The 142,019-nt window shown below is 41.8% G+C and overlaps 2 protein-coding genes across 16 annotated transcripts; one reads left to right on the forward strand and one right to left on the reverse strand.

Annotated features, from left to right (window-relative positions):
- The first annotated feature begins 14,666 nt into the window (after positions 1–14,666).
- Positions 14,667–80,604, forward strand: LOC109895595 (SH2B adapter protein 3). 2 transcript variants are annotated; one of them, XM_020489427.2, is made up of 8 exons: positions 14,667–14,781; positions 35,830–36,807; positions 71,051–71,152; positions 71,376–71,467; positions 76,706–76,797; positions 77,293–77,507; positions 77,652–77,817; positions 78,084–80,604. In XM_020489427.2, the coding sequence occupies exons 2-8, from the start codon at positions 35,857–35,859 to the stop codon at positions 78,422–78,424; spliced, it is 1,959 nt and encodes a 652-aa protein (XP_020345016.1). In that variant the 5' UTR covers positions 14,667–14,781; positions 35,830–35,856; the 3' UTR covers positions 78,425–80,604. The 2 variants fall into 2 exon arrangements, with proteins under 2 accessions (XP_020345016.1, XP_020345017.1); XM_020489428.2 differs by having other exon boundaries at positions 14,714–14,927.
- Positions 80,605–81,384: 780 nt separating this feature from the next.
- LOC109895594 (ataxin-2) lies at positions 81,385–110,202 on the reverse strand. Of its 14 annotated transcripts, none has more exons than XM_031830455.1 (25): positions 109,707–110,178; positions 105,939–105,972; positions 105,417–105,476; positions 102,162–102,233; positions 100,870–101,020; positions 99,646–99,660; positions 98,800–98,933; positions 98,566–98,657; positions 98,184–98,390; positions 96,339–96,505; positions 92,873–93,088; positions 91,472–91,651; positions 91,102–91,275; positions 90,790–90,897; positions 90,599–90,669; positions 87,832–88,139; positions 87,554–87,620; positions 87,262–87,408; positions 86,507–86,524; positions 85,986–86,052; positions 83,800–83,993; positions 83,519–83,645; positions 82,852–83,243; positions 82,585–82,744; positions 81,385–81,938 (listed from the first exon to the last, which is right to left on the reverse strand). In XM_031830455.1, the coding sequence occupies exons 1-25, from the start codon at positions 109,784–109,786 to the stop codon at positions 81,919–81,921; spliced, it is 3,261 nt and encodes a 1,086-aa protein (XP_031686315.1). In that variant the 5' UTR covers positions 109,787–110,178; the 3' UTR covers positions 81,385–81,918. The 14 variants fall into 14 exon arrangements, with proteins under 14 accessions (XP_031686315.1, XP_031686314.1, XP_031686316.1 ...); XM_031830454.1 differs by having other exon boundaries at positions 85,980–86,052; XM_031830462.1 differs by having other exon boundaries at positions 81,394–81,938; positions 82,909–83,243; positions 109,707–110,177.
- Between the last annotated feature and the right edge of the window lie 31,817 nt (positions 110,203–142,019).

Consider the following 142,019-nt stretch of genomic DNA (forward strand, 5'->3'; position numbering starts at 1 on the left):
CTATTACTGCAAGCTACTACAATGTCATTATCTCACTGTCAGTGTTCACTTTCTAGAAGTGTAAAAGGAGAGATGCTCTGGGAAACCCAATTCCAAGTGAACAAACATAAGAGGCAAAAGGAAGAAAAACAGAATAGATATTTTAATAATAGTATTGCATGAACCATGAGCTTGTGTGATCCATCCACTGTCCGAAGTAGACCTTCAATGTAACTTTCAATGTATAGCCCGTGAATCTGCACGGACCCGGGTCTCACTAATGAATTCGTACCACACCAATCTTAGTTGAATATTTATTTACTAAAAAGCTAAAATGATGATGAAAGATAGACAAAACACATTATAGGCTATTGATTAGAACAGGCCAACACACTGTGGCGCGTGTTACCCACAATGGGAATTTCAAAAGAGAGAGAAAAAGGAAAGTACACAAGAGAAATATACATTTGGGTGAATTGGTCAGCTATGCTATTCTAACCCTAGCCTTGCCTCAAACTGCCGCTCTTATGGGTCAGAATATAATGATGTAATTACGTGGGAATGATCTCCGAGGATTCTCTGAGTGGACCGTTCCGCTGTTCGATGACGCACTTCTCCTGCGCACCTCCCTGCTCGTCCTCCTGATGTCAGTGTCCTTTTTGGCTTAGGAGTCTGTTCCCTCACCCTTTTCTCTGGAAGGGGTCTTCTGAGGACATACAGCTCTGTAGCTCAGAGCTCACAACATAGGAATGAAACCCTTTAGACGGTACCCCAGACAGGGCCAACCAGGCAGGATATAACCCCACCCACTTTGCCAAAGCACAGCCTCCACACCACCCGAGGGATATTAACAGACAACCAACTTATAACTCTGAGACCAGATTGAGTATAGTCCGTGAATACCCCCTCCACCTCACCTCATGAGCCCGAGGGGCACAAAACCAAACCAAGATTACGTCTGTGACTCAACCCACTCAAGTGACGCACCCCTCCTAGGGACGGCATGGGAGAGCACTAGTAAGCCAGTGACTCAGACTCTGTAATAGGGTCAGAGGCAGAGTCCCAGTGGGAGCCTTCCAGGCAGAGACAGCAAGGGCAGTTCGTCGCTGCAGTGCCCTGCCGTTCACCTTCGCACCCCTGGGCCAGACTACACTCAATCATAGGACCTACTGAAGAGACGAGTCTTCAGTAAGGACTTAAAGGTCGAGACCGAGTCTGCGTCTCTCACATGGATAGGCAGATCATTCCATAAAAATGGAGCTCTATAGGAGAATGCCCTGCCTCCAGCTGTTTGCTTAGAAAGTCTAGGGACAATAAGGAGGCCTGCGTCTTGTGACCGTAGCTTACGTGTAGGTATGGACGGCAGGACCAATTCGGAGAGATGGGTAGGAGCGAGCCTATGTAATGCTTTGTAGGTTTGCAGTAAAACTTTGAAATCAGCCCTAGCCTTAACACGAAGCCAATGCAGTGAGGCTAGCACTGGAGTAATATGATAAAATTTTGGGGTTCTAGTCAGGATTCTAGCTACAAAGTAGCCTATGCTTACCTGGCAGAATATCATGATTCTTTGCATCAATCCAGTGGCCATTTGTTTTGCAAACTCCATCTCATGTGCGCTACAGAAACACCGCTAACCGAACAGGGCAACGTGCCTGCACACTTGAATTAAATGGTAACTACTAAAAAAATCTTCTTCTTTTTTTTTTTTTTGTAGACCTCAAAAGTGGTCTTGTGATGTGATTTAAAACCTGTTTGGGATAGGGGGCGGTATTTTCATGAAATTGTGCCCAAAGCAAACTGCCTGCTACTCAGGCCCAGAAGCTAGGATATGCATATAATTGGTAGATTTGGATAGAAACACTAACGTTTCTAAAACTGTTAAAATTATGTCTGTGTATAAACATAACTTATTTGGCAGGCGAAACCCAGAGGACAAAACCATCCAGGAAATGTTTTTTTGAGGTGACTGTTTTCAATTGCTTTTCTATGGGAATCTAGGTTTCTGAGGCATCTGGTTGCAGTTCCTAGGGGCTTCCACTAGATGTCAACAGTCTTTAGAAAGTGGTTGATGTTTTTCTTTTGAGTAATGAAGAAGTATGGCTGTTCAGAATGAGTGTCGAGTCTAGTGTACTCCTGTTTGGGGGGCGCGCGACCTAGCGCTTGCTCCACTTTCATTTTATCCGCTATTGAACACGGTTTATTCCTTCTTAAATTTGATCGATGAATTACGTTTTAAAATACCTAAAGTTGTTTGAAATGTTTGGACCAAGATTACAGGTAATTTATTAGATAATGTGTAGTCAGGTTGGGCGAGTTGGAAGCAGTGTTTTTCTGAATCAAACGTGCCAAATAAATGGACATTTTGGGGATATAACGACGGAATTAATCGAACAAAAGGACCATTTGTGATGTTTATTTGAGATATTAGAGTACCAACAGAAGAAGATCTTCAAAGTTAAGGCATTAATTATTAACTGACAGATTTTATGTTTTTTTATTTTATTATGCTATAATTATAATTCCGCGGGGGTGTGGACATCGACTTTAGTCTTATTTCAAACCAACTTGCATAAACCTGAAACGGACCCTTACCTTAAACCTAACCTTAACCAAACCCTTAACTCTGACCCTAACCCTTACCACATTTAAACAAATACATTCTGTCCTTATAGCCTTTTCCAATTGACACACACCTCGAGCACTTATCCAGTTATTGGTCTTCAGATTAAGGAAGGAGAGGAGAGGCCATTGACTTCCATTGAAACAGAAAAAAATTGGGAGTGGGATGTTGACCCCCAGAGGTCCGATGTCTCGTTTCCTCTTCCGTCTCAGGCTTCAACAACACTGCAAGGTATGATAAAAAACCCTGATGGACATGGGACAACTGTCATACCAAATTTAAAATAAATACGATTTTTAATTACCAACGTAGCATAAAGTAGGCTTCCCTGTTTTACCGTGAGCAAACTGCACTTTCTGAAGTTGGATAATTTTTACTGTCTGGACCAAAAACATTTAGCTATGCAGATAGTATGGGCAGCAAATTAAAGTTGTTGTGAACTTTGTCTTTTTTCTACTTTCCCTGATTGGATTGACTAGCTAACACTGGGGTGTATTCATTACGCTGATTATGTGCCTAGCATACTCCCTTAACTATCTGCTACTAACAGTAGCTCTAACCATAACCATAACCCTTATTCTAACCCTAAACGTAACCATTGCCCTAGCCTTGTCCCTTACCCTATCCTTTATTCTAATTCAGCATAATCCCAAATGCGGTCCTGGGGACCCCAAGGTGTGCATGTTTTGTTTTTTGCCGTAGCACTACACAGCTGATTCAAATAATCACAGCTTGATGATTAGATGATTATTTGAATCAGCTGTGTAGTGCTAGGGCAAAAACCAAAACGTGCACACTTTGGGGTCCCCAGGACTGAGTTTGGAAACGCTAGTCTAATCTAAACTAAACCAGCTAAACCAGGAAAGGTTAAGATAACATTATACCTGAAACATTCATGTGTGAGTAGAGAGTGTAGCTACAGTATACCTCCACTGCGTATTGGGTGTTCTAGGCAACACCAAAAAAGCTGTGGTGTGAAATTATAATTTGTTTCTGAAATGACAGTAACATTTTGCAGTATACTATTTTCTGTTTCAACTCCAGCAGAAGGCGAGAAGAGGGATGTTGAATTCTGAGCTCCAAGGCTGTTGTTGTGAGGTTAAACTGGACTGTGAAGGATTCACTTACTGGATATGAGATAGACCTATGAGGATACCCCTCGTCTACATCCAGTCTTTGATGCACCAATTGACTGGAAATGCTGTTAAATGTAAAAGCACATTTTTGCACCCTAACCCTGTAGTAGCCTAATACTTAAAAAATGCATCACTGAAAAGACTTGTCTGAACATGTGAAAGTTAATGTATGTGGCAGAGCACTTGCCTTCACCTGCCCAATCATATTACGTCAATGCCATTAGTCTAAGTGGCTCTAGCTAGCAGAGCCCGTTACAGTCACCTCTTGCATGACCCCAGGCATCTCGTAAACAAATCCAAATAATTCAAGACGTTTCACTACACTACTTGTAACCTATAAATGGGTAGATAGGGCGTTTGTTTACAGTAGTCTGATCCTAGACGCCTCTAAACCGTATTGTGAAAGAGGTTTACCTAAATAATTAATACATAATCTTATTGGTGAGTTTGACTAGTAACCAGATGCTGTATTGTACTTTTTAAATTTTTATTATGGACTCCCCTGTGGAGGGAGAGTAATGAAGCTGAACGAATGTAGCGTGGCTCACTATGCCACCTGCGTCGCCGCCAGACATGATGGGCTTTCTGTTCAAGAAGGGGGAGTGGAACACAGCCTACCACAGGCGCTGGTTCATCCGGAAGGGCAACATGCTGTTCTACAGTGCCTTGCGAAAGTATTCGGCCCCCTTGAACTTTGCGACCTTTTGCCACATTTCAGGCTTCAAACATAAAGATATAAAACTGTCGTTTTTTGTGAAGAATCAACAACAAGTGGGACACAATCATGAAGTGGAACGACATTTATTGGATATTTCAAACATTTTTAACAAATCAAAAACTGAAAAATTGGGCGGGCAAAATTATTCAGCCCCCTTACTTTCAGTGCAGCAAACTCTCTCCAGAAGTTCAGTGAGGATCTCTGAATGATCCAATGTTGACCTAAATGACTAATGATGATAAATACAATCCACCTGTGTGTAATCAAGTCTCTGTATAAATGCACCTGCACTGTGATAGTCTCAGAGGTCCGTTAAAAGCGCAGAGAGCATCATGAAGAACAAGGAACATACCAGGCAGGTCCGAGATACTGTTGTGAAGAAGTTTAAAGCCGGATTTGGATACAAAAAGATTTCCCAAGCTTTAAACATCCCAAGGAGCACTGTGCAAGCGATAATATTGAAATGGAAGGAGTATCAGACCACTGCAAATCTACCAAGACCTGGCCGTCCCTCTAAACTTTCAGCTCATACAAGGAGAAGACTGATCAGAAATGCAGCCAAGAGGCCCATGATCTCTCTGGATGAACTGCAGAGATCTACAGCTGAGGTGGGAGACTCTGTCCATAGGACAACAATCAGTCGTATATTGCACAAATCTGGCCTTTATGGAAGAGTGGCAAGAAGAAAGCCATTTCTTAAAGATATCCATAAAAAGTGTCATTTAAAGTTTGCCACAAGCCACCTGGGAGACACACCAAACATGTGGAAGAAGGTGCTCTGGTCAGATGAAACCAAAATTGAACTTTTTGGCAACAATGCAAAACGTTATGTTTGGCGTAAAAGCAACACAGCCCATCACCCTGAACACACCATCCCCACTGTCAAACATGGTGGTGGCAGCATCATGGTTTGGGCCTGCTTTTCTTCAGCAGGGACAGGGAAGATGGTTAAAATTCATGGGAAGATGGATGGAGCCAAATACAGGACCATTCTGGAAGAAAACCTGATGGAGTCTGCAAAAGACCTGAGACTGGGACGGAGATTTGTCTTCCAACAAGACAATGATCCAAAACATAAAGCAAAATCTACAATGGAATGGTTCAAAAATAAACATATCCAGGTGTTAGAATGGCCAAGTCAAAGTCCAGACCTGAATCCAATCGAGAATCTGTGGAAAGAACTGAAAACTGCTGTTCACAAATGCTCTCCATCCAACCTCACTGAGCTCGAGCTGTTTTGCAAGGAGGAATGGGAGAAAATGTCAGTCTCTCGATGTGCAAAACTGATAGAGACATACCCCAAGCGACTTACAGCTGTAATCGCAGCAAAAGGTGGCGCTACAAAGTATTAACTTAAGGGGGCTGAATAATTTTGCACGCCCAATTTTTCAGTTTTTGATTTGTTAAAAAAGTTTGAAATATCCAATAAATGTCGTTCCACTTCATGATTGTGTCCCACTTGTTGTTGATTCTTCACAAAAAAATACAGTTTTATATCTTTATGTTTGAAGCCTGAAATGTGGCAAAAGGTCGCAAAGTTCAAGGGGGCCGTATACTTTCGCAAGGCACTGTACCTTGAGGAGTGTGAGAGCCAGGAACCCATCGGTGTCATCGTGTTGGAGTGCTGCACCGTGATGCTCTGCAAGTCAGCTGAAGAGCTCGCCTTCACCATCAAGTTTGACTGCGCCAAGGTGTGTGTCTACAAGATGGCGGCAGCAAACCAGGCAGCCATGGAATCTTGGATGAAGGCTGTGTCACGAGCCAGCTTCAGCAAGGAGATCCAGGATGGGCCTGGAGGGCTTCAGGGCATGCCCAAGTCCTCCAGGAAGTTTGTGGCGGTGGCACACTCCAAATCAGGAACATCATCCAGTGCTCCTCTGGTGCCCTCTTCCCAGGTTACAGGCTCAGCTGTCGCACAGGGGGAGACTCATACCCACAGCCTTCAGGAGGAGGCACAACTCCTTTCAGGAACCTCTAAAGAGAGTAAGCCCTCTGCTCAGGTCAATGGGTGCGCAATGGGCCCCCCCTCTGGTGTGCCGTGGGAGGGGAACAGAAATGGGAACGATGTGGGGCGATGTGGTCAGGCCTCCGTCTGTGCCTCCGCGCAGTGCGGGTGCGTCTCTCTCCTGAGTTTTGCTTCTCCACATTTCACGACTGGTACAGAAAATAGGTTGCTGAACTGAGGGTGGAGTGGCTTCAGAGCTAGTTAGGCGTCCCTCCCTCCCACCTCACAGCCCAACATTAGAAAGGGTACTTGTCACCTCGCACAAATTGTTTCACCCCAAAATACCTTGATTTTAATGTCAGAGAGTGTGTCCTTGTAATTCCAAACACTGTCTTGGGGCAGTCTGGGAAGCTGGCTGGCTTGCTAAAAGCAGCACTTTCCTGGTAGTTTTAGCTGTCATGGGCCATCGGTAATATGATGTGTTGTCATAGGACTTTACTGTCACTTAATTTTATACAAGAGTATGGTATTTCAAAGAAAAGCTTTGTATTTTCACATTTCTAGTTATTTTGTATTTTTTAAATCTTAAACTACAATAGAATCAACTATTTTATCACGTTTTATATCATTGTTGTTTTCTACCATTTTTCTATACACAAAGGATGACTCCTGAATGTTACTGAATTGAGTATATCTGACAGATGATAGAAATCTGTATATCGGTATGTACAGTACCAGTCAAAAGTTTGGACACACACACATCAAGGGTTTTTCTTTATTTCACTATTTTCTACAAAATATAATTCATATTTGAGATTCACCCTTTGCCTTGATGACATCTTTGCACACTGTTGGCATTCATGAGGTAGTCACCTGGAATGCATGTCAATGAACAGGTGTGCCTTGTTAAAAGTTAATTTGTGGAATTTCTTTCCTTATTGCGTTTGAGCCAATCAGTTGTGTTGTGACATGGTAGGGGTGGTATTGAGAAGATAGCCCAATTTGGTAAAAGAAAAAGTCCGTATTATGGCAAGAACAGCTCAAATAAGCAAAGAGAAACGACAGTCCATCATTACTTGAAGACATGAAGGTCAGTCAATACAGAACATTTCAATCACTTTGAAAGTTTCTTCATGTGCAGTCGCAAAAACTATCAAGCGCTAGGACCGCAACAGGAAAGGAAGACCCAGAGTTACCTCTGCTGCAAAGGATAAATTCATTAGAGTTTACTGCACCTCAGATTGCAGCCCAAATAAATGCTTCACAGAGTTCAAGTAACTGACACATCTCAATATCAACAGTTCAGAGGACTGCATGATTTGCTTCACATTTTTTTGGTTACCATGTAGTTTTCATCGTTTTGATGTCTTCACTATTATCCTACAATGTACAAAATAGTTTTAAAAAATTAAGAAATACCCAGGAATTAATAGCTGTGTCCAAACTTTTGACTGGTACTGTACTATGTTGAAAATATGCATTTTATGATGTTTTACCAGAAGTCTTGAAACGGGGACCATTGAAGAATGAACACAGTTTCATTAATTCTTTAAACCACAATGATTATGCTCATGTTATGGATTATATATTTTGGAAATTGTTCTCTCTCTGCTTGCTTGTCTGTGCCTTATGATTTTCCTCCCAAACATTGACGATTCAACACACAATATTGGTCCGTCTAATAATGATAGAGTACCCTCTGCCTTCATCTCTGTTTTTGCCAAAGCCACATCCCAGTGCAATTTTGTTAATTTGTGACATTTAGCCAGATGTAACGCAAAGTATTATCATTAGTACCTTTAAAAAATATATATACAGTGGGGCAAAAAAGTATTTAGTAAAGCCACCAATTGTGCAAGTTCTCCCACTTCAAAAGATGAGAGAGGCCTGTAATTGTCATCACTTCAACTATGACAGACAAAATGAGAAAAAAAATCCAGAAAATCACATTGTAGGATGTTTAATGAATTTATTTGCAAATGATGGTGGAAAATAAGTATTTGGTCAATAACAAAAGTTTCTCAATTCTTTGTTATATACCCTTTGTTGGCAATGACAGAGGTCAAACGTTTTCTGTAAGTCTTCACAAGGTTTTCACACACTGCTGCTGGTATTTTTGTCCATTCCCCCATGCAGACCTCCTCTAGAGCAGTGATGTTTTGGGGCTGTTGCTGGGCAACACGGACTTTTAACTCCCTCCAAAGATTTTCTATGGGGTTGAGATCTCGAGACTAGGCTTCTCCAGGACCTTGAAATGCTTCTTACGAAGCCACTCCTTGTTGCCTGGGCGGTGTGTTTGGGATCATTGTCATGCTGAAAGACTCAGCCACGTTTCATCTTCAATGCCCTTGCTGATGGAAGGAGGTTTTCACTCAAAATCTCACGATACATGGCCCCATTCATTCTTTCATTTACACAGATCAGTCGTCCTGGTCCCTTTGCAGAAAAACAGCCCCAAAGCAGGATGTTTCCACCCCCATGCTTCACAGTAGGTATGGTGTTATTTGGATGCAACTCAGCATTCTTTGTCCTCCAAACACGACGAGTTGAGTTTCTACCAAAAAGTTATATTTTGGTTTCATCTGACCATATGACATTCTCCCAATCTTCTTCTGGATCATCCAAATGCTCTCTAGTAAACTTCAGATGGGCCTGGACATGTACTGGCTTAAGCAGGGGGACACGTCTGGCACTGCAGGATTTGAGTCCCTGGCGGCGTAGTGTGTTACTGATGGTAGGCTTTGTTACTTTGGTCCCTGCACTCTCTGCAGGTCATTCACTAGGTTCTGGGATTTTTGCTCACCGTTCTTGTGATCATTTTGACCCCACGGGGTGTGATCTTGCGTGAATCCCCAGATCAAGGGAGATTATCAGTGGTCTTGTATGTCTTCCATTTCCTAATAATTGCTCCCACAGTTGATTTCTTCAAACCAAGCTGCTTACCTATTGCAGATTCAGTCTTCCCAGCCTGGTGCAGGTCTACAATTTTGTTTCTGGTGTCCTTTGACAGCTCTTTGGTCTTGGCCATAGTGAAGTTTGGAGTGTGACTGTTTGAGATTGTGACAGGTGTCTTTTATACTGATAACAAGTTCAAACAGGTGCCATTAATACAGGTAACGAGTGGAGGACAGAGGAGCCTCTTAAAGAAGAAGTTAGGTCTGTGAGAGCCAGAAATCTTGCTTGTTTGTAGGTGACCAAATACTTATTTTCCACCATAATTTGCAAATAAATTCATTAAAAATCCTACAATGGGATTTTCTGGATTTTTTTTCTAATTTTGTCTGTCATAGTTGAAGTGTACCTATGATGAAAATTACAGGCCTCTCTCATCTTTTTAAGTGGGAGAACTTGCACAATTGGTGGCTGACTAAATATATATATATATTTTTTTGTCATGTAGTACAAGGAACAACAAAAAGATCTGTGACCTGGCTAAACAATACTCTTGTATTGATTTATTCTAGAGAAGGATGGACTGTGATGCTGAAGGTGGTGATACAGATGTGATTATGACTAACCCTCATTGTTGCTGGGTGAAAGATGATCAGTTGTAATTTACTCATTTTTATATTATTATTACATAAATTTCTCTGGCAATAGGAGATCATTTTTGTACTTACTGATTATATACCTAGTTACATTTCCCTTTTGAATGACATGATATTTGGAGTATGTCAAATTATCGGATGAGACATTGCAAATATCTGTTAAGGTCCCTCAATCGAGTAGTACATTTCAAGCACAAATTCAAGCACAAAGACCAGGGAGGTTTTTCAATGACTCGCAAAGAATTGTAAAATAAATTTTAAAAAAAGCAGATGCTGAATGTCCATTTGAGTATGGGCGAGTTATTAATTACACCCAGTCACTACAAAGATACAGGCATCCTTCCTAACTCAGTTACTGAAACTGCTCAGGGACTTCACAATGAAGCCAATCATGATTTTAAAACAGTTAAATAGTTTAATGGTTGTGATATGAGAACTGAGGATGGATCAACAGTATTGTAGTTACTCCACAAAACCAACCAACAGAGTGAAAAGAAGGAAGCCTGTATAGAATACATATATTCCAAAATCCTGTTTGTAACCAGGCACTTAGGTAATACTGCATAAAATGGAGCAAGGATATGCAGATAGACACTGGGAGACAAATTCACGTTTCAGCAGGACATTAACCTAAAACACAAGGCCAAATCTACATTGGAGTTGCTTACCAAGACGACATTGAATGTTCCCGAATGGCCTAGTTACAGTTCTGACTCAAATCAACTTGAAAATCTATGGAAAGACTTCAAAATGGCTGTCTTGACTCATACTGTTAATACTTACGTAAATGAGAAATTTCTGTATTTCATTTTCAATAAATTAGCTAACATGATATGAGCAGGAGATACAGAGGAACCTATAAGTCACTTAAACAAATTTAAAAAATACCTTATTTTATCCAATTGTTTGTCCTCGATTTCAGTGTTTAAATGAATACATTTATGTTGGACAGATTCTCTGTTGGCTGGAATACCTTTTTGAGGGTAAACTGATGCCAGTTTATCTGTGTTGGCATTGGCATGTCTGTAGAATGTTTGTGAATATAGATGGGTGTCCCGCTAGCGGGACAACTTCCTGTGGATCTGGAGGGCGCGCAATTCAAATGAACAATCATAAAAACTATGGATATTAAACATTTAGGAACAGTCAAGTGTCTTATATCGGTTAAAAGCTTAAATTCTTGTTAATCTAACTGCACTGTCCGATTTACAATAGGCTTTACAGCGAAAGCATGCCATGTGATTGTTTGAGGATGGCGCCCCACGTCAAAGTATTTTGTTCCCACCAGCACAGGTTTCATGAATTCACAAATAGCGATTAAATATTCACTTACTTTTTGAAAAAAATCCTCTGATTTGTCCAAAGGGTCCCAGCTATAACATGTAGTGTCGTTTTGTTATGTAAAATCATTCTTGATATCCCAAAAAGTCTGTTTAGTTGGCGTCGTTGATTTGAGTAATCCACTCGTTCAACATGCCAAGATAGGAATGCAATCTTACCCTAAACTTTGTTTCAACAAGTCAAAATACGTTTCTATTTAATCCTCAGATACCCTAAAATGTAATTAAACTATAATATTTATTACGGAAAGAAGTATGTTCAATAGGAAAATGATATTAGCAGGTCCTCTTCCTCGCGTGTACGAATTTCCAAGTCTGTATCCCTGTGGTAAAACATATTATTCTTTCTCATTTTGGAAGAAACAAGCCTGAAACCTTGAACATTGAGTGCTGAAACACAGTGGAAGCCATAGGAATTGCATCCTGAGAGCTAGATTTCAGAATGTCCCTTTACTTTCCATTGTAAGAGCATGGGCTCTCAAAATAAAAATGTCAGTTTGGTTCTTCTCCTACCATATAAATTGGGTTATAGTCTCCTACATTATTTTAACATTTCTACAAACTTCAAAGTGTCTTCTTTCCAATGGTACCAATTATATGCATATCCTGGCTTCAGGGCTTGTGCAACAGCCAGTTTACTTTGGGCACATCAGTCAGGTGGAAATTGAGAATAAAGGACCCTAGCAAGTTAAATTAATGTGAGTTAGGAAACATAAATGCACGGCTTGAATCAAGATCAGGTGACGAGTCCAGAGGGGACAATAGGAAATCAAAACATTTTACTCCACCAGATGTCGCTTCAAAGAAATGCCTAGGTGAATTCTCAAATTGGGGTATGAAAGCTGTATGGAATGGGTGAATATTGTAAATTGTATGGCCAAATCTACAACAAGACAATTCGTGTTTTTATTTATTAGTGTTATAAGGATGTAATGTGTTGTTTTTTAACACTAAACTTTAAGTCTAACATGATAGTCTAAATAATAAACTTAACATACAGCATTGAATAATTTCTTTAACTTTATTCTTGCACATTTCACTTGTTCTGTTTCCCCAACATATCAATACGAAATTAACTTGTTTTATGAGCTACTTTAAATAATTACATTTATATTAAATGCATAAGCTAGCCCAATCTTCTACTGGGGGTGAAACCCAGTGCTTGACTTGGTCTGAAATAAGTGCTGGCAGGGACACAACTTTGGTTTTAGAAGTGAGAGGGGATCCCACGTCCCCAGTGAAAGTTGTGCCCCTGGGTGCTGGTACTAATTTTGGGTGCCAGCACTGTTTATACTAAGGTGCAGGAGAGCCACAATACTTTTGAGATAATATTCTGTAAGTTGGACCGGAGCTCAAGCAGTAGAACATTTTAGGTGCCGGTACTCAGCTCCAGTGTCCTCCTGCCCAAGTCAAGCACTGGTGAAACCTGAAAACATGCACTCGACCACAGCAATTTTGACAGCGGAAATGAGGCCAACTTTTTTCCATGTAGAGTTTCATCTATGTGAAGCCAGAAAAGCCAACCAACAGCTGCCTACAAACATGCCCTTATCTCTGTGATATGCAAAATAAAAGTCCTGCGAATAAACGGCATACGAACGTCATAGTATTGGAGTATTTTATGTTACATTCTCATTAAACATGATTATATATAGGCTTGGGTCATTTCACCAACAAGATGCCTTTTGGGTAGTGTAATTTGGTCAAAACATTTTATTTGACCTAATTTTAATATTGTCAATCAATCAAATGTATTTATTAAGCCCTTTTTACATCAGCCGATGTCACAGCATTGTCATAAAGAGCACATGTTCAAATTCATAAAAAAGCATTCCTTCCCATCTCAAGAGGTTTCAAATTAAGAACAATTACTATAGTAATTGTCAATTAAAGTAACAGGATTGAAGTTTTCATCTTAAATAAGCCATAATTCCCCTTCTGACAGGTGGAATGGACGCTTCTTCAACATAATGGGCTATTTGAATGCAAGATTCACAAAAAAATTTGGAAATGTTAAAACATGTCTAGCCTATCTATCTATGGGTATCAGGTTTGACATGTTTATGCCCGACCTGCTCAGTTTTCCACCACAAAACACGAAAATGGCCAAAAGGAGTAGAACCAGCTCACCTGCTTTCACACTATGATTTGACTACTCATTTATTAATGTTCAATGTTTCTTTTGAAAAAAAAACGAATTATGATTTTTTTCCCACCATATTAAAATGAGGGTTGACTTTAAAATGAGCGACAAACCTAAATTAATCACTAATCATGTGAAACAAATAATCTTCAGTAATGTCAAAGCAACAAAGTAACTAACTAGGGCTTTACAATTATAGTGAAAGCTTGGGGCCATTTTTGGGTTAAGTGGTTTAAAATCTACCTAGAAGTCGGAAAAACTGGAGGGTCATGTCAAAATGCTGACAGTTGTGGCTCCTTTGCGTGATGTATTGTTGTTTCTACCTTCTTGCCCTTTGTGCTGTTGTCTCTGCCCAATAATGTTTGTACCATGTTTTGTGCTGCTACCATGTTGTGTTTCTTCCATGTTGTTGTCATGTTGTGATGGTACCATGCTGTGTTTTCATGTGTTGCTGCCATGCTATGTTCTTGTCTTAGGTCTCTCTTTATGTAGTGTTGACTTTCTTTTCGTGACGTGTGTTTTGTCCTATATTTTATTAAAACGTATATTTTTAATCCCAGCCCCTGTCCCCGCAGGAGGCCTTTTGCCTTTTGGTAGGCCGTCATTGTAAATAAGAATTTGTTCTTAACTGATTTGCCTAGTCAAATAACAGTTAAATAAAATAAAATAATATATATATATATTTTGGATTTGATTTGAAGAGGGGGGGGGGGCTCTGAAATGGCCCCAGATTATCCAGCCCTGGATTTTTCCATGGGTTTGACACAGATATCATTTTTGTTCTCTATTGAGTTTTCAGTGGAGGCTGGTGGTAGTAGCTATAGGAAGGTGGGATCATTGTATTGGATGGAATGGAATAAATTTAACGTTATCAAACACATCAAACATATGGATTTGTTTGACAATATTTTTGAATCCTTTCCATTTATTCCATTTCAGCCACCAGCCTCATCTGAGTTAGATACTGATTATGCAATAGTAAATAAAATAACTATTTCACCAGCAATTATTTCACCAACAATTTATAATAATGGCTGAAATGTCATTAATGAATCGTTAAGAATTCACAATTAATTTCACTGCCGTTTGTACTTTTTCTTTCTTTTTTCTTTTTTTTCTGTCTGATATCAGATGATGTAGGAAGGGCTATATAAATACATTTGATTTGATTTTGATTTGATTTAGTTCCGTACTTTTATTTTGAAGGTGTTGCTGGAACGTCACCCGGAACTGATCACCACGATATTACTAATATTGCTTTTGTCACATCAGTCAATTTCCTTCCTGAAAGTTTGTAGCCTGTTGCACGCATTCAAAATGAGAGAGAAAGCAACGGGCTTTTGGGCATGCAGGTACATTTTAAATACATATTTATTATTATTTATCGAGGTTGGTTTTAGTTATTATAAATGTTTCTCAACGCATATGGGTTATGCTACGTCACATTTTTGGTACGTCGTCGTGCTACGTGTGCTCATCCAACAAAATAACAGAGAACGTAAGTATGTTGTCAAGAGCCGTGTCAAATTTGGTCTTGTTTCTGTAGTGCTCAAAACATCAATCGTTAGAATAAGTGTCATAAAGAATATGGTGGCTTGCTTGTAGTTAGTTGTTCAGAAAGTATTTTCGGGAAAGGTTGATAACGAACTCCAAATGTGTTTTACTGTTGATAGCTATCTAGTGTACTTTTCTGGATGAAATTTAAAGAGCTGTCCTCTCCATCACTGAGGCGAGGACTGGTTGCCACTACTTTGGGTAGTTTCTTGCAAAGCATTTTGATAGCTAACTAGCATACTTGTTCTCAGAAAGACTACCACGTTAGACCACGAACTGGATTTATTTAGTTAGTAAAACAGCCAACCTTGCTGAATGGTGATGTAATACTGTTTTTACTGAAACACAACACCAGAAACATTACACCAGGGCACGTTCAGTGCAGTTCTGTAACGTTATAGTTATGTAGAACTCACATCCCTCTGACATGTTGAATAAGGAATCATGTCTATTTGTAACATTTGCCTAATGAGCATGTCCTTTGGGTAAATGGAAATGGTGCTGTCTGAACTCCAGGGTCGCATTCAGAAGGGTGCAATGTAGTGAACTATGCAGATAGACATGGCATTTAAAAAAACTCAGCTGGCACAATTCTTACTTGTCAGGCATACATTTGCTTGCTAGACATGCATTTTCTTCTACATTATGTTTATCTGAACGCTCTACAAAATGTTGCCCTGTTGAACAAAATTTTGCAACGGTGAAACCTACTGAAGATAACCAAGCAGCACAAAATAGCCTACACCCATCCTCCGGTTGCTCAGAGGGTGGTTGTATACTGTGCTACTGCACAAGCCTGTAAATTTCTTAAAATAGGTCACTTGCTGCTTGGGGTCACATACAAAGATCAGTGACACACAAAGATCACACTTGGTATCTGATCCAAACTTAATATCCCTTGGGTTGGCTTGGACTGGCTAATCAGCGTCCTCCCAAAAACTATGGGTGGGCTAAGGCTGGATTTTCTCTCCACTAGAAGTAGACTACTCCGTAGAGGCTCCACAGCCTCTGTGAATTCACCACACACTGTGCAGAGGGCTCCACATGGAGATTTTGATGAAATGCGGAATTTCTAGGCCTAATTATGCAAGCAACAGTGATATTTCACTAAGGAGAACGCTTGGAGTGCAACCCCCCCCCAATTTTTTTTTGTTTTTGTCACATACACCAGATAAGTACAGTGGAATATGTTGTTTTACAGGGTCAGCCATAGAAGGACGGTGCCCCTTGAGCAAATGGGGGTTAAATGCTTGCTCATCGACAGGTTTTTCACCTTTGTCGGCTCAGGAATTCGAAACCGCGACGTTTCGGGATACTAGCCCAACACCACTAGGCTATCAATGGTTTCATGCCACATCATCGACTGACACATTTCTATAACATTATGTAGTTAGTTGGTACTTAAAATACCTATTTAGGTGTTGTAAGATCTGTCTGGCGTCAGCAACGTTTAAGCATAGGAACCCCAGTCTTAGCTAGAAAACTCAAGTTTGCAAATGCTACACTTTGGATTACATTTGGTCTTCTGATTGGTTGTAGGTGAACTGACATGACGTGAACGTGACCATTTTTGTAAAAAATCTGAGCGATAATCAGTTTGGATACCGGGCTATGCCAGACCCACCAAACATGAGTACATGAGTACAGTGCATTTGGAAAGTATTTAGACCCCTTGACTTTTTCCACATTTTGTTACGTTACAGCCTTATTCTAAAATGCATTAAATTGTTTTTTACCTCCATCTACCCACAATATCCCATTAACAACAAAGCAAAAACAGTTTTTTAGAAATTTTAGCAACAAAAAAAGATAACATTTACATAAATATTCAGACACTACTCAATACTTTGTTGACGCACCTTTTAAGCTGCTGCTACTCTCTGTTTATTATCTATGCATAGTCACTTTAACTCTACCTATATGTACATATTACATCGACTAATCGGTGCCCCTGCACATTGACTCTGTATCGGTACCCTCTGTATATAACCTTGCTATTGTTCTTTTACTGCTGCTTTTACATTTTTTGGTCCTTTTGTTTAATTATTTATTACCTACTATTTTTTACTTCACACTTATTTTTCTTAGAACTGCATTGTTGGTTAATTAAGGGCGTGTAAGTAAGCATTTCACTATAAGGTCTACAGTACACCTGTTGTAAACTGGTCATCTCTGTATACCTGTCGCAAGACCCACTGGTTGATGCTTATTTATAAAACCTTCTTAGTCTCACTCCCCCTATCTGAGATATCTACTGCAGCCCTCATCCTCCACATACAACACTGTTCTGCCAGTCACACTCTATTAAAGGTTCCCAAAGCACACACATCCCTGGGTCGCTCCTCTTTTCAGTTCGCTGCAGCTAGCGGCTGGATGGAGCTGCAAAAAACAACTGGACAGTTTTATCTCAATCTCTTTATTCAGACCCAATCACGGACTCTCTCTTACTGACAGTTGTGGCTGCTTTGCGTGATGTATTGTTGTCTCTACCTTGTTGCCCGTTGTGCTGTTGTCTGTGCCCAGTAATGTTTGTACCATGTTTTATGGTGCTACCATGTTCCGTTTCTACCATGTTGTCATGTTGTTGCTACCATGCTGTGTTTTCATGTGTTGCTGACATGCTGTGTTGTCTTAGGTCTCTCTTTATGTAGTGTTGTCTCTCTTGTCGTGATGTGTGTTTTGTCCTAATATAAATTGTCCCGATCCCCGCAGAAGGCCTTCTGACTTGCCTAGTTAAATAACATAACATTTGGCTCATGTGACAAATAAAAAATGTGATTTGATTTGAAGAGGTGGGCCTCTAAAATTAAAGATCAGTGGTCACACCCCTCCACACTTGGTATCTAATCTGAATATCCCTTGGGTTGGCTTGGACTGGCTAATCAGTGTTCTCTCAAACTATGGATGGGCTAAGGCTGGATTTGCACTCCACTAAAAGTAGACTACTCTGCATAGGCTCCACAACCTCTTTGTGAATTCACCACACACTGCACAGAGGGCTCCACATGGAGATTTCAATGCATGGCAGAATTTGTAGGCCTAAGAAAAGTGGAAAGTGTTGTTTTACAGGGTCAGCCATAAAGTACGGTTCCCCTTGAGCAAATGGGGGTTAAATGCCTTGCTCATCGACAGGTTTTTCACCTTTGTCGGCTCAGGAATTCGAAACGGGGAACTTTCGGGTTACTGGCCCAACACCACTAGGCTACCAATGGTTGCATGCCACATCATCGACTGACACATTTCTATAACATATTCTGCAGTTAGCTGATACTTAAAATACCTATTTAGGTGTTGTAAGATCTGTCTGGCATCAGCAACATTTAAGCATAGGAACCCCAATCTTAGAAAACTCAAGGTGTCAAATGCTACCCTTTGGATTACATTTGGTCATCTGATTGGTTGAAGGTGAACTGGCATGACGTGAATGCTGCATTAGGCTAAGTGACAATTTTCTTTCTGAATTCTATGTTAGCGCAACTCCTAATTTGATCTTGCTAGTTATCTAAGTAAGTGGCTGAATTAATAAGTTGGACAGGGCATCATATTAGTATGGTGGACAGGGCATCGTATTGGGTTAGCTTTCTGCAGTGTTTGAGAAGTCAATGTCCTTTGGATGAGCAGCTGCCACTGCTATCTTGATTTCCTTGTGTTTTTTTCTTCCGTGTCTGCTTCTCCCCTCCCCCTCTTCTCCAAGCAGAGCAGTATTTGTATCTATTAGGCCTATAGGCTACTCATCTGAAAGCTCACACATTTCACTGTAGCCTAACCAATAACCTAAAGGTCAACATATTTCTTATATGGCAATGTTGCTTAACTTGTAGCCTAGGCCGGGCTGCTTCATGTTTAATTATAGAATATCTGTAGGCCTACTTGAAGCACAATTTCTGCCTACCTTTTAGGCTTGTTGAGCAATTACAAAAAGCAATATCATCATATCCTATTTTTAGGTCAAGTTGATATTTTCTATAATAGCTTTATTCATTCTTGCTCACAGTTTACGCAAACTGAAGAAATGCAGAACTGACAAACGTTTCATGCAAAATAACAAGAAAACAATTAACACATGGCAAACATAATACAAACACTTAAATACATAATAGGCTACAGCGCATTTCTTCTCTTGATGGGAAATCTGTATTTAAAAAAAAGAGATTACAATAGATTTGAGCTACAGTGAACTCTTTTTAGCTTATTTTCTGTAATAATTTTCAGCACGGGACAGCTCCTGTAATGACAGTTAAGTTCCACTTTGTAACAAGTACACTGTGTGGTATTTTGGGAAATGGGTGTGACATCGTCAGACATTGACTATTAACGATGCATCGTAAAAATAATGTGTAAGGGCCTCCCGGGTGGCGCAGTGGTCTAGGGGCCTCCCTGGTGGTCATTGCAGTGCTAGCTGTGCCACCAGAGACCCAGGCTCTGTCGCAGCCGGCCGCGACCGGGAGGTCCGTGGGGCGACACACAATAGGGATATCATTGTCTCGTCGGGCCGGGCACAGTGCACGCTAACCAGGTCGCCAGGTGCACAGTGTTTCCTCCGACACATTGGTGCGACGGCTGGCTTCCGGGTTGGATGCGCGGTGTGTTAAAGAAGCAGTGCGGCTTGGTTGGGTTGTGTTTCGTAGGACGCATGGCTTTCGACCTTCGTCCCTCCCGAGCCTGTACGGGCGATGAGACAAGATAGTAGACTACTAACTACTAACAATTGGATACCACAAAATTGGGGAGAAAAGGGGGTAAAATAATAATAATGTCTAGAATAACACCCAAACATGCAAAGGAGGATTGTACCTATTCAGGACATGTAACCATGAAGAGAATGACATTCATAATTATGACATTTCTGATCAGGGATTTTGATGGATTTTGTTTGGAGTCTGTCATGGAATTACAACTAAAAGAAAACAGTTGTGCTAATCAGTCAGTTAAACAAATGTGAAGGTATTGGTGTTGTAGTATCTGGGATCTACATCTGTTTATATTCGTTACTGTGCTGTTACTAAGCAGTAATGCATTACAGCAGTGTTACGTTACTACACCTAATAGGAAATGCACTTGCGCACTGGAATGCCGGGAACTGTAGAGCACGAGTGGTTTTGACTAAACGAAAATTAACTGTACTCCCGTCTCCTGCCTGGTCATTTCTCCACAACACAAATATTATAGTGGCGGCGAGGTGATTAAACTACATAAACGGACATTGCTTGAAGGGAAGAATGTTGCGTGAGTAATGAAACTCAAAATAATTATGTAATTCGTCAGTTATTTTTTATTTTCTTTCGCCAGTAGAGAAGGCTAAGCACTGCTAGCACTGCTAGTACAGTATTCAGGAGCTGCCAAGTAAGCAAGACTATTGGAGTCCAGAATAGCGACACTGCCCTCTGGTGGTTAAATAAAAGAAACTGTCATTGAACCCATTGGAATTAGTCGATCTCAGTGGAGAAATATTGTCCAAAAAAAAAGGAAGAAGGAACGTAACACAGTGTGTACATTATTACAAATGAGTGCAGTGAATGAAGTAATTGCAGAAACTTCTGAAGTGAAGAATTAGATGAAAATTCAGAAAATTAAGGAATATAAGGAAACTGAACAATTAACTGTGAAAATGGCAACCATTGGTCGAGTACCAGAGTTTGAGGCTACAAAAGAGGATTTTGATTCCTATTTGGAGCGTTTTGAGCGTTGGCTGGCTGCAAATGAAATCAAAGATGTATTTCTCAGTGTTTTGGGTCCAACTGAGTATGGATTGCTGAAAGGTCTCATTGAACCAATGAAAGCAGTGGAGTTGAACTATGTAGAACTGACTGAAACTCTTTCAAGGTATTTCAAGCCTAAGCCAATTCTCATTGCAGAATGTTTCAGATTCTAACAACGTCACCAGAGTCAAGGGGAAACCGTAGCTGACTACATCCTTGCTTTGAAAAGGCTGGCAAGTACATGTGAGTTTGCACGATTTCTTGATGTTGCTCTCCGAGACAAGTTTGTATGTGGTCTCACAGGTGACGCATATCACAGAAGGCTCCTGTCAGAGAAGGACCTGACCTTTAAGAAAGCCTGTGATATAGCACTTGGACTCGAGCTTGCCCACGGGGATACTATTGAGCTACCGGGACATGCAGAACGTCAGAAAGGTGTTCACAAGGTCAGTGATGCACGTGGTGAAAAAAGCTCACAAAAGTCACACTTTTTTCAGTCCTGTCCTCAAGGTTACACAAGAACAAAGCAGCCCACATCTCAAAGGACTAAGCCAAGTTGCTACAGATGTGGGGGAGATAATCATCAGCACAGTGAATGTCGATTCCAAAAGGAAAAGTGCCACAATTGTGGAAAGGTTGGACATTTACAGAGAGTGTGTAAAGCCTCGAAACGCACAGCAAGAGCGCACAAAGTGTCAGACGCAGCACAAGACGAGGAAGGTACAACTGAAACAGTATTGGAACTGATCACAGTGTACATACACAGCTCAACAACTAAAATATGGAATCTATCTCAACATGGAGTTAGCGGGAAAACCAGTAAAAATGCAGCTGGACACCGGAGCGTCTGTATCTCTGGTTCCAGAGAGACTCTACAAAGAAAAACTGAAAGAGTGCCCTCTTCAGCCCGCGTCCATCTGCCTTTCTTCATACACTGGTGACACTATTCCTGTGTTAGGGCAGATCCAGGTACCAGTCCGGTATGAGGGGAAGGAGTGGACGCTACCGCTTGTCATTGTTAAAGGAGAAAAATCAGCCTTGCTAGGCAGAAACTGGCTACAAAAGATCAAGTTGAACTGGGGAGAAATCTTCAGTCTGAGAAATGAAAAAACCAGTGGTTCAGGCTACACTCACTAACATGCTGGAGAAGCACAAATAACTTTTCAAAGATGGCTACGGTGAAATACAAGACTTCACAGCAAAAGTCAGAGTGCAAGAAGGAACCAAGCCTATCTTTCACAAATCACCCGCCTACAGAAGAATAACATAATCACGAAAGTAGCGAGGAGCGACTGGGCCGCTCCGATTGTTGTAGTCCCAAAGAAAGACAAGACCGTCAGAATGTGCGGTGACTACAAGGTCACAGTAAATCGCTGCATACTACCAGAGGAATATCCACTACCAAACGCTGAAGATCTGTTTGCCACTCTAGCTGGTGGGAAGGTTTTCAGTAAGCTGGACCTGGCATTCGCTTATCAGCAACTGAAGCTGGATCCGGAGTCAGAACACTATCTGACCATCAATACACACAAGGGGCTATTCAGATTCAATCGCTTGGCCTATGGAATCTCGAAACAGCTCCAGCGATATTCCAACAAACAATGGATCAGATCTTGGACGGTATAGACCATGTTGTGTGCTTCATGGACGACATCCTCGTGTCAGCACCAACCATTGGAGAGCACCTTGTAGTGCTGGACAAAGTGATGTCAAGACTGGAGAAATACGGAGTGAGAATGAAACGCAGCAAGTGTGAGTTCCTCCAGGACTCAGTGGAGTATCTCGGATACAAGATTGATGCACAAGGCCTGCAACCAACCAACAGCAAGGTGGAAGCAATCGTAAACGCACCAGCACGCACAAATATCTCAGAGCTGAGGTCATTTTTGGGGCTCCTGAACTATTACGGAAAGTTTGTGGCAAACTTGTCCACATTGTTGCATCCGCTTCACCAACTGCTGCAGGCCGATACAAAGTGGAATTGGTCCCCACAATGCGAAGAAGCATTCAAGACTTGCAAACAGCGTCTGCTAAAGAGCAAGTGGCTTGCCCACTATAACACAGAGATGAAGCTGAGACTCGCGTGTGATGCATCTCCATACGGAGTAGGAGCCGTCATCTCACATGTTCTTTGCATCACGGACTCTGTCACCAAGTGAGATAAATGATGCTCAAATTGAGAAGGAAGCCCTGAGCATAATATTCGGAGTGAAGAAGTTTCACAAATATCTCTACGGAAGGAAGTTCCAACTGCTGACAGATCACAAGCCTCTGTTGGCCATCCTTGGACCAACATCAGCTATACCAACCCTTGCTGCACTTCGAATGCAACGTTGGGCTCTGATATTGTTAGCCTACGACTACGAGATTGAGTACAGACGATCCAGTGATCACGCAAATGCCGATGCACTATCAAGACTACCATGCAATAGTGACTCCGACAGTGAAGATGATAGAGCAGTCTTCCAGATCTCTCTCATTGATGACCTGCCCATATCTGCTTCTGACATAGCAGAGGAAACAAGGAAAGACCCAGTGCTTTCCAAAGTCTTGGACTTAACATTAGGCGGTTGGCCAACCTTCGTAAATGACGATAACCTTCGTCCATTCATCGACAAGAAAGACCAGTTGTCCACTGATCAAGGGTGTGTTCTGTGGGGATCAAGGGTGGTGGTACCTCACAAATTCCAGAGGAGACTGCTATCTGACCTGCATGAGGGACATCCAGGGATCACTCGAATGAACTGCGAGCGAGTGCTTTATCTGTGGTGGCCTGGACTGTATCAGGACATTCAACAGCATGTAGGCCACTGCTCACCTTGTGAAGCTGTTCGCAACAAGCCTGCTGCTGCACCTCTTCATCCATGGTCCTGGGCTGCTACACCTTGGGAACGCATCCATGTGGATCACGCCGAAATTGACAAGCAACATTTCCTTGTTGTCGTCGATGTCCATTCCAAGTGGATGGAAGTGTTCCCTACTCAACTGACCACAGCTGAGAAGACCATCAATCTTCTCAGACACCTGTTTGCATCCTTTGGACTAGTCAAGGAGCGCGTATCGGACAATGGCCCCCCGTTCACGTCAAACGATTTTGAAATGTTTCTCAAGAACAACGGAGTAAGACACATCCTGTCACCACCTTACCATCCGGCATCAAACGGAGCAGCGGAGAGAGCCGTGCAAACCTTTAAGAAGGCCTGGACTAGACTCGAGGTTCAGTCTGTGCCCATCCACAAGGCTTCCCCGGTTCCTGTTTACTTACCGTAACACCCCACACACAGTAACGGAATGTACACCAGCTGAACGGTTTCTGAAACGCCAACCACGTACCCGCCTGACATTGTTGAAACCAGACTTGTCAAGCACTGTGGCAAAGCACCATCTACAGCAGAAGAAAGCTCATGACAGACACTCAAAGACTGTCAGAGAATTCAAAGAGGAAGAGAGGGTGATGGTACGTGATTTCAGACACCCCAAGCGCCTGTGGAACTCAGGTGTGATCTTGCAATGCAATACCAAGTCCAAATTGGTCATCGCCAGGTCAACGTTCATGTGGATCATCTGCTTCGGTCCAACGCCCCAGCAGAGACATGCCGAGAGAACAAGAACAATAACGACCCCCAGGACTATTCTCCTGACTGTGGACGTACGGGAGAGACAGAGCCTGACCTTCCACCCGAACCTGGCCCACCACAGGAAGCCCAGGAGGAGCGGAGATATCCTAGTCGACAGCGAAGGGCACCTCAAAAGCTTGACTTGTGAGTTGAGCTGGTTAAGGAGGTAACGGACAGTAAAACAAACACTTTAATATGTCCTAGATAAAAGGAAAGAAAAAGGACATTACCTGGGTTAGTTATTAGGACACAAACTCCATCTTCGGGGCAGAATAATTCCCTGGATTTGTGCTGGGTCTGCTTTCAACCCAGTAGTTGAAAAATGTTTAAGAATGCATTGTTCAGATATTGCATTAGTAGTTACCTAACATATTTACCTTGTTCTCTGGGAGTTAAACACTATGGGGGAGGAGTGTAGTATCTGGGATCTACATCTGTTTATATTAGTTACTGTGCTGTTACTAAGCAGTAATGCATTACGGCAGTGTTACGTTACTACACCTAATAGGAAATGCACATGCGCACTGGAATGCCGGGAACTGTAGGGGTTTTGACTAAACGAAAACTAACTGTACTCCCGTCTCCTGCCTGGTCATTTCTCCACAACACAAATATTACAGGTGTCATGTCTCCTAAAACTGTGCACACCGTTATTGATATATATATTTTTTGTTTGTTCATTTTTTGTTGTTGTCTATATTTTAATTACACCTGGCAACTGCGTGCACTGCGCCCTGCCTGCTTGACACAAGAGTTGCTAGTGCGCGATTGGACTAGGACATACCTGCCGGCCAAACCCTCCCCTAACCCGGATGACACTGGGCGCCGCCCCATGGGTCTCCCAGGCACAGCCGGCTGCAACAGAGCCTGGACTCGAACCCAGACTCTATAGTGGCACAGCTAGCACTGTGATGCAGTGCCTTAGACCACTGCGTCACTTGGCAAGGTGTACACCGTTAAACTTCCTTTGAGGTACAGTGCATTCAAAAAAAGAAAGTATTCAGACTCATTTTTCCACATTTTGTTACGTTACAGCCTTGTTCTAAAATGTAATACATTATTTTATTCCTCAATTTACACATAATACCCCATAATGACAAAGCAAACACACATCTTTGCCAATTTATTACAAATAAAAAACAAAAATACTTTATTTACATACACTAACATTCAAAAGTTTGGGGTCACTTAGAAAGGAAAATCTGAAAAATAAGCTTTTTTGTGCTTATTTCTGGGACATTTTTTTTTATAGCTCATGAAACATGGGACCAACATTTTACATGTTGCGTTTTAAATTTTCGTTAAGTATACATAAGTTTTCACACCCGAGTCAATACATGTTCGAATAACCTTTTGGCAGCAATCACAGCTACACTATATATACAAAAGTAGGCGGACACCCCTTCAAATTTGTGGATTTGGCTATTTCAGCTACACCTGTTGCTGGCAGGTGTATAAATTTGAGCATACAACCATGCAATCTCCATAGACAAACATTGGCAGTAGAATGGTCTTACTGAAGAGCTGTGACTTTAAACGTGGCACCGCCATAGGATACCACCTTTCCAACAAGTCAGTTCGTCAAATTTTGTCCCTGCGAGAGCTTCCCCGGTCAACTTCTAGTGCTGTTATTGTGAAGTGGAAATGACTAGGTGCAACAACGGCTCAGCCGCGAAGTGGTAGGCCACACAAGCTCAGCACTCTGCGGTCCTTTTCTGTAAAGCGTGTAGCGCTTTATCGTCTGTCCTTCGTTGCAACACTCAATACCGAGTTCCAAACTGCCTTTGGAAGCAATGTAAGCACAATAACTGTTTGCTTCATGAAATAGCCCGGCAGCTGCACACAAGCCTTATATCACCATGTGCAATGCCAAGCATCAGCTGGAGTGATGTAAAGCTCGCTGCCATTGGACTCTGGAGCAGTGGAAATGCGTTCTCTGGAGTGATGAAGCACCCTACACCAATTGGCAGTCCAATGGACTCATTTGGGTTTGGCGGATGCCAGGGGAACGCTACCTGCCCGAATGCATAGTGCCAACTTTAAAGTTTGGTGGAGGAGGAATAATGGCCTGGGGCTGTTTTTCATGGTTTGGGCTTGGACCCTTAGTTTCAGAGAGGGGAAATCTTAACGCTACAGCAAACAAAGACATTCTAGACAATTCTGTGCTTGAAAGGTCCTTTCCTGTTTCCTCATGACAATGCCCATGTGCACAAATAGAAATGGTTTGTTGAGATCTGTATGGAAGAACTTGACTGAGCACTGACCCCAACCCCATCAAACACCTTTGGGATGAATTGGACCGCCGACTGTGAGCCAGGCCTAATCGCCCAACAACCGTGCCCAACCTCAATAATGCTCTTGTGGCTGAATGGAAGCAAGTCCCCCACAGCAATGTTTCAAAATCTACTGAAAAGCCTTCCCAGCAGAGTGGAGGTTATAGCAGCAAAGGGGGAACCAATTCCATATGAATTTCTCATGATTTTGGAATTGATGTTCGACAAGCAGGTGTCCACATACTTTTGTTCTTGTAGTGTATGTTTCTTTTTGCGTAAGTCTAAGATTGCACACCTGGATTGTGTACTGTTTGCCAATTATTCTTTAACTTCTTCTAGCCTTGTCAAATTGGATGTTGATCATTACTAGACAACCCTTTTCAAGTATTGCCATAGATTTCAAGCAGACTTTAAGTCAACTCCAGTACAGATTTGGCATTGTGTTTTCGGGTTATTGTCCTGCTGAAAGGTAAACTAATCTTCCGTGTCTAGTGAAGCAAATTTTCCCTCTAGGATTTTGCCTGTGCTTAGCGCCATTCCGTTTATTTTTTATCCTGGGAAAACTCTAGTGTCCAAAACAATTACAAGCATACCTATAACATGATGCAGCAACCACTATGCTTGAAAATATGAGGAGTGGTACTCCGTAATGTGTTGTATTGAATATGCCCCAAACTAGCATTTTGTATCAGGACAAAAAGTTCATTGCTTTACTACATTTTTTTTCTTCAGTACTTTAGTACTTACTTTATGCATGTTTTGGAATATTTGTATTCTGTATGTTTCATTCTTTTCACTCTGTCAATTAGGTTAGTATTGTTGAGTAACTACAATGTTGTTAATCCATCCTCAGTTTTCTCCTATCACAGCCATTAAACTCTGTATCTGTATCGTGAAATCCCTGAATGGTTTGGGTGTATTGATGTGATACACCATCTAAAGTGTAATTAATAACTTCAACATGCTCAAAGGGAGATTAAAAGTCTGCTTTTTCTATTTTTACCCATCTACCAATGGGTGTCCTTCTTTACGAGGTATTGGAAAACCTCCCTGGTCTTTGCTGTTGAACCTGTGTTTGAAATTCACTGCTCGACTGAGGGATCTTCTAGATAATTGTGTTTGTGGGGTGCAGAGATGAGGCAGTCATTAAAAATAATGCAACATGTGACATAAGCACATTTTTACTCCTGAATTTATTTAGACTTGCCATAACAAAGGGGTTGAATACTTATTGACTCAGGACATTTCAGCTTTTCATTTTTAATTTGTACAAAATTTTAAAAACGTTCCTCTTTGACATTATGGGGTATTGTGTGTAGGCCAGTGACAAAACATCAGTTTAATCCACTATGAATTCTGTCTGTAACACAGCAAAATGTGGAAAAAGTTTAGGGGTGTGAATACTTTCTGAAGGCACTGAAGATATAGTATAGGCTACAAAATAAACATTCCAGCAAACAGGCTGACCACACTGCTCGTGTTGCAAAATAAATGTAGGAATCTATGTTATTCAATTATTGCACCCACACTGCTCGCGCACGTCTGCGTTGCCAAGGGCTAAAATAGAAGTTATTCCTATTTCTGACGCAGATCGCTCTAAGTCCTGCCTCTCCCATCTCCTCATTGGTTTTTATAGAAGCAGGTACCCATGTACCATCTCCTCATTGGTTATACCCACGTGGATGATTGAAAGATGAACTGTGTTGCCGGTCGGTGTAGTAATACTATGAAAGTTTAGATGCCAATTACCATATAAGTTCAAAGATGAAAAAGCCTTGGAGGAGAGATGACTAGAAATTATTTGGTTGACTGTTTTATGTGTGGATTAATTGTTGGAGTAGAGGACCTTGTGCATTTCAGGTAAGATAACAACTCAATGTTTATATCCCAGGACAAATTATCTAGCAACAGCAAGCTAGCTAAATAGGACAAATTAGCTAGCAAGTGCAAGCTAACTAGCTAAATTGCCATAAATGTTTAATGCTTTTCGACCTGTCCCCAAATTAATGACATGGGTTCAGAGTTTGTTTTGATATTTTAACCTGCATGTCGTGATCGCATTTGGCGTAGGGGGACAAAATAAATGTATTCACGATGGTGCACGCGCGCTGCCGGTTTGGTTTCCGTGGGACTCGCCCAATGATGAAGATGAAGCATAGGCTACTCAACGGTGATGGCCGATGTGCTTGTGCCAATATCTCAAGATAAGTTACTTTGAAAAACAGTGCTTAAAATGTTTGTTTTTGATTAATCTTCTCTTTTCAGCAGTAGGCATTTGCTTTCCAAATGGTAGCCTATGTTTTTCTTGCGACTGTATTTAGAAATTTGGGAAAGGCAAACTGACAGCTGCAATCAACCATAAAAATATAATCCCTAGATGGCAGTTCCCATTCAAATCAGGCCTGGCAGCCATTGCTAGTGTACCCATGAGTTTAACAGTCCGTGTCAGGGTTAGAGGTTCCAAAATCCTTCTATGGATTATACAGTTGAATTTGGAAGTTTACATACACCTTAGCCAAATATATTTAAACTCAGTTTTTCACAATTCCTAACATTTTAATCCAAATAAAAATTCCTTGTTTTAGGTCAGTTAGGGTCACCACTTTTTATTTTAAGAATGTGAAATGTCAGAATAATAGTAGAGGGCATGATTTATTTCAGCTTTTATTTCATCACATTCCCAGTGGGTTAGAAGTTGACATACACTCAATTAGTATTTGGTAGCATTGCCTTCAAATTGTTTAACTTGGGTCAAATGTTTCGGGTAGCCTTCAACAAGCTTCCCACAATAAGTTGTGTGAATTTTGGCACATTCCTCTTGACAGAGCTGGTGTAACTGAGTCAGGTTTGTTGACCTTGCTCGCACACACTTTTTCAGTTCTGCCCACACATTTTCTATGGGATTGAGGTCAGGGCTTTGTGATGGCCACTCCAATACCTTGACTTTGTTGTCCTGATGGCCAAACAGTTCTAGTTTTGTTTCATCAGACCAGAGGACATTTCTCCAAAAAGTACGATCTTTGTCCCCATGTGCAGTTGCAAACTGTAGTCTGACTTTTTTATGGTGGTTTTGGAGCAGTGGCTTCTTCCTTGCTGAGCGGCCTTTCAGGTTATGTGGATATAGGACTTGTTTTTACTGTGGATACAGATACTTTTGTACCTGTTTCCTCCAGCATCTTCACAAGGTCCTTAACTGTTGTTCTGGGATTGATTTGCACTTTTCCCACCGAAGTACGTTCATCTCTAGGAGACAGACTGCATCTCCTTCCTGAGTGGTATGACGGCTGCGTGGTCCCATGGTATTTATACTTGCGTACTATTGTTTCTACAGATGAACGTGGTACCTTCAGGTGTTTGGAAATTTCTCCCAAGGATGAACCAGATTTTTTTTTCTGAGGTCTTGGCTGATTTCTTTTGATTTTCCTATGATGTCATGTGGAAAAATTACTTGTGTCCTAACCGACTTGCCAAAACTATAGTTTAACCATAAATTTGTGGAGTGGTTGAAAAATGAGTTTTAATGACTCCAACCTAAGTGTATGTAAACTTCCGACTTCAACTGTATTCTATGGCCACAATGCATCAAGCTGTTCTATATTAGGTGCGAGTGCTTCCCAAATTGCGGCCTTCCCGACTTTAAGTGCTTGTTATAAAACTTAATCCACAGCCAGTTTTTGAGAAGCTATTGATCCTCTGTTGCTAAATTATGCTCTCTGGTGTAGTAATTTGAATTGTGTTATTTATTTCTGTTTAGACATGAGTAATATAATTTTGTGGGAAATATTTTTTGGGTCTAATTTTGCACAAATTATTTTAATTTATCATTGGCCCCAGGACCCCTACTTCACGCTGCTATGGGTAAATCCATTTTAGTTCTATCACTTTTGATTTGAACAAAACCATCCGTACCTATTTGCAGATGACTGCCTAGTGTGTGTGTGTATTGGCAACAGTAGTCCACAACATGGGCTCTCAGTCTTGAAAAAGGACTTTTTGGACCTGAATGCCAGAACATTCGCGGTCCTCAATGTTGACCCATTTTACATACCCCACTGTACTATGAGACATCCATATATTCATCAATGGAAAAGATAAACGGTTGAGAGTTGATATCATTTAAAAGCTTAGAAACAGGCTTGTCAAACTATTGTATAATTTTCCACATAAAAATGTTTTTAATAAAAGTATGTAATTTGTTTAACCTTTTAATGTCAATTAGTGCCTATTTTACATCATCTAAAGTTTTTGTGTTGTACCCGCCATCAGCTGAGACAACATGCTCATGTTTAATAAATGTAAAAAATGTCAACATTCAAGATGGTTGGAGGGCCACACTTCGGATAATGTTTTATTGAATGGAATATCTGTTTTTAAATTATACTGTCAATCCTCCATAGGAAACCTATGGAAATATAGATAATAGAATATACATGACAATTTAACTTGACATTCAATGGTAGGTGGACTGGCAGTCATCTTTGTGGTAGTAATTAGAAGTAAAAATGTACATTTAAATATCAATGGTTATATCAAGATAATCCATCCACCTGACAGGTGTGGCATATCAAGAAGCTGATTAAACAGCAGGATCATTACACAGGTAAACATTGAGCTGGGGACAATAAAAGACCACTCTAAAATGTGCAGTTTTGTCATGAAACACAATGCCACAGATGTCAAGTTTTAAGTGAGTGTGCAGTTGGTTGTTGACTGTTGGAATGTCCACCAGAGCTGTTGTCAGATAATTGAATGTTAATTCCTCATTTTGGAGAATTTGTCAGTACGTCTCACTGTTCTCACAACCGCAGACCAAGTGTTACCACGCCAGCCCAGGACCTCTACATCCGGCTTCTTCACCTGCGGGATCATCTGAGACCAGCCACCCTGACAGCTGATGAAACTGTGGGTTTGCACAACCAAATCATTTCTGCACAAATTGTCAGAAACCGTCTCAGGGAAGCTAATATGGCTGCTTGTCGTCCTCACCAGGGTCTTGACCTGACTGCAGTTTGGCGTCGTATCCGATTTCAGTGGGCAATTGCTCACCTTTGATGGCCACTGGCACGCTGGAGAAATGTGCTCTTCAGGGATTAATCCCGGTTTCATCTGTACTGGGCAGATGGCAGACAGCTTGTATGCCGTCGTGTGGGCCAGCGAGTTGCTGATGTCAATGTTGTGAACAGAGTGCCCCATAGTTGTGCTGTGGTTATGGGCAGGCATAAGCTATAGGCAACGAACAAATTGCATTTTATCGATGGCAATTTGAATGCAGAGAGATACTGTGATGAGATCATGAGGCCCATTGTTGTGCCATTCATCCGCCACCATCACCTCATGTTTCACAAAGATAATGCATGGCCCCTCTCGCATGGATCTGTACACAATTCCTGGAAGCTGAAAATGTCCCAGTTCTTCCATGGTCTGCATACTCACCAGACATGTCACCCATTTAAGCATGTTTTGGATGCTCTACAGTGTGTTCCAGTTCCAGACAATATTCAGCAACTTTGCACATCGATTGAAGAGGAGTGGGATAACATTCCACAGGCCACAATCAACAGCCAGATCAACTATATGCGAAGGAGATGTGTCGCGCTACATGAGACAAATGGTGGTCACACCAGATACTGACTGGTTTTCTTATCCACGCCCCTACTTTTTAAAAAGCTATCTGTGACCAACAGGTGCATATCTGTATTCCTTGTAATGTGAAATCCATAGATTAGGGCTTAATTAATTTCAATTGACTGATTTCCTTATGAACTGTAACTCGGTAAAATCTTTGAAATTGTTGCATGTTGCGTTTTTATTTTGTTTGCGTTTATATTTCAGTGTAAATCCAGGAAATTGTTTGAGTTCCTTCTGTGCGTCTAAAGTATAGCTACATTGTGTTGGGCTGAGCTTGCATTGTTGTGCGTAAAGCATGTTGAAGGACTGGGGATTAAAACAAAGAGTAGACTTGGCTCCTCTGCCAAAGAGGAATCAACTATACTGGTAACGTACCCAGAAGCTACTAGAGAGGTAAAGAAATGCTCCAGTTGCCAATACAATATACTCCACTAGTAGCCTATACTATAGTTTACAACCACTTTAGACTATTGCTTTGTATGGACAAAGAGTTGACACAGAGAACTGAACACAGCCTACGTATCCCATCCCTTTCCCACATAGCCTACACCAATATGATGTCGTTGCTGTATGTGGACTTCAAGCTGGCTGGTGTGCACTTCAGCTTCCTATCTGGCTCAGGGTATTGAACTGTATAGGAGCTGGCTCCCACAGTTTCCAGGCTAGTCTAGGGGTAGGGTTTCTGTTGGAGCTGGTTGCCAGGCCTGGGCAGGGCAGGGCTTCCTGTTCCTGAGATTGCTGCCCAAGCAGAACTGGCCGCTAGAGTTATCTTTTGTCTCAGTGAGTCTGCCACCTGGGTTCGTTCCCTCCCTCCCTCAGAGACCCAGGCCATTTTGTGGCTTTTACATACTTCTCTGTGTGCCCAGTTTGTCAGTGTTTTCTTCTTCCCTGAAAACTCCTTGTATTCAAACACCAAACTAGTGCAATATGGAGAATCAACAACAGAATTTTGGATTGGATTCAAGTTATCGTGTGATAACGGGGGATTGACTACTTTAACAGTTACTTATGTAGCCAAAGAATAGAGGGGGGTTTCTCTTGCTAAAAACAGCCTTAGTAAAACAGTCAACTTTATCTCTGTGTCATGTTTGCAGCATCCATGTTCAAGGTGAGTGTTTGTCATCTGCCTGGGATAAACTCTTTACTGGGCCCACTGCAGCAGGCTTGAGGATGTAAACAAGTCAGTGAGGGCTCTTTTGTCTTCTCCATGCCCTAAAGTAACCGCTGTTCCCACCGGGGCTAACAAGAAACACTGTGTAGTGTGTGTGTGAGCACAGATATGACCTCAGATATCTAAATAGGTCCACGCTGCAAGAGGGCATCCACTAGGGCTGATAATATCACATGATGACACTGCTGTGTATGTGTAGGGTTGTCTCTGCTCTGCCTCTAGTAAAACATGATGGCACAGTGAGTATGGACTGTTGGTGACCCAGGCAGGAGGGTTTGGGTAGTGTCACTGGGTACACGGCTGAGCCCAAAGAGAATGTGGGGGACTGAGACCGCCTAGGCCAGGGCAAGGCAGGCACACTGGAGGAGAGGAAGTGTTTGTTGCAGTGCTGGAGGCTGCTGAGTCATGACTGAGCTGGCTACGCTGATAGAAACAGTGATCTAGGGGCCAGCGACAGGGGTGGGAGTGCCAGCGGGAGCATGCGTACAGGGGTTTTGGGTGGGGAGGAAGTGTAGTGGGGCATTGATGGTTGGTGACGCAATATATCTGGATGCTACCTATGCCTCTGACACACATTGAAGTGACGCCTCAGACTCCTGTACATTATATATAGTAAGCCAAAACAGAAAAAAGTGGGGCACTCAGTCAAATTTAGGTTAGAGATTTCAGTCCAAGAGACCGCACTGTTTCCCCCCCCCCTCCATGCATGGCTGGGCCACTCCCCCTGATTCTGTGGTTTCTGTGATCTGTTGAGAAAGGTTCGCCCCCACTTCCTCTAGTAGACCTTACTCTGCTGCGAAGGTATGTAACAAGGAAATTATTGTTTAATACACCATGAAAGTGCGTAACTCCAGCATTGGGTTGTGTTGCTTTTTGATGTTGGGAGCCATGTTGAAAAACAAACCCTAGTCAGAGATTGTATTTTGAAAAAAATTCCATTCTCAGAAGGGTCATTGAATGTCTCTATTTTGGTGAGATGGATGCATCAGTCCATTGACCCATTACTTAAAGGAAGCGTCCAATGATTTGTTTAATTTCCTTATTCCGGTTAAAATGTGTATAAGAAAGCTGAGGTTTGATCACTGCACCCATTGGTAAGGCAACTGGTACGTTATCTCATTTGATTGAAAAAATGCCACAACATGTGACCTTTCGGTTATTGAAGGCAGTTTGAGACTTAGACGTTAGACTTTTTTCCACAAAAGCAATGAATTCTGGCTAAAACCTTAAGGTTTATACAATATCACAATTAAGCTCAGAATGTTGACGTTTCATAGGCCTTGGTCTTCTGTCTCGAGGGAGGGAGAGGCCACAGATGACTGCCTAGTGTGTGTGTATTGGCAACAGTAGTCCACAACATGGGCTCTCAGTCTTGAAAAAGGAGAAGCCTCAGCTGTTTGCAGCATCCATTGAGAAATGCTAAAGCCATCTTCCTCTATCTGCACTTCATTCACTGTCACATTACTGTATTGGCTCCATTCTTGTGGCCTTCTTCCTCTGTAAAGCATATGAAACTGATTTGGACTTAATCTAATCAGGTTTTATTGTCCCGCCTTTTTAGTAACTCAGGTTTATTTTTTTTTATTGAACCTTTTTATTTAACTAGGCAAGCCAGTTAAGAACAAATTCTTATTTAAAATGACGGGCTACACCGGCCAAACCCGGACGACGCTGGGCCAATTGTGCACCGCCCTATGGAACTCCCAATCACAGCCGGTTGTGATACAGCCTGGAATCGAACCAGGGTGTCTGTAGTGACCCCTCTAACACTGAGATGCAGTGCTTTAGACCGCTGCGCCACTCGGGAGTTGAGGTGTAATGAAGTTGTTCTCAAGGTAGGCTTGCAGGATACTTTTTCCTTATTATGCTTGCTGAAAGCAAGAACACTAGACATCTCACCCTCTTTATTATTTGCATTTCAATGGTCATAGAAGTAAATAGACTTCCTTTGCTACAACAAATACTTCAAGACTAGCAAGCACACACTTTTAGATTTTTTTTAAGGATATATGCTTTAATAGTTTGACTGAGGCTACTATAATCATCCAGTAACTTTTTCCTCTGGTTGCTCTTCAGATTTATCAGAATCTTCTTTATGAAAGTGTGTGTGTGTGTGTGTTTCCCCAATGAATCAATGACATTTTTGGGTGCAGCAGATATTTAATCTGTAAATAAATTGAATTAGTTTTATGGTATATAAAATCAGAAATCTGCTCTCCTTTTCCAAATGTCCGACTACGTGTTGTGTATCATACTCTTCCCTTAGACTTCCAAAGGTCTTGGATTTTGGGTGCACAGAGGTCCTTAATGATAGTTGAAGGTTTTAAGTTTGATTTGAATAGGCCTTGGATCTATATCAATAGATTTTTTTCAAATGTAAGTGAATGTATTAAAATGGCCCCTATTAATAATACATCTCTTCCCTCCCCTGTCCCCCCAACACCTTTTTAATTTGTAGTGATTCTCAGCTGTGCTGGTTACTGCAATGAATGGTGACACTATCCATCAGGCGACAACCACAGCTTCCATTGCAGCACCGTGTGGCTGGAGGGAATTCTGCGAGTTGCATGCCATAGCCACGGCCCGGGAACTAGCCAACCACTACTGTAACTTTGCCAGGGAGCGGCCAGAGCATGATGTCATCCCACCAGACAGCTTCTCCAAGCAGTTCAGCGAGCTGTTCCAGCAGCACTTCCACAGCGAGGTGGCCGAAAAGATCCCTACATTGGCCCCTTCACCCATGATGGGCCAGCTCCGCATCACCTCCTCCGGGGTGCAAGACTACCGGGAGGCGGGCCAGCCTGGCGCCCCGGCCCTGTTCACCGTGCTGGACTCAAAGCCGAAGCACGGGGTGGTGGAGCAGCCCCTCCAGTGCTCATCAGCCAACCCAGGGGTGCGAGCTCGAGCTCCCGTCCGGAGCCACAGCCAGGAGGAGGTGTCTGTGTCGGAGCGGCGGCCTGTGTCTGAATGGTACACCCCCACCTCACCCTCCTCCGCTGCTGCTGATGTCACACACTTCTCTGTCAGCCAGATCAGGCAGAGCGTGCGCTGTCTTCTTAAGGAGCCCCTGCCCCCACCTCAAGACCTGCTGTCGAGAGGGCCGGGGGACAGGGGAATAGGAGGGACTCTGGATGAAGTGGCGGCCTTATCGTTGTCAGCGTTGACTGTAAACCCCTCCCCCGAGACCACTGCCTCTGCCTCGTCCATGGCGGTCCACCTCCTAGACCGTCTGGCCAGCAGGTTTGGCAGTAGGAGTGTGAAGCGCGGGCCGCAGGCTGCGGGCAGCTGCAAAGAGGGGCAGCTGAGGTACCTGGTGGTTGACGACACTATCTCGGACACGCAGCATCGCTGGGAGCGCTGCCGCCTACTGGTGAGGAAGATCAGAGACGGCCTAGCAGGAGAGAGGTTCCAGCTGGAGCTCTATGACCCCCCCAAGGTAAAGACCCCTGGTCCCAGCTGCTGAACAGGGCTCTCCCCTTCTACTATCACATTAATCTGTCTCTTTCTGATGGGATTTTATTTCATTAAACTGGGCTTCACCTATTATTGCCAATTGCTGCTGCAAGAGCACTGATCATTTGGAAGTGACGTTTAGGTTGCTCTAGCTAAACTGGCTGTCAAATACAGGTGATCTAAAGCTTGACATAAACATTTCAGTTCAGCTGGCATGGTCCTTCTCTGAGCAGTAACCATATTGGGCTCTCATCGAATGTTAACTTTGTAACTACAATAGATGTAGTACCCTAAGGGGTACTATAGACACACACATTAAGCACATTGCTTATATTTACAACAGCAGTATAGCCTACCTAGCTGGCATGAAAATAAACCGCGGGAAAAGTGTCCTCCATTCGCTATTTAAGTGCATAGATGACATCCCGCTGACCCGGTTTCGATACAGGTGCATGATAATGGTCCATTCTAAATCAAAACAACTTTCACACATAAACTCAGCAAAAAAAAGAAGCGCCCTCACTGTCAACTGCGTTTATTTTCAGCAAACTTAAATCTGTAAATATTTGTATGAACATAACAAGATGCATAAACTGAACAAGTTCCACAGACACGTGACTAACTGAAATTGAATAATGTGTCCCTGGCTCTTCGCTGGCCGTGGTAGAGCACTGACATTTACGCACAGAACGAGTAGTATGGCTGGTGGCATTGTCATGCTGGAGGGTCATGTCAGGATGAGCCTGCAGGAAGGGTACCATATGTGGGAGGAGGATGTCTTCCCTGTAACGCACAGCGTTGAGATTGCCTGCAATGACAGCAAGCTCAGTCCGATGATGCTGTGACACACCGCCCCAGACCATGACGGACCCTCCACCTCCAAATCGATCCTGCTTCAGAGTACAGACCTCGGTGTAACGCTCATTCTTTCGACGATAAACGCAAATCCAACCATCACCCCTGGTGAGACAAAACCGTGACTTGTCAGTGAAGAACACTGACGGTGGGTTTGCGACGGTGGGTTTGCGCTCGTAGGCGACGTTGTTGCCGGTGATGTCTGGTGAGGACCTGCCTTACAACAGGCCTACAAGCCCTCAGTCCAGCCTCTCTCAGCCTATTGTGGACAGGCTGAACACTGATGGAGAGAGCGTGCGTTCCTGGAGTAACTCGGGCAGTTGTTGTTGCCATCCTGTCCCGCATGTGTGATGTTCGGATGTACTGATCCTGTGCAGGTGTTGTTACATGTGGTCTGCCACTGCGAGGACGATCAGCTGTCTGTCCTGTCTCACTGTAGCGCTGTCTTAGGTGTCTCACAGTACGGACATTGCAATTTATTGCCCTGGCCATGTCTGCAGTCCTCATGCTTCCTTGCAGCATGCCTAAAGCACGTTCACGCAGATGAGCAGGGACCCTGGGCATCTTTCTTTTGGTGTTTGTCAGAGTCAGTAGAAAGGCCTCGGTAGTGTCCTAAGTTTTCATAACTGTGACCTTAGTGTCTTAACGACCGTTCCACAGGTGCATGTTCATTAATACAATGAAGATCTGAGAAGTTATTTGGAGATTTACGAATTATCTTTGAGAGGGACGTTTTTATATTATTTAGTATATGTAAAGACAAGATTAAATCACGAATAGTCTAATGGGGTGACAATATTAGCCTATCAGTTGTGAAATACATATTATCACTTGTGAATGATGCCCAGCATAAGAGACAAAGCCTTTTTCTGCGACCTTTTTCTAATCATAGTCGCACACCCTATGTAGCTTTTGATACAAATATTATTTAAACAAAAGGGGTCCAAATAACTGATTGAAATGTAAAGCGGATTGAGTTTACAAGGGGTGTAGAGCCTAAGTGGCATACATACGCAGTGCGTGAGTTTCAAGTTTGTGGAAGATAGTTTTCACCATATAAATGCATCTTTAAACTAAAAGCATTACATGCATAATTGCATTTGTGGTCACTTTTGACAATGGTGTTTTGTGCTAATGGAACTTTTGTGCTTATAGCCTACTACCATGTGTGCATTGCTGCGATTTATAATGTGAATAAATAGCCTAATAGTTTATAAACTTTTTAAGCTAAACATTCTGATCTGTTGCGTCAGCCACATTGCTTAAAAAAAATGTTTTGATGCTAGTGGTTGTATTAATTTGGGCTCTATGGATCTATCGCATCCCACAACTGTCCCAGACTATGTTTGGAATATTTAGAATAGAATATAACCTTTTTGTACTATGGGGGATAGTAGATTGACATACAGTGCTTCGAAAGTATTCAGATATCTGGACTTTTTCCACATTTTATGTTACAGCCTTATTCTTAAATTGATTTAAATATTTTTCCTCATCAATCTATACAAATACCCCAGAATTATGAAGCAAAAACAGGTTTTATACATTTTTGATAATTTATTTAAAAAAATAAACGGATACCTTATTTACATAAGAGTTTAGACCCTTTGCTATGAGACTTGAAATTGAGCTCAGGTGCATGCTGTTTCCATTGATCATCCTTGAGATGTTTGTAGTTGACCTGTGGTAAATTCAATTGATTGGACATGATTTGGAAAGGCACACACCTGTCTATATACAGTTGAAGTTGGAAGTTTTACATACACTTAGGTTGGACTCATTAAAAGTTGTTTTTCAACCACTCTACAAATTTCTTGTTAATAAACTATTGTTTTGCCAAGTCGGTTAGGACATCGACATCTGCATGACACAAGTAATTTTTCCAACAATTGTTTACGGACAGATTATTTCACTTTTAATTCACTGTATCACTATTCCATTGGGTCAGAAGTTTACATACACTAAGTTGACTTTGCCTTTAAACAGCTTGGAAAATTCCAGAACATGATGTCATGGCCTTACAAGCTTCTGATAGGCTAATTGACATCATTTGAGTCATTTGGAGGTATACCTGCGGATGTATTTCAAGGCCTACCTTCAAACTCGGCACCTCTTCAATTTACATCATGGGAAAATCCAAATAAATATTACTGCCATGTATGAGAAACGCATTTCAGTATATAGTTTCCAAGAGAATCTTCGCTACAACACATCATTTTCAAGATGTCAACAATTGCTTCAGTGAAAGTCTGAAGAATACATCTCAGAACAATCAGACAATGTGGTGAATTCACTATCTTCTGAAGCGAATATACGGTGCATCTATAACCATCACATCCAGATTTTATGGATGTTACGGATATCGATACGCTAAAAAAGGAAACCTTGATAGGTTAGCTTTACAGAGAAAGTTTCAAGATGATCTGATATAAGGTGCATTTTTGACAAAACCTTTTCCTAAAAATACTTTATGAATGTTACATTGCTTGTCCCAGTTGTTTCAATAACATCTCATCTTCATAACTAACACTGGGGGACAGTGTGGAAAAACCAAGTTCTGTGAGCCCTTTCTAAAAGCCATGAAATGTGATTGACTGAAAATACTTTTTTGAGACTTGACATCCTACTCTGTAATGGTATAAATTCATACAATTTCCCAACTGAACATTTCAAATAAAGTCTGAACTCTAACAAAAATATATATATTTTTAAAGATACATTTGACCATGGTTTCATTCGAAAATGACTAACTTTATTTGTGGATGCTCAGGTTGACTTTCCCACGGAATTGCCACAATGGAAAATACTTTTTATACTACCAAACCTCATCGGCCATCTGTTTTTTGTTAGGGCCTATACTTCAAACTCACAAAGCAACATGCAGCGTTAATTTCAGTCACACTGCATACCACAACTAAGCATCTGAAAATGTAGCCTAAGCCAGTGAAAACAGTTACTCAATTAGACGCCCTCAAGAGTTACAGGAAATGTAATGAGTGATGAAAAAGACATGCTTTAGTACTCAGAATAACCCTCTCTGCCTTCTTGTTCTTTTTAATCAAAGTTAAAGCTACGCAAATTTGTACTGTCTTCTCTTAGGCTATCAGTATGCACACCAGTGAGTTTCTTGTTTAGGCCTAGTCACTACATTGTTATGGAACTAGGAATGTGAAGTGACTCAAACTTTGCATGGAATTGTGGGAATTGTTCCACAATTTGCTATTGGGGAAATGTTTTTCTGCTTTTTAATATAGTAGTTATATAATGTTACAATGATCCATTATTGGGATGTAATGTAATATAGGCCTATTTCCATATGCTTATGTCCTTATGATATTATATGAAATGATATTGCAATCTAGGCCTAGACTATTTTAAAACAATCAATTTGAAGAGAATAGATAACCAAACTAGGGATGCAAATTTCTGTCAATGTTTGTTCCGACGAACCAACCCTCATTAACTGATCAATAAACTGTATATTTCCCCCCTCAAACAGTAAAATAAAAAAACATGCTATGCATACATACAAGGAACTGACATTTTTCATTAAGAGCTTAATGAAAACATGGAATAATGGCAAGCCTATTGTCTTAAAGGCTATAGCCTATTATTGAACATGCAAATGCTGTAATGAAATCTCATCGACGGGCTGTAGTGGAGCAGGTTGAAAGCTTAAAGTTCCTTGGTGTCCACATCACCAACAAACTAACATGGTCTAAGCACACCAAGAAAGTCGTGAAGAGGGCACGGCAAAATCTATTCCCCCTCAGGAGACTTGGTGTGGGTCCTCTGATCCTCAAAAAGTTCTACAGCTGCACCATCGAGAGCATCCTGACGGGTTGCATCACTGCCTGGTATGGTAACTATATTCTAATCTCCGATCTCAAGACACTACAGAGGGTAGTGCATACGGCTCCAGTACATCACTGGGGCCAAACTTCCTGCCATCCAGGACCTCTATACCAGGCGGTGTCAGAGGAAGGCCCTAAAAATTGTCAGACTCCACACCCTAGTCATAGACTGTTCTCTCTGCTTCCGCAAGGCTTGCGGTTCCCGGAGCACCTAGTCTAGGTCCAAGAGGCTTCCAAACAGATTCTACCCCCAAGCCATGACTCCTGAACATCTAATCAAATGGCTACCCAGACTATTTGCATTGCCCCCCCCCCCCACCCTTTAAGCTGCTGCTGCTACTCTGTTATTATCTATGCATAGTCACTTTAATAACTCTACCTACATGTACACTTCTGTTCAAAACTTTGGGGTCACTTAGAAATGTCCTTGTTTTCCATGAAAACATACATAAAATGAGTTGCAAAATGAATAGGAAATATAGTCACGAAATTAACAAGGTTAAAAATGTTTTTGTTTTTTCTTGAAATTATAAGTGTGTTCTTCAAACTTTGCTTTTGTCAAATTATCCTCCATTTGCAGCAATTACAGCCTTGCAGACCTTTGTCATTCTAGTTGTCAATTTGTTGAGGTAATCTGAAGATTTCACCCCATGCTTGTTGGATTGGCTTGATGAGCACTTCTACGTACCATACTGTCTAGCTGCTCTCACAACAGCTCAATAGGGTTGAGATCCAGTGACTGCGATGGCCACTCCATTATAGACAGAATACCAGCTGACTGCTTCTTCCCTAAATACTTATTGCATAGTTTGGAGCTGTGCTTTGGGTCCTGTTGTAGGAGGAAATTGGCTCCAATGAAGTGCTGTCCACAGGGTATGCCTGTGAGTGATGGCCTTCCTTTTTCAAGATCCCTTTTACCCTGTACAAATCTTCCACTTTATCACCACCAAAGCACCCCATTGCCTCGACCATGCTTGACAGATGGCGTCAAGCACTCCTCCAGCATCTTCATATTTTCTGCGTCTCACAAATGTTGTTCTTTGTGATCCGAACACCTCAAACTTAACTTTGTCTGTCCATAACACTTCTTTCCACTCTTCCTCTGTCCAGTGTCAGTGTTCTTTTGCCCATCTTAATCTTTTCTTTTTATTGGCCAGTCTGAGATATGGCTTTTTTGCTGGTACTATTTAATGAAGCTGCCAGTTGAGGACTTGTGAGGCGTCTGTTTCTCAAACCAGACATTCCAATGTACTTGTCATCTTGCTCAGTTGTGCACCGGGGCCTCCCACTCATCTTTCTATTCTAATTAGAGCCAGTTTGCTCTGTTTCGTGAAGGGAGTAGTACACAGTGTTGTACAAGATCTTCAGTTTCTTGACAGTTTCTCACATGGGATAGCCTTCATTTCTCAGAACAAGAATAGACTGACGAGTTTCAGAAGAAAGTACTTTGTTTCTGGCCATTTTGAGCCTGTAATCGAACCCACAAATGCTGATGTTCCAGATACACAACTAGTCTAAAGAAGGGCAGTTTTATTGCTTCTTTAATCAGTACAACAGTTTTCATCTGTAATAACATAATTGCAAAAGGGTGTTCTAATGAACAATTAGCATTTTTAAATTATAAACTTAGATTAGCTAACACAACGTGCCATTGGAACACAGGAGTGATGGTTTCTGATAATGGGCCTCTATACGCCTAGGTAGTAGTTAGAGCGTTGTGCCAGTAACCGAAAGGTTGGTGGATGGAATCTCTGAGCTGACATGGTAAAAATCTGTCATTCTGCCCCTGAACAAGGCCATTAACCCACAGGTCCTAGGCCGTCATTGTAAAGAAGAAATTGTTTATTGTTTATTTTTCTTTCAAAAACAAGGACATTTCTAAGTGACGGTAGTGTACATATTACCTCAATTACCTCGACTAACTGGTGCCCCGCACACTGACTTTATTATTATGTTTTTGGGGGGGGTATTTTTCTTAACTGCATTGTTTTGGTTAAGGGGTGGTAAGAAAGGTATACATACAGCTGTTGTATTTGGCGCATGTGCCAAATCAGATTTGATTTAATGAAGTAGCTAATAAAATGTCATTTTCAAGCACTTGCCAAAATGCAATTTGCGGGAAAACACCTTTCTAAACAGCACCCCTCATGCAAGCGGTTCCATATGTGACAGAGAAATTGCAAAAATTGCAGTTAGAAATTTAGAGGGGGAATCTAATAGCAACAACCAGGACGGGTTGCTAAAATGATTAGGATTTTGGCTTTTGGACAACAAAATAAAGTTTATATGAAAACCAATAGAACAAGGGAGAAATGCTGGTTAACTTCTCTAGGGTAGGGGGCAGCATTGGGAATTTTGGATGAAAAGCATGCCCAAATTAAACTGCCTGCTACTCAGCCATAAAAGCTAGAATATGCTTATAATTTGTAGATTTGGATAGAAAACACTCTGAAGTTTCAAAAAATGTTTGAATGATGTCCGTGAGTATAACAGAACTCATATGGCGGGCAAAAACCTGAGAAAAAATCCAACCAGGAAGTGGGAAATCTGAGGTTTGTAGTTTTTCAACTCTTCACCTATCGAATACAGTGTCTATGGGGTCACATTGCACTTCCTAAGGCTTCCACTAGATGTCAACAGTCTTTAAGAACCTTGTTTGATGCTTCTACTGTGAGGTGGGGCGATTGAGAAGGGAATGAGTCAGAGGTCTGCCAGAGAGCCACGCGCGTTCACGTGATAGTTAGTTTGAGTCCCATTGCATTTCTGAAGACAGGAAATCTCCGGTTGGAACATTATTGAAGATCTATGTTAAAAACATCCTAAAGATTGATTCTATACATCGTTTGACATGTTTCTACGGACTGTAATGGAACTTTTTGAATTTTTGTCTGCACCTAGTGATCGCGCGTCATGAATTTGGATTACTGGGCTAAACGCGCAAACAAAAAGGAGGTATTTGGACATATGATGGACATTATCAAACATTTATTGTGGAACTGGGATTCCTGGGAGTGCATTCTGATGAAGATCATCAAAGGTAAGTGAATATTTATAATGCTATTTCTGACTAATGTTGACTCCACAACATGGCGGATATCTGTTTGGGTTGTTTTGGTCTCTGAGCGCTGTACTCAGATTATTGCATGATGTGCTTTTTCCGTGAAGTAAAAAAAAAAATCTGACACAGTGATTGCATTAAGGAGAAGTGGATCTAAAATTCCATGCATAACAGTTGTATCTTTCAGCAATGTTTATTATGATTATTTCTGTAAATTGATGTGGCTCTCTGCAAAATCACAGAACTACTGAACATAACTCGCCAATGTCAACTCAGATTTTTGGATATAAATTTGAACTTTACGGAACAAAACATACATGTATTGTGTAACATGAATTCCTATGAGTGTCATCTGATGAAGATCATCAGAGGTGAGTGATTCATTTTATCTCTATTTCTGCTTTTTGTGACTCCTCTCTTTGGCTGGAAAAATGGCTGTGTTTTTCTGTGACTTGGTTCTGACCTAACATAATCGTTTGGTGTGCTTTCATCGTAAAGCCTTTTTGAAATCGGACCCTGTGGCTGGATTCACAACAAGTGTATCTTTAAAAGGGTGTAAAATACTTGTATGTTTGAGGAATTTTAATTATGGGATTTCTGTTTTGAATTTGTCACCCTGCGGTTTCACTGGCTGTTGACGAGCGTCTCACGTACCCTAGAGAGGTTAATGGCATGAGGATGTCTATAAAATAATTGCCGCGACATTTCAACGGTTGGATTTTGGCACGGCTAATTTCAAGCAAGGTAAGACATTCCTCGTTATTTGAGGTAAAGTAAAACGTTCAGATTTCAAACAAGTATACTGCCTCAAGCTCACATTGTATTGGTGGGTGACGCGCTGATTGCCTGTTTACTGTTGACTATAGCCTATGCACTCGAATGGGAGGGGCACTTTTATTTACGTGTTGAGATGGCGAAATAAAAATTTATTTTTAATCGTATCCATCAAAACAGTTTCAACACGCAATTGCGTTTAGAATTGTTATTTGTTGCGCAATGACTGGGTTTATAAAAGCAGGTTTCACTCCAGTACCAGCTTTTTGAGGAGCAGCTCTTGCGCTGTCTGATAGGTGATAGGCCATTCCGCTCCTCAAACTAGACTCTGTGTGCTGTGCACCATGTGATTAAGATACGGCGACGAACGAAAATACACATGCGCAAATTTAATTCCACTAAAATATGCAAATTAACCTATAGACCGATAAGCATGACCGGTCCAATGTATTTTCAGCGGCTAACTGATTCATTGTTAACCATTAACATCCCTAAACCAAACACCATATTTTCTGGAATGTATAAATCAGAACACCTGCTACTAGCCTACCGCACACAGACAAATGAAAACCAACTAAACTGGCTCTAGTACAGAGTTCATAATCATCCAAAGAGGTGACTAGACACTGCAGTTTCAGTTTTCATCACTCGGGTCTCAATATCAAACCAACTGTCTTTCTATTAGCAGGGTCCTGTTTCTCGAAAACCCTAAGCAATTTGGCAACCTTGAAATGGTAGAATTATGTAGGCAAAAATAATCTATACATTTAGTTTGCTTGTTCCAGGCAGGCATAAAGGCATTACCAGTGTATTATCTGCTAAGTAATATGCCTACTAGACCTGAATTCATTCAAATGCCACCATTTTCATTGTGTTCAAGCTTAGTAAGGAATCATAGGCTAGCCATTGTATGGGAGTTGACACTACGCATATTATTGTGTATGTCCACATGTGAGAGAGAAACAGTTCACACACCTACAGTGACTGTGTGCAAAGGGCAATGTGTGGTTAATTAATGTTGCTTTTAAATGTGCTTATTGAGATGTATGGCTTTCCGCCATTTAAAATGTGTCTGTGGCCTCTAAGTGTCGACTGGCAAGTGTCCTCCGGTGGAAATAGATCTGAAACGTGCCATGTTTCTATCAGAATTGTAGAGCAGTAAAATGATCCTGATAATTTTGCACATATCACCCAGGCTGCCATTTTGATAATGCATGTTTTGTGATTTTAAACTAGGAAAACTTGCTGTCACTGAAATAGTATTTAAATGTCTTTAAGCAGCAGCGGTCAAGTAAACGGGCAATGCTGATGCTGGATGTCAAAACAATGTGTATTTGATTGACCTCTGCTCCTTTAAAAAATACATTACATTTTAACACTTACTGTGAGTGGAGGTTTTCGTTTTGTTTAGTTAGTCTCACTTTCAGGCTAAACCATTTCCCAAAATGGTCAAATCAGTCCATTCTCCATGCGCTGACCTCAGGACCAAAACGCTGCTCGCTTACCAATAATCTTACTATAGGTCTATACAGTACATTCGGAAAGTATTCAGATCCCTTGACTTTTTCAACATTTTGTGTATGCACGTGCATACATTTAAGTTTGCATGTGTGCGTGCACATGCGAGCACAGAAGCAAACAATCAGAGATAAGGAGGACTGGTAAAAGTGGGAGACTGTGGGTGTACACTCCAGACATTTGCTCTCCCTTGTCCACTGCTGGGCACAGAATGAAACATGTACAGCTCTGCAGTTTTGGCCTCTGACCGGGGCTCCTAAAATAACAGGGACTGGCCCCGGCAAAACAGGCCCAGAGGTGCAGCACCGATAAAGCTGCCTTCGTGGCTCAGGGGCTTAGTGGTGGTGTGTCTGGCTCTGTCTGTCAGTTGGTCTGTGTACACTGGCCCTGGCTCTGTAAAAAGCTATTCAGGCAGATCAGTCAATCACACGGGTCCACTCATCTTGTGTACAGGCTAAAGACTGTAAACCACACACAGTACCATGTCTCACACACACACAGGGGGGTAGGGGCACACAGCCAAAGAGAGGGGAGGCATAGACAGAGTGATAGGGGAAAGAAAGGGGAAAGGTGATTTAAAAGAGAGAAAATGACCAGAGACTGAGGGAGCAGAGGAAAGGGGTTGCAGAGACAGAGGTAGGCTAGATGAGAGACAAAGCTCCCCTTAGGGGCTTTCCACAGGCAACTCTGCAAGATCACGTGCACTAGCACTGTGGTTACAGGTCCATCACAGAGCAATGAGCATTGTTGCCCACAACACACACACACACACACACACACACACACACACACACACACACACACACATCAGCGAACTAGTGTTGCACGGTATACCAAAACGTCTGTATTTTTTCGATACTAGAACATAAATGGTCTGGTACTAGAATTTGTATTCATTTCTTTACTTCTGTCAAATGTGTCTCACGGATCCAGACAGTCTATATCAGTGCAGCTGAACCCTTGTTCCTTGTTATAACGTGCACTGTGCCTGCTCCACTTACACATGCTAGCCTCCGTAGGCTGGTGTCCTTGAGCAACAAAATCAAAACTATTCGCTTTCACCAAAATATAGTTTCCAGTCAAGAGGCATATCCCATATCTCTAGGAACGATTTGACATGTTGAATGTGTCCTTCACTATCAAACGAGCATTTTAAAACATGTTTTTATCCAGGGTCTCCCATTTTATGCCTGTGGGTTGCCTTTGTAGTCCATTCTAGACCACCCAGTCATGCGAGAGTAAGGTACAAGGTAATCTCCCACTTCTACAGACAGAAAATGGGTTTTAAATGCTTATTTAACAGTGAAGGACACATTCAACACGTAGAATCGTAAGTATTTTTCCTAAAAGATACTGATTATGCCTCCGTAGTACTGGAAACATTATTTTGGTGAAACCGAATAGTGTAGATTTTCATTGATCAAGGACGCCAGGCTACAGAAGCTTCCGCAACGAGCCATCTGTAAACAATGGCTGGTGAAGCAAGCTAGCCTGCACTGGGAGTCGGGCTGCATCATGTTAGCTCCCATCATGTTCTACGTGTTGAGTCACGATAATCTACTCTTGTGCACTCTGGACATGTTAGTAGTACCCACCTCTAACGATCATCAGTTCTCTAATGGCCTGGTACTCAGGGCTTTATTATCCCTCTAACCACTCTGTCATAAATCCAAATGCAGTTGAAAATCACATCAAAACGGTTAAAAATCACGTCACTGTGATTGATCAATTTGAAGAAAGATGTTCAACATGGTCATTTTGGATGTTGTTTCAAAACCTAACACATATGCATATTAGAGCTTATGCATACGCTAAAGTGCATTCGGAAAGTATTCAGACCCCTTTACTTTTTCCAGATTTTGTTACGTTACAGCCTTATTTTATTTTATTGATTTAAATTGTTTTTTTCCCCTCATCAATCTCCACACAATATCCCATAAAACAAAGCAAAAACAGTTTTTATTTTAGCAAATGTATTAAAAGTAAAAAACTGAAATCATATCTACATATGTATTCAGACTCTTTACTCAGTACTTTGTTTGAATGCACTGTATATGCATAGGCCTATATAAGTCCAAGCCCCAAAAACGTAATTAAAATGATTGTCCGGTTATACAAAGCACAGCCTACCGCATATTACACATGGCAGAAAAAAAAAAATTTAATTGATATATTTTGGTAGTTAGCCTATAATTATAGTGAATTTGTATTTGATTTTTGAATAGAATAGTAACATAGTTAATAGGCTGACATATTAGCTTTAGCTACAGAATATCTTACCACCATGCATTTCCATCTTCTCCCCTCCCTCCTTTCCTTTTTCCAGGGCACAGAGAGAGGGGCTTTCAACAATTGAAATATGTTTAGTTGTGAAAACATGTTACTTTTGATGTTCCCGAACAGATTTCACTTGCCCAAACACTTGTGGCTGCAGGAACAGGGTTGGAGAGCCCTGAGCGGGTTGTTAAGAACCTCTTCCAAAGCCTTCCCCATAGCCTTCCCCAGTTGCGCCAGCTGGTCGGGAGAGGTTGGGAGGAATGTCACGTAGCGAAATAACCGGAGTAGCCTACCCAACATGAGTGAAAAATTAACATGCGCTAAAGTGGTCTCCATTCGCTATTTGAGTGCATATTAAATCAAAACACACTGATCTTCTACCAAATCAAACCCAACCCCCTCCCATGCTCTAACAGAGCACCAACGCCAAATCAGACTTAAATGAGGCATGATATACAATGAGCAATATTATCAAATAGTAAAAATAATATTATTCAAAAAGTTTAAAAATGATACATTCTAATTTGGGTTGGTTTATAGAGTTGTGAAATTAGCTGGGTCCATTAGCTGGGATAGGATGGAGTAGTGTATTTTCTCTAGCTTGAGATGTTGCATAGCTTACTTTTCCAATGGTTAAAAGTAGGAAGAAACCATCCTTCCACTTAATGCCAACATGTTGCTCATAGAACTGTTTAACCTCTCTTGGGTAGGGGTCAGTATTTTCACGTCCGGATGAAAAGCGTGTACAAAGTAAACTGCCTGTTACTCAGGCCCAGAAGCTAGGATATGCATGGTAGAAACCACTGTATGGTAGAAACCTCTAAAGTTTCTAAAACTGATAAAATTATGTCTGTGAGTATAACAGAACTGATATGGCAGGCGAAACCCTGAGGACAAAAAATCAGCCTTCCACTGTTTCCAATGGCTTTCATGTTTATTATGAGGCGAACTCCTCCCAGATTGCAGTTCCTAGGGCTTCCACTAGATGTCAACAGTCTAAAGAGTTTCAGGCTGGTTTTTGGAAAAATGAGAAAGAAGTTGTAGTTTTTCTAAGTGGCTCCCATTTTGGCTGTAGTGTTTCCATGCGCGTGAGTGAAAGCGCATTCTTTGTTATTTATCTCCGGTAATGAACATACTACTCTCCGTCTTAAATTGTATTGTTTATTTATGTGTTAGGGTACCTGAGTTTTGATTTTATAAACGTTGTTTGACTAAGTTTATTGGTAACGTTTGGGATTCATTTTGTATGCATTTTGAAGAAGGGAAACCGGTGGATTATTGAATGAATTACGCAGCTAAACTGAGTTTTTATGGATATAAAGACCATTATAAAGACCATTTGTGATGTAACTGGGACCTTTTGGAGTGCCAACAGACGAAGATCTTCAAAGGTAAGGCATTTATTATTTAGCTATTTCTGACTTTCGTGTCGCTCCTGCCTGGTTGAAAAATGTTTTAAAGGTTTTTGTATGCGGTTGCTGTCCTCAGATAATCGCATGGTGTGCTTTCGCCATAAAGCCTTTTTGAATTCTGACACAGCGGCTGGATTAACAGGAAGTTAAGTCTTATTTTGATATATAATACTTGTATTTTCATTAATGTTAAATATTTATGTTTCGTCCCACCTGCCCATAATAAGTTAAAGGGGCCTCCTGTGGTGCCACACTGAATAATACAATAAACTATAGGTTCTATAGGTCTCTCCAGTATCTTAGAAAAGGTCTCAAATCGATATCCAGAAATCTGTCCATTTTGGGTTCAAAACATGCAATAAAGTAGAAGGAGCCTGCTGTAATGTACTCCCACTCCTCTCCTCCGGTATTCGACATAGCCGGTTTACTAACCACCGGTCCTAACAACCATAATCACGCGTACATGGCATCAAACATTACACGCACCTGTGGTTCATCATGAGGCACACCTGGACATTACCTCACTCATTACCTCTCCTTTATATGGAACGCCATTAGGTTCATTCCCCAGGCAGTATTGCTTCTGTGTTTCATGTCAAGATGCTACTCCAATGTTGTATCGTTCCATATTCGTTGTTTTATTACACTTACCACCTGCTTCTCGACTCCCAGCGTCTATGTTACAGAATGCTGCCTCTACAAATGGAAGCAGCAGGAAATCAGAACATCTCCCAGATGGTTGACAAAAAGGGATACTTACTTCGTCAACGTCACGACCAGCTGGCGCAACTGGGGAAGGCTATGGAAGAGGTTCTTAGCAGTGTTCAACGTCTCAAACATACCCGAAAGGCTTTGACTTCAACTAGCAGAGGATACTCCACCACCAGTCAATCCAGCACACCAGCCCATTCAACAACCCGCTCAGGTCAGCGACACCCATATGTCCCTTCCAGATGAATATGACGGCACCCCATCTAAATGTCGTGGCTTCCTACTACAGTGCTGCCTCACACCAGGTGGAAGCCCCAACCGCCGAGAGGTCCAAGGTTGCCATGGTTGTTTCTCTGCTGATTTGGCGGGCGTTGGAATGGACCGTGGCCGTCTGGGAGACAGGAGAGGGAGGAGCTTGATTCATATAAGGTGTTCATGGCTATCTTTGATCATCAACCAGAGGGCAGAGAGGGGGGTGAGCGTCTACTACGGCAGTGGACCAGACGGCTGCCGAGTACGCGCTCACCTTCCGGACAGTGCAGGATACAGGGATGGAATGAGCCGGCACTTCGTACGCTATTCAGAGGACTGCGCGAGGAGGTCCAGACAGAACTGGCCTGTCGAAACGACAACCTCTCATCAACGCACTCATCACAATGGCCATCCTTCTGGATAACCTACTTCGCAAGCATCGGTACTCAAATCGCTTCTCTCCCTCCCTCAGTGAACACTTTGGATCAGGGCCTAAACCCATAGAGGTAGGGGTCACACGCTTCCCCGCGGTGGCGCAACACAGATGGATACAGCTGGGGCTCTGTCTCTATTGTGGTCAAGGAGGGCTCCAGCAGTGTCCGGTACGTCCCAACTCGGGATCCACGAGAGCAAAGGGACGGTCATGTCATATTCCACCTCCTAGGGCAGGTGTGAGTATCCCCTCTTCATCACTTTCTGCTAAACCCTTTGTGGTGTCGATCACACTCGTCGACTGTCCCTCATGTTTCTACAACGTTAGTGGGTTCCAGTGCTGCTGGGACCTTTTTTGACCAAACCCATCCTCTCTTACCATCACCTCATACCCGCTCTCATCTCCTTCAAGCCCTTGATAATCGGCCACTAGGTTCCGGGACCATCACACACATCACCAAACCACTCGCCCTCACCATGGAGTCCATCCATCAGGAGAACATTCCCTTCATCACCAGTGCACTAGCTACAAGATCATCCTCGGCCTCCCTTGGCTTCAATGCCATAACCCCAACATCTCATGGTCGAGGATGAAAATCAGACTGGGCACCAGAATGCCGGAGGACCTGCTTGCTCATCCCCTGGGGTTCCATGTCAGTTTGAGTCCTGTGTTTTCCCTTCAGTCCAACATCCCAGAGGTATACCAGGACATGCGGGAGGTATTTTCCAAAACCTGCGCAACCTGTCTCCTTCCTCATCACCCCTGGTACTGTGCCATCGGCCTGCTTGCAGGCTCTGCGCAGATGCATCTACCCTCTGTCGGTGGCTAAAACCAAGGCCATGGAGTACATCCATGATGCTCTCCAACAATGATTCATCTGCACGTCCACTGCGTCTGCAGGCTTCTGAGAAGGATGAAGTGTTACACCTATGTATTGACTACAGAGGACTCAATGATATCACCACCAAGTACCGCTACCCTCTCCCGTTGGTGATGGCAGCCATCGAACAGCTCATCGGGGCCTGTCATCTGCATCTGGGAGGGGGATGAATGGAAGAAAGCTTTTAGCATGATGTCTGGTCACTATCAGTACTTGGTGATGCCATTTGACTTAGCCAATGCTCCGTCAGTGTTCCAGGCATTCGTCAACAAGGTGTTCCCGGTACATTCTTGGACTCCAGGTGGTTGTGCATATTGACGACATCCTGGTCTACTTGGCTACCTTGGAGGATCACATCGCTCACGTCCGAATAGTCCTGGAACGCCTCCTGGCTAACTACCGTTTGTCAAGACGGAGAAGTGCCAGTTTCATCTGGAGGCTGTCTCCTTCCTAGGCTACCAAATCAGCCCGCAGGGGGTGAAGATGGATGTCAAGAAGGTAGATGCAGTCAGGTCATGACCAGTCCCAACCACCATAAAGGGGTTACAACGGTTTTTGGGGTTTGCCAACTTCTACTGTCGTTTCATCAGGAACTTTATCCATCGCCGCTCCTCTCACCTCTCTCCTCGAGTGGTCCCTGTAGGTTGGTGTGGAGTCCATCAGCTGACGAGGCCTTCCGCCTACTGAAGGGACATTTCCTATGTCGTCAGATCCCAACTGGACTCCTGACGTTGTGGGGGTTGGCTCCAGTACCTGGTGGAATGGGAGGGGTATGGACCAAAGGAATGGTGTTGGGTTCCGGTGGAGGACATTCTGGATCCCAACATCATCCGTGATTTCCATCTTTGCCACCCAGCCCGCTCCTCGTCCCCGGGGCCATCCCTCTGGTCAGCATCGTCCTGCGGCTGGGGGAGGGCATTTGATGTCGCTGGTTTACTAATCACCGGTCCTACCCTGCGATAATCCCTGCAATAATCTGAGTCAACAAAAGTCAGAAATAGCGTTATAAATATTCACTTACCTTTTGATATTCATCGGAATGCACTCCCAGGAATCCCAGTTCCACAATAAATGTTTGTTTTGTTCGATACAGTCCATATTTGTCCAAATACCTCCTTTTTGTTTGCGCGTTTAGTTCACTAATCCAAGGCGCGAGCACAAAGTCCAGACGAAAATTCAAAAAAGTTCCATTACAGTTCGTAGAAACATGTCAAACGATGTATTTAATCAATCTTTAGGATGTTTTTATCATAAATCTTAAATAATGTTTCAACCGGAAAATTCCTTTTTCATTAGAAAGGAAAGAGAACGGAGCTCGCGCTCACGGCCGTGTGCGATCAACAACTAAAGGCTTTCAGCTGAGGCACCTACTGTGAGTGGTCCTATTCTCTCCCCTTTCACAATAGAAGCCTGAAACAGCGTTCTAAAGACTGACATCTAGTGGAAGCCGTAGGAAGTGCAATCTGACAATTTACACTGTATATTGGATAGGCAATCATTTGAAAAACTACAAACCTCAGATTTCCCACTTCCTGGTTGGATTTTTCTCATGTTTTCGCCTGCCATATGAGTTCTGTTATACTCAGACATCATTCAAACAGTTTTAGAAACTTCAGAGTGTTTTCTATCCAAATCTACTAATACTATGCATGTCTTAGCTCCTGGGCCTGAGTAGCAGTTTACTCTGGGCACGCTTTTCATCCGAATGTGAAAATACTGCTCCCTAGCCGAAAGAGGGCTCGGGAGAGTTAAGGGAATCCAGATTGTGCGACTTTAATAATGTGTAGATATAATGGTTCACTTTAAAAATTGAATCTAGAAGGGAGATAGGTGGGCGTGAAGGGAAGTGACTAGAGTATGAAGAGGCCTACAATTGCGTAGTTTTGTATCTAAAGAAATGGGATTATAGGAATATCAAACTTTTGTAGTAACTTATCAAAAGATGCAAAAGTCATATCAATGTACAAATTGTTCAGTGAGGAGATCCCTTTCCCAGCCCAGATATGAAATGACCGGTCTAATAATGGAGGGAACGTATGATTCTTTAATAATCGAGCAGAATTTTTTTTTATTCCCTGAGACCAAACAATCGCCTGAACTGTTTCCAGATTATTTTGAGAATGTTTCACGATAGGGTTTTTAGTGTATTTGGAAACAGGCTCAGCTAATGCAAGTTTTGAGCAGAGTAAGGCAGCGGGGCCACAGGATGAGATTTCCAAGGTCATTCATTTCAGGCCTGTAACATCTGGGATTTCTGTCAGCCAATATAGAATGATTCTAATATTAGCTGCCCAGCAATAGTATTGAAAGTTCAGAGGTGCTAGACCACCCTGAGATCGAGATCTCTGCAATACGCTCTTACGTATCCAAGGGTTTTTCTTGTTCCAGATAAAAGCAGATATCAGTTTATCTATGGAGATTTTAAAAAATTGTCAGAAAGATAGGAATACATTGAAATAAGTATAAAAATGTAGGTAATACATTAATTTTAATTGTTAATTCTTCCGCCCAAAGAAGTGTTCAAGTTTCTGTTTCAGGCTGAGTGTTTTTTAAATGTATTTTTTATTTTAACCTATTAACTAAGCAAGTTAAAATTCTTATTTACAATGACGGCCAAACCTGGACGATGGTGGGCCAATTGTGCGTCGCCCTATGGGACTCCCAATCATGGCCGGATGTGATACAGCCTGGTATCAAGGGAAATTGGCTTTATAGAGATCTTTGAGATTGTGTGTGACTCAAATTCCTAATTATTGAAATTTCTGTGTAGTGACTCTGAAGGGCACATGACTAAAATAAGTTTTCATGGCATAAGTATTAATAAGCATCAATTCACTTCTTTGTAGATTAACCTTATACCCAGATATTTTATCAAATGTCTTTAGTAGAATCTGGATGTCTGGAAGACTAGTTAAAGGGTCAGACATATATAATAGCATGTTATCTGCATAGAGTGAGACTTTATGCTCTAAGCCCCCTCTTCAAATACTTTTGATAGTGGTGTTATTACGTATTGCTATGGCTAAAGGCTCGGGGATAGAGGACAACCCTGTCTTGTTCCACGTTGAAGTTTGAAATATTATTATTGTTATTTGTGCGCACTGCAGCCATGGGGGGGTGAAGAATTTTGATCCAGGACATAAAATTGGGACCGAATCCAAATGGTTTGAGAGTATATAGTCGATAATCCCACTCCACTTTATCAAAGGTATTTGAAGGCATCAAGTGATAACATCTCTGGAGTGTCAGATGAAGAGTGATTATGAAGTATATTGTAAAGATGTTGAAAAAATAATGATGATTTTTTTTAAATGAAATCTATAATGGAGGTAAGTACTGACTCAAAACGGGAGGTAATCATCTTAGAAAGTATCTTTACATCACAATGCAGTAAAGAAGTTGACCTAAATGAACCACACTCAATAGTTTTTTTTTTTCCCTTTTTCAGAATAAGTGAAATACATGCTTCTCATTGTTGAGGGTAAAGAGTTTGAGGAGAACGATTCCTCAAGTACGGAAAGCAAGAGGAGAGTTGATCTGAGAAAGAAAAAAAACATTCACTCGGAAATCTGTCGGATCCAGGGGATTTACCACACTGCATAGATTTAATTACCAACACAATCTCTTCTACAGATAGCTGCTGAATTAGAAGAACAGTTATCTTAGTTTCAACTGTAGGAATATCTAAGTTCTCAAAGGTGTCGAGTAAGGTGGCATTACCAGCTGATTCCGAAGTGTATAATTGTGAGTAAAATTTATGAAAGCATGAATTGACCTCTAAATGATCAATACATTTGTTACCCAGCTTGTCAGTTATCTCAGGTATGGTTTGATTTGCAGCTGGTATGCGAGCATTTTCCCTGATTTCTCTCCATGTTCATAAGTTTTGTATTGAGATTTACTCATTTGATTTTCAGCTTGTCGAGTTGAAAGAAGATCCAACTCTGTCAAACATTGTTTTAGTAAATCTGCAGATGGAGAGTGGGAATATGCCATATCCAAATCCAATATTTCTTTTGTAAATTCTCCTAGGCGTTGAATATTGCACTTCCTTAATCGCATTGTACGAAATAATTTGTCCCCTTAGATAAGCCTTCATTGGTTCCCATACTGTTGTAGGAGACATTCCATGGGTTTGATTAAGCTTGAGAAATAGCTCAATTTAAGATGAAATAAAAGCAACCAAGGTTTCTTCTGATTGCATGAGTGTGATTTCTGGCACTTATCACTGAGTGTGATTACCAAGCTATAGTCATTTCGGATCATTCTCCCCTTAGTATGAAACTACTTCTACTTAACAAAAAAAAAAAAGTTGTCTATACATGAAAGGTCTTATGAACTGGTGAGAAAAAATAATACTCCCTTGCTATGGGATTGTGGAAACGCTAAGCATCAGATATGCCGTGTCTTAAGAAATGGCTAATTTGTGGATACTGTGTTTGATGAAGATGATACCTTAGGAGAGCTATGATCCAGATTGGGCGACAATTCATATCACCACCTAGTATTAGTGTGTGTCCATATTTGGTAATCGAGAAAATGCATTTGTGCCGAATTAACTGTTATCCTAATTTGGTGCATAAATGTTAGCTAAGATAACAGGTGTATTATACAGTCTTCCTACTACAATAATGAGACGGCCTGCTGAGTCTGCCTCTACACTTGACATTACGAATGGTATGTTTTTACTAATTAAAATGGGGACTCCTCTAGTTTTAGAATGAAAATTGGAATGATATGATTGACCGATCCACCCTCCTTTTAAAAGAGAGTGGTCGAAAGTGCAGAGATGTCTCCTGAAGAAAGATGATATCTACTTTAAGGTGATATGATTGAGAAAGAACCCTTTTACGTTTCACTATGTGATTTTAAAGATTTAACATTCCAGCTAGCAAAAGTGTCCCTCCAGTTGTCCCTCATGAGGTTAGGCCTGGCCATGTAGAGTCAGGTGGGGAAAGGATAGATGCCATATTACAAGAATAACTGATCCAATAAAAATGTTTCCAAAAATAGCAAATAAAAATAAAAAATGTTGAAGAATTAAAAACAAAAACAAAACAATACTCTGAAGCCTGGTATGAAAAAGAAACCCACCCTGGTCTCCTTATAGAACAAGGAAACTGCTAATCCCCACGCAAAGATATCCACACATGAAGTGCTTGTAGTGGAGAACACTAAACCTAACGAGTAGAGAACCCTGCTGAAATAGTGAAGGATTTTAAACATGTTGCGCATAATAAATAAGAGTTATTTTACAACTCAAACTAGGCTGTTTTTAAAAGCAAGTATAAAACATTTCATAAATCGCATCACTAGCAGCAACGTCTTTAAAGAAATACTTAGTGCTTTTTAAAATTGTATTTTAAACCCTCCCCTAACCTGGACGACGCCCTGTTGGACTTCCTGGCCACGACCGGTTGTGGCACAGCCCGGGAATGAACCCGGGTCTGTAGTAATGCCTTAGACCGCTGCGCCACTCGGGAGGCCCAATAGAACTGTGCTTTATCAACCCTGGATACGGGTACCATTGAGAAATAGAAATGAGCAGCCCATGGTAATTAGGGATGCACAATATATCAGTAAGCATATCGGAATCGGACGAGATTAGCTAAAAATGCAAACATTAGCATCGGCCCGACGTCTGTCTAGTTTAAAGCCGACGTGCAAAACTGATGTCCAAGCTGACGTGCATACCTACATAACGTAGGTAGATGTAGTAATGACGGCAGAAGAAATATAGCTCTACACGTGCATTCCTAACCTAGCCCACAATGTCTGCTGTGTGGACCGAGCAACAAGACAACAAGTCAAGCAGTCATTTGAAAGAGTAAGACAATTTCAGCGAGACAACTCAAAGGCGAAATCCATTACCGGAGTTACACAGTATTGTTGAAATGCACATCCATGAGCTACTGCTATTAGCTTCCATTTGGACCAGCGATGTCAGCCCCATGAGCATGCAGAGTCTGACAGCAGAAAGTAGCCTTATGCATGGGAGGCTAGGAGCTATTTATGTGTTCTAGGCCTATAGCAGGGGTACTCATATACAATTTCAGATGGTCCTGTAATACAAATTACCTATGTGACAAAAGTCTGGATGCATTGTTATGTATCGGCATAGTAACAAACGCCCACCTCGCAACCCATGAGACCCCAAACACCCTTCTTGTTGGCAGAGAGAAAAATGTGCATTTTCAAAGCACATTTCCTATAATTCTAAAAATGTTCCAAGTCTTATGTGTGTTCATATGATACCAGGAGGCGAATCCTGACCGAATTGTAAAAATAAAATTTATAGCTGTATCACTCAAAATAATCCCATATAAGGCTTATTCCCTGTTAGCTTCTGATAGCTAATGAAAGTATTGCACAAGATAGGCCTATTTGAAACATTGCCGTCTACTGGCAGCATTTTACATGCCAGATTCAGAAGCTAGAAAAGCCCATTTGAAAAAAAGCTTAATTAAACCCATTTGATTTTTGCCACATAGAAAATAAAAAAACTAAAATTAGTTTTGCAGTCAGTTTCAGTAGCCTATCAGTTTTTATTTCAGTTTACTAAATTGGAAAAACATCTTAGATTTTATTTTAAGTTTTTGTTTACTAATAATAACCTTGATATACACACGCACTGTTTTTCAAATCCATCGGTTACAGACTCATTTTCAGCCGGCTTCATTTACCACTTCAGGCTACTTTTCATTTAACAGTTTAAATTCACTAGTACGTCGAGTCCTCTCCCGCTAGAATGAACGAAATGCATCTTCTCGTGATCTATTAAAGCGAGCAATGACAGGGAAACACTGCAGAGAGGAAGGTTTCACTCTCGCCAAAATCTGTCCAAAATAAGCCCAAGCGTTTCTATGGGCTTATTTTGGACCTAAATTTCTCACCTGCCTTCCCGCCTTTGGGACAACAACTCCTATTGTTAGGGCGGCGACATGAGTATCTCGTCATTATACTGTGTAGCTATACTGTGCAGTCAAATCTCTTTACACTGATGGAGAGAGCATGATCCTCGTGAATTTGCTCGCCCCATGTAAGTAATGTAAGTGGTAACGATGAGTCGAAATCCACAAAGGATTTCCCAGGTTTCCTTTCCTAGGATGTTGGGGCTTGCCAGACCGTGACGCTAAAGTGAGTGACACTTCTCGTCAGTCAGCGTAGACTATCGCATCGGTGAGAAAGCCGTTCATTTGTCTCCTTAAATTGTATAGGCTACTGTTAGGCCTCGACTTGGTGATTATCCGTAGATAAATTATGAAAACACCTAATGAAGATGGTGAATAATCACTAGGAACAACTAAATGTATTGAAAATTATTTAATTTGCCCAAGATACAGTGCCTTGCGAAAGTATTCGGCCCCCTTGAACTTTGCGACCTTTTGCCACATTTCAGGCTTCAAACATAAAGATATAAAACTGTATTTTTTTTGTGAAGAATCAACAACAAGTGGGACACAATCATGAAGTGGAACGACATTTATTGGATATTTCAAACCTTTTTAACAAATCAAAAACTGAAAAATTGGGCATGCAAAATTATTCAGCCCCCTTAAGTTAATACTTTGTAGCGCCACCTTTTGCTGCGATTACAGCTGTAAGTCGCTTGGGGTATGTCTCTATCAGTTTTGCACATCGAGAGACTGAATTTTTTTCCCATTCCTCCTTGCAAAACAGCTCGAGCTCAGTGAGGTTGGATTGAGAGCATTTGCGAACAGCAGTTTTCAGTTCTTTCCACAGATTCTCGATTTGATTCAGGTCTGGACTTTGACTTGGCCATTCTAACACCTGGATATGTTTATTTTTGAACCATTCCATTGTAGATTTTACTTTATGTTTTGGATCATTGTCTTGTTGGAAGACTAATCTCCGTCCCAGTCTCAGGTCTTTTGCAGACTCCATCAGGTTTTCTTCCAGAATGGTCCTGTATTTGGCTCCATCCATCTTCCCATGAATTTTAACCATCTTCCCTGTCCCTGCTGAAGAAAAGCAGGCCCAAACCATGATGCTGCCACCACCATGTTTGACAGTGGGGATGGTGTGTTCAGGGTGATGAGCTGTGTTGCTTTTACGCCAAACATAACGTTTTGCATTGTTGCCAAGAAGTTCAATTTTGGTTTCATCTGACCAGAGCACCTTCTTCCACATGTTTGGTGTGTCTCCCAGGTGGCTTGTGGCAAACTTTAAATGACACTTTTTATGGATATCTTTAAGAAATGGCTTTCTTCTTGCCACTCTTCCATAAAGGCCAGATTTGTGCAATATACGACTGATTGTTGTCCTATGGACAGAGTCTCCCACCTCAGCTGTAGATCTCTGCAGTTCATCCAGAGTGATCATGGGCCTCTTGGCTGCATCTCTGATCAGTCTTCTCCTTGTATGAGCTGAAAGTTTAGAGGGACGGCCAGGTCTTGGTAGATTTGCAGTGGTCTGATACTCCTTCCATTTCAATATTATCGCTTGCACAGATGTTTAAAGCTTGGGAAATCTTTTTGTATCCAAATCCGGCTTTAAACTTCTTCACAACAGTATCTCGGACCTGCCTGGTGTGCTCCTTGTTCTTCATGATGCTCTCTGCGCTTTTAATGGACCTCTGAGACTATCACAGTGCAGGTGCATTTATACGGAGATTTGATTACACACAGGTGGATTGTATTTATCATCATTAGTCATTTAGGTCAACATTGGATCATTCAGAGATCCTCACTGAACTTCTGGAGAGTTTGCTGCACTGAAAGTAAAGGGGCTGAATAATTTTGCACGCCCAATTTTTCAGTTTTTGATTTGTTAAGAAAGTTTGAAATATCCAATAAATGTCGTTCCACTTCATGATTGTGTCCCACTTGTTGTTGATTCTTCACAAAAAAATAGTTTTATATCTTTATGTTTGAAGCCTGAAATGTGGCAAAAGGTCGCAAAGTTCAAGGGGGCCGAATACTTTCGCAAGGCACTGTAGATATTATTTCCTGCAACTTTCTGAAGAGACAACGAGAATGCCCGTCTGTGTGCGGTGCGAGCGTCTATCACTTTGTGTAGCGATGATAAGTCAAACAGTCTTCTGGTAGATGGAAAGGCTTTCACAAAAACCTTCTCAATGAAATGTTAACTACAAAGTAGCCTATGGTTACCTGGCAGAATATTATGATTATTTTCAGCAATCCAGTGGGTACTTGTTTTGCAAACTCTACGATCAAGGGTGCTACAAAAACACTGCTAAAAATGTTTTCCCAGTGTTCTCCTGATGGGGTTTAAGCATTGTTGTGGACTTGAAAAAACAACCAAATGCAATGTTCTGTTTATAAAATCACAAAAAAAGGTACTTATTTTTCATAATAATGTGGGCTATTTACTTCTGTTTCAATAAAATACATAATTTGAAAAACAAACATTGTGGCACTTCATATCTTGCAGTATAACTATAAATAAGGCTTTAATCTCAAGAGAAGACAGGTTCAATTTTTAATGTTCTCTTACTTAGAAAATAGTCCTGATCATATAAACCTAGACCTGGACAATATTCAAAACTACTAGCAATACACTGAATTCATAAATGTTCTTCTTTCTACACAGTAACACAACAAAACATATAGTTTTTACAACTGTTTGAAGCTGGTGGACCAAAAACGCTGTTTGAAACTGGTGTAGAAATTGTATTTCATCTTATTAAACAATATTTCACAGCAATTTAGATGGCACAATGATTTCCTACATAATAAAGAGCTTGTTTTCTCACAAACTGAAATTGAGCGAGCAGTGTAGAATTTTAGCAACCAGGAAATGACAGAGCGTTTTCCACTAGATACGTAGCCACAAAGTCACAAAAGGTTTCCCAGTTTGACAACAGATGCCGGTCCTGCGTGAGAAATCAATAGGCAAATATCATAGCCAATCACAACACTGGTGGGTGAAGTAGTACGGTGATACACTATCATTCCACTATTAGCAGCAGATATATTCTGGACATTTTCTGAAATTACAATGCAAAAATTCTAGAAAATCCTATGTGTAGAACCTTTAATGCGCTGTAATATCTATTATTACCATTTAATTCGAAGATACTTGACACAAATTCTAATAGAAAAATAGGGTCTTAATTTCTGTTGACCTCTGTCACTTTGTTTCCCTGGCACACATTGAATGTCGGTGTCTCTGAAATGTTTCCTAGAAACCTGTCATTTCTCAGTTTTACCTCGGCCCCGCTGTCCCCACATCCTTGCTGATGTCATATCTCGCTAGATCTGATTGAGAGCTTTATCACCATTCTATTCGCTGCTGTTCCCTTTAGAGACTCCAGAGAACAGCACTCTTTTCTGACACTTCTGAGGATGTAGGGTTTGAAAACCTGCTTCACCATGAAGAATGCAAAGCATCCATGCTGATGCTGATTAGCAAGCACATAGCCTAGTGTACCGGAGGCCATGGGTGGATGTGGTAAAGGACCTATTCTAAACGTGAACTACCAAATTCTCAATAACCTAACCTAATGAGTTTGTCAACCAAATTAAATCTAAATCAAATGTGGCATATGAAAATCAAATCCCCTTGTATTGTGTGTGTACTAATAGCGGAGGGGAACATTTGGAAAGTCTCTAGAGACAGTTCTGATGATGACGACAACCCCAGAGTCAGCGGAATGTTAGAGCAAAGCAGGCTTGGAGTCCTGCCCTGGGTGGACAGTGACAGCAGTCTTGAGCCTCTTAGGGGATAGCGGAATTCTGGGTGAGGGGGTGTTGTCATGGAGATGGCCTGAGAATGGGACCCTGGGAGGCGCTAGGGGACCCCAAACTTCCTGTGTCTCCTCTCTGGTTCAGTATGGCTGTGGGGGTGGGTCTGAACAACCAATATGTCTTTGTTTAAAGGGATAGTTCACCCAAATTACAAAATTACATTTTGGTTTCCTAGTCTATTACATTGCATTTATTTGATATAGTGATTTTCATTACAAACAAGAATCTTAGTCTATGGACAAAGTGTGATGACAGCAATACGTGCTTTAGTTTAGTTTCCCTGCTGCCACTGTTTCTAAATGCTAACGTTTTAGCATTTGTAACACAAATCCCATACGAGTCATGGGACCAATATAAGCATTTTCTGTGCATGTCCAAATCGTCAGAAAGTATCTCAAATTTATTGTGAAGCTCACCAAAGTCACTTATAGATGATTTGAATATTGTTTTGTTTTTTTAGATTTCAAATATTGGTCCCATGACTTGAATGGGATTTGTGCTAAAATGTTGGCGTTTGGAAACAGTGCCAGCCACCGCCAGGGAAACTTAACCAAAGCATGGATTACTGTCGTACCTTGTACATTGGTTTCCTTACCCCGTAAGCAGTTTCTGTCGGTTTGTAATTTGGGTGAACTATCCCTTTAAGTGCACAATGTTAAGGTCTACAGCTGACACCAACACTTTTTTGTGTTGTCTTGTAAGTTGAAGCCTGTACATACAGTATGTGTAGCCTAAGTTTGTTTGAATGTGTAGATGAAGTAGGCCTATATGGGCATAGGCTTATTATGTAGTCTAACTCACGCATGTTTGGGTTTGTGAATGTGATTGTGTGAGTATTTGCTTTGCTACGTGTCTGGGTTAAATTGGCAATTTCCTCAAACCACAATATCAAATGTTATGTTTGTGTGTGTGACTGAAGCTGAAAGACAGATGTGAAAGGCCGACGTGCACTCACTTGTCTCTCAGCATCATATTGAGTTGCTTTCTGCAGTTCAAACAACAATAAAAGGCACTCCAACACTGTTTTGGTACGCAGCTGATCTCTGATGTGCAATGTGGTTGGGATGGGCGCTGACTGAGTAGCATGAGACCCCCGTTCTTCATGTGTGCTGTTCGCTGTTGTCACCCAGTAATTTCTGCTTCGCATCAAACTCTTGATTTGTGTCACATCTCTTACTGCCTACACCATGTTCTATTTCCTCATCACTTGTGGCTTCACAGGCTCAGAGCATACCTTATGAAGTACACAAAAATTTACTAAACAAGCTTGTAAACGGACAAACAGTTTCGATGCGTCGTGTTTACAATCGAGGAGATGGTGTCGGGCATTTCAAAGTAGACAGCTACAGTAAGGGCAATTCCACGGTAACAGAGTGATGCTGTTCAGTGGAAATTGTTGAGAGTAGTCCTTGTGCATAGACATTAGTTTTCAAGTGCTCACAGGCTTCTAATGTCATCACCCTCACAAAGCCTTCCTGTCACGTACTCTTAATACATCAGTCACATGTAGCCTCTCTGGTGTTCTTTCCTGTTTGTATTAAAGGTTGAAGAGTTCTGGAGTTTTTCTTTACGCTAGCATGCCATGACCCCTACCATCTCTGATTTGTTCTGAAATGGTTTCTGTATTTAGAAACCTAGAATATTAGCATTCCTGCTAAATTGTTTTATTGAACATGAATTTAGATATCTGAGAAATTAAGCTTCATGATTGCACCCAAATTAGCCCTTTTAATTTATAGGATTAACATAATATTCAAGAAATGTAGTACCAAACATATGATTTGCATAAGACAAAAGGAATCCAATAAAATAGTAAAAAGCCACCCACACATCATACCCCATCAACCACTACACAGTATTCAGTTCAGTATGTCTGACAAGGCCTTGTTATGGATCTGCGGATTGAAGTATTGCTTCTTCATCCTTTGTAATGTATTCCCTGTGAATCTGGTGATGCTTTTTTCCCCCCTGTTGAGAGAAATGAGCTGTTGAAGTTGCTTGCTTTATTTACCATGAATTACTGTGAACTTTCACACTAGATGCTGCTGTTCCTGCTACTGCCACATCCTTTTATACATTTTGCTGGTCTCTTGTGTTGATTAAATTATGGATCACAATATTTTCTTTGCAATTTTGGATTGAAAACCAATAGCTTTTGCTCATGATGAAAAGCAATTGTCCCAGCAGGTTATTGTCATGCAAAAGTCCACTGGTCTCACGGGAATTGACCGTTAATTAACAAACACCTTTAGCATAACTAGGCCTCCACACACAAGCTGCTGATGTGGCTTTTTTGAACATCTACAACCAATTTAATGTACACCATCACAATAAATCCTTTATTTTAGTCGGGTCTAAAGTAACAACATGATGCCAAGAAATTGTATTTCAGGTGAATAGAATATGAGTTGGCCTACTGTAGGCTTATGGAATCTGGCTATGCACCATGCCATAGTCTGTATGCTTATAAATCCTGTGCAATTGTTTTATTTTAATGATTTTAAAGAGGAATATAATTGAACTTAACTGAATAAAATATAAATGATGTGTTTCCCGTTATGTAGCAAGTGCGCATATTGAATGTCAAATTGATCATTTGAAACCGGTCCTATATGCTAGATTTAGTTATTTGGCAATTTTAGTTGTGAATGATTTCAACCTTAGAATGTCGTAGAAATCAACAAACTATATGGGCTTACGTGGTGGGACAGTCTGGCATTCTCTGGATTTATGCCGCTTTCAAAACAACTGGGAACTCTGGGGGGGGGGGGGGGGGGGAAACAAGTTTGAGTCATGATGATGTCATTGATCTTCAGGTTGTAGCTCCAGAAAGAGGCCAGATTTACAATTCCGAGTTGGATGACCGTTCAAAATGTATTTTCCCAGTCAGAGCTCGTTTATTCCTTTACTTTCCAGTTTTCTTGAACTCACTGAAGTCAAGTTTTCGCAGTTCCAAGTTAAGTTGTTTTGAGCGCAGCACAAATCATGCTTCATTGACAGCATGGCCAATGTTGAATGTTTATCATTTTAAAAATTATTGTTGAATTTGCAATTTCCAACTTATTGTGTAATGTTGATGTCCAATGGCCGATGAGCACCAATAAGTTTTATCTGCAATTTAAAAAGGATTTACCAGTAGATTGTCAACTTGATTCATGACTATGACTGCTAGCTAAGATTTTGAAAGTATGATGTTGACATGAACAGTCAAAGATACTGTACATATAACGTGATGTGATGTCATTTTTCAGTGGCCAATGACTTTGAGCCTTCTTGGATGGGCACTTCTAACCCAAGGGGCTAGAATTTTTTGAGGTCTATCCTTAGACTTGGCAGGGATGTAGTGTCCCCATGAGTTACAGAACACTGAGCCAATCACGCCGCACCGTATTTTCTGCTGGCTTGCCCCACCACCACAGAAGGCTGAAACACCTTAATTTTGGAGCTTCCTTACTCAAGGAAACAAAAAAGAGACCATGTTTGTATGCAGCTTTATTAACCAAATGATATTTTTTTATACATTGTTTGCAAACTGAAATGTGACACGTACTAATGCCAACATAATATGCAAAACAGGCAAAAAATGTGGAGCTCAAAACAGGTGTGCCCTGAATGACGGGTCGCCACTGGCCATGCGTAATATGCGGTAGGCTATGTATTGTGTAACTGCACAATCATCATTTTTATTCAGGTTGTTTTTTATTTTAGGTTTAATGCATATGCTTATTTGTGTTTTTAATTGATCATCACCTTAGAAAGCACTGTCCATTTCATTGTGTTAGGCTTTGAAACAACATCCACAACAACCATGTTTTACATTGTTTCAACCTGCTGTTGAACTTATTTCTTCAAATTGATGATCACAGTGAGGTGAGTTTTACAAGTATGATAGGCCTACTGTTTTGATACGAGTTTGATGGGATTTTCGATAAAATTTGTATTGATGTCAGATTAGTTAGAGGGAGAATTGAGCCCTGAGTACCAGGGCATGATGATACTTTGGTAGTACTCAACTTACTAACTATGTCCAGAGTGCATAAAAGGAGATTGTGACTCAAGTCACATGGAATTTTACTGCATTCATGACTCATGACTGCTGGTGTGGTGATATGATCACAGCAACAGCCCTAACCAGATTTACAGGGAATACATTACAAAGGATGAAGAAGCTGCAGTCCTGTACTTCTTGTCAGACATAAAGTATACTGAACTGATAGACATACAGGACATACAGTACACTGGTTTTCGGGGTGGGTTTGGCATGGGGTGTGAGGCAGCCGTGTGTGGATGGCTTTTGATTCATTTTATTGGATTCCTGAGGTCTTACTCATTGTTAGGAAGAATTATGTTTTGAATCCTGTGGAATCAATTACCTTAAATTCTCTTATGTTTCTAACTACATAAAAGATTTCAGCGCAATCTGAGATGGTGAGGGTTGGATATTCCCACCTTTTTTTGCCAGTCTGTTCCACTTGTTTGACCGTGTCAATAGCTATTGATCTTTCTTGCTCTTATCAATCAACAAACACTATGTATACATAAGTATTTGGACACCCCTTCAAATGAGTGCATTCGGCTATTTCAGCTGCACCCTGTAAGTGCTGTTATTGTAAAGTGGAAACGTCTAGGAGCAACAACGGCTCAGCCACGAAGCACACAAGCTCAGAGAATGGGACCGCTGAACGCGTGCTGCACGTACAAAATTGCCTGTCCTCGGTTGCAACACTCACTACCGAGTTCCAAACTGCCTCTGGAAGCAACGTCATCACAATAACTGTTTGTCGGGAGCTTCTTCAAATGGGTTTCCATCACGAGCAACCGTACACAAGCCTAAGATCACCATGCGCAATGCAAAGTGTCAGCTGGAGTGGTGTGAAGCTCGCCGCCACTAGACTCTGGTGCAGTGGAAACGTTTTCTCTGGAGTGATGAATTATGCTTCACCATCTGGCAGTCCGACGGACAAACCTGGGTTTGGCAGATGCCAGGAAAACGCTACCTGTCCCAATGCATAGTGCCAAATGTAAAGTTTAATGGGAGGAGGAATAATGCTAGGCCCCTTTGTTCCAGTGAAGGGAAATCTTAACGCTACAGCATTCTAGAAGATTCTATGCTTCCGACTTTGTGGCAACAGTTTGGGGAAGGTCCTGTTTCAGCATGACAATGCCCCCATGCACAAAGTTAGGTCCATACAGAAATCGTTTGTCGGTTGGTGTTGAAGAACCTTACTGACCTGCACAGAGCCCTGACCTCAACCCCATCGAACACCTTTGGGATGAATTGGAACGCTGACTGCGAGCCAGGTCTAATCACCCAACATCAGTGCCCGACCTCACTAATGCTCTTGTGGCTGAATGGAGGAGTCCCAACAGCAATGTTCCAACATCTAGTGGAAAGCCTTCCCAGAAGAATGGATGCTGTTATAACAGCAAAGTGAGGACCAACTTTATATTAATGCCCATGATTTTGGAATGAGATGTTTGACAAGCAGGTGTCCACATACTTTTGTTCATGTGGTGTGAACTGACAGTTCGGGGTTAATGGTTACTTGGATTGTTGATACTTGACAAAGCTGTGGAGTGCGCACTGAATCTCGGGTACATTAGTTTGAGTGTCGGTACAAAGGCTCCGCGTTGTGCTGTATCGTGGATATTTGTGTAGGCCAATTTATCATGGCTGGTGTGTGTGTTTGCCTATGTTTAGTGTGTGTGTGTGTGTGTGTGTGTGTGTGTGTGTGTGTGTGTGTGTGTGTGTGTGTGTTCAGCATTTGGTATATATTACCTCCATCCTCCCTCAGACTCAGCATGGTGGATGGGACAGGTTACATGCCCACCGGACTGTTTTTGAAAATAATTAGACAAAATATTTTGGACTTTTTGGAGTGTGTGTGGAAGGTAGGTTGATGGAGTTGGCAGAAAGAAAAGCTGTGTGTGTGTGTGGGCACGCAATCATGTGTCTGCTTTTTTGTACACACTAGTTAGTCAGTCAGTTAATCATTTCTTCTCAGATTCCTTCAATGAGTCATACTTTTAATTTCTCCCTAAAGCTGTTTGGATGAACAATGGCTCTGTGTTATTAATTTATACTAAGACTCATGAGGAAAGGAAACGAGGGGGAAAGGAATCTCCTTTTGATGTGCCCCACCTGTCTGATTATTCCAAATGGCACACTATTCCATATGTAGTGCACTACTTTTGACCAGGGCCCATAGGCCACGTCCCAAAATTAATTCACTATATAGTGGATAGGGTAACATTTGGGATGCATCCATAGACATTCCTCCCGCTCACACACTCACAGTTGCATAGGGTCACACTCATCTGACTCAGCCTTCTGGAATACACCTCTTAGGACCTGAGTGTTGCGCCAACTGTGATTTGTTATGCTCTGCTGTTTGATCCCCATTTCTAGGATTTATTGTAAAGGAGGGATTTTAGGGATTATCTACAAAAAATAGTGGAGATCTAGGCTTAGTAATTTGCTGTAGAGTGAGGAGATGTACATTTTGGGTTATGCCGTTCTGACTACACCATATGCAAATCCAGTACATATTGTTTCCACCCACCCACCCACCCACCCACTCTTTCCAAGGTACACCTGCCTTCACATAGCATAAGAATTCCTCATAACGAGGTGACTGGGGTTGATATCACATGCACTTCATCCATCCCGGAAGCCAGCACGTGGAACAGCTCACACATGACACACACAAAAGCCTAGCTATCATCAGCACACAATGAGCACCTTCTGCTTTCTTTCCCTCCACCCATTTGCGCTGGAAAGAAAGCGACGAGATTCAATTTGGAAAATGGTGAACTCTCCTCCTCTCGTCTCCTTTCCTCCTTCTGAGCTGGGCTGGAGAGTGTGTTTCGTGAGCAGTAGCCTTCCTCCAGCCCACTCTGTGTCTCTCCAGTCTGAACAGGGCCTGGTGCTCAGCCCAGAGAGCTCCACTGAGGGACGCTCCAGACTCATACACACAGGTACACATACTTTAGACACACTGAAACTGAGAAGGAGAGGCACGCACACACAACCTGCATGTCCCAGTGAATGTGAGTTTCCCACTAGTTCCTCCACCATCTGGTACCCCTCTCCATCCAGTTCTGGAGCTCTTGTCAGAGAGATCTGTAGAGCAAAAGGAAAACATCAAAACAGCGATAGATACAATTCATGCAACCTAATATTTCTACTCTCCAAACCAACACAAACTTAACCTCCTCACCACAAACACTGACTAAAATGGTCCTGATGAACGAAGATGTACGTAAAGCAGAGGCAAACTTTAGCTTGAAACTCCTCTTAATGTGGCACAAACATACCGGTATGACTTATGTGGTGTTTTAAAGGGAGTTCTGTCAATGTGGTGTGTTACTGGAACAGAGTGTTGTTTGAGGGGTCTAGAACATGACATGCTGTTTCAATGTCTTCTCTGTCTCTCTCTCTCTCTCTCTCTGTGGGTGTGTCCATCTTCCAGGGCTCTAGTCCCAAACTGACAGTTCATTGTGCAGACATCCTAGAGATCCGCCGCTGCAACCGCCTGGAGATGCCCGACAACATGCACACGTTTGTTTTAAAGGTGAGGCGGAGACTCTCCCCTGCTAGTGATGCTGATCCATCTTCCTGCCTTGTCGTGTCCCTCGCCACAAGAAAAGTGTATACACGCAAACAAGCACACACACACACACACACCCTCTGCCAAATTGTCTGTTTCTTTCCATTCCTGTTCTTGAGGGTGTGTTCATATTTCTGTGTGTGTGTGCATACAATCTCCTTTACCACTAGTTTTGTCTCCTCTCCAGGTTAATCACTATCCAGGTAGTCTCATATTTGAGACGGAAAATAACCAGCAAGTCAGCTCCTGGACAACAGAAATTAAAGAATGTATCAACAGGTGAGGGACACGGCACACTAATGTTATCAGTACACTAGTTATTTAACATGCTACTCTCCCTCCCCATCTATTTTGTATTTTCTTCATCTAGCTTTATTCCATGTGTGTGTGTGTGTGAGCGTGTTTCTCTGTGTGTGTGGGGAGCTATGTGTCAGGCGCAGCCGTGTGAAAGAGGAAGTGTGGGGGAGGTCTGAGTCTCAGTGGGGGAATCTCAGGACCTTTCTCATTTCTGCAGATGTCTAGAATTCTCCATCTCGCTTCCCCTCCCCAGACTCTGGTTTTCAGTCCAGCACGGCTTCAGCTCTGTAGCCCCCATGCCCCAAGGCCTTCAACACACACACACACACACACACACACACACACACACACACACACACACACACACACACACACACACACACACACACACACACAGATTTAAAATGATAATCTTCTTGCCAACGGTTGGACCCCCTTTTATTGAGGCGCCAAACATTAAACTTCTATCTCAGAAGGCAGTGCTGTATTTGCTAGACTATCACAAGCTAGCTACTGTAGCTGTCGGAATTGCTGACAAAGGCTAATGAATGCGTCAGAGGTACAATACTTATGTCAGTCTCATGCATTTCTCTTATGCAGTACTGACACAGTATGGTAACACTTTTGTCATCAAAATGGACACCCTGTAAAATGGTTGAAGTGTGCAGGGAATGGTGAGCTATTGACCCTGATAGTGCTGTCATTTCCTATTTCGGATGATAGGATCGTGCTCTCTATCCATGGCATAGCTGCGCTTTCAACATGTATGTTATCATGCTGTTCCAAATCAGGCAGTTAGTCACAGTACACAAGATTGTACTCAAGATTGTATGAGTGTGCACATTCATGAGTTTGCTCATGTGCGCATCTTTTTAGTGTGTGTGTGTGTGTCTTAGAGAAATATATAGAGGCTTCGTCTTTCTCCTTCTGGGTGGAGGACCTGTGAATATGTATGAGGAGGAAAAACTCCATCTCTCTCACTCTCTTACACTCTTTCACAGACAGACAGTGTGTGTCACAGTGTGTGTGATATTGGGGGTGGAGTGGAGGTATCACGTACAATAACACTAGCATTTTCAAGATTTACTGTAACAAGACATCCTTCCTGACCGAGCCCCGACGCTTTTGTGTGCCTCCGTCCTGCTGCTTCCTGTAGACTTGATGGCCCCCATCCCTCTCTCCCGCTTCCTCTTTCTTTCTTTCTTTCGTTCTTTCACTTCTCCCCTAGTGTAACCACAACTCCAAAGCTCCCTTTTGTGGTTTATATGATTGAATAAGCAGATTGTTGGATTAATATTGACCTAGTGTGATATAAATGTTTACTTTCTTGTGAGTAATGCAGTATCTTTAGGAGAGGCCAATGCACATACTGATAGGATGCATGGGGAGTGAGTAGCTCCGTTTTGTACCCTCAAAACTGTGATTCTATGTAGAAATTAGACAGTATCGTTTAAATTAAGCCTCTAAAGTCAAAAGATCAATATATGCCCAAGCAACTGGAGGAGAGTGAGCGGTCAGTTATATACAGCCACGAACCAATCTGTGTTAAGCGACGCCAACAAGCCATGGCTTCCGTTAGAGGAAAAGACAAAGAACAACTTGGAGATGCAAATGAGAGCAACGAACGGCTAAAGGATATCCAGGAAAACATAGCTAAAATGCTCTCAACGCTCCCCAAAACAAGCAAACTCTTACAATCTGTTGTTGAAGAAGTAGATTTACTCAAAAGGAAAGTAGAGTCTATTGTCAGATATGCATATGCAGGAGGAGCGTGGACGAATAGGACAACAAAAATGGCCTTCTGGAAACAGAAGAACTCTAAATATCTTCACATGGTATGGGAACACGGAGGATGGCGTTCACAAGTGCTGATGAAGCCCCGAACAGGCTGCAGTAAGCCTTTCCAGTTGAAAGAGAGCCCAATGCCCTGAGGAGGAAGAAGCAGAAAATAGTGATAAGCACACTAGGCTACAAACAATGATGCCCACGACCATCTTATCGTAAGTTAAGAAAATATTATTCCCCCCCCCCCCCCCCCCCCCATATAATCTAGACTCCATTGTCTCCAAGTAACTGTTCTTATCTAGGAAGTAACAATATAATTAGTCAATGCCAATGAGATACATGGTCATTGAAAAGACATGAAAAGACAATATAAAAAAGGAATTGTAAACCGGGTGCTTCGGGCCCTGAATCTGGATTGGCTGAAAGACATGGTACATCAGACCGTATACTATGGGTATGACAAAGCAAATCGTGTTACTGGTCTAATTACGCTAGTAACCAGTTTATAATGGCAATAAGGCACCTCTGGTGTTTGTGGTATATGGCCAATATACAATGGCTAACTCCGCGTTGCGCCGGGCATAAGAACAACCCAAATACCACACCTCATCGGGCCTCATTGCTTAAATATAGCATGTACAGTACCAGTCAAAAGTCTGCACACCTACTCATTCCAGGGTTTTTCTTTATTTTTTACTATTTTCTACATTGTAGAATAATAGTGAAGACGTCAAAACTATGAAATAAGACATATGGAATCACGTAGTAACTAAAAAGGTGTTAAACAAATCCAAATATATTTTACATTTGAGATTCTTCAAAGTAGCCACCCTTTGCCTTGATGACAGCTTTGCACACTCTTGGCATTCTCTCAACCAGTTTAACCTGGAATTATTTTCCAACAGTCTTGAAGGAGTTCTCACATGCTGAGCAACTGTTGGATGCTTTTCCTTCACTCTGCGGTCCAACTGATCCTTAACCATCTCAATTGGGTTGCGGTCGGGTGATTATGGAGGCCAGGTCATCTGATGAAACACTCCATCACTCTCCTTGGTCAAATACCCCTTATACAGCCTGGAGGTGTGTTGGGTCATTGTCCTGTTTTTTTATTTTTTTATTTCACCTTTATTTAACCAGGTAGGCTAGTTGAGGACAAGTTCTCATTTGCAACTGCGACCTGGCCAAGATAAAGCATAGCAGTGTGAACAGACAACAACACAGAGTTACACATGGAGTAAACAATTAACAAGTCAATAACACAGTAGAATAAAAAAAAAGAGAGTCTATATACATTGTGTGCAAAAGGCATGAGGAGGTAGGCGAATAATTACAATTTTGCAGATTAACACTGGAGTGATAAATGATCAGATGGTCATGTACAGGTAGAGATATTGGTGTGCAAAAGAGCAGAAAAGTAAATAAATATAAACAGTATGGGGAAGAGGTAGGTAAAATTGGGTGGGCTATTTACCAATAGACTATGTACAGCTGCAGCGATCGGTTAGCTGCTCAGATAGCAGATGTTTGAAGTTGGTGAGGGAGATAAAGTCTCTAACTTCAGCGATTTTTGCAATTCGTTCTGTTGAAAAACAAACCAGATGGGATGGTGTATCGCTGCAGAATGCTGTGGTAGCCATGCTGGTTAAGTGTGCCTTGAATTCTAAATAAATCACAGACAGTGACTCCAGCAAAGCACCCCCACACCATAACAGCTCCTCCTCCATGCTTCACGGTGGGAAATACACATGCGGAGATCATCCGTTCACCTACATGCATCTCACAAAGACACTGCAGTTAGAACCAAAACTTTCTGAGGCTGGTAACTCTAATGAACTTATCCTCTGCAGCAGAGGTAACTCTTCATGTCTTAAAGTAATGATGGACTGTTGTTTCTTTCTGCTTATTTGAGCTGTTCTTACCATAATATGGTCTTTTATCAAATAGGGCTATCTTCTGTATGCATGGGCTCCATGATGGGGGGAAAAGCATATGGTTCTCGAACACTTAACCACATCTGCTGACAATCTCTTTTTCTTGCAAGAGTTACATAAAAAAAAAAAGAGAAATGTATTATTTAAAGAGGAGCTGGATTGGAGAGGCCCATGCTGCCACCTACTGTAGTAACAGTAGAGGTGTACGCATCCTGATAAATGAGAATAAATGGGAATGGTATGAAATCCAAAAGTTATGGTCGGACCTAGAAAGTTAGCTGAACAAAAATGTAAATTCAACAATTTAATTTTACAGAGTTGCAGTTCATATGAGGAAATCAGTCAATTTAAATAAATAAATTAGACCCTAATCTATGGATTTCACATGACTGGGAAAACAGATACCTTAAAAAAAATGGGCCTCACAATGGGCCTCAGGTTCTCGTCACAGTATTTTTGTGCATTCAAACTGCCATCGATAAAATGCAGTTGTGTTCATTGTCCGTATCTTATAACTGCCCATACCATAACCCCACCGCCACCATGTGTCACTCTGTTCACAATGTTGACATCAGCAAACCGCTTACCCACACGATGCCATACACTTGGTCTGTGGTTTTGAGGCCGGTTGGACATACTGCCAAATTCTCTAAAACAATGTTGGCGGCGGCTTATGATAGAGACATTAACATTCTCTGGCAACTGCTCTGGTGGACATTCCTGCAGTCAGCATGCCAATTGCACACTCCGTCAAAACTTGAGACATCTGTCGCATTGTGTTGTGTGACAAAACTGCACATTTTAGAGTGGCCTTTTACTGTGCCCAGTACAAGATGCACCTGTGTAATGATCATGCAGGTTAATCAACTTCTTGATATGCCACACCTTTCAGGTGGATGGATTATCTTGGCAAATGAGAATCGCACACTAACACAGATGTAACCACAATTGTGCACAACATTTGAGAGAAATAAGCTTTTTATGTGAGTATGAGAAATGTCTGGGATCTTTTATTTCAGCTCATGAAACATGGGACCAACACTTTACATATTGCATTTATATTTTTGTTCAGTATGCAATGTACACTTACTTTTAATCCATCTGTCTGCATATTTCAAGACATGGCATATGGGGTTGTCGTGAGATACCCAATGGGCTAAATCCCTAGCAAACACAGATTAATCAAATTGCATTCTATACTGAAGATCATGATTTGGTGATTATTGGAGTCAGGTGTGTTAGCTGGGGCTGAGGAAAAACTGTGACACCAATCAGGCACTCGAGGACTGGAATTGCCCACCCCTGGGCTAGACGATTCTCTTCTCATCACTCATCTTGAAAAGATGTATCAATCAGTCCGCCATCAATGGAAAAATCTATTTATTTACATAGTACATTTCAGCCTTGTGCAGTTGATGGCAGCGTCATGTCAAGAAGGATGGGCTAACATTTTAGCCCAGTCTGGATTGGCTGCTGCTAACTGAAGTCATTGTTTATTACACAGGTCTGGCAGCGTGGATTTGGAGCTCCTAACCTACCCTGTGGACAATGCTGCGATGGCCAAACGGAAAGGGAACTCCGAGTCAGGGAGTCAGGGTGGGTGTCAGGGACAGGAAGGGTCGGACCCCAACCTGGAAGTGTGTAACAATTAATATCTCAGGATGATATTGTATCTTTATGTTTGAAACGATGCTGTAGTGGTTGGCCCAGTCACTTGTAACTGTTTGAGGAGTTGTGGGTATGATTCCTGCATGGGCTGCATGTATATCTTATGAACATTCCGGCAGGGCGACAGGTAGCCTATGGGTTAGTGTTGGACCAGTAACAGAAAGGTTGGTGGTTTGAATACCCGAGTCAACAAGGTAATCAGTATTTTGTTGATTTTCCCTTGAGCAAGGCAATTAAGCCAAATTTGCTCTATACGACTATACTATACCATACTACTATGGCTGACCCTGTTAAACAACAAATTTCACTGCAACTATCCAGTGGGTGTACCCCCCAAAAGATGAGCTATTTGTGGATCAAAGGGTCTGCTAAATGACCATGTTACATTCTATTCTTATACTTCCCCTGTTGTCCCCCCACTAGGAACTGCGACCTTTGCCCTCTCGGAGCAGGTGTTCCATAAGACTGACCGCTTCCTGTGTTCATACCCCTGGTTCCACGGGCCCATCTCGCGGGTCAAGGCGGCCCACCTGGTCCAGAACTTGGGCCTGGAGGGCCATGGAGTGTTCCTAGTGAGGCAGAGTGAGACTCGCCGCGGAGACTACGTCCTCACCTTCAACTACCAGAGCAAGGCCAAGGTGGGGTGCACACACCTTGGATCAACCATAGGTTCTAGAAGAATACCTTCTTAGTTTTTGATATCATGAAGATGTCTGAATAAAAGCATCATTGACATTGTTGTTCATGTCGATGTATCTCCCTCCGCCTCTCTCTTTCTGCAGCACCTGCGTCTGTCTCTAACAGAGTGGGGTCAGTGTAGGGTGCAGCACCTGCGCTTCCCATCCGTCATGGACATGCTCAGTCACTTTCGCCTCTACCCCATACCCCTGGAGTGTGGCACTGCCTGTGACGTCACCCTCTCAAGCTTCGTGGTGGCTAACTCCCAAGGTGAGCCCTCATCACTGACCCCTGACCTACACTGGACATAAACACCCGCCCCCACCAATACTTTTGAATTTAGGGCTACTGCTAACACTTAACTTTACATAAATGTATTTAAAAATAATTGCACACAAAGAAAATACAATTTTATTATAGATGTGCCATAAACAACTACTTGGATATAAAGTATATGGGAATCCGCACAGGATGTTACAAGTGAAATCCTTTATGTCAGCATAAATAATGTTATGTCATTGTGTCCTCTCTCTCAGGTCAGATTTCAGCGGCTGTTCTGGTTCCCTTCTCCCTGAACTGCTGGAGCTCCGAGCCCAGCCTGGCCCACTGCAGCCCAGCCACCTGCCCCAGCCTGCTCCCCTCAGCAGGCCCCTCTCCAGGCCCCCTGCCCCAGCCCGGACACCCTCATCTATACACCGCTCCCCTCTCAGACCTCCCCACCTCAGGTGCCCTGCGTCGGAGCGAGTCGGTGGGCCGCAGACCTCTACTGCGTCACCCCAACCCCCACCCACCCTTTACTCAGCGAGACTCCGACTACGAACTGGAGCCAGACAGGGGCCGCAAGCGGGCCATCGACAACCAGTACATGTTCCTCTGACCGGCCGACTCCCTTTCTCCCTGTCACAGCCGGCCCAGAGGTCACCGCAAAACTCCAAGCAAGTGCCAGATGGACTCATGAGTGAACGTGTATGCCCAAGTTGAGGTCTGTTTCATGGTGGGGGTGACAGAGTTCATTATGAATGTATTTTTAGGAAAGTGTTTAATATTGTTATATGATTATTCTCATTTTATAAAGCGGATGTCGTTGTTTTAAGGGATGTTGCTACATGGGAGTGAGTGGCACTGATGTGGAAGGTCTTCCCTCAGGCAGGGGAGCGGGGCGCCCTCACTGCCTCTCCCTCCCCTTTAATAGGGGTCTGTTTAAGGGCCCTGAAGCGTTGGGCAACACTCCCTCCCCTCCACACACACACTCCCATTTTATAGTGTATTCTAATGATACCCTGTGTATTTGAAATGCACACATTCTGTACATTGTGTATTTTAATTCGCTGACTATTTTTGTTGGAAAACCGAAGGTGTTGAAAAAGGAACCTAAAAAACTGTGTGGAGCCTTCCAACAGTCTCACTGTTGGGTTATGTATTGACGTTAAACCTCCCGAGACGGGACTGAACAAGGGAGTTAACCCCATAAAGAAAGATGTCGGGAAGGGACACACCCTATTCTAGAATCCCTGTTCCCCTCCACAGCCTCGACTCTCAAGCCCTGTGCACAACTCTTATATAACACATTTCACACAATGTTCGTGATACAACACTTTGTCTGCCCAAACATGTTTACATAACCATTGTGCAAAACTCGGTTGTATCACAAGCATTGTACCTGTATTGTACAACTTGAATGTGTATGGGGCAAAATATTAGCATGTTAATTTCCTGTTAGCATTAAAGTCCTTACCTTCATAGCATTAACTTCTTTCATCTTAACATTGTTCTCTCCAGCTCTACGACTCAAGGACAAAGCTGGACCTTTCTGAAGGCATTTGTTTTTTGCTAGTTAAATGTTTCCCTTCTATATGGCTTCTTAATCAGCGAGCTCTTGAAAGAGACAAACGTCACCAAAGAAAATGTGAGGAAAAGACTGCACTCCCTTGCTTTTACTAAGAACCCTCGTGCGCATGGCCCCTTAACACATTTTATGTAAGCAACCGTTCTGGTGTACATTTTTGTTTATTAATTAAACTTTCTTTAACATACCACAGTACCCATCACTTTTCCTGTATGGACATCTTCTTTCCCAACACTAACTTAGCAGTGAAACCTTAATCATTGAGTTGTACAGCTTACCCCCTAGAAGTCCTACAGTATTTATGGTCATGTTTATTTCTTATCATAGAAGGGCTTTCTGTTTTTAAGAAATGCACAAAGGCATGTTTATTTCCTTTTTAAATGACCAGGACATCGACTTGCCATGAAAGGAGATGTCTTTTTCATTGCATGACCCAGCTAAAAATCTATTAAGGAATTTTACAATAGTTTTTAATCAGGTACCTTCCGATATTGAAACTGACTTTGTCAAAGATTAGACAATTGCAGACAAGTATGGTTTGTTTCCTGTGCTTAAATTGAAACTAATCCCAAACCCCAATCTGTTCTGCAAATGCGTAAGGAAAGCAACGGTATCATTGACTTATCAGTCCCTTTGACCTGTAGCCAGAAAGACTGTGCCTTGCCTGAAAACTGCTGTTGCTTTGAACCTCAGGGCATGATGTGTTTGAACTTAGTGCAATAAATGAGGTATTTCCAATCATTTAGACTATGGCACATTGAACGCTTTATATTATAGCTTAACCTGTACATTGTCTTTGCACTCAATCATATTGGGAAAACAAATCACACCAAGAGTTCTGGCAAGCTTAGTGCATTCCACTACTGTAGACAGGTGTTGAAGAGTGAGCAACACCAGTCTGTCTGCACATATCAGGTTAGTTTTATACTCCAAAATGGCCCCAACGTACCTCAGGCCCATGTATTAGAACATTTGCTGACATGCATTTATTTTGCCCGGTCAGTCAAGCCATCTGACATTGTTCAAGTTCAACTGATTTAATGTGTCTTCTCAATACTGTTATGTATTAGCACTAAACATTCCATTAAACCAAAGCTTTCCATCTGTCAATCTTTGATCAATTGTTACATTTCCCTAAGTTATAAGCATTCTAAATGATATCAACTGTATATTTGACTTTTGTAATATAAAGCTAACCCCCAAAAAATGTACCTACAACAGCATTTTTGTGACTATGAAAAAGCTAGTTTTTCTGCAAATATTACTTTGACAAGTCTCTGACATTAGACATAGGTATAAAACAGCATTGTATGGCTCCTGCACATAGCCCTATAATGCTTTCACCAGTCTAGTCCTTTCGGGGCTGGGGTTCAAATAGAACTGGGATGTGAAAGTGAGTGAACCAAGAGACGTGTGAAACATGAGCGTTGTTTATACCTGGTGGCAACCTGCATCCTGATCTCATTCACATTCTGCTGACATTAAGACCAGTATAGACACACCTCCAGAAGTAGTCAGGGATACATTGATTTGTTGAATGAAAGCAGTGGGCAGAGCTTAGTGACAGGTCGGGGGGTGGAGTTTACAGGTGAGCGTCAAATAAAGGCCTTTAAGGATGGTAGGTTGGAGGGCGATAATTATTCTAAATGACTTACTGAGCAGCCTTATCTATGCTGGTGCGGTGTACTAGGCTAGGTCACAGGTTCTAATCTCGCAGATGATATATTTTTTTTTTAAGGATGGTCACATTATACCACCCTCTAAAATCAACGGGATAGGGACCAGAAAGTCACAAATTCTTGCCGATGCCCGTTCTTAAGTGTGAACCTTGCTTGGCCATATTTACTGGAAATTAAATTGTAATTCGTATCTGTCAAGGCCACTGACAAACCTATCCCTATTTTTTTTTAGACATCGATGAATGGTATTACAAAATTAACACTTGATTATACATAGAACGCAAAAAAAAAAAGACTGCCAATACAGCTGTTTGTTTTTTAAAAAAGTTTATTTTTCCCCCAAGTGTTTTAAATTATTTATATTATCTACAAAGCAAAAGATAATGGTTCAGGTGAGAAGTGGGATCACTTTAGCCATCATAATTAATAATGTTTGTCCTTTAGGCCAAACTTGTTATTAATTACAGGAAGATTTTAATTAGTTTTAGTTTGGTTAAAACCTGTTCTGAAGTCTTGAATGCAGCAGCTGTTAAACAGTAACACTGTTTATAAGTAGAAAGAATTTCCATATCAAGGTGCAGATCATTTTATCTTTCTCTCAATTGGCAAGCTGAATCAAGTTTCATTAGGGACCCTCTGCAGGTTTCTTAAAAGGTGTGTGTGGGGAAGAGGGAGGGTATTCTTTGTTATTAATAAAACCTCTCCAATGCAACAACCTGTGGAACATTCTTTATGACTGGGAGAGGAAAGCATGTGTAGTAGCATGACGAGATCTGTGTCAAGACCCTTGAAGAGAGCGAGGGCTGGATAAGGGGTCCATGTTCTCAGTAGCACCCTCCACAGCTGCTACTGATGGTGCTGTTGCACTGGAGGGACACAAAACGGAGGAAATCAGTGAAATTGGCCAGTCGTGGTTAGAATATTTATCATCAAATCAAATTTGATTTGTCACATGCACCGAATACAACAGGTGTAGACCTCACCGTGAAATGCTTACTTACAAGCCCTAACCAACAATGCAGTTCAAGAAAGAGCGTTAAAATATTTACTAAATAAAGTAAAAAATGCTAATCAATCAAAAAGTAACACAATGTACATAACAATAACGAGACAATATACCGGGGGTACCGGTACTGAGTCAATGTGCGGGGGTACAGTTTAGTCGAGGTAATTTGTAAAGTGACTATGCATAGATAATAAACAGCGAGTAGCAGCAGTGTAAAAACAAAGTCCGGATGGCCATTTCATCAGTTGTTCAGCAGTCTTATGGCTTGGGGGTAGAAGCTGTTAAGGAGCCTCTTGGTCCATAGCACTTATTACAAGAATTTCAGCTAAATGTATCATTAACGATAAGGCTAGGGAAAACTAGATCAAACATTGACGTGATGAACAAACATATTTGCCCCAATTTAATACTTGGAAGTGTGTTTAGTTGAACAAGCAGTACAGAGACATCTGTCAGGTGATTAGAAGAGTCCCGCCCCCGAGGCATATAGGGATGGGGTGATGTACCTTGGGGGTGTGCCAAGTAAGAGAAGTGTGTAGTGGAGGACACTGGGATGGGGTTGAGGGCATTCTGGGGGAGTTGGGGGCCGCCTGGCTGCTGGGTGGCCATCAGCATCATCTGAGGGTGGCTAGGGTGGGAGGGAACCATCCCAGACTGCATATGGGCCTAGAAGGAAGAGAAAGCGAGAGAGAGAACATTAGTAGAAAGAGATACATACAACTGTTACTGACTCCATAAAAAGGTTTTGTGTTTTTGTTCCTGGGACCACTAACCTGTTCATATAGTATGTACTCAGAGTGAAGTGAAGGGCTTCTGAAGGTGGAGCTCACCTGCTGCATGTGGGCCATGTGGGAGGGGTTGTAGCCGTGCTGCATCTGCTGGGGGTGGAGGTAGACGGCCTGCTGGGCCGAGGGGAAGCTGCCCTGGGGGGACTGGGGGTTGGTCCCCGGGGTCATGGAGGGCGGGGTGGGGGCCAGGGCCTGGTACATCTGCTGCTGGGGCTGGTTGCCCATGTGCAGGGCCTGGGCGGCTGCAGCCTGGTGCTGTTGGACGGGGCTGGGAGCCGGGTGGTTTCCCCCATGCTGCCCGCCCTGCTGGGCCTGGCCTGTGGGCGTGGCCGAGGGTTGGGGGTGCTGGTACTGCTGCGGCATGGGGCCTTGTGACACTGGAAGCACAAAACAAAGACTGGGTTATTGGCATGGACCAGATTGAATGTAGAGTGTTTGCTTTACCACAAGAAAGTTATCTAAACGTACATTTTTTTTTTAAAACTGGGGTGAGTATGCAACGCTATTACAAATCTCTCAACTTCCGGTCCCAGAACATAAATTATGTAGCTAATTTTGTTCTGGGTGCCAAGATAAAGTACACAAAGACAGAAGACTAAACAAAGTGACAATAGAGTGACACACAGAGGGGGGTGGGGTGGGCGTTGCTTACCATACATGGTGTGAGTCTGCTCGCCATACTGGGTGGTGGAGGAGACCAGCTGGCCGGGCTGGCCGTGGTTGGGAGGGGCCATCATCCTGGCCTGACTGTGCATCACCGGGCTGAACACATGCTGGGCCTGGGGGGGGGGGGGGGGGGGGGGGGCACATATTGCTTGTGCCCTATTCACAATACACTGCTAATGACTTAAAGGCATACATGCCAATCTTTTGTGATACCTTTATGGACCATGGAAAGCTGTGAGTCGAGTTGTAATTTTGGGAGATTGTTACCTGTGACTGGTAGTGGGGCATCTGCTGCATCAGTTGCTGGCTGGTAAACTGCTGTGGGCTGCAGGTGAAGTACTGGGCTGAATAGGTGGGGCTTTGGGCCACAATGGGCGGCCCCGCGGCTTGGGCTGGGTGCATCATTGTGGGTGTGCCCTGGGGGTGGTGCTGGTCTGACCTCTGCTGGGGCATGTTGGCTACTGCAGCAGCCAGTGGAACACAACATCCAGGATTACAGGAAAGTTGAAGTTGGAAGTTTACATACACTTAGGTTGGAGTCATTAACACTCATTTTTCAACCATTCCACAAATGTCTTGTTAACAAACTATAGTCTTGGCAAGTCGGTTAGGACATCTACTTTGTGCATGACACAAGTCATTTTTCCAACAATTGTTTACATACAGATGATTTCATTGTATCACAATTCCAGTGAGTCAGGGGTTTACATACACGAAGTTGACTGTGCCTTGAAACAGCTTGGAAATTTCCAGAACATGATGTCATGGCTTTAGAAGCTTCTGATAGGCTAATTCACATTCTTTGAGTCAATTGGAGGTGTACCTGTGGATTTATTTCAAGGCCTACCTTCAAACTCAGTGCCTCTTTGCTCGACATCATGGGAAAATCAAAAGAAATCAGCCAAGACCTCAGAAAAAAACATTTATAGACCTCCACAAGTCTGGTTCATCCTTGGGAGAAACTTCCAAATGCCTGAAGGTACCACGTTCATCTGTACAAACAATAGTACGCAAGTATAAACACCATGGAACCACGCAGCCGTCATACTGCTTTGGAAGGAGACGTGTTCTGTCTACTAGAGATTAACGTACTTTGGTGCAAAAAGTTCAAATCAATCCCAGAAGAACAGCAAAGGACGATGTGAAGATGCTGGAGGAAACAGGTACAAAACTATCTATAGCCACAGTAAAACTAGTCCTATATCCACATAACCTGAAAGGCCGCTCAGCAAGGAAGAAGCCACTGCTCCAAAACCGCCATAGAAAAATCCAGACTATGGTTTACAACTGCACATGGGGACAAGGAACGTACTTTTTGGAGAAATGTCCTCTGGTCTGATGAAACAGAAATAGAACTGTTTGGCCATAATGACCATTGTTATGTTTGGAGGAAAAAGGGGGATGCTTGCAAACCGAAGAACACCATCCCAACCGTGAAGCACAGGGGTGGAAGCATCATGTTGTGGGGGCGCTTTGCTGCAGGAGGGACTGGTGCACTTCACAAAATAGATGGCTTCATGAGGAGGGAATATTATGTGGATATATTGAAGCAACAGCTCAAGACATCAGTTAGGAAGTTAAAGCTTGCTCGCAAATGCCTCTTCCAAATGGACAATGACCCCAAGCATACTTCCAAAGTTGTCGCAAAATGGCTTAAGGACAACAAAGTCAAGGTATTGGAGTGGCCATCACAAAGCCCTAACCTCAATCCCATAGAGAATTTGTGGGCAGAACTGAAAAAGCATGTATGAGCAAGGAGGCCTACAAACCTGACTCAGTTACACCAGCTCTGTCAGGAGGAATGGGCCAAACGCACTGTGGGAAGCTTGTGAAAGGCTACCGGAAACGTTTGACCCAAGTTAAACAATTTAGAAGGCAATGCTACCAAATACTAATTGAGTGCAAGTAAACTTCTGACCCACTGGCAATGTGATGAAAAGAATAAAAGCTGAAATAAATCACTCTATTATTCTGATATTTCATATTCTTAAAATAAAGTGGTGACCTAACTGACCTAAGACAGGGAATTTTTACGAGGATTAAATGTCAGGAATTGTGAAAAACTGAGTTTAAATGCATTTGGCTAAGGTGTATGTAAACTTCCGACTTCAACTGTATGTGCACGGGGGGGGGGGCGCAGCCTTCTTAAATTCAATATTAGTCTACAGTACTGAATTTACCCTATGACATGGTCTCCAAAAGCACTGTTAATCAGAGCAGCTCCCCAGCAGTTTGCTCCCCAGCAGACTAGACAGCAATATCTAACACCGCTACGACCCCATGCAGGCCAGGTGTTAAACTAAAAATGTACCTGCACACGTGATCTTATTCTCTTTTGACTCCATCCATTCGACTCCATACGTATTTGTGTGTCGGACATACCCAGATGCTGAACTGTGCAATTAGTGAAGACAGGGACAGACAGCATTGGCAGTGAGCATTCTCACCTTTACCTGGTCTGTAGGGCTTGGACTGGCTCACCGTCATATGAGGCATCTGGACATGGTACATGGCTGGAGACTGAGAGATGAGATCAGAAGCAAACGTTTAGCCAACTGAAACCTTACATTGATTCTCCGCTCCCCACCCTTTCAACTTTTGACTCCCTTCTCATCCACCCTCACTCCTTGTTCACAGCATGCCGTGTGGACTTGAAGTGAGAAGAAAGGTTGGCTGGGCAATTACCTTAGGCCACATGGATACAGTGCAGCTGTCCACCAATGGGTTCCAACATAGCCCATTTACTAACCTGGATGACCATGCACTTCTTATTCTATATCTATCTGCAAACATTAATGCAGGCTTATCAAATAAAGACGTGAGAATTGCTCTGCATTGCGTCAGTGTTTGTAAACTCAAATAACAAATTGGCAAACCAACATCTGATGAGACATTTTCAAGCAAGCAAAACATCTCATATGGATTTTGGCAAAAAAGGTAAGAAACAAGTAGATAGCTTAAGAAATGCACGAACCTTCCAGATAATGCTTTTCTAATGGAGAGAGAGGAAAGGGAGAAAAGAAAAAAAAGAACCATTCTTTAGTTGCTAGTTTTTTTTTTCTTTAACCAGAAATGATTCTCTGAACTCAAATGACCGATGTTGGATTACCAACAATTTCTTATAGCAAATTCAAAAACCAAAATATATTTTAGAACAATAAATCACTTAGCGACAGCGACTCCAGAGAAATCACAATCACACCATTATATATTTCACAACAGATTAACTTGTCTCACAAACTGCATTCACTCAGAGTTCTACATTACTTCCAACTACCCTATAACAAAACACTTATCTTCAAGCCTACACAAAAGTTTAAAAATGAGAGATTCAAGTCAGAGAAAACATTAATTCAACCTCGACTTGAACCAACCTAAAGACTCTGGAAATGTCACAAACCAATATAAACAAGCAATAGGCTACTGTACATGACTTCACACACGATGAGTTTATGGCTGTGGAATGGTGAAGACCGGTCAAAGTGGGCAATGGTGAAACGGTGACCAGACAGGCCAAAGTGAGAGGAGAGGGCCTCTAACAAGTGCATGCCACAACTGCATATCCAAATTCAGCTGGACCACACAAATACACCCCCCCCCTCATGTCTTCCTGTTGCATGATACATTCCTTGCAAGGAGAGAGATGCAACAGAGAGGAGAGGACAACAGTGAGAGATATGACAGGAAAGGAGGCCAACTAAATATGGAGAGTGTGTGCATGTGTCTCACCTGAACTCCAGGGCTGACTGGGGTCAGAGGGTACATCTGGGGGAAGCAGACCGTCTGGCTGTAGACTTGTTGGGGCTGCTGCACCACGATGGAGGGGCTGGGCTGGCCCTGTGGCCGCGGGGGGGTTGGAGTGGTGGCCGGTTTGTGCTACAGGCCACACGCACACACACACACACACACACACGACAGGGAAACTCTATAAAAGTCACTACAGCTTAAAAAGGAATGTCTGTCAAGTGGAAAAGTCAAAAAGCAGGATGAGAATAGTTACTCGGGCAGTCAGACAACTAACCTGAGTATTGAACACCCTGGGTTTGAACTCATGGGCATTAGGATTGAGAGTCGACTTTATGATTTGACTGCGGACCGGGAAAAAAAGAACAGTTAAGACAAAATCATTTTTTCCCTCAACGTGAGCAATCCCTTGAGTTCCAGGATGATACATTTTTCGCTGGTCAGTTGTCTTTTTGAGCCACGTTCTGTTATTTGTGCTTACCCTCAAAGAGGCCCATTCTAAAACACCAACTCAAATAGAAATAATGGGAGCAAATACATGGCCATGACACTCACTCTTTGACTGGCTCATTTTCTTCTTTGTCCTCAGGCTTGGCCCCTCCGCTGAAGGTGGGTGCAGACGTCTGGACACCCTGCGAGGTCACGTCAGGCCCCCTCTTCTGCTCCGGGGCAGGACAGAGGGTAGAGGAGGATGGTGCTCCAGGGCTGCCTGCCTTGCTGCTCCCGGTGGGGGCCACGTTGCCCTCCTCAGACCCATCCAAACCCTTGTCCAGGGGAAGCTCCTTGGGCTTCTCTCCCGCGGCATCTGGTGGAGGCTTGGTCATCTGCTCAAACTGTGGATCTGGGTTGGAGCTGGACTGCAACTGAGCGAGACAAAGAAAGAGAGAAAGAGCGTTTTGATCGCAAGCCGATAGTAAGTCAATATGACTAGCAATGAAGAATTGGTAGTTAGCTATCCACGAAGAATTGACAGCATAATATTAGTTTTAGGTTGGGTTTTTCCCCCCCAACTAGCTGGCTAGATATATTATTACGATTCACAAACAGCTAGCAGATAATTATGAAGTAAAGCTTCATAATTATTTTCTTTGTGTATATACAGTGGGGCAAAAAAGTATTTAGTCAGCCACCAACTGTGCAAGTTCTCCGACTTAAAAAGATGAGAGAGGCCTGTAATTTTCATCATAGGCACACTTCAACTATGACAGACAAAATGAGAAGTCTTCCCAGCCTGGTGCAGGTCTACAATTTTGTTTCTGGTGTCCTTTGACAGCTCTTTGGTCTTGGCCATAGTGGAGTTTGGAGTGTGACTGTTTGAGGTTGTGGACAGGTGTCTTTTATACTGATAACAAGTTCAAAGAGATGCCATTAATACAGGTAACGAGTGGAGGACAGAGGAGCCTCTTAAAGAAGAAGTTACAAGTCTGTGAGAGCCAGAAATCTTACTTGTTTGTAGGTGTCCAAATACATATTTTCCACCATAATTTGCAAATAAATTCATTAAAAATCCTACAATGTGATTTTCTGGATTATTTTTCTCATTTTGTCTGTCATAGTTGAAGTGTACCTATGGTGAAAATTACAGGCCTCTCATCTTTTTAAGTGGGAGAACTTGCACAATTGGTGGCTGACAATACTTTTTTGCCCCACTATCTTGTCAAGTTTCTATTGCCATTGTCCTGGCAGGAAAAAGGTTCAGTAAATGGTGAGGTGCAGCCAGCGAGAGGTAATACAGCAGGGAGGAGTGCGAGTGCCTCTCAAATGTAGGTTGTCCACCCACTCTGAAAATGCGCTATGGTGATTAAATTTCACATCCTTATGTTCTAAAATACATTTTACCAAGACAAATATGATTAGCCATGTTCTGAATCGTTCAGTGGGGTCTTTCATTAAGAGCCAGTTTGCGCTGTTCTGTGAAGGGAGTAGTACACAGCGTTGTACGAGATCTTCAGTTTCTCTTGGCAATTTCTCGCATGGAATAGCCTTAATTTCTCAGAACAAGAATAGACTGACAGAGTTTCAGACGAAAGTTCTGTTTCTGGCAATTTTGAGCCTGTAATCGAACCCACAAATGATAATGTTCCAGATACACAACTAGTCTAAAGGCCAGTTTTATTGCTTCTTTAATGAGCGCAACAGTTTTCAGCGGTGCTAACATAATTGCACAAGGATTTTCTAATGATCAATTAGCCTTTTAAAATGATAAACTTTGATTAGCTAACACAATGTGCCATTGGAACACAGGAGTGATGGTTGCTGATAATGGGCCTCTGTACGCCTATGTAGATATTCCATAACAAAAATCTTCCGTTTCCAGCTACAATAGTCATTTACAACAACAACAATATCTACACTGTATTTCTGATCAATTTGATGTTATTTTAATGAACAAAGCATGTGCTTTTCTTTCAAAAACAAGGACATTTCTAAGTGACCCCAAACTATTGTATATCAGAAAAAACGTATTTCGTAACCTAATATATCCGATAATAAGCACCGAGCTCTGTTGCCATAGCTGTGCAGGTTTCGAGCGAACAACTTGAGAATTTTACATGTTGTTGTCGTCTTTAAAAAGTTGTTTCATCAGGTTACAAAAATAAAAATGAGCATGACACGAGCTGAATTCAATAGAAAAGGCTTTGAAAATTTTAAAAGCTTGATGTATGCTCAGCATTCCGTTGACATCTCACAGAGATCCGCTTGTTTTTCTGAGAAATATGTATTTTTTTTAAATGGAATTTTAAAATATGAAAAGCATATACTAAAATACTACATTGTCTCTCAAAATTGATATCCATCTTACCGCTATATTGTTTTATGTCCTGCGGAGAAGATGACGAGTTCAACAGGAAAGTGAGCCTGTCAGGTAGTCAGTAGCATTAATTCTTGCACAGAATCCAGCCTAGCTGATATTTTTAACCAGTTTTTCTCTGGCCTCCATTGATTTAGTCACCCAAACTCTTGCCATCCTACAAGGGTAAAAACTTTTGAACAGATTATAAAAGAGACATGAGGTTTGGACCATTTTTTTTCTTAGAGGATTATCTACACAATTAACATTATTTTACCCATTGCTAAAAATAGACGCTTTGATTGGACACCCTATCATAAATGTAATATTTGATGCATTCTCCACATAAGAACATTCTCAAGAGAACGTCTGCTGAGAATGCACTCAGAACATGAGGGGAGACAGTAGTATGTATATTTGAGAAACACTGTAAGATTCTTTGTGACAACTTCTGTATTTTACTGTCAATACTTCTTAATGAAGGAAAGTGACACTACAATAAATGCCTGATAGTGAGGACACTTAACTTACCCTAAAATCAACACTAAATTTCTTTAAGTTGTCTATTTGTTTTCTGTGGTCTGGTGCCATGGAGGGGGGTCCTGCAGCGAAAGAGAGAAAAAGAGAGAGAGAGGAGACATCGATCATTTCCCCGCTACAGTTTCATGAGACTTAATGAAATATAATCTTCCTAAAAAGTGAGCTGTGTCCACGCTGCAGACCTTTAGAGAGGGGTCTGCTGATACTAGGGGGGCTCTCCAGGGGCTTCATGTTCTCCTTGTTGGCCGTAGGGGAGTTCTGTCTCATCTCCTGGACCCGAGACTCTTTTGCTAAAATCGAGGGAAGAAAGAGAGGAAAAGAGTCATCCTCAGTTCTATCGTCGAGTGCTTTGTTTCGGACGGTTTAGCCTGAGCTACTTAATCACAGCAAAGGGGAGTCACAATTTCCCCATTGTGTATCAACTCTTCCCAAAATGTTCTACGTATAAAAATGTTTAAGAACACAGTCTGCATGGATGTGGAAAACAGACTTACCCTCTGAGGGAGTGGCGGCCATATCCCGGGCAGGGCTAGCAGCAGTAGGTGATGGGGCTGACTGCGTGGTAGCAGGTTCTACGGGGGTGGTCCCAGTCTGGGCCAAGGGGAGGGAGGAAGGGCCAGGGGAGGCCCCGCCCATGCTGTTCTGCCGAGGGGAGCGAGGCCTGTGTGCTTTAGGAGAGAGTAACGAACGCTGTTAACTGAAAGTCACATAGAACTACATCCCTTGCACTACATAGCCTTTACAGCTACAATACACACTATGACCATGCAGTGGCTATTTGAGTAACATTTCGGGACAATCCAAGCTATTTTGTCAGGGGGTACCATTCCCATCCCAATCCTGAGAGACAGAGTGGTCTCTTACCTCCGCTGACCACGGAAGACCAGGTGCCACCGGAAGAGGTGCTGCGGGTTGGAGGGGGCACAGGCACCTCTCCTGGAGCATTGTGGGGCATAAAGTCTACTCCCGGAGGGACTCTACCCCCAGGGGGAACTCTGTGGGTGCGTGGGGTGCGCTGTGTCTTCGGTGACATCCTGGGAGGGCCTGGAGGGAGAGAGATTGTCGTTAGACATCAATCATCCATTAGTACCAGTAGTGCTCCGTCTGTTGGACCAGGGATAGCAGGGACGGCCCTGCCAAAGGAAAAGGTTAAATTAAATTAGCTGTGGGCCTCCCAAGTGGCGCAGCAGTCTAAGGCACTGCTTTGCAGTGTTAAAGACGTCACTACTGACCCAGGTTCGATCCCGGGCTGTGTCGCAGCCGGCCGTGACCGGGAGAACCATGAGGCGGTGCACAATTGGTCCAGCTTCATCCGGGTTAGGGGAGGGTTTGGCCGGCTGGGATGTCCTTTTCCCATCGCGCTGTAGTAATCTCATAGCAAAGGGTCTGAATACTTATGTAAATACGTTTCTTTTTTCTTTATACACATTTGCAAAATTGTATAAAAACCTATTTTCACTTTGTCATTATGGGGTAGTGTGTGTAGATTGATGAGGAATTTTTTAAAATTATTTTTAGAATAAGGCTGTAAAAAAAGGGCAAAAAGGGAAGGGGTCTGAATACTTTCCGAATGCACAGTATTAAATGTATTTTCTAACATTTTCACGATGGTAAAACGTTTTCTCAGCCCCAGACAGAATGTGTAGAATTGCATGAAATTTGCTTTAAAACATATGTCTCTGCACACAAGAGGGCCTCAAATTTTTCGGTTGGAGACCGCACCATTGGCCATGCCCAAACACCCCCCCACCCAACAATAACTGTCACCACTGCTGGAAAAAAGTGCTAGGGGAAACACTGATCATGAATACATATACCATATTTACATTCAACAATACAATGGCCATCAATTCACCCAGTGGATATAAGCACTCACCAGTCTGCCTGACAGCAAGACTTTCACTAGTTTCTGGCGGTTTCAATGCCACACATGGGAGTATTACCGGTGAGTGAGACACACAGAGACCCAGCCCCCTGGAGAGACTGCCATGAGTGACCAACACCACACACAATTTACACTACAATGCAATCTGTGTGAGTTGAGGAGAGGGAGAGAGCGAGAAAGAGAAACAGCGAGTGAGGATGACATGTAGAGGTAGGGTGAAGACAAAAACACACAACAACAACAAAAAATCTCAAAGTCCAAAGATTAGTGAGCGAAACACTACGAGAGTAGCACAGCTAACCCAGTGTCAACTTAGTTCAGTGAGCCCAGCGGTGCATGTGGCTCTGTGTTCGCCACTCTGTTGGGAGGGAGGTAGCTACCTTCAGAGGACATGCGTCTATTGGGCATAGTGGAGATGAGAGCTGGAGCGCCGTGAGCGGAGGGGTGAGACGAGGGCCGGGAAGCCCGCGAGGGAGGTCTGGAGGGAGGCCGGGTGGGTGTGGCCACCCTGGTTGGGAGAGAGGAGGGCCCTGACTGGTAGCAAAAAGGAGGACGCAAGGAGGGAGATGGGCAGGGAGATGGCCACGAGGTGGTACCTAATAGGGACAATTGAGAAAGCAAAGAAAGAAGACAAAATATTAAATAATGACAAATAATAGGGAGAAGTGGTAAATAGGAGGGATGAGGTCTATGAGGAAAAGGAGGGTGATTCAAGGAAAGGCAGAGAATGGTTTAGGTAGAGATAGAAACAGCGTAGCAAAGAAGAAAGAACTCCTGATTTTCTGATGAAAACGGTATAAACTTAAATGGTCAAAGAAACTTAAGCAGGTGCAGAAAAAGAAGGTTCAGGAAGCGAAACTCAATTGACATTCAAATTGTTAATGTGGGACGAGATGCATGTAATGAAGGTCTTTTTGACAAGAGGATGACCCTTGTCCCTGAAAAGCGAGGCCAAACCCATATGGGCCAGTTTTGCAGACACAGATTAAACATAGGCCTGGACTAACAAGCACGTTCCATGGAGATATTCATTGTCAAAGAAAGGTTTCACATTTCTAAACAAATCACACTGCAGGATTAAATGAGGATTACAGTGTTTTTTTGCGCTTTGCACAGTGCTTATTCTGTGTCAGCATATCAGCATAACCTGAATCCTACAGGTGAAAGTCTTGACTAAAATGTTACATTTCGGGAAAAGGAAAGGATTTATATTCAAGAAAAACTGTTCTGAAGACTGGTAAGCATACCGGTGAACTGAAAACAAGGAATGCTGAAAACTAGCGATTGGGTAGATTCAAGAGTCTGAGATGGACCCATGCAGGGACAGCCAAAGCGATGTCCACACAACTGCCCTCTAACTATAGGATGCCTATAACAACCCACTCAGGGTGAGAATCTCAATTGCATTTCCTTGATTCTTCATGTTCTCTCTCCGCACCTCCTTCTCAAATCAAATCAAATCTTATTGGTCACATACACATTAACGCAGACGTTAATGCGAGTGTAGCGAAATGCTTGTGCTTCTAGTTCCGACAATGCAGTAATAACCAACAAGTAATCTAGCTAACAATTCCAAAACTACTACCTTATAGACACAAGTGTAAGGGGATAAAGAATATGTACATAAAGATATATGAATGAGTGATGGTACAGAGCGGCATAGGCAAGATACAGTAGATGGTATTGAGTCCAGTATATACATATGAGATGAGTATGTAAACAAAGTGGCATAGTTAAAGTGGCTAGTGATACATGTATTACATAAAGATGCAGTAGATGATATAGAGTACAGTATATACATATACATATGAGATTAATAATGTAGGGTATGTAACATTATATTAGGTAGCATTGTTTAAAGTGGCTAGTGATATATTTTACATCATTTCCCATCAATTCCCATTATTAAAGTGGCTGGAGTTGAGTCAGTGTGTTGGCAGCAGCCACTCAATGTTAGTGGTGGCTATTTAACAGTCTGATGGCCTTGAGATAGAAGCTGTTTTTCAGTCTCTCGGTCCCAGCTTTGATGCACCTGTACTGACCTCGCCTTCTGGATGATAGCGGGGTGAACAGGCAGTGGCTCGGGTGGTTGTTGTCCTTGATGATCTTTATGGCCTTCCTGTGACATCGGGTGGTGTAGGTGTCCTGGAGGGCAGGTAGTTTGCCCCCCCCGGTGATGCGTTGTGCAGACCTCACTACCCTCTGGAGAGCCTTACGGTTGTGGGCGGAGCAGTTGCCGTACCAGGCGGTGATACAGCCCGACAGGATGCTCTTGATTGTGCATCTGTAGAAGTTTGTGAGTGCTTTAGGTGACAAGCCAAATTTCTTCAGCCTCCTGAGGTTGAAGAGGCGCTGCTGCGCCTTCTTCACGATGCTGTCTGTGTGGGTGGACCAATTCAGTTTGTCTGTGATGTGTACGCCGAGGAACTTAAAACTTACCACCCTCTCCACTACTGTTCCATCGATGTGGATAGGGGGGTGTTCCCTCTGCTGTTTCCTGAAGTCCACAATCATCTCCTTAGTTTTGTTGACGTTGAGTGTGAGGTTATTTTCCTGACACCACACTCCGAGGGCCCTCACCTCCTCCCTGTAGGCCGTCTCGTCGTTGTTGGTAATCAAGCCTACCACTGTTGTGTCGTCCGCAAACTTGATGATTGAGTTGGAGGCGTGCGTGGCCACGCAGTCGTGGGTGAACAGGGAGTACAGGAGAGGGCTCAGAACGCACCCTGTTGGGGCCCCAGTGTTGAGGATCAGCGGGGTGGAAATGTTGTTGCCTACCCTCACCACCTGGGGGCGGCCCGTCAGGAAGGCCAGTACCCAGTTGCACAGGGCAGGGTCGAGACCCAGGGTCTCAAGCTTGATGACGGGTTTGGGGGGTACTATGGTGTTAAATGCCAAGCTGTAGTCGATGAACAGCATTCTCACATAGGTATTCCTCTTGTCCAGATGGGTTAGGGCAGTGTGCAGTGTGGTTGCGATTGCGTCGTCTGTGGACCTATTTGGGCGGTAAGCAGACTGGGATAAGGATTGGTTGAATATGTCTGTAAACACACCAGCCAGCAGGTCTGCGCATGCTCTGAGGATGCGGCTGGGGATGCCGTCTGGGCCTGCAGCCTTGCGAGGGTTAACACGTTTAAATGTTTTACTCACATCGGCTGCAGTGAAGGAGAGTCCGCAGGTTTTGGTAGTGGGCCATGTCAGTGGCACTGTATTATCCTCAAAGCGGGCAAAAAAGTCATTTCGTCTGTCTGAGAGCAAGACATCCTGGTCCGCAACAGGGCTGGTTTTCTTTTTGTAATCCGTGATTAACCGTAGACCCTGCCACATACCTCTTGTGTCTGAGCCGTTGACTTGTGACTCTACTTTGTCTCTATACTGACGCTTAGCTTGTTTGATTGCCTTGTGAAGGGAATAGCTACACTGTTTGTATTCGGTCATGTTTCCGGTCACCTTGCCCTGGTTAAAATCAGTGGTTCGCGCTGAGATGACAAAGAATCAAGGAAATGGCTCCCGAGTGGTGCAGCGGTCTAAGGCACTGCATCTCAGTGCAAGAGGCGTGCGTCACTGCAGTCCCTGGTTCGAATCCAGGCTGCATCCAGGCCGTAATTGGGAGTCCCATAGGGCGGCGCACAATTGGCCCAGCGTCGTCCGGGTTTGGCCGTCATTGTAAATAAGAATTTGTTCTTAACTGACTTTTCTAGTAAATGGTAAAAAAAAATGCAATTGTGGTTCTCCCAGGTTGACCCGACACGCATACTTCCTCTAGCTTTGACAATAGTGCCATCTCATTCTCAGTCATTGTGGTATCATTATTGTTCTGTGCTCTAGGGTACAGGGGGTCCTTACCTCCGTTGACAACCCGCTGGTCGGCTCCAGAACTGGGGCTGTAGTCATGGGGACCTGGCCGCGGAGGTCCGCTGCTGCTCTGGATCAACTTGGGGGAGTTCTGACGACCCACTCCCCATGACATCCCCTCTCTGTTCCTCTGGCCCGGGGGAATGTACTTGTTTTCTCTATGGAGAGATCAGAGACCCAGGTGGACAAGTTACAAACTAATGCAACTGCCACAATGTCAAAGCATAGTTGTGAATTGGTGCAATCCTGCAATAAACCTACAAGCTCTCTTCTGAAATGTCCACAATGGAACAAGAGCGTGAAGACACTGCAGTATGCCAGTATGCTAACCCTTCATGACTAAAGGGACGAGTTACGAGTGACTGTCTGAACATGGCTGTAGAAACCCTTACAACCGGCATTTATCCTAGTGGTTAGAGTGTTGGGCCAGTAACTGAAATGTTGCTGGATTGAATCATCGAGCTGACAAGGTAAAAATCTGTTGTTCTGCCCGAGCAAGGTATTTAACCCACTGTTCCCGGTGCACCGAAGACGTGGATGTCAATTATGGCAGCCCCCCGCACCTCTCTGATTCAGAGGGGTTGGGTTAAATGCGGAAGACGCATTTCAGTTGAATGCATTCAGTTGTACAATTAACTAGGTTTCCCCCTTTTCCTAAAGTGTTGGTTTCATATTTCATGAGCTGAAATAAAATGTCCCAGAAGTTTTCCATATGCACAAAAAACTATTTCTCTCAAATTTGGTTCACAAATGTGTATACAATGCAGAGAATTGAATGTTCCTTTCTATACCATAAGCCGCCTACAACTTTGTTGGAGGATTTGGCAGTACGTGCAACCGGCCACACAACCGCAGACGTGTATGGCGTTGTGTGGGTGAGCGGTTTACTGATGTCAACGTTGTGAATAAAGTGTTCTTGTGTTGGCGATGGGATTATGGTATGGGCAGGCATAAGCTACGGACAACATGCATTTTATCGATGGCAATTTGAATGCACAGAGATAGAGTGACGAGACCCTGAGGCCCATTGCCCTGCCATTCATCCGCCGCCATTACCTCATGTTTGAGCATGACAATGCACGGCCCATCGCAAAGATCTGTACACAATTCCTGGAAGCTGAAAATGTCCAGGTTCTGGCTTGCATACTTACATGTCACCGATTGAGCATGTCTTGGATGCTATGGATCGACATGTACGACAGCGTGTTCCAGTTCCCGCCAATATCCAGTAACTTCACACAGCCATTGAAGAGGAGTGGGACAACATTCCACAATCAGCCTGATCAATTATGCAAAGGAGATGTGTTGCGCTGCACGGACTGGTTTCTGATACATACACATACTACCTTTTTTTAAGGTATCTGTGACCAACATGTATTCCCACTCATGTGAAATCCATAGATTAGGGCTTAATTAATTTATTTCCTTATATCCTACTTGCACATCATCATCTGGTCGTTTATCACTCCAGTGTTAATCTGCTAAATTGTAATTCTTCACTTCTATGGCCTATTTATTGCCTACCTCCTCATGCCTTTTGCAAACACTGTATATGGACTTTCTTTATTTTCTACTGGGTCATTGACTTGTTTATTATGTTATTGGCTTGTTTATTGTTTATTCCATGTGTAACTCTGTTGTCTGTGTCACACTGCTTTGCTTTAAATTGGCCAGGTCGCAGTTGTAAATGAGAACTTGTTCTCAACTAGCCTACCTGGTTAAATGAAGGTGAAATAAAATAAAATTTAAAATATGAACTGTAACTCAGTAAAATTGTTGCGTTTATATTTTTGTTCAGTATAATTATGTTGAACTCCCCCCCTCAGAGAGACCCACCTGTTGAGTGTGTGTGGCTCCCGCTCTCCACGCTCTCCCTTCTCTCCGCGCACCACGGCTGAGTACTTCTCCTCCTCGGTGCGCTCGTCATTCTCCAGGGCCACGCGGGCCTTGTAGGTGGCGCTGGCCTCAATCTCTTGCGCCAGCTGGGCTGCCCGTGCCTCCCGCTTCAGGAACTCCTCTGAGTTATCCCGCTCCAGGGCAACACTGCATGGGGCAACACAGCACAGGGCAAACCATAGACACACACCCGTCCCCAAACACACAAACAAAGCTAGGTGGGTGCTACACACGGGTAGTGGATGAGGCGAGTTCCTCCTTGATACACTTGACTGTGCCTGTATGAGGCGTGAGTGGAATGAGAGAAGCAAGTGCTGCTTACGTGTAGCTAGACAGGCTGCTGTCGTAGGTCGACATGATGCCATACTGCTCTTCGTTGTACTTGAACATGTCATTCGGGTCCCATCCATTAGACTGGAGAGAGAAGAAAAAGAGAGCAGAGGTTTTTGGTCAGATGGCATAAACTGATGGTTAGTAGGGAGTACCAGCGTTTTGCTACGGTGTGCACTAATGAACACACCCCGGTACATGCAGAGCACTAAATGGAAAGCAATACCACGTCTGTGTCCAGGGACTCCAGGCTGCCTGAGACAACGTGCTGCTGCTGCTCCCCTCCATCCCACGGCTCCAGGTCCTTCTCCTTGTGCTCCCCGTTGATTCTGCCACTCACCGCCGTATCCGTGAAGTTGTCTACATGTTACATCACACATTCACATTTATATACAGTAGACAGACACTCATGCAAACAGAGGGGCCAAACAGCGGAGGGGAACCACATACACGCACAGCGCAAGTGCACTCTCTGCTTTGGCAGTGACCATGTCAGGCTAGCCAGTCACAACCCAGAGGTAGCAAAATCAAAGGGTTGACATTAGGGAGAATGAGTACAGAAATCAATGAGGGTAAGCAACAACAAAAAGCATGCACTTAGATTGCAGTCATGTAGGATGAAATATTTGACTTATGGCCTGCCTGGAAATGGGATAAGGCAGAATTGAATGACTAAGCAAAATTAATGTTAGAATGCACAAGCCAGACTCTTATAATTGAGATCAGAAGAGAAAAGTGCCATATTTCAGCACAAATCTTTGCGTTGTACACCGGTGTAAATACTTTGATGTTTCAGTTGCATTTATTCATTAGATTCGTCCAAATCACGCTTTGTTTTTCTAAAATCACCCCTCTGGCTTTACTTCGAAGAATAAAGCTCTTTAGAGAATAACGAGACTCGGGTGGGGTCCTCCATTGAAATACAGTCTGACTGAAACAAGTTCAATATGAGGATTGTCCATTAGCAGAGTTTGCATTTCCGCAACGCTTTAGAGATATGACAGCTTAGTCCCTTTCAAAATGATAATGTGTCAACAAACAAAAGTGCAAGAGCAGAAAACAGACATATTACCTGTGTCGGTAGAGACTACACCCATTTGAAGAGAGAGACATGGAAGAGAAGGTCAGTGGAGAGAAGACAGGTAGCCTAAACCTAGCCTACCCCTAGGGTTCCCAACATTTTTCCTAAAGCACCACCGTATGTTGAGGTTTCCATTCCAACCACTTAGTTATGTTTCTTTCCTTTTCAAACCAAATGGGTTACTGATACGGTTACGGGTTAGCTGTTCAATATGGCACATGGCCATCACGTTTTGGAGATATTGTATGCATATTGTATGCATCTACAATGATTGGCAGACGTGTGCAAGCCTTAACATGTGGCATTTGCCATTTGTCAGCTGGAAACTGGGTCGGCTAGAACAAGAACACTGATTCAAGATCAGATCCCTAGACACTCAGGAATGCTTCAGAATTGGAAGTGGGGAAGCCCTGATCTAACCCATCTCTACTTCACACAGTGCCATGTCACTAGTTGATTACAATGCTAACTCCCAGAAAGAGTATCATAGTTCACTGTGAAGAGTATGGGCCCTGACAGATTTAGAGGTGATTTATGGTGTAGTCAGAAAGTATTCAGACAATCCATTTTAGAAAAAGTAAAAAGGTAAAATTATTTTCTTCCTCATCAATCTACAAACAATAGCCCCATTATGACAAAGTGAAAACAGGATTTTCGAAATGTTGGTTAATTTATTAAAAATAAAACTGAAATATTCAGGCCCTTTGCTATGAGACTCAAAATTGAGCTTTTTCCATTGATCATCCTTGAGATGTTTCTACAACTTGATTGGAGTCCACCTTTGGTAAATTCAATTGATTGGACATGATTTGTAAAGGGACACACCTGTCTATTTAAGGTCCCACACAGAGCAAAAAAAACAACAACAACAAAAAGAAGGCGTGAGATTGAAGGAATTGTCCGTAGAGCTCAGAGAAAGGATTGTGTCGAAGCAACATCATGCTGTGGGAATGTTTTTCAGAGGCAGGGACTGGGAGACTAGTCAGGATCAAGGGAAAGATGACCGGAGCAAAGTAGAGCGAGATGATCCTTGTTGAAAACCTACTACAGAGAGCTCAGGACCTCAGACTGGGGAGAAGGTTCACCTTCCAACAGGACAACAACCCTATGCACAATCTTTGTATTGGCCAACAAATAAACATCTATTTGTGCATCCAGTCAACTTTAAGGAACAGTGACAACCTGGAGTGTATAGGTCTTGACAGTAGGCCTTACTTTTACTGGCAAAATTGAGGTCCACGTCTCTGAAGTGCACCACCACCACGTCAGAAGCCTTGAAGATGATGCTTTCCACAATGTCTTCCTGTCGCGGGCCCTCGCTGGGTTTAGGGATCTTCCTGTGGGCTGCATCTAGGACCAGGTCACACTGGGTGGACAAAGAGTGGTGAGAGCTAAATCACTTACGGTTGTAAACGCTTGCATTCGCCTACTTCCTGGAGCAAATGCATGGTTATGTTTTACATTTTATTTTGGTTTTGTGTGCTTGACGTGAGATTATGACCACTGTCCGTAACTGAGCCATGCAATGCATTTACCCTGAATGAATTAACGACAATGCTGTTAAACTTGAACCTAATGTAGGCTAAAGCCCTATTCGCACAGGACTAATTACTATAGAACGTTGGTTATGTAATAATTACCCCAGCATATCAGTTTCTCCAGTGGATGATTCAGACAGGATTTGTTTTAACCAAACTACCCCTGTAATTCTGCCCCCCCCCCATTCACAATTGACCATTTTGACAGAAGCCTGGAGGCTCTTCTAGGCGTGAAGATATTTCAGAAAGTCTAAATAATAATGTATATCAATAAGAACCATGAACTGTAACCTATGCAGATATTACCTGATGTATTTGGCAATTTATTAATTAATTGGCACAATATCGTACCCTTCATCTTTTAAAAGAGATCTAGGAATAAAAGAACTAGGAATAAAAGAGCACTAGGAATGTTAATGACAAAACAGATAATTTATCTGTAGGCTATGTGCATAGCAATTTGTTTTAAGCATCAATTTGTTCCCATGTTCTTACCCAAACTGGGTGCCGCACTCGTTAAACTCTAAATATCCCTCAAAACACAGGTATGACAATTCACATAGGATACTGTAGGTGTTATCAGAGAACTCTGGAGTTTGCTGAAAAACAGTAGGTTTAGGGCTGTGATAACCTTCCTGCCAAGTAAAAATTACTGACATGGCAGATTCGAACAGGACAAAAATGACAGTTGTGGTGATTTGTGCTCGTGCACATAATTACATTACCTGAGCTCCCCCAGTAAAACTTATCCCATCCGAATAGGGCTTAAGGTCCAGTTTTTTTGTGTGTGTAAGCCTCCTTTTTTATTACCAAGAAAGATTGAATATGCTGGACCTGAGGTTATAGAACACTGCTCCAGCTACAACAATGAATTGACTTGACACCTAATAGGGAAAAGGACGGAGCAGTATGTATTCCACTGTGGTGAATGTTGAAGAGTTGCCATTGTTTTGTGATCCTCCTCCTTACCTCTGGGCCATATGTTTTGAACACTCCGTCATAAACCAATCCATTTTTAACCTTCAGTTCGCATTTGGATCCCTGAAAATTAGAAAAACATTTTATTTTCATACACATGAGTTATACTGTTTTGTTTAACTAAACTATGACGTTTGCCATGATATTATGAATAACTCCATTGGCAGTCTGAACAACACATTTTAAAGACATGCTCCATAACTTTGACTAGTAAGTATGTTTTTAAACTTCCCGCTTTGGGCTGGATGTGCCAATGTGTAGTTCATACTAGGGCTGGGCAGTATACCATATACCGGTATTGATGCACGGGCTGGATTTTGTTTTTACTTGACCTTGTATAACGGTATTTCAATGTTTGGTTTGTTAAATGTCTTATGACACTCCGTCCTGTGCAATAATGTCCGTTTCCCTCTCTCCTTCCAAACACCAAGCCCCGCCGCATGTCACTCAAGGAGAGCTGTTTATTGCGCTACCACCAGAGATGGAAGATAAAGCAAGACATCCCACTCACTGTTTTCTGGTTCAATGAAAGTAAATGAAGTAAGTAGACCAGCTGCTATTGCATTGGCGTCTATGGGAGACCCAACCCGTTAAGTAGACCGGAACTGACCTTTTGCTCTCAATGGTAAACAACCTGAGTGAATTATCTTCATTTGTCCACCATCTTTGCTACCACACCGAGTCACAACAACCACACACAGTGAGTCTGCATGGTCAATGAATGCAGTGAAGATGCAATGCTGCAGATGGTGACAATGCTGCTTTCCACTTTGCGTCTTAATATAAATCCACAAGCGTTCTGTAAGCACAATATTTGTTTGTTACGGTCTGTGAACAGCTAGTTTGTCTTTTCTTAGCGAATTGTCTAAAATAAATATTGTTAGCTACTAATGCTAATCGCTAGTTAGCTGGCTAGCTAGCTAAATGTACTTAGTCAGAGCAAAGGTAGCTAGCTAGCTAATACATCCCGATACCAGTACTGGTGTATGCCTAGATCAGTTTGTGAAACTGTACATTCTAAATCGAAGAGGAATAGGCAAAGCATTCATATTTTAGCAACAATATGAGACATTTAATGTAACATTAGTGTCCACTGGGAAACACTGACCAACACTTTGGTTCCTACCCTGTCACAATAGCCTCTCCTTGGCTTTTTCATTTTATGTCATGTCAAACACTATATTCAGTGTCCACTATATTCCAAATTTTGGTTAAAGTTTCATTGAACAGTATTTAACAATTAGAATGGAAAAAGCCTAATTAAAAACCCTTTGACTGTATTTGTTCCCACCAATGATTTATATCTACAATTTTTTATTTTATTTTAGTAGGCAAGTCAGTTAAGAACAAATTCTTATTTTCAATGACGGCCTAGGAACAGTGGGTTAACTGCCTATTCAGGGGCAGAACGACAGATTTGTACCTTGTCAGCTCGGGGATTTGAACTTGCAACCTTCCGGTTACTAGTCCAACGCTCTAACCACTAGGCTACCCTACTGAAGGGGGGTACTATTTTGAAGCCACCGCACCTCCATCTTGGCACACCCCCACCCTTGTAAAAAAAATATTTTGGAAGCTATAGAAATTAATTTACTCATGTCCACTTGTTTTTTTCCCATGTCTATTACATTAGACACATTAAAGCATACTTTTAAATTACATTATGTGAGCAACAAACACATTTCCTTTAAAGTATATATATTTTTTAAAGTTACTGTCACCACTACCACAAAGAAATACTTAGGGAAACATTTAATTTTGTCCTTGAAATACTGTAGAATTCCATATTCTTTTTCTGAGGAGAGCCAATATGGCCAACTGGTGGCTTCAAAGCCTCATTGGCCAAAACATAGCATCAACAATCCTAGGTTTATATATACAGTGTGGCAAAAAAGTTTAGTCAGCCACCAATTGTACAAGTTCTCCCAATTAAAAAGATGAGGCCTGTTATTTTCATCATAGGTACACTTCAAATATGACAGACAAAATTTGAAAATTATGATGGAAATTAGTATTTGGTCACCTACAAACAAGCAGGATTTCTGGCTCTCACAGACCTGTAACTTCTTCTTTAAGAGGCTCCTCTGTCCTCCACTCGTTACCTGTATTAATGGCACCTGTTTGAACTTGTTATCAGTATAAAAGACACCTGTCCAACCTCAAACCCCCCGGTGTACTCGATGACAGGAAGTGCCTATTTCTCATTTCACCAAGGATTAACTTCAACCCAATTGCCAAGACTGGCGACATCGTGTGGAAGCTGTAGGAACTGTAAACTGGGCCCTATCTATTTTCCCTTGCCATAGACAATACAGAGACTGGCAGAGGGATATTTTTGTTTGTTTTTTTTGTGAACAATTTTCCTTGGGATTTTGCCTGCTACACACGTTCTGTTATAGTCACAGACATGATTTAACCAGTTTTAGAAACTTCAGAGTGTTTTCTATCCACACATACTAATCATATGCATATGCTATATTCCTGGCATGAGTAGCAGGACGTTGAAATTTTGCGTGATTTTTAACAAAAAGCTGAAAAAATTCACAGCCTCTTCAAGAGGCAATGCTACCAAACACTAATTGAGTGTATGTAAACTTCTGACCCACTGGGAATGTGATGAAAGATTTTTAAAAAGCTGAAATCACTGAAATGTCAGAATAATAGTACATTCTGAAAATAAAGTGGTGATCCTAACTGACCTAAGACAGGGGGTTTTACTAGGATTAATTGTCAGGAATTGTGAAACTGAGTTAATGTATTTGGCTAAGGTGTATGTAAACCTCCGACTTCAACTGTATGTGATGTAGTACGCAATTTTTGGGGACCCTTTTGTTTCATGAGCGTTACTTTCAGAACTACTGACTAAAAAGTATACAAAAGTACCAGAGAATCATTTTAAAACAATGAGTAATCACACGTGGCGTAATTATTGCAAGTGCAGATTTGGTGGACAAACATGTGACTATTGCTTGCTTGATATGCAATACAATGCATTTTTGACTCCATGTGACCCCTTCAGTGACTCGACAGCTCTTGTAGCGTGCTGTCATCAGGATTCCAGCGACCATTAACTAAAACTATGTCCAGTATTTCCCCTGCGCTGAGGAGTGGGGACAACTTCCATATATAGCTTGCTCTGCTACCTCTGTCTATGGAAATATGTCCTCAGTTTGGTTTTGCCAGCCTTGATCATGTATAAAGAGATGGGGGGAATAATAAGAATAATAAGAACAGGAGGGTACATACCACTACTGATGTCAAGACATGGACCATCCTCATGTTTGCATATACACCGTTGAAGACAACCTGAAAGACAACAAAAAAAAATGTATCATAGAATTCATAGAATTCAAACCTGAGAGCCCAAAACAAAATAACTCCAAAGAAAACATCTGCACTCATTGTGGACAAAGCCTGTGACAAACCAAGCAACTGAGTTTTTTATTTTTCCTTTATTTAACTAGGCAAGTCAGTTAAGAACAAATTCTTATTTTCAATGACAGCCTAGCAACAGTGGGTTAACTTCCTGTTCAGGGGCAGAACGACAGATGTGTACCTTGTCAGCTCGGGGGTTTGAACTTGCAACCTTCCGGTTACTAGTCCAACGCTCTAACCACTAGGCTACGCTGCTGCCCCACTGTGCTGTTTTTTTTCTCTCATTAGGAAAGAAACCGTTCAATTTCACAATCTAGGCTATCTCCCAACTTCACCTGCTCAATACAAATAAATGGGATTGAAAAATGTAATAAATTATTAAACTTAACTTACTGCTGCCGAAGTACCTTTGGTACTATGCCGTCCCCTGAATAAAGACAAAAATAATGGTCAATATAATTTGTCATTAGGGCAAGTTTTACTAGAAATATGGCCTGCTCACTAGGTGTGCTGTGGTTACTTCACTTTATACAAAAAACACACAATAATTTCCTTTTGGATTAGGAAATATGTGACTTGAATTACATTCATACTAGACCCCCGCATATGATGAGAGCTTCATTGTATGTTATATGCATGGGTCTGGACTCCAAAGTGAAACATGACCAAAAACACAAGCATCGCTGGGACGTACTGTAGTCCTGCCAATAGTTCACTGTCAAAATAGACTGAAATGCTGCTGAAATCAAGCCCATCGGGTTAACGGTAGTTCTTACATCTTTCAAGGGCACAATTGTACATAAGCAGCAGCGACAACGCCAAGGTTGAAAGCCCGTCGTCGGGCTCAAAATTATCTTTGACCCAAAACCCCCTTATCTCACTCGCACGCACCCACTTATATTACAACTTCAAAATGATTGCAGCACTATTGCTGTGATTGTGGCTTCACAACAAAAAAGGTAGCAAGCTATTGAAGGTAGCTAGGCTATTTTTTTCCTGCAATTGTCGGTGCCAAAGCCTCCATCTTGCAACAAGATGTAAAAGAAAAACATTGCTTAGAAAGGTGGTGGTATCGACATAGCCTTGCTACATAATTGGTAACGGGACTTGTGATTCTCCATACCCGTTAGAGCACGTGTCAAACTCATTTCACAGAGGCCGAGTGTCCACTGCTTTTTGCTCCAACCTTGTACTTGATGAATTAAGGTCACTAATTCGTAAAGGAACTCCCCTCACCTGGTTGTCAAGGTCTTAAAAACAAAAACCCACAGACAGTAAGCCCTCCGTGGGACAAGATTGACACCCGTGTTAGAGGTTCGCTAATGAAAAGCCTAATGAAAAGCCTGGCCTACTTATAAACTGAAACACATTTATATAAGTATTTAGACCCTTAGTACTTTGAAGCACCTTTGGCAGCAGTTGCAACCTTGAGTCTTCTTAGGTATGACGCTACAAGCATGGTACACCTGTATTTGGGGAGTTTCTCCTATTCCTCTCTGCAGATCCTCTCAAGCTCTATCAGGTTGGATGGGGAAGTTGCTGCACAGCTATTTTCAGGTCTCTCCAGCGATGTTCGATCAGGTTTAAGTCCAGGCTCTGGCTGGCCTAATCAAGGGCATTCAGAGACTTATCCTGAAGCCACTCCTGCTTGTTTTGACTGAGTGCTTAGGGTCATTGTCCTGTTGGAAGGTGAACCTTCGCCCAAGTCTGAAGTTCTGGGCGCTCTGGAGCAGGTTTTCATCAAGGATCTCTCTGTACTTTAATCCATTCATCTTTCCCTTGATCCTGACTAGTCTCCCCGTCCCTGCCACTGAAAAACATCCCCCAGCATGATGTTGCCACCACCATGGTTCACCGTAGGAATGGTGCCAGGTTTCCTCCAGACGTGACGCTTGGTTTCATCAGACCAGAGAATCTTGTTTCTCATGGTCTGAGTCTTTAAGTGACTTTTGGCAAACTCCAAGCAGGCTGTCATGTGCCTTTTACTGAGGAGTGGCTTCTGTCTGGCCACTCTACCATAAAGGCCTGATTTGGTGGTGCTGCAGAGATGGTTGTCTTTCTGGAAGGTTCTCCCATCTCCACTGAGGAACTTTGTCAGTGACCATCGGGTTCTTGGTCACCTCCCTGACCAAGGCCCCCTCCCCCGACTGCTCAGTTTGGCCAGGAGGCCAGCTCTAGAAAGAGTCTTGGTGGTTCCAACTTCTTCCATTTAAGAATGATGGAGGCCACTGTGTTCTTGGGGACCTTCAATGCTCCAGACATTGTTTGGTACCCTTCCCCAGATCTGTGCCTTGACACAATCCTGTCTCAGAGCTCTACGGACAATTTTTTGGCCTCCTGAATTTCGATTCTCATAGCAAAGGGTCTGAACCTTATTTAAGTATCTGTTTAAATGTTTTTATAAATTTGCCAACATTTCTAAAAACCTGTTTTCACTTTGTCATTATGGGGTATTGTGTGTAGATTGCTGAGGATTTGTATTTATTTTAGAATAAGACTGTAACCTAACAAAATGTTGAAAAAGTCAAGGGGTCTGAATACTTTACAAAGGCACTGTCGATGACAGCACGGTACACAGTGCAAACAAAACATATCTACCCACATGCAAGAAGCATATCTCACTCTGTACAAAACATGGATTTCATATCTTTGTGTTTTTGTTGAACCAAGGACATTTCAAAGATATTTTTTTTGCCAAATCGAGAACAAAAATCGAGAACATCACCAAGAACAGGTTCGTTTTAAAATCTATGGCAGCGTATGTATAGGGCTTTCTTGTAACACCCAGTATGAAAACATATACTGAACAAAAATATAAACCCAATATGCAACCATTTTACTGAGTTAGATAAAATAATGTAATCAGTCAATTTAAATTTAAAAAACTATGCCCTAATCTATGGATTTCACATGATTGGGCAAGGGCCCAACCACTTGGGTGCCAGGCAAGGCCAATCGGAATGAGTTTTCCCCAAAAAAATTAGACAGAAATAGTCCTGTTCCATCAGCTGACCAGGTGGCTGGTCTCAAACGATCCCACAAGTGAAGAAGCCAGATGTGGAGGTCCTAGGCTGGCGTGGTTACACGTGGTCTTTAGTTGTGATGCAGGTTGGACGTACTGCCAAATTCTCTAAAACAATGTTGGAGGCAGCTTATGGTAGAGAAATTAACATTCAATCTGCTAACAGCTCTGGTGGACAAACTTGAGACATCTGTGGCATTGTGCTGTGACAAAACTGTACATTTTAGTGGCCTTTTATTGCGTATAATGCCAGGTGGATGGATTATCTTGGCAAAGGTGATATGTCACTAATAAGGATGTAAACCAATTTGTGCGCACCATTTTAGAAAATATTTTGTAGATGTAACATTTCTGGGACCCTTTATTTCAGCTCATGACACATGGGACCAACACTACATCTGCATTTTATATTTTTGTTCTGTATAATTATCACATTGCTGATTGTTGCAAAACGTTTTGCAACAAACCATTTACTCAAAACGGAAACTCAAAGTTTTCTATTGGACAAAATCAGGTAGGTCCCTCCCAGTTTCGTTTGCTCCTTTTATTTATGGTTCTGAAATGGTAAACGGTTTCCGTAATGAATTACACCCCTGGCTTACAAATTGGTAGCTTGAAATAGCCGACTTATCCAATAATACCATTTGATGCTGATACAATGGCATAAATGAATGGTAGTCTGCTAACGTAGCCTAAATCTTGTGAAGAACTTAGTTATGTAGTATAAACGTTTGATTAGTTGCTGTATATACAACCTCTTTTCACAGGGTTATTCTGTGAAGCAATTGACACAGGACACAAACCAGCAAACACTGCTAGTTTACTAAATGTTCTCAATACTCGTTAGCTACTAACAAACAGATGGAGCTACCAAAATAACTAAGTACCGCAATACTGCTGGATTGTGTGTCAGCATGATTCGTAGGCCTAACTTGCTAGCTGGCTGGCTAAAAACTTGACCACCACCAACGACGTAGTAAGCAGTCAGGCCCCACTGAAATGTGCATTCACATAACACACGTTTTGACGTTTATCGCGGAAATGTCAGCTCCTGTAACTAATAGCATAATTAGCTTATGTTCATTTTCAAACGTTGGCATTATTTGCTAACTAAAATGTCGACTGAATAAATCACCGACCTGCCCAAATTCTGTCGTCCGGCCCCAGCGGCTGCACCACCGCCGGGTTTGCGATTACCACCGGCCTGCTTCATTGACATTATCCCATAAACGACGTTTGCGGTGTGTTCCTAATATCTCAAAAACACTATACACTGTAACCAAATGATGAAAAGATAATGTTAGGCTGAGTTAGCGAGCTAGATAGCTTTTTTTAATGACCGCTAACGTCAACTTGCTAGTTTAGCTACTCGCGCATGTGATTCAAAACCTTAGAGAACCTTGCTAGCTATTAGCTTATTTAGCAAATAGCAGGCTAGCTAACGTATGTGTAATGCCCATTAAAATAGCTATCCTCTTTAAAAAATAAATGAGTTGAACCTCCGGTCAATTTATTTTTCGATTTGCTCAAACGGAATTTTCAGCTATCTCCGATTCTCTCTTCGTTGCTAACAGCGAAAGGAGCAGGTATAACGTACGCCGGCTTCTTCTTCTTTGAGGTTTGTTGGCAGACTCCGCTCAGTGTATTGTCGCCACCTACTGTACGGGGTTGTAAAATATCCCCAAAAACAAAAGATGTCATACACGTACTTTCCAGGCACAACCTGTTAAATCAAACACAACGTACGCAATCTGCTTGCGCAGATTGATTAAACTGATCATGCCCTCGAAGTAGGTGTTTGTTGGATATATTGTTACGGGGCAAACCGTGACAATATATCCAACTAACACTGGCTTCAAGGGCATTATCACTTTTATACAACGGGTTACCAACATATTCAAATGATGATCGACATATTTTCATTAAACGTTATTTTTCTCAATTTATTCGCACTAGTTCATCTTTCCACAATATATAGTCCCGACACAAATCTAGGGACGTAGGCCGTCATTGTAAATAAGAATTTGTTCTTAACTGGCTTGCCTAGTTTAAAAAAAATAATGGTTTGATAAATAAAAAGAGACGTGACGCAGTCGTTCGTTCTTTTTGTTCTGTATCTATAGACGCGACCCAGTCGTTCGTTCTAACTGTTCCGTTGCCATACTGACTGCTAATTTACAATCATGTCAAAAAGTGCAGCCAGAATAACAGCAAAGTAGGCGCATTTGTTTAAGCTGTTTTCAAGTTAAGATTTAGTTGGAAACATCCATAACAATGAGTTTATGATGTGCGACTTTGTCTGGCAGAAAAAAAATGTGCTCTCTTGTCAGGACACAGTTCAGACAAAATAAAGACAATCCATGGCGTTCATTTGAGCTTATTTTAATACATTAATCCATACATTCGCGTTGTTATCCACCAACAGCTGACGTAGCTATAGCTACTTATTCTGTCACATGTATCTGTACATTCCCCTGGATTGTGCATTGGTTGAAATATCTGCTACTACTTCTGCTGCCTTGCTTCAGCCTTTTGGGTGTTGTGCCGAAAAGCTCCCCTTGACAGAACCCCCCTTCTAATTTCCTTAATGTTGTGGCTATTCAAATAGTTTGTGTGGCACACATCAGAGTCAAATACTTTATAAATGTATTTGTGTTATATTAAACATAGAGTAGGGCAGCACTTTGCCGGGGACGGTACCGGGTGACCCCGGGTGCGGGAGAGCGCTGAAGAGGTGGGGTTCGCCCAGGGCGCCAGACAAGCTAGAACCGCCACATACACTTGAAACAAATAGCCAAAACGAAAACTGCAGACAAAAATCCTTTCTGCTACTAAAATCTGTGAAATGTAGGCTAATCTGACAACGGAGTGAAGAGCAGAAATCTCAACTAGCAAGCAAGTCGCAGCAATGAAGAACGGGGGGGCTCTATATCTACGCCTGTAGATATAGAGCGAACCTTCGTACCGATGCTCACTCACTGACATAATTAAATCAGGTTTTTATTTTATTAACTTGTCACATGCGCTGAATACAGCAAGTGTAGACCTTACCTTGGAATGCTTACTTACAAGCCCTTAACCAACAGCGCAGTTCAATAAAGAGTTAAGAAAATAAAAGAATAATAACGAGGCTATATACTGACAGCGAGTACAGGTGTTGTGCCGAAAATCTACCCCTGACAGAATCAACACCGGTACCGAGTCAATGTGCGGGGGTACAGCCATTGACCAGTTTCTGGACTGTGTGGTCCTGATGCTGTGATTTGTATATGTAATTGTTCACAGCCTATCAATGACAAAAGAAACGGTGCAGAGGTAGCCTTAAAATAACATAAGGTATATGCATGTTACGTACCGGACAGACGGCTAGCCAGCTATTCTCAAAATATTGAGCGGTCAAAATTTGAGCGGTGAAGTCTCAGTTTGCAGCACATTTTCACATGGATGTATATAGACTGAACAAAAATATAAATGCATCACGTAAAGTATTGGTTTCTTTATCTGAGGCAAGTAGCCTAGTGGTTAGACTGTTGGACTAGTAACTGAAAGATTGGAAGATCAAATCCCTGAGCTGACAAGGTAAAAATCTGTTGTTCTATTCCTGAACAACAGTCAACCCACTGTTCCTAAACTGTCATTGAAAATAAGAATTTGTTCATAACTGACTTGCCTAGTTAAAGTAAAAGATGCCAGACATTTCCATATCCACAAAAAATGTTTTTATCTCAAGTGTTGCATCCTTCCTCTGCTGCCTCAACAGTTTATACTGCCCTTTGATGTATTACTTTGTTCCAGAATAAATGGGCTTTGGTTCAGGTTCTTCCTCCACTGCAGCTTCCTCAACAGTTTATTAATTCCTTTGTAAAAACAATATTTTCATCCAGGCTTTGTGTCTTGGAAAGGGTAGTGACTATTAAAACATTAATATAATGAAACAGATGTGGTTTTGGAAAAGTAGGTACTTTAGTCAAAACAACCCCATCTAGTGGATGTATAGTGTCATTAGAATGAGTAGGAAATCACTATTCAAGCTGGAGGAACATATTGTTTCTATAAAATAATGAATAAACGATGGAAGGGATTTGTTTTCACATGGCCTTATAGCTTGTAACTTCAGAGGCAAAATTGTTGAAGTATAGAAATTAAAAAAGATCAACTGTATTTGTGGTGTTGAACTCTAGCATGGCATTTACTTGTCATCAAAGGGAGCCTGTAGCGCAGTTTGTCAGTTGGACCCTTTTCTGATGTCAATGACAACAGAATTAGGTTTTATTACTCACAATAAAAAATATTAAAAATACATTCTGAATTAACAAAATAAAAATAGCATAAAAAAAAAACACAAAAAGAGCCAATTTTCTTTTTTAATATATATATATTTTTTCACCTTTATTTAACCAGGTAGGCAAGTTGAGAACAAGTTCTCATTTACAATATGCGACCTGGCCAGATAAAGCAAAGCAGTTCGACACATACAACGACACAGAGTTACACATGGAGTAAAACAAACATACAGTCAATAATACAGTTTAAACAAGTCTATATACGATGTGAGCAAATGAGGTGAGATAAGGGAGGTAAAGGCAAAAAAAAAATATATATATATATATATATATATATAGATGGATTACACAATGATTAAAGACACAGTATATCATCCCAAATGAGTCCATGGCCCAGAGGGCCAAATTTCACACATTTTCCCATTTTGGCGTGGCAAAATCTAACGACAATTTTCATTAAGGCCCATGTCTGTGGGTTATGTTTTGGTCTGATAACCACATTTAGCTACCTAAAGTGTTTATCACTGGCATTGGTTATTTGGACCAACATAACTGAGGATATGCAATGTAATGTTGTATTATCAGGGAACAATCATAGCAAAATAAGGCAATTGATATGTTATTAACTTGAGGTATGAAATAATGTATAACATAATTGGAATGTTAATGACATCTCCATGGGTCCATCTTGGGGGATCAAAGGTCATACCGGTGTGCATTTTGGGGTATATTGATGAGACAGAATGGGCAGCATTGGGATGTGCTTTATTATCATGTCGTACCATAGATGATATCTACACCAAACTTCCCACAGAACACAGAGACCCATTGGAAAAGTTTCAGAGTCATTATAGATTTAATGTAAAATCTGTCACAACAGCCTATTTTCAAGTTGGCCCCCATCCATTTCAATGTGGAGGAACTGAATAGATTTTTCAGGGCATAAAATAAGATCAAATTCTTATTTTCAATGGCAGTCTAGGAACAGTGGGTTAACTGCCTTATTCAGGGGACAAACAACAGTTCTTTACCTTGTCAGCTCAGGGATTTGATCTTTTGGTTACCTTTTGGTTACTGGCCCAACGCTCTAACCACTAGGCTACCTGGATGAGAGATGTCAGGGGTGCGTGGCTAGATGTTACACACCCACTATAGTGTTACAGTGTATCCTACCCGTGAGAGAAATCCCAAACAGTGCAGCACAATTACTCTCATACTCATGTCTCCCATAGCATTGATACAGAAACAGACGACTGCACGGACATGGATACACATGCACGCACGGACCCACACATACATACACATACACACAGAGTAGAACATTGAGACACAGGAAGTGACTAATATTATACTAGTCAAAGGAAAGACTGACAGTGTAATAGAAAATTAGCTTGAGCATTTGTTCCAAATGATTTCAATCACTTTCTGACTGCAACGCTTTTGATTTAAACAAAACCTTAAATGCATGTTTGCCCATGGTGGAAGTGGTCAGAAAGTGGCTTGTGCCATCGGTTGAGGCACAACACTGCCACAACACAAGTCCTATGGAACGACCCTGAGGTGAGTCAGAGGAACAATTTGATTAACACAGAACACTGCAGGTAATGAAGCATGAACTATACTTACAGAAACCCAACACAGATTGCTACAGATAGGACAACACAGTCTCAACAGAGAGCTGGGAATTATGTTTGAGAAAATCTCCTGTTGAAAATGTATCTTGAAAATGTATTTTTGTGTTTGCAAAGACAAAGCGAGTTTGTGATTTACCTCTTTCTGAATTCCAATGACATAGAACGTTTTCCCTTCAAACTTCTAATTGCTGGAACAAAATTCATATTTGTGTAACACATACAGCTAATCCAAAACCATGATGACAGACTGTATGATAATCCTCTTGACAACATAATGAACCAATGCCAATATTCATGAAGTCCATTCCAGCTCATACAGTAGACTCCTGCCAAGACTCTACTGTATTACATCCAATCTCACTCTGCAGTACTGTACAGTGTACTGTAAATGCATGGTGACACACTGACTCAGGCTTAAGCCACAGCTGCAGCTCATTCCCGAATTAAAAGGTCTTTATGACACAAGCAGAACAGATAAGTGAATGCTCAAACATAATAAATTAAATATCTCACAGAGAGTCACAGAGAGGATGAGAGGGAAGCAGAGGAACACCGTCTCCATCACAACTGTCACGTTCTACTCATTAAACCTATCAGTCCCGAGACCCAAGCAAAAATGGGCTTTTCATTTACGTCCTGGGAATTCCTATTATCTATGTAGAAGAACCCCTTGCCTTCGAACTACTCTTGTGTAGTTTGTGGGCGTCATAGATCAAAACATGTTACATGTGCATGTCCAGCTTTTAATAGTTTTAGCTCAAACCATTCGGACTACAGATGTTTTTTTTTAAAGCCCCGGGCCCTTTCAGGATCCATCCATCCTTGTCTCACAAACACAGCTCTAGCTCAGCTCCCATTAATCAAACAGACTACTGATTGGTATCTACGGATGCAGAAGACATAGGCAAAGCCAATGGTACAGCCCAGAAGTCTGTAGCTCAAACATACCAGCGTTATGGTGGGACTCATTGAAAATAAAGGTGAGCATTTGAGGGAGAGGTGGTGGGAGTTACCTTGCAGGGGTGAGGGTCCACTCTGTACGTCTCTAGAGTTTGTGCTCTCTGGAGGAGACGAAGCTCTGCCAGAGCAGAACACTGCCTCCTGTGGAATAGGAGGCCAGTTAGCAGCCTGGGTGGGTACTACACAATGGGTTTATAGCGGGCAGTTATAACACAAGTGCTTTGTGTTTGAGGTGAGTGCTACATAAACACAAATCATCTCTATCATTACTTAATGTCAGAGTAATATAACAATACCGTTGAAATATATTCTAATGTTAGCTTTACATTTCTCTTGTTTTCGTTGGCCCAATGTAAGCCCGTCCCTAGATTGCCGGAGGTGTTGCTCAGCATCTTGTATTTGGACTAATGACAGTCTGCTTAACAAATTAATGGGGCACCATCCTTTTTACATGGATGATACATTGGAGATATATATACATGCCTGGACTATTTCCATTTTGGGGAATTTCTTGTATAACGGGTTAAAGTTATGTATCGCAACCCTTATGTAATATAGCGGCAAAACTAGGACCTGCCTTGTTGATAGTGTTTTTAGGAAGGCAGAGCAGCACTTTGTTATGGACATACTTCTCCCCATCTTAGCTACTATTGTGTCAGTATGTTTTGACCATGACAGTTTACAATGCCTGGACTATTCAACTTGCTCAATTTCCATATTATTTGTTACAAGATTTAGTTGAGGTCTAGGGTTTAGTAAATGTTTAGTTCCAAATACACTGCTTTTAGTTTTAGAAATACTTAGGGCTAACTTATTCCTTGCCACCCACTCATTTCAGTCACTTTAGTAGCTAACATGTATAGTGTTGAGTCATCCGCATACATAGACACTCTAGCTTTACTCAAAGTTAGTGGCATATCGTTAGTAAAAAAATTGAAAAAAAACAAGGGGCCGAAACAGCTACCTTTGGGAATTCCTGATTCTACCTGGATCATGTTTGAGAGGCTTCCATTAAAGAACACCATCTGTGTTCTGTTAGACAAGTAATTCTTTATCCACATTATAGCAAGGGGTGTAAAGCCATAAAACAGATGTTTTTACAGCAGCAGACTATGATCGACAATGTCAAAGCTGCACTGAAGTCTAACAAGACAGCACCCACAATAATTTTATCATCAATTTCTCTCAGCCAATCATCAGTCATTTGTGTGAGTGATGTGCTTGTTAAGTGTCCTTCCCTATAAGCTTACTGAAAGTCTGTTGTCAATTTGTTTACTGTGAAATAGCATTGTATCTGGTCAAACACAATTTTTTCCAGAAGTTTACTAAGGGTTGGTAACAGGCTGATTGATCGGCTATTTGAGCCAGTAAAGGGGGCTTTACTATTCTTGGGTAGCGGAATGACTTTAGCTTCCCTCCAGGCCTGAGATAACACACTTTCTAGTAGACTTAAATTGAAGATATGGCAAATAGGAGTGGCAACATCATCTGCTATTATCTCAAAAATTTTCCATCCCGATTGTCAGACCCTGGTGGCTTGTCATTGTTGATAAACAATCTTTTTTTCACCTCTTCCACACTGACTTTACGGAATTCAAAAGTACAATTCTTGTCTTTCATAATTTGGTCCGATATACTTGGATGTGTAGTGTCAACGTTTGTTGCTGGCATGTCATCCCTAAGTTTACTTATCTTGCCAATGAAAAAGTCATTAAAGTACTTGGCAATATCAGTGGGCTTTGTGACGAATGATCCATCTGATTCAATGAATGATGGCTTTTTCCCCCAACATTTCTTTATATAATTCTTTATATAATTTCTTTGTTTCATAGTATAGTTTATTTTTATTTAATTTAGTCACATGATTTCTTAATTTGCAGTACGTTTGCCAATCAGTTGGGCTGCCAAACTGAATTGCCATACTTTTTGCCTGATCCCTCTCAACCATAAAATGTTTCAATTCCTCATCAATCCAAGGGGATTTAACAGTTTCTACAGTCATTTTCTTCATTGTTGTGTGCTTATTAGTAACTGGAAAAAGCAATTTCATAAAGGTGTCAAGTGCAGCATCTGGTTGCTCCATATTACACACCATAGACCAGCAAATATTCTTCACATCATCAACATATGAATCACTACACAACTTATTTTTGTATGACCTCTTATACACTATATTAGGCCCAGTCTTTGGAACTTTGGTTTTCCTAGATATGGCTATTATATTGTGATCACTACATCCTGTGGATGTGGATACTGCTTTAAAGCAAAATTCTGCAGTATTAGTAAAGATGTGATCAATACATGTTGATGATTTAATTCCTGTGCTGTTTGTAACTAACCTGGTAGGTTGCCTGACAACCTGAACCAGGTTGCAGGCATTGTTTTTTTCTTGAGTGCGCGTCTTGATGATAGACAGTCAATATTTATATCACACAGAAAATATAATTCTCTGTTGATATCACATACATGATCAAGCATTTCACACATATTATCCAGATACTGACTGTTAGCACTTGATGGTCTATAGCAGCTTCCCACAAGAATGGGCTTTAGGTGAGGCAGATGAACCTGTGGTTCTGGATATAGACCGCAACAACGCCCCTGTTGGCATTTCTGTCTTTTCGGTAGATGTTATAACCATGTAGTGCTACCACTGTATCAAAGGTATTATCTAATTGAGTTTCAGAGAATCAGAATATGAATGTCATCTGTTACAAGCTGTAACGAGTGCGTTGAGAGTCTGGAAGCAAGTTCAGGGAGTGTGTGTTTTATTAATAAACTCAACTAAATGCAAAACAAGAAACACAAACAACGCACACACATGACACTGGAGCAGAAACAATGAGGAAGGGGAAGTAACCAAAAGGAGTGACATACAGTGCCTTGCGAAAGTATTCGGCCCCCTTGAACTTTGCGACCTTTTGCCACATTTCAGGCTTCAAACATAAAGATATACAACTGTATTTTTTTGTGAAGAATCAACAACAAGTGGGACACAATCATGAAGTGGAATGACATTTATTAGATATTTCAAACTTTTTTTAACAAATCAAAAACTGAAAAATTGGGCGTGCAAAATTATTGAGCTGGTCTTAGATCATTGAACAGTCATTGTTTCAACGCAGCCTTGAAATGCGTGGACAGAGTCCAGGAGCCAAGATGATTTGGATGGACTCCGTCATTCCTGTAGAGTATCTTCTGTTTCCAGAAGGTGTCAAAATTATCTACAAAAGTGACTCTAGTTGAGCTACAGTAGTCCTTTAGCCAGATGTGTAATGCCAGCAGTCTGATTAATCTTTCACAACTGCGGCCCAACGATGGTACTGGACCTATAATGATTGACCGTTGTTTGTAGTCTTTTAATGCTGAAATCAGTTCTTTAAAACCAATTTTGAAATGTTTCAAGTTAGCCCTCCTGATGTCGTTTGACCCCCCCACATGTATTACGACTGTCAGCTCCTGGCATCTGTCATAGAACAGTCGGAAGCAGGCTTGTGATGTCCTGTACTCGTGCTCCTGCGTAGCACAGGGTTTTTGCCTTGGGAACTGAGATGTTTCTCACCATAGAGCTGCCTATGATGACAGCTGGTGATATTGAATGGGCCGGTCTCTCAGGCAGCCTCATGGTCTGATGAGGGTGGGAGCTCCGAGGATCTGAACCCGAGGTAGAAACCACTGGAGAGGGAGACAGAACCAAGGACGAAGATGCAGGTACCTCCGGATCCCATCTTGAATTGGAAGCCCCCAAGGAAGATTGGGCTGGAACCTCTGGATCCAAAGCTGTTTCTGGTCTGTGTCAGATCAGGGCTCAATATCTCCATGGAGACCCCCGTTACCAGAGGACGCTTTCTTCTACTTCCACGGTGAGTGACTTCCAGTTGAAGTTGGAAGTTTACATACACCTTAGCCAAATATATTTAAACTCAGTTTTTCACAATTCCTGACATTTAATCTTAGTAAACATTCCCTGTATTAGGTCAGTTAGGATCACTTCTTTATTTTAAGAATGTGAAATGTAAGAATAATTTTCGAGTGAATGATTTATTTAATATTTTATTTCTTTCGTCACATTCCCAGTTGGTCAGAAGTTTACATAAACGCAATTAGTATTTGCTAGTGTCAGGAGTTCACCTAGGGGTGATGATAGGGGCTGTACAAAATGTTTGATATATTATAATAATTGATTATGCTTATGTTGTATTTATTGAAGGGGAGGGGTTATAAGACCCCGCCCTCCTTACATTTATAGGCTCCTAGACTACAGATTAACAATATATATGTTTTCATTATAGAGGTATTGTATTGTTCCACAGTTGTTTTCTGGTCTCTCTGCCTCTTATAAATGGACCCCTCTGAGAAATGTGTGACTGAGACAGAACTCTGCAGGGGAGTGTAGGGGATAAGAGACTAGTCAGACTGTAGCGGTATTTATTAGAGAGGGGTAAAGAAAGATTTTGTTCGGGCGCCAGGCAGGTATTAACCATGCCGAAAGGAAAAGAGTAGAAGAGAGAGAGTCCCACTACCAGACTCAGCAGAAGAGACTGCCTAGAGTGTAGCCTGTTTACCAGATAGCCAGTGGAGAGAAAAGAGAATACACACCATATAAAACCCACATCCCAGCGCACAGGGGTAACCCCAACAAGAATACCTCATACAATAATAATAATACTAATAATGGCAGAGCAATTCAACAGCAACTTCATACAAGAACGTACCCAGTCATCAACAGACGATTTGCAATAATCTGTATTATTTTCTAGTGGATGAGTGCAGAGGGTATGAATGTGGGGGGTGTTCATCAACACAACAAGGGCCTTAAAAATGTCCACAGTCTTCTCGGCCACATGTCATTAGTACACCTCACCTCAATACAGTTCACATAACAATACACAACTTGTAAGCATCCTCCCTTTTAACTAAAATGTCCATCAAAATACTTCTGGCAGGGCAATAATAGTCCAGCTCTAATGAACTTCAATGGGAAGTGCATTTGAAAAATAGAGAGTCTGTTGCAGGATAAAGCACTGGAATGAGAGGGAAGAGAAAGAGAGAGAGAAAAAGAGAAATCTTAGCTGTGGTCTTCAGGCCTGCCGGTGTCTGACTGTTGGATGGTTTGTTGGTTTGTATGTTAAAGCTTCGCAAAAATGTTGCTACTAATCCATGCGATCCATAACGGGCGCGGTCCCAAACAAAAACCATCACGATCTAAAACGATCACACCGATGATTGAGTTAAATACTTTATAAACTACAAACGCTGAAAACAAACAAAAGTTCTGTAGCACAGCACACACAATCAAACTGTCCCGCCACCCAAGAGCTCCTCCCCCAAAGAGGAGTGCACTGCCACTTTAAGAGCTCATGCGCTCTTAAAGTGGCAGTGCACTGTGAAGGCTCCGTGCAGATTTCGCCACAAGACATTCCACAATTTCTGTCTGCAATTGCATTAATAAAGTTTTTTAAATTATTTAATTAAAGATATTGACAAGGAACAAGGAAACTAACCAACAGTAGCATTGACTTTAAATTGTGTAACTAGGGTCAAACGTTTTGGGTAGCCTTCCACAAGCTTCCCACAATAAGTTGGGTGAATTTTGGCCCATTCCTCCTGACAGAGCTGGTGTAACTGAGTCAGGTTTGTAGGCCTCCTTGCTCACACATGCTTTTTCTGGTCTGCCCACAAATTTTCTATAGGATTGAGGTCAGGGTTTTGTGATGGCCACTCCAAACCTTGACTTTATTGTCCTTAAGCCATTATGCCACAACTTTGGAAGTATGCTTGGGGTCATTGTCCATTTGGAAGACCCATTTGCGAGCAAGCTTTAACTTCCTGACTGATGTCTTGAGATGTTGCATCAATATATTCACATAATTTTCCTTCCTCATGACGCCATCTATTTTGTGAAATGCACTAGTCCATCCTGCAGCAAAGCACCCCCACAACATGATGCTTCCACCCCTGTGCTTCACGGTTGGGATGGTGTTATTCGGCTTGCAAGCCTCCCCCTTGTCCTCCAAACATAACGATGGTCATTATGGCCAAACAGTTTTAGTTTTGTTTCATCAGACCAGAGGACATTTCTCAAAGTACGATCTTTGTCCCCATGTGAAGTTGCAAACCGTAGTCTGGCTTTTTTATGGTGGATTTGGAGCAGTGGCTTCTTCCTTGCTGAGGAGCTTTTTAGGTTATGTAGATATAGGACTCATTTTACTGTGGATATAGATACTGTTGTACTTGTTTTCTCCAGCATCTTCACAAGGTTCTTTGCTGTTGTTCTGGAATTGATTTGCACTTTTCGCACCAAAGTAAGTTAATCTCTAGGAGACAGAAAGCGTCTCCTTCCTGAGCGGTATGATGGCTGCGTGGTCCCATGGTGTTTATACTTGCCTACTATTGTTTGTACAGATGAACATGGTACCTTCAGGTGTTTGGAAATTTCTCCCAAGGATGAGTATATACAGTATACATATATAGTATATACAGTGTTTTGTACAGGGTATAGTACATGGTATGGTATATACAGGGTATACGATTTGTGGCGGTCTGCAATTTTTTTCTGAGGTCTAGGCTGAATTCTTTCGATTTTCCCATGAAGTCGAGCAAAGAGGCACTGAGTTTGAAGGTAGGCCTTGAAATACATCCACAGGTACACCTCCAATTGACTCAAATTATGTCAATTAGCCTATCAGAAGCTTCTAAAGCCATGACATAATTTTCTGGAATTTTCCAAGCTGTTTAAACTTCTGACCCACTGGAATTGTGATACAGTGAATTATAAGTGAAGTAATCTGTCTGTAAACAATTGTTGGAAAAATGACTTGTGTCATACACAAAGTAGATATCCTAACCGACATGCCAAAACTGTAGTTTGTTAACAAGAAATGTGTTGAGTGGTTGAAAAACAAGTTTTAATGACTCCAACCTAAGTGTATATAAACTTCTGACTTCAACTGTACATATCTCACCCTTTTTTGGGGGTAGGCTCAAAATTACTTACGTTAGTTTTGGCATAAAATTGGCATACATTTTTTTTTTAAGTGTACCAGTTACACTTAAGGACAAAAATGCTTGCCGCTGCGCCATACAGGTTACAAAAAAAGCAGGGAAAACATATTTGACGTTCTGATGCCATGTCACTTGGTTTATGAACTGATAAACAAACATTGATTGATTCAACAAATCACTTTCTATTGAAATTATACAAAATTCTTGCTACCAACGCAATTCTACTCGCCTTCGGAAAGTATTCAGACCCCTTGACTTTTTCCACATTTTGCTACGTTACAGCCTTATTCTAAAATTGATTGAATCTACACACAATATCCCATAATGACGAAGCAAAAACTTTTTTTATACACTTTTGCTAATTTATTACAAATAAAAACTGGAAATATCACATTTACATAAGTATTCAGACCCTTTATTCAGTAGTTTGTTGAAGCAACTTTTGCAGTGATTACAGCATCAGGTCTTCTTGGGTATGACACTACAAGCTTGGAACACCTGTATTTGGGGAGTTTCTCTCATTCTTCTCTGCAGATCCTCTCAAACTCTGTCAGGTTGGTTTGGGAGTGTTGCTGCACAGCTATTTTCAGGTCTCTCCAGAGATGTTCGATCGGGTTCAAGTCCAGGCTCTGGCTGGGCCACTCAAGGACATTCAGAGGCTCCTGTATTGTATTGGCTGTGTGCTTAGGGTCGTTGTCCTGTTGGAAGGTGAACCTTCACCCTAGTTTGAGTTCCTGGTCGCTCTGGAGAAGGTTTTCATAAAGGATCTCTCTGTACTTTGCTCCTTTCATCTTTGCCTCTGTCCTGACTAGTCTTCCAGTCCCTGCCTCTGAAAAACATCCCCACAGCATGATGTGGCCGCCACCACCATGCTTCACCATAGGGATGGTGTCAGGGTTCCTCCAAACATGATGCTTGGAATTCAGGCCAAAGAGTTCAATCTTGGTTTCATCAGACCAGAGAATCGTGTTTCTCATGGTCTGAGCCTTTAGCTGACTTTTGGCAAACTCCAAGTGGGCTGTCATGTGCCTTTTACTGAGGAGTGGCTTCCGTCTGGCCACTCTACCACAAGGGCCTGTTTGGTGGGGTGCTGCATAGATGGTTGTCCTTCTGGAAGGTTCTCCCATCTCCACAGAGGAACTCTGGAGCTCTGTCAGAGTGACCATTGGGTCATCTCATCCCGGGAAACCAGCTCTAGGAAGAGTCTTGGTGGTTCCAAACATCTTCCATTTAAGAATGATAGAGGCCCCTGTGATCTTGGGGAACTTCAATTCTGCATAAATGTTTTGGGACCCTTCCCCAGATCTGTGCCTCAACACAATCCTATTTCGGAGCGCTACAGACAATTCTTTCGACCTCGTGGCTTGGTTTTTGCTCTGGCATACAACTGTGGGACCTTATACAGGTATGTGCCATTCCAAATCATGTCCAATCAATTGAATTTACCACAGGTGGACTCCAATCAAGTTGGACATCTCAAAGATGATCAATGGAAACAGGAGGCACTTGAACTCAATTTTGAGTCTCATAGCAAAGGGTTGAATACTTATGTAAATAAGGTATTTCTGTTTTTTATTTTTAATAAATTAGCAAAAATGTCTTAAAACCTTTTTTGCTCTGTCATTATAGGGTATCCACTTTAGAATAAGACTGTAACTTTACAAAATGAGGAAAAAGCCAAGGGGTCTGAATACCTAACGAAGTCACTGTGCTGTATATGGGGAATACAACCATGTCAGCTATGCAGATGTTGCAGTGAAGAGATAGTCACAGGATCATCTATTTGGTAATTGCCCCCTTGAAGCTGATTTTGGGTCACAGGTTCAAGAGTGGCTAACAAGTCATAACACTACCCCCCCCCCCCATATTTTTGGAGAGGGGTTTGGGGTCCCCCTAGAGGCTGCTTATGCATGGAAATGGCACTGGCTATTGTGCTAAGATGTCAAGGCGTTGCAGTTGTTAGTCCCTGTTAGACTACAAATTCCACATTACCTCAACTCATTATTGTGGATCTCAATGATCTTCGTGTCCAGTTTCAGCGACTGCTTGGGGAACAATTTGAAATCTCGGATGTAGTCTGATGGGTGTTCGTCTGGATTGTAGTCCCCCATTTCAGCTGGGAAGGGTTTTGGAATGGTTAGCAGAGCAATGTACCTGTAGCTTCATTACAGACTAATCATTCAGCTAATAGACATTTTAATTAACAGCCTAATGAAGGTTGCATGGGGACCCGTTCTCATTAAACAGAGTTACCAATAACGACCAGCAGGAGATCATGTGCTGTAACTATACACTGTAAACCCCAAGGCATTTATGGCCATTATGGCTGGTGAAACCATTCAAATATGGTTCTCAACACGAACTATCAGGTCCTTCTTAAGTATTTTTTAGCAGTTACATTTACTTCTGATACTGAAGTATATTTAAAACTAAATACTTTTACTGAAGTAGTATTTTACTGGGTGACTTTCACTTTTACCGGAGTAATTTTTTTTAGCGTTATCTTTACTTTTACTCAAGTACTTTTTCACATTTAGTTACATCCTCATTCTAAAATTGATAAAATAAATTGATAAAATCTTCCTCTGAAGAGGTGTAGCAAGGATCGGATCAAGATGCGTGGTAAGTGTCCATGGTTTTTAATATGAAACCTCAACATGAACATAAATACAAAACAATAAATATGAACAAAACCGAAACAGTGCCGTGTGGGCGAACAGACACAGAAACAATCACCCACAAAACAACAGTGAAACCCAGGCTACCTAAGTATGATTCTCAATCAGAGACAACTAACGACACCTGCCTCTGATTGAGAACCATACTAGGCCGAACACAGAAAACCAACCTAGAAACACAAAACATAGAATGCCCACCCAACTCATGTCCTGACCAACTAAAACAAACAAATAACACAAGTACTAGGGTCAGAACGTGACACTATACCCCATAAAACAAACAAATAACAGAAGAACTAGGGTCAGAACGTGACACTATACCCCATAATGACAAAGCAAAAACAGGTTAAGACATTTTTGCTAATTTATTCAAAATAAAAAATAGAAATACCTTATTTACATAAGTATTCAACCCTTTGCTATGAGACTCAAAATTTAAGTGCATCCTGTTTCCATTGATCATCTTTGAGATGTTTCTACAACTTGATTGGAGTCCACCTGTGGTAAATTCAATTGATTGGACATTATTTGGAAAGGCACATACCGGTCTGTATAAGGTCTAACAGTTGACCATGCATGTCAGTGCAAAACAAACAAGCCATGACATTGAAGGAATTGCCTGTAGAGCGCAGAGACAGGATTGTGTCAAGGCACAGATCTGGGGAAGGGTCCCAAAAAAGTTCTGCAGAGTTGAAGGTCCCCAAGAACACAGTGGCTTCCATCATTCTTAAATGGAAGAAGCTTGGAACCACCAAGACTCTTCCTAGAGTTGGCCGCCCGGCCTAACTGAGCTTTGTATTTATTGTTGCTTTAATTAAGTTTTATTACTTTCTCTTTCTCTATTTTCTCTTTCTCTACATTGTTGAGAATGGCCCCTAAGTAACATTTCACTGTTAGCCTACACCTGAAACACTTGAAGAAACATACAATTTGGCTTCACTGCTATGGGCGGATGCAGTGCATTAGATGCAGCCCATGCAAAGAAAAACATATCTCCATCTTAAATAAACAGATTTTTTGGGGATGTTTTTATTATGCTAATTAGATTTCCTCATGGACATCAACTCTAGGGGGTTAATTTAACACTAGTGTTTACTTTCCCATCATCCTTTTCATAGTGCATTTAGTCATTAGAAATAGATGTGACTTTCCATGCCTTTCATTCAGATAAGTGTTAGGAATGTCTGTCACCTTACCTATATTTCAGCACAACTGAACAGAACAGAATATTTAATTTTAAAAATCTATTCAATTGCATGGTGTTATTGTTACCTGACTGAGTTCATTTCAACGGATGTGCTACCTTATCCAGACCTGCTGTTTCACTCACACTCTCACACTGCTGACCTGTTGCCCCTTCTATAACCATTGTGCTTATTATTTGACCCTGCTGGTCGTCTATGAACCTTTGAACATCTTGAAGAACGATCTAGCCAAAGATTTTCATAACTAACCCAAGATAGACCAGAGCCTGTCGTTTCCAATGGGAGCAAATTAATCATAGTGGGCAGAACAAGCAAGGAGGTGGGCAGAGCCAAGCACAATCTAGCAAGATCCTATTGGCATTAGGGGCGAAGGGGCCTGGGGAGAGAGAGAGAGGACAGATTTTTTTTTGTGGGGGATGAGGACCCTAGAAAAGGCCTTGAGGGAACTAGAAGTATCATACCTGATGGATCATCTAGTGTCATGCTAGAGGGGGAACGTCTAGATTCGGGAGCCAGCGGCCAGGTATCAGAGGACATGAGTGTGTATGAGGAGTACCTGCAGTGTGTGTCCTGTTTGGACCACCTCAGAAAGGGGCAGAATCAAGCACCTGCTGACATCATGACCCTGCCTGCGGACCAAAGGACTGATCTGTCTAAACGATCTGTGTGGGCTCCTGCTGAGCTGGTGGTCGCTGAGCAACCTGTCCACCAGAACATCCCCAATGAGGGGAGAAGTGCATTATTCATGAATTCAGAAGTGAAGAACAGCAGAAGTATGGGTCTAGTAAAGGATCCTCATCCTATACATGCATTATATACATAACACATACTTTACCTACTGATGACATACACAGTCAGCACATAGAGCACTTACCCTGCATACACTTTCCAATGTAAAGAGACATAATATTGTTCTTTCTTTGTCTTCGGTCAGTGTTGCAGCCCAAGAGCGGCGTAGGTCAACTTGGTGTCCGTGGTTAAGGCTCATGTCAAAGGTTGCAGTCGTTCCTCGAGGTTCTGGGAAAGGTCATCCTTCACTGAGAAGTGCTACCACGGTAACATCTATCATACTTACGTCAATATCCTCTCAAACAACCAATATGTTTGTGTGTAACTGAGGAATAAGTTATTGGTTGTTTCTTGGATTTGTATTAATAGCAATCAATGACATCAAATTAAGTATGGTGAAATATAAGTGAGTACTGGCACCTTTTTGATTCCACGAAGAGCAAGAGAGATAGCCATGTGGTGAGTATCACTCACATGGAGTTACACTGCCCTCTGTAGTCTGTCAGCGGGACAGCATCTTTACACAGAAAGACAGCAGCAGGGGTGTATTTTTTTAGTTGAACCTTAATTTAACTAGGAAGGTCAGTTAAGAACAAATTCTTATTTCCAATGATGGCCTAGGAACAGTGTGTTAACAAGGTTAACAAGGCTGTTCATAATGACAGATTTTTATTTTGTCAGCTTGGGGATTCAATCAAGCAACCTTTAGGTCACTGGCCTAGCGCTCTAACCACTAGACTACCTGCCACCCCTTAGAACACCACATAGCAAACCGTAGTGTTGTGTTGTTGAATTAAAGAAGTAGTCGTGGTTCTCGTTTAACTGGCTTTAATAACAACTCATACTTTCCTAGGTTTCACAGTTCAAAGTCATTTTCATTCTCTCGTTCTAGTCACATCTTCATCACTATAACAGGTAGGTAATCTCACGATAGTCCAGTCACTATACTACATCCCTTACCTTGTTACATTTTAAATCCACTATAAAATCCACTTTCACAATACAATTATATTCCTGTTTCTAACATTTATGTTATAATAGCAATTTTCTTTTACATTCAAAAGATAACTACTCATATTTTATATAAATTTAGGCAAAAATTGAAAAAAAAAGGACTGCAATCCTGTTAACGGGATGATATGACAACAGCCAGTGAAAGTACAGGGCGCCACATTCAAAACATCAAAAATCTCATAATTAAAATTCCTCAAACATACATGTACTGTATCTCATACCATTTTAAAGCTAATCTTGTTGTTAATCCCACCACAGTGTCCGATTTCAAATATGCTTTACAGCAAAAGCACCACAAACGATTATGTTCGGTCACCACATAGCCACAGAAAAACAACCATTTTTCCAGCCAAAGATTTTCCAGCCAGAGTCACAAAAACCACAAATAGAGATAAAATTTATCAATAACCTTTGACACTCATAGGACTTCATGTTACACAATACATGTATGTTTTGTTTGATCAAGTTCATATTTATCAAAATGTGAGTTTACATTGGCGCGTTACATATACTAGTTCCAAAAACATCCAGTGATTTTGCATAGCCACATCATTTAACTCATCATAAATGTAGATGATAGATGTAGATGATAATCAACATATTTTATATTACCATTCTTTCATCTAACAGACAAACCCTTCAAAGCGAATTTGATACGCTTTACAAATGTGTCTACTAGCTTCAAGACTCCCACCTTTGGTGAGAATTAGTGGTTGCTGCACACAAAGAAAAAAACAATATGACGTATACACATGGAATTATACATATACCTCTCCTTAATGCACCCGCTGTGTCTGATTTGAAAAAAAGTTTAAGAAATAAGCGAACCATGCAATAATCTGAGACGACGCTCAGAAAAATTTGTCACAATAGCCATGTTTTTCGCCATGTTGGCGTCAACATAAACAAGAAATTACATGATAAATATTCCCTTATCTTTGATGATCTACATCAGAAAGCACTCCAGGAATCCCAGGTCCACAATAAATGTTTGTTTTGTTCGATAATTTCCGTTATTTATGTCTAAATACCTTCTTTTGTTAGCGCTTTTGGTATATATATCCAAACGCTCATTCTGGTCAGCGTTAGGTCAGACAAAAACTTCAAAAAGTTATATTACAGGTCGAAGAAACATTTCAAACTACACTGTAAGTACAGAATCAATCATTAGGATGTTTTTAACATATAGCTTCAATAAAGTTCCAACCGGAGTATTCCTTTGTGTCTTGATGAGCAATGGAACGCAAGTGGATACCATGAGGAATGCGCGTGATCAGAAAATGGCTGACTGCCAGGCACCTGATAGATTCTGCTCTCATTCACTCCCACCACACAGTAGAAGTCTCATTCAAATTTCTATAGATGGTTGACATCTAGTGGAACCCCTAGGCAGTGCAACATCATTAATATCTCAAGGGGATTTCATTGGGAACTGTGGTGAATACATACAATGCTCAGATTTCTCACTTCCTGTTTTGATATCTCCCCAGGATTGTGCCTGCCAAATGAGTTCTGTTATACTCACAGACATCATTCAAACTGTTTTTAGAAACTTTAGAGTGTTTTCTATCCAATACTAATAATAAAATGCATATATTAGCAACTGAGACTGAGGAGCAGGCCATCTACTTTGGGCAACTTATTCATCCAAGCTACTCAATACTGCCCCCCAGCCATAAGAAGTTAAGAGGTTTTAAAGTTTCAACAGCAATTTTTTTGTGATTCTGTATGAACAAAATTAAACAGTCAAATTGAACATTTCTGTAACTCTTTTGTTACTAATCTTATATCAGTTCTTTGATTTTAGACATTTTTACATTACCATGTCCTTGATAATGTCCATGTATCACAACTCTACCACTTCTGGTAGTCACTTGTGATTAAAAGTTTTCCAAAGAACCATGAGATACTTCCACAGATGGGTTGTACTGAGATGTCTCAGCTTCTGAAGATTCATTATTCACATGTAAGTCATTTGCAGGTTCTGGAATGCTAAACTCAAGTCGGAAAGGAAAGGAGTGTGTCGAAGGTGACATTCCTTATGGGTCTAGCCATAGTGAGCTATATTCTTTGCTCACTAGTTCAAATTAGTTGTCTGAGGTTTGTCCCAGTAATACATAGCGTTTGTCTCTGAACTTGGCTTCCAACTTTCCATTCTCCATACTTGCAATGTACACAATGTCTTCAACAAGTGTCAGTCCTCTCTTGGAATCCTTGGAAGACTTTCCTCAGTCTCTGTTCCAGTTCACTAGATAATAGCATTGTCCATGTAGCAAACTACAACTTGTAATTCACATAGCATAACGTCCATGCCTTTCTGGTCGTCCTCAGATGCGATTGATAATCTGAAAGGTACTTTCTTCAATCTGTAGCATCCTCTGTTGTTGGGTTTCTTGATTCTAGTTCAACATGCCAAAATCCTTTTCTCGCGCCCAGTTTTGCAAACACTTTAGCTCCTTGCATTGCTTGCAGTATACTGTCTACTGTGGGAACTGGGTGTCGTTCTCGTATTACAGCTTTGTTCGGTTCTCAGCACAAACTCTGACTTCTTTTGTGTCTTTCTTTGGAATGAGGAGAATATTGGAAATTCAATCTGATGCTTCATTCACTTCTTCGATGATATCATCATCTAACAACTTGTCTAGTTCTTGATTGACAGCTTCCAGCATTGGATAAGGAATGCGTCTCAGGCCTTGAGCTACAAGGGCTATTTGCTTATTCACCATAACTTTGTGACTGTTTCCAATGACATGTCCAAGTCCATGGAAAAAGGACTCATATTCCTGTGCTAGCTGCAGAAATCTGCCTGGTGATTGCTCTACTGAATTGACATTATCTCTTGTGCTCAGTATTTTCAAGTCAAACATGTTTTCCTTTACAAGTGTTAGGGTCTTATTTTTCAGAGTAAATAACTCACAGACACTCGAAGCTTTAACCAAGTATAATTCTTCCCAAAGGATCGGTACAGCTGTAATTCAGACAACCCAACATTTCTTCCATCACAGGCATATATATTGCCCTTAAGACACTCCTCCTTCTCTCCAATCCTTACATGTTATGGTTCCACAGGAAAAGGGTAGTACACCTTTATTACTCCCTTCAGGGGATCTGACCTCACCTCCTGACCTCCACCCCTCCTTCACCTAGTCCACAGATGTCCATCTGTCTCCCCTATAGCAATCCTTTGGGATCCTCCCGTCCACCCAGTACATTCCACAGCCACTCTGTCTTTCTATACTAATATAATAATATACTATACTAATATACTATGCGTCTGATCTATCATTTTTTTTAACCAGGTAGGCTAGTTGAGAACAAGTTCTCATTTGCAACTGCGACCTGGCCAAGATAAAGCGTAGCAATTCGACACATACAACAACACAGAGTTACACATGGAATAAACAAAACATACAGTCAATAATACAGTAGAAGAAAAGAAAACAAAAAGTCTATATACAGTGAGTGCAAATGAGGTAGATCGGCAGAAGATAGGCCATTGTGGCGAAGTAATTACAATATAGCAATTAAACACTGGAATGGTAGATCGGCAGAAGATGAATGTGCAGGTAGAGATACTGGGGTGCAAAGGAGCTAAATAAATACATTATGGGGATGAGGTAGGTAGATAGATGGGCTGTTTACAGATGGGCTATGTACAGGTGCAGTGATCTGTAAGCTGCCCTGACAGCTGGTGCTTAAAGCTAGTGAGGGAGATGTGAGTCTCCAGCTTCAGAGATTTTTGCAATTCGTTCCAGTCATGGGCAGCAGAGAACTGGAAGGAAAGACGACCAAAGGCTTTGGGGGTGAGCAGTGAGATATACCTGCTGGAGCGAGTGCTACGAGTGGGTGCTGCTATGGTGACCAGTGAGCTGAGATAAGGCGGGGCTTTACCTAGCAGAGACTTGTAGATAACCTGTAGCCAGTGGATCTGGCGACGAGTATGAAGCGAGGGCCAACCAACGAGAGCGTACAGGTCGCAATGGTGGGTAGTGTATGGCACAAAATGGATGGCACTGTGATAGATTACATCCAGTTTGTTGAGTAGAGTGTTGGATGCTATTTTATAGATGACATCACCGAAGTCGAGGATCGGTAGGATGGTCAGTTTTACGATGGTATATTTGGCAGCATGAGTGAAGGATGCTTTGTTGCGAAATAGGAAGCCGATTTTAGACCTGCTGCGCCCTACGCTTGAAACCAGCTCTCTGTCTCCCATCGTGTTCATTACACACACACACACACACACACACACACAGCTTTTTTGTAAAAAATTAAGCAGAAATGGTGCAATGATGGTGAAGCTTTGATGTTTTGTATCTCTATCACTCATGTCTAATGTAAAAAAAAATGTTTATCTTTAGGCACTGCGGTGAATACCAATGCAAACAATATTCCTGTGCCGGCGGGTCTCAAAGTGCATTTTTATTCTTCAGAGTACCATATTTAATTTCTGACCATTATACAGTCAAACAGCTGAGCAGTGGTTATGTATGTGAGTACTGTGATAGTTGAGTGTGGTGCACTGACTGTTGTGCAATAATTAGTAGTGTCCACTCTCTGCCCCCAGCCTGTAGGGGGCAGTGTACAGCTGTCTCTTCCTGGTGAGGTATTGGTGTCCATACTGTCACTCCTGCCACACCGAGATCTGTCTACAGTCGTCCATGTCTGCCTCCACCTGCTCCGACTGGAGCACTCTGAGGAAGTGTGTGTGTGCGTGCGTATCTGTGTGTGTGTCTTCCTCTGTCCTCAGCCACATGGTGGTTGGGTTGGGTTGGTGGGAAGAGCTATAGATTGGTTGGTTGTTTACAGTAGCAACACAACTAACTTGTGTGCAACTATGGGGCAAAACAGACGGGGTTGGTTTAAATTGTTGATAACATTTCGCCTCCATTGTTTAAAGTTGCACAATGAACACGTATTGTCTGTCAAATACATTGTTAGAGTTGTTGGTTAGCTAGCTAGCACATTTTAGACATATTAGCATAGACGTGACATCATTAAGAACACCTCAAAACAAAACATGGTATCAAGAACAAGATCAAACGAGTTGAAACAGTTTATTGTCATTGTTATAGCTATCTGGCCATCCAGAACCATAACAACAAACGGCCTTCTGCCCCTTTGAAGCATGCGCATTGTTTTCATGACGTTGTCAGCAAACCCGTCTATAGGAGGAAGGCTCATTGTAATGGCTGGAATAGAATAAATGGAACAATATCAAACACATGGAAACCACATTTGACTTCGTTCCATGAATTCCATTCCAGCCATTACAATGAGCCTGTACTCCGAGGTCCTCCCACCCGCCTACTCTGTCACACACACAGCTACAGTATACCCATGAGCAGAAATGAAAGTCCTTAATTATTTTAAACTGTATTTCTCTTTAGGGCAAGTTGTTATTGTGAAGAACAGCTCATCTCTAACTGACCAATTGCCAAGCACTGTTGGTGGGCGTCATCCTCCAAGCCTGACTATTTTTATTTTTTTTATTTTACGAGGCAAGTCAGTTAAGAACAAATTCAATGACAGCCTACCCCAGCCAAACCCAGATGACGCTGGGCCAATTATGCGCCACCCTATGGGACTCCCAATCACAGCCAGATGTGATACAGCCTGGAATCGAACCAGGGTCTGTAGTGATGCCTCTAGCACTGAGATGCAGTGCCTTAGATCGCTGCGCAACTCAGGAGCCGCACTATCTACAGGTGTTGCGGACTGTCAATCACCTCAGGTGTGCTAGAGTAGGTTTTCAATGTCAAGCCTCTCTGGAAGTGAAGTTAACCCATCATCCACTATACCAACGTATTGCACTCAAGATCAGTTAGAGAAAGAGATCTAGAAATGTAAATGTAATAATGTGAAGGAATTGTGTACACGTACATGGATGTACACCACCGTTCAAAGGTTTTAGAACATCTACTCGTTCAAGGGCTTTTTCTTTATGTTTACTATTTTCTACATTGTAGAATAATAGTGAAGACATCAAAACTATGAAATAACACACATGGAATCATGTAGTAACCAAAAAAGTGTTAAAACAAATCTAAATATATTTTACATTTCAGATTCTTCAAATAGCCCCCCTTTGCCCTGATGACAGCTTTGCACACTCTTTGCATTCTCTCAACCAGCTTCATGAGGTAGTCACCTGGAATGCATTTAAATTAAAAGGTGTGCCTTGTTAAAAGTGCATTTGTGGTGAAGGGGTAAACAGCCACCCAAGGTAAAGGGTGGCTGTTTGAAGAATCTCATATAAAATATATTTAGATTTGTTTACCACTTTTTTGTTACTACATGATTCCATATGTGTTATTTCATATTTTTGATGTCTTCACTATTATTCTACGATGTGGAAAATAGTAAAAATAAAGAAAACCCTTGAATGAGTAGGTGTTCTAAAAATTTTGACCGGTGGTGTACATACATTTGCATATTTCAGAAATGCTAGCCGAGACTACACTCTCAGAAATAAATGCTTAGATTTGTTCCTAAAGGGCTACAACTGCTTGTCACTGGGGTGGTACCCTGTAAGGTCCATAATTGTACATAATTGTACCCCTGATAGTATGTTTTTCCACAGGTACAAAAGCATGCTTTTTTGCCTTTATATACTACCATGACAGTGACAAAGACGCTTGTTAATTATAATTGGCAAAAATGTACCTCTACCATAGACCACTTAAACTGGTACAACACATCCACTCACGAGTGGCCAAAAAAGTACTACCTATCTAAAAGCCATGGCTTATTGGAGGCATTGCTTTTAGATAGGTAGTACTTTTTTGGCCACTCGTGAGTGGATGTGTTGTACCAGTTTAAGTGGTCTATGGTAGAGGTACATTTTTGCCACTTATAATTAACAAACGTTTCCAACATAATTTCCCAGTGTACATTGCCTTTTCGAGTGAATTGTAGAGTTACCACGGCTATGGCTATGTTTATTAGTGGAAGATTCTGCACATGGTTGTTGAATTAATTCATTTTCAGTCTTGTGGCCTTCACCAAGTGAGTTTCTAGGCTTATATTATCATTATCATTCAAATTAAACTCTTTCTGACGTTACGTGTCTCATAAGGCCTTATTTTGTGGCCTAGTTTTTCCCTAATACATTGGTCTGAAACAGGCCACTTTAGACTTGCAAAATTCCGGTAACTTAACCAAAATTCCAGAATTTCAAAAAATCCTGGTTGAGGGGCAATTTCGTTGCAGATTTGAATTAGGGCCTCAAGTGGGTTATCTGTGTTGTTGGGTGGTTCTTGGCTGTTCACAGGACTTGTTGTACCTCCCCACTGACTTTCTGGTGCCCCCTACTGACTTGGTGATGGAATGGGGGATGCTGGGAGGAGTGAAAGTGGTTTGAAGGGTCTGGGTGGGTCTGGACTGAGGCTGACTGGTTTTCTGCTGTGAGGGATCAGGGGCAGGAAGGGCTAAGGGTGGTGGATATGGATCGATATAGAGAAGGGGGGAGGACCCCCATAGCAAAGGGTCTGAATACCTATGTAAATAAGGTATTTTTTGTATTTAAAAAAATGCTAACATTTGTAAAAACCTGTTTTTGCTTTGTCATTATGGGGAATTGTGTGTATATTGGTGAGGATTTTTTATTTAATCTAATTTTGAATAAGACTGTAACATAACAAAATGTGGAAAAAGGGAAGGGGTTTGAATACTTTCTGAATGCACTGTATATACATACATTTATAAATATTTATCTAATTAGTCATTAACAAATAATCAACCATTAACAAATGCCTCATAAATAGTCTTATACGTTGACAATAAATTATTTTACAACTGGTTTATAAGTACATTAGTAGTACATTATGAATAATTTACAAATTGTGAACATCAAACACTTTATTAATGATCTTAAATCATTCATCAATAATTTTAAATAATGTTTATAAATGAGTGAAGAGATTGTCTCAAGTTTTATATTCACGAGCACAAGTACAATGAAATGCCTTTCATGCAAGTTATTTCCCAACAGTGCCGTAATCAATATCGGTAGTACTATAAAACAAAGTAAAGTAGAACAAAAACACGTGAGAAATAGAAATAAGAAGAACATGAGAAAGTAAGTAATCTAGAACCCTCTATGTAGGGTTCTTCAAAGAAACCCCTGTATATGGTTCTGCCTAGAACCCTCTATGAAGGGTTAAACCAAGAACCATTTTATCATCTAAAGTTTCCACTTTGGACTGTCAATAAAGGGTTCCACCAGCCTTTATAAGCCTTTAAAATGTAATTATGTATGACAATACATTACATATGTCATATGGCCTTTCTATGAGGGCCTCATTATACCCTAACCCTAGTTTACAGACCACATCAACCCTTGCAGGCCTGAAAACCTTGGGTTTCAGGACACTGTATTAGGGTAAAACTCTTAAAATAAACTTGTTGTATTGTGTTGAAGAATTTATTTTTAATGATAGTGTTTGGCTTGAAATGAAAATTCCTGAATGCAACAACCATGTCTCTGTCACTAACAAATACAGTACAGTTTAGTTCAGTAGAGTACATTAGAGCCAAGTAGGGCACAATAATGTTCGTTAACTGTATTATAACACATTGTTGAATACTCGTTTCTGATTAGCTAGAAGGGTATTCTAGAATGGTCATAAAACTCTTTTAGATAATACCTTTGATGATACAGTAGCAGCAATACATGGTTATAACATCAATAGAAAAGACAGAAATGCCCACGGAGTTTGTGCTGCAGTTCAAATGGTGCTGCGGTTTAAAAACCTCTACGCAGACGACACTATTCTGTACACTTCTGGCCCTTCTTTGGACACTGTGTTAACTAACCTCCAGACGAGCTTCAATGCCATACAACTCTCCTTCCGTGGCCTCCAACTGCTTTAAAATGCAAGTAAAACTAAATGAATGCTCTTCAACCGATCACTACTCTGGACGGTTCTGACTTAGAATATGTGAACAACTACAAATACCTAGGTGTCTGGCTAGACTGTAAACTCTCCTTCCAGACTCACAATAAGCATCTCCAATCCAAAATTAAATCTAGAATCGGCTTCCTATTTCGCAACAAAGCTTCCTTCACTCATGCTGCCAAACATACCTTCGTAAAACTGACCATCCTACCGATCCTCGACTTCTGCGATGTCATCTATAAAATAGCCTCCAACACGCTACTTAACAAATTGGATGCAGTCTACCACAGTGCCATCCGTTTTGTCACCAAAGCCCCATATATTACACACCAATGCGACCTGTACGCTCTCGTTGGCTGGCCATCGCTTCATACTCGTCGCCAAACCCACTGGCTCCAGGTCATCTACAAGTCTCTGCTAGGTAAAGCCCCGCCTTATCTCAGTTCACTGGTCACCATAGCAGCACCCACCCGTAGCACGCGCTCCAGCAGGTATATCTCACTGGTCACCCCCAAAGCCAATTTCTCCTTTGGCCGCCTTTCCTTCCAGTTCTCTGCTGCCAATGACTGGCACAAAGTTATATTTCTTAAACTAACCACATTGTATTTGGGAAATCATTCACTAAACCTTAAACCTCAACTAAATATTGTAATGAATAATGTGGAAATTGAGCAAGTTGAGGAGACTAAACTGCTTGGTGTAACCCTTGTAAACTGTCATGGACAAAACATATTGATGCAAGGTAGCTAAGATGGGGATAGGTCTGTCCATAATAAAGCACTGCTCTGATTTCTTGATATCGCTATCAACGCAACAAGTCCTATAGGCCCTAGTTTTGTTGCACCTGAACTACTATTCAGTCATATTGTCGTGTCACTTTTTTTTGGTGTGCCAGGACCATTTCAACATTTTCAGACCACTAAACAACTATTGATTTAGAAGCACAGAGTTACTGCAAGTCGCAAAGGAAACAGGAGCTGCCTCCACTATTTCAGCACCATTTCACATTCAGTAGTTCAACATCAACAAATCACCTCTGCTTAGTCTAATACAGTGACAACTAAAAGATACCAAAAACAATTTAGTCCAATCATCGTAAGCTAAATATGATGTGGCTGCGGTTCGGATTTCTGTGTGTGTGTGTTGGTGTGTGTGTGTGTGTGTGTGTGGGGGGGGGGGGGGGGGGGGGGCGTTCGTTCGTGCGCGCAAGTAGAAAAATATGTTGAAACTCCAATGCCATCCTCCTCTCTTTCACGCTGACAAAACGGTTTATCGCTCTGTCATACAGTACATGCTTTTATTTTTTGTTGTCCTAGGCTACCTGGCTAAATGCTTGCTCACTATCCTAACTTCCATTCATGGGCAATGTTAGCTAGTTAACATTAGCTTTCTACCTCTAGCTACATATCGAACTTCTATCCTCTCAGGCCAGGGGCACAACAATGTATTTTCTCCTGGTAAGTGTGTGCTTTAGTATTGTTTTCTTTCCTTATAGCAAAGTAGAGTGTAGGTAAGGGATAAATCCTGATGTTCTGATGTTACCTTGAAAAATTAACAGACCTATACTTGACTTCTTTACTGTACACTACTGTGCTCTACTGTATTGTACTGTACTCTACTCCACTGTACTATACTCTTTTTACTGTACTTTAATGTACTGTACGCTGCTGTCCTCTACTGTGCTGTCCAAACTTGTGAAAAGATGTCCATGATTAGGCCAAATCTAGGCTGGCCTGGACCAGAAAAAATCTGAACCAATTATAGATGTCTATGTTTGGGACAAATATAGGTCAGTCCGGACATCTGTTGACGTTGAAATCAAGGCCGGTCGAGACCAAACCTGACGTCTAGAATTGGACCAAATCAAGGCCGGTCTGGACGTCTATGATTGGTTCAGATTTGGTCTGGACAGGACCAAAAATCTACGTCTGTGGACATTGAAATCAAGGCCAGTCTGGACCACACCAATTGTGAACACACAAAGTGATCACCAGATAGATTGAGAGGAACAATCAACGACCATTTGAAGAAAAAAATAGCAGGGAATTGTAACAGGTCTCTCACCTGTTCTTTCTCTCTCTGTCTCTAGGTTGAAGCTGTTGCATCTCTTCATCTGAGGAAATGTAATTCCTGTTAATTTAATCTGTAGATATGTGTGATGTAAATAAGTGGGAGGAGTCTCCAGCACAACAATGTGTTAAGCAGTGGCATGTATTCATGGGTGCCAAGGGAAGCCAGACTTCCCCAAAACTTTTACCAAGATAAAAATACAAAAACAATTCATCTTTCATCTCTGTGCTTTATAATTTTCCTTCAATTAGCAAGAGGCTGAATGTATCTCACCAGAGAAAGCCTCCGAGAGATCGAAACAGGGCCCCTCTGTCTCTCTATGTGTAGGCCATCTATCTGATGCTGTCTGGTCCAAACGAGTATGATGTTGTTGCCGCCCGTAGCATTGAATGGAATGCAAGGGAATCCAGCCAGCAATTTGGCCTCCCTTGATGGAAAAAAAAGTATAAAACAATGAGTCAAGTGTTGAGCTAAACTGAGCGAGCTCAATTGTGAATGGTCCTGGCGCACCCAAAAAAAAGTGTTAAGGGAAGCCAGCTTGGATATTAGGGTCAAATCACATTGAGAGCAAACGTCAATGACAGAAACAACTTGAATTGTTGTATCTCATTGTGTTCTTCTCCTCCGGTGACTAGCTAGCTAGCTAAAGTTGTCCCTTTCCTAAATTAGCCACGGATGGAGATAGGGATTTGGACTTCTGGTTTTACTTAATTCTCCGACCTGATTATAACAGCAATTCTGATCCAACCATTAATTAATACATTGTTGGCATACCGAGTGGCGCAGTAGTCTAAGGCACTGCATCGTAGTGCTTGAGGTGTCACTACAGACCCGGGATCAATCCCAGACTCTGTCACTGGCCAGCCGTGACCGGGAGACCTATGAGGCGGTCTGGCCCAGCGTTGTCCAGGTTAGGTTAGGGGAGGGTGTGTCCGGCCGGGATTTCCTTGTCCTATCGCGCTCTTGTGTCGGGCCGGCGCCTGCAAGCTGACTTCGGACTCTAGATGGTTTCCTCTGACACATTGGTGCGGCTGGCTTCTGGGTTAAGCGAGCAGTTCGCCATGACAGGGTTGTTTTTCGGAGGACATATGGCTCTCCCAAGTCCATAGGGGAAATGCAACGATGGGACAAGACTGTAACTGCCAATTGGATATCACATAAAAGTACATAAACTATCATTCATTGTTGTGCCCCTGGCCTGAGAGGACGGAAGTTCAATATGTAGCTAGATGTGGAACGCTAATGTTAACTAGCTAACAATGCTCATGAATGGAAGTTAGGCTAGCGAGCAAGCATTTAGCCAGGAAGTCTAGGACAACAAAAAAATAAAAGCAATAGACCGTTTTGTCAACATGAAAGAGAGGAGGATGGCATTCGAGCTTCTCTACAAGTAGAGTGAGTCAACATATTTTTCTACTTGCAGGAACTCACACACACAAACACGCACTAGGAAATCCAAACCGTAGGCCACATCATATTTAGCTCACAATGATTGGACTAAATTGTTTTTGGTATCTTTTAGTTGTCACTGTATTGGACTAAGCAGAGGTGATTTGAAGATGTTGAAATGTTGAAGATGAAATGGTGCTGGAATAGTGGAGGCAGCTCTTGTATCCTTTGCGACTTGCAGTAACTCTGTGCTTCTAAATCAATAGTTGTTTAGTGGTCTGAAAATGTCGGCAAAACATTAACTTGCCAGATGTTTGTTACATCCAATATGCTTTGTTGACTAAACCGGACAGAGGTTGCTATCCGGTTTTGTGATAAAACAAAGGTCTGGTTGAATTTATTCTGCCACTGTGTCTTCTTATTGTCTCTGGCTTTAGGCCTGTATATCAGGGTCGAAAGGCATGTGAATTAACAGGTTATAGAGCAAACAACACAATTATCACAACACATAGGTTGTAATGTGGGCTTTTTTTCAGGCTGCTGCATAAAATATTAATATGCAAGGGAGGTATACTCTAGCTAAGAAAGCAATATTAAGTGTATGTTGTGTAGTAAGCTGTTAGTAGCCCGTGTGCCTCACTGTAATAATTTGGTCTATTTTCACCAACGCGGTATTGTAAACACATTGTTCGTGGCCCGGTTTTTGCTTGTTTGCAAACTTTTTTTGTACAGCTTTGACAGTGTTACTGATAGTAGTGGTGGCGCTTGGCTTGCACGTGCAAATTTAGCACACACAACATTCTATAATATAATTATGTTATTTGACGTGTTAAATTAAAAGCTTATTTAACGCATCAAATAGTGTTATATGACGTATATCTTTTTTTGGACACGCAAAGACCCAAACTGCGTTCAATGTGCCCCACCCTAATCATTTGGTCTATTTTCACCTCTTAATTTCACCTACTGTTCTAACTTGGTAGTGCACATGTAGCCTATAACCTGTTTTAGAGAAATGTAATCATTGAATGTTGTAAGAGCTTTCATTGTCTGTTTATATTCCCCCTTTATTTATCCTACGGTTCTGACTTTGTGTACAGGGAGAATACTGTAAGAACGGCCCATGTTCTGAATTCAGTCGCTGTACATTTCAAAAGTGCTGAACAAATAGTTATATTGACGACGTCCGTCTTCGTCGCTCATTAATGTCTTAATCGAAATTACGGATTGCCTCTTATCCGCTTGTCGTCCCCTTATGCCATAGTGTGTACATCTCAATTATCAGTAGAAACCACATTTGTTGAAGCAAGTCAACCATATCAGCTATGTTTTTTTAAAGCAGTAAATGAGGCTGAATGAACTGTTTCGCTGCCAGACAAGGCTGCACTGAACGTTATAGCAGTGGTAAGGTGTTGGGACTCTGCTGTTGAAACAGCTTTATGTAGGCCCTAACAGTTTGTGGGCACCGTATGTCACCGTTTAGGGTTGTGTTGTGTAGTGGCTTTGCCGGCATGCATCACACATT

The sequence above is a fragment of the Oncorhynchus kisutch genome, linkage group LG8 (genome assembly GCF_002021735.2).
Source record: "Oncorhynchus kisutch isolate 150728-3 linkage group LG8, Okis_V2, whole genome shotgun sequence".
In the NCBI taxonomy this organism is placed as follows: Eukaryota; Metazoa; Chordata; class Actinopteri; order Salmoniformes; family Salmonidae; genus Oncorhynchus; species Oncorhynchus kisutch.

Coding starts and splice junctions, on each gene's coding strand:
- LOC109895595 (XM_020489427.2), top strand. CDS start 35,857: ATGAATGGTGACACTATCCATCAGGCGACAACCACAGCTTCCATTGCA. Junction 71,468..76,705: donor ATTAAAGAATGTATCAACAG/GTGAGGGACACG, acceptor TTTATTACACAG/GTCTGGCAGCGTGGATTTGG. Junction 76,798..77,292: donor CTCCGAGTCAGGGAGTCAGG/GTGGGTGTCAGG, acceptor TCCCCCCACTAG/GAACTGCGACCTTTGCCCTC.
- LOC109895594 (XM_031830454.1), bottom strand. CDS start 109,786: ATGTCAATGAAGCAGGCCGGTGGTAATCGCAAACCCGGCGGTGGTGCA. Junction 96,506..98,183: donor GAGCCACACACACTCAACAG/GTGGGTCTCTCT, acceptor ATCTCTCCATAG/AGAAAACAAGTACATTCCCC. Junction 82,745..82,851: donor AGTACATACTATATGAACAG/GTTAGTGGTCCC, acceptor TCTTCCTTCTAG/GCCCATATGCAGTCTGGGAT.